At 46.4% G+C, this 144,179-nt stretch overlaps 3 protein-coding genes and 2 pseudogenes across 3 annotated transcripts; 1 reads left to right on the forward strand and 4 right to left on the reverse strand.

Annotated features, from left to right (window-relative positions):
• Positions 1-12,686: 12,686 nt before the first annotated feature.
• On the reverse strand, positions 12,687-16,536 carry LOC136481846 (disease resistance protein RGA5-like). Its single transcript, XM_066479124.1, has 2 exons — positions 15,710-16,536; positions 12,687-15,065 (listed from the first exon to the last, which is right to left on the reverse strand). The coding sequence occupies exons 1-2, from the start codon at positions 16,534-16,536 to the stop codon at positions 13,049-13,051; spliced, it is 2,844 nt and encodes a 947-aa protein (XP_066335221.1). The 3' UTR covers positions 12,687-13,048.
• A 35,438-nt stretch (positions 16,537-51,974) lies between these two features.
• LOC136479796 (disease resistance protein RGA5-like) lies at positions 51,975-53,939 on the reverse strand. The gene is made up of 3 exons (XM_066477543.1): positions 53,562-53,939; positions 53,124-53,449; positions 51,975-52,479 (listed from the first exon to the last, which is right to left on the reverse strand). Exons 1-3 carry the CDS (start codon positions 53,937-53,939, stop codon positions 51,975-51,977), a joined length of 1,209 nt encoding a protein of 402 aa, XP_066333640.1.
• Positions 53,940-78,884: 24,945 nt separating this feature from the next.
• On the reverse strand, positions 78,885-112,010 carry LOC136479797 (disease resistance protein Pik-2-like; annotated as a pseudogene).
• Positions 112,011-127,215: 15,205 nt separating this feature from the next.
• On the forward strand, positions 127,216-128,624 carry LOC136482509 (putative serpin-Z6C; annotated as a pseudogene).
• A 3,478-nt stretch (positions 128,625-132,102) lies between these two features.
• LOC136481848 (large ribosomal subunit protein eL20-like) lies at positions 132,103-134,370 on the reverse strand. The gene is made up of 4 exons (XM_066479127.1): positions 134,234-134,370; positions 133,997-134,112; positions 133,836-133,899; positions 132,103-132,655 (listed from the first exon to the last, which is right to left on the reverse strand). Exons 1-4 carry the CDS (start codon positions 134,246-134,248, stop codon positions 132,314-132,316), a joined length of 537 nt encoding a protein of 178 aa, XP_066335224.1. The 5' UTR covers positions 134,249-134,370; the 3' UTR covers positions 132,103-132,313.
• Between the last annotated feature and the right edge of the window lie 9,809 nt (positions 134,371-144,179).

A 144,179-nucleotide genomic window follows, 5' to 3' on the forward strand; every position in this document is an offset into this window, starting at 1 on the left:
CATCAGCCCTCCCAAACGGCTAGTTCTTCTCACCTCTCTATAAATAGAGGCATGGCTAGTTGTGGGAGAGATCTTGTGTCAGGACCGTGATGCCTAAGAGGGGGTGAATTAGGCAACTTAAAATCTATTTTCTAACTATGGCCTCTAGTTTCAACCATAGCAAAACCTTTGCAATAAAGTAAGCTATCTAAATATGCAACTTCGGTTTTTCTAGGTGTGTTGCTATCTCTACCATAAAAGAGTTATGCAACCTAGGTCCCAATCTTATCAACCAGCCTATCGGAAAGGTAAAGCACACAACCAAGTTACACAATGTAAATGCAGAAGCTTAAGTGAGGTAGAGATGCAAACTCCCATCGATGACTCCGGTATTTTTACCTAGGTATCGAAAAGTGTGGAAACTTTCCCTAGTCCTCGTTGGAGCCCCTTGCAAGGGCCAAGCTCCTGATCAGGTATCTCTGTGGATAGCCTCGAGCCTTCCCAACATGCAAGTGGGTATCCGGTGTGCCTTCCGGCAAGCCTCTCCCGAACCGCTCCCCGCCGTCTTCATTATCAAGCTTTTGGCCGAAACACCATGGGCCTTATTCCCTCCGGTACATGGTGGCGGCCACACCACAAATGGGGTTGGTGTGGTCTCGCAAGACTACAAGCCCCGCCGAGTACAACAATGGTGCGCGCAAGCACCGAGTGGCAAGAGGTGTGCAAACTTCACTAAACACTATGTCTAAACCTAGAGCAAGCGCATATGAGCGTGGTCTAGCTAACCTAAGCACATCACAAAGCACCTATGCTAATCACCAAGTGATCTATTAAGCCCTATGCATATGGAGAGCTCCAATGTGGTGTATGAATACCCTAGCACCTTCCTTCGGCTCTTCCACCCCTCAACAACTTTCTGCGTAGGCACCAGACATGTCTAGTGCGGCACACCAGACATGTCCGGTGCCCTTTCCAAAACTAATCAGTAGGCTTCTGATAGCCAACCGTTGGAGCACAGTGTACGACTGGTGTACTAGACCTGTCGGTGCCTGGTGTCCGGTGCGACACCGGTGATGATTGGTGCCCTATGGACTGCTCCAACCTGATTGCAACCTCTCTGGATGCCGTGTCCAGTGCACCATAACCGGTGCACACCGGTCACACTAGTGGCCTCTGGTTGCTAAAGCCCGCGCTGCACGCTCTCGGGATGCCCCGTCCGGTGCAACACTAGACATGTCCGGTGCTGCTGATGTAGCAGCCCGTTGCTCCATTCTTCACGTATCTTCATCTTCATTTGTTTGGGCTTCTTCCTTCTTGCATCTTGGATTCTTCTTTTCTCTTCTATGTTGTCAACACATCTTCTAAGGTTCCCTTTTCGATGTTGATCAAACTCTTCTCGCTCCAACTAAATCCAAGTCCACCATGCAACCTATTGGACTACAAAATAAGCACTTGCAAACATATTAGTCCAACTTGGTCATGTTGATCATCAAATACCAAAATCCAAACTAAATGGGCCAAGGGTCCATTTTCCTTACAATCTTCCCCTTTTTTGTGCTTGATGATAACACGACCAAAGCAAGCAAATAATAATGAATACTAAATGAAAAACCTATCTACTTGCTAGTATGCAATGCAAAGGCAAGTTTATATGAAGCCAAAAGATACCAAATGAAAGGAACTTTTACAACTTATCTTGCCCTTGCCAATGTCCCTTTGTGGTATTATGGACTTAATCCTCCCCCTAACTCTATAATCCACTTTCCTCCCTTTCTTGGACCATTCCCATTTAGGGTTCTCCCACTTTGATCTTCTCAACATCTCATAACCAAAACCACTTGTGGCTTGACACCAATTGAATGTTACCACTTGTATCTTGGTACCATTTGAAATCTTCCAAATTTTTTGAATTTGTGGATTTTAGTATTATTATGGGTTGGGCTTGCTTTTGGTCCTACAACTTCTCCCCCTCTGGAATCAAACATCGAAAAGGAAGACATTAGTAGCACAAGAGAGGGTCAAATTTTGTGATCCTTTATATATGGCATGGAATTGATCACAAAACTTGACTCTCGCATTATATAGACTAAACTCCCCCTAAGTGTATGCATACATATGGCGGATGGCAAAGTATGTGCATAACCAGCAAATTAATGCACAAGGGAGTTTAATCTATATAATGAATGGAGAAAGCATATAAAGATACCAAATTGAAAATCAACATAATGATATCGGTTTAGAAATACCACATGTAGAGATCCAATTGGATGGATACCAAATGAAGGCAATTGAAAGCATGATGATTATTTATGGGGCTCCATTTTCCTTGCAATGAGACTACTACACACAAGATAAACATGAAGAAGGTGTTAGTCTCAAAGCTTCCAACTTGTAGAGTAACCTCCCCCTAAAAGTGTGCATACAAGTTTGGAATACTTGTAGGAGACATGCACATTGACTTTTAAAGTTAAAATACCACTTTTGAAAGTTGACACCACTTGGGTGATATTTGGGGTTAGTTATCTACAATTTGGACTTTGACACATATAAAATCAACCAATTGAAAACAAGCTATGTGCCGTGCTGTAGGGTCGAGATGGCAGACTAGAGGGGGGATGAATAGTCCTTTCTAAAAACTAATTGCGCTGGCTAACCGAAACAAATGCGGAATTAAAACTATCGGTCTAGCCAAGACTACACCCCTCTATCTAAGTTCACAAACACCTTACAAAGATCCTAATTAAGCAACTAAGGTGCCAATATAGGTAGAGCTCACCTAAACAATTCTAGCTTACAAGGTCACACAAACCTATGCAACTAGTACTTCAAGCAAACTGGGGAGCTCCTACACAAACTACTGATGCAAAGCGCGCAAAGCCTAATCTCACTAGCAATGCTCAATAGCAAGGCTACACAAGACAAACTAGAGAGCTCAAATTACTTAGCTACACAAACTAAGCAATGTAACTTGGAAGGCTACACAAGCCAACTAGTTATGCAAGGGAGCTACAACTATGCTACACAAGCAAGCTAGCTACACAAGAGCAACTACACAAGAACAATATATGAATGAATAAATACAAGCTTGTGTATGGATATTACAAACCAATGGGAAGATGTAGACAAGTTGACATGATTGATTTTTTCCCCGAGGTTCGGTGGTTTGCCAACCACTTAATCCCCATTGAGACAAGCTCAAGGTTGCTGCCGGTCCTCTTGCTAGTGGTGACCTGCAAGTCACACTCTCCCACGTGGAGTGCTTACCACAAGCTCTTGCACTCGACCCGGCCGGACCACTTGACACTCTTGACGTCTCGCTCAACTAGAGTTGCTTTTCACGATCCCCGCGGGGCGAGCACAATACCCCTCACAAAGCTCTTCTCCGGAGCCACGCACAAGCTTCTTGCGTGCTTCGACAGAGATCACAGCCACCAAGCTGTCTATGAGGTGCCAACCTCCAAGAGTAACAAGCACCACTGGCTTGCAACTCGATCACCTAGTGCCAACACTTGCAATCTCTTAACGCAACGCACTACAATCACTCACTCGCAATCGGATCGCACTCTTGCAAGCACAAGTGAGTTAGAGGGCTCCCAAGCACACCTACACAAAGCCACAAAGGCCCAAGGGTGCTCAGTAGCTGGCCAAAGGCTCCTTTTTACCCCCCAAGGGATAAAAGAGTTGTTGCTTGGAAAACCAGCCATGAGGGCTCTGGACCGAGGATCCAGACTGGGGGTCCAGACCATCAACACTGGGTCCGGACCACCAGATCACGCCACGTGTCGCTAGCTGTTTGGAACTAGCCGTTGGAATGCAATGGCTATTTTGCACGCGCTTAGGCCTGCTCCGGACGCAGCATCCGGACTTGCACAGTGCTCGGTCCGGACCAATGACGACCAGGGTCCGGAGCTCTCCAAAGAGTTCCCGAGAGCACCAAAACGCTACGGACCAACATCCAAAGAGTTGCAGCCACATGTAGTGGCTGCAATGATTCACGAGCAGAAGGAAATACCGCCGCCCGCCATGCGTGGCCAGCGTGATTGGCCAACAGAGGTCACCGTGGACGAGCTCGACGGCATTCGCCACGCGATACACGGCTGCCTTTGGAAACGACAGCCTCCTCTGCTTCCTGGCCAGGCAGCTGTCACATAGCTCGCCTGTGTGCTCGATGTGGGGTAGCCCTTGGACCATCTTCTCCAGCCGACCGAGCGCGTCGAAGCTGAGATGTCCGAACCAGCCATGTCACAACCACGACCCCTTGGTGTGCCGCGTCGCTAGGCACATCGGCTGCTCCACCTTCAAATCGAGTAAGTACAATCGATTACAGGAGCATTTTACCTTGGCAAGAAGATGCCGCTCTCGATCGTGGATCTTCAAGATCCCGCTGTCGATCTGCACCTCACACCCGCGCTCGTGTAGCTATCCGATGCTGACGATGGTCGAGCGCAGCTGTGGGATGTAGTACACATCCGTTAGCGCGCGATGCTCGCCGTTCTAACATCGGAAGATGACGGTGCCATGGCCTCGAATCTCCATCTTCGAGCCATCGTTGAACCGCACCGATCCCGTCATGCCGCCGTCGAGCTCGGAGAAAGCTGCCTTGCAGCCTATCATATGGTTGTTGGCGCTAGAGTCCAGGTACCACCTCTGCTCCACCTCACTGCCCACTCGTCCGAGATGGACTTGGGCACATGGCTCATCGAGGTCGATGGCCTAAGATGCAGTCCCCTGCTCCACAACCACCACCACGTCTACTTTCTCCTCTGCCTCAATGTCGTGCAACGCACAGGACGTCACCATCAGGAGAGTTGGCTCGTCGTCGTCCACCTGACCCAGGTGAGCCTCAGTCTTCTTCTCCTTCTTTTGATTCGGGCACTCCTTGGCCTAGTAGCTAGTCTTCCCACCCTAGCGGCAAGTATCCCTACCCAGGGGCTTGTCATCCTTCTTCCTCTGCTGCAGGGCCTTGCCACGGCACTTGCCATCGCCGCCGTGACTGGAGGAGGCTTCCCTAGACCGCTTCTCCCGCATGCGAGTAGTCCACTCCTCCTTGGTCATCAGCAGCTTGCTGCCAACCGATGTTGCAGTCGTCCCTATGTAGTCATCCACCACCCGCAGACACCATGTTAGATCCTCAATTCTGAGGGTTGATAGGTTCGGTATCGTCTCAATGGAGAGAGCGATCTGGGTGTATTTGGGCGGTACGACGCGCAGGTACTTGGAGACTACCTCCTTATCATCGATGACGATGCCGTGCGCCGCCAGTTGGCTGATGAGGGACTACAACCGGAGGGCGAAGTCCTCCACCACCTCCCCGTCGTAGAACACCAGGTCGTCGTACTCCCATCGTAGTTGCTGCGCCTTCGCCTTCTTTGCACGGTCGAATCCGACCCACATGGCCTTGAGGGCATCCTAAGCTTCCTTGGTGGAGTCCTTCGACCCCAATAGCTCCCGGTACTCTAGAGGCATGGCGGCTAGGAATGCCTCCAGCGCCAAGCAGTCCTCCTCTTCATCCTCGGTGCCCTGGTCAACCGCCTTCTAGAGCCGTCGGGCTTTGAGCTTGACCTTCATGGTCACCGACCACTCACCACAGTTAGTGTGAGTGAGGACCGGCCAGTTGGCTTCGCCAACATCCTGCACGGCCCTCTAGATGGCAACCTGGTGATGCACCGGCGACCAAGACTGCCGTCGCCCTCCATCATCGAAGGCGAACAGCCACCTCAACTCTGATACCACTTGTTGGCCTAAGATCTCTTGCACGGGTGAGCAATCCACTCACCGACACTCTCGCACACTCACACTAGGCTAGAGGTTGAAGAGGGGGTGAGAACAGCACACACACCGAACAAGCACCAGCGTTGGCCAAAACCCTGCTCGGGTGTTGTGAACTGAACTTCTGATTTCTATTGCTATTGTAACACCTTTGGTGTTATGATCTTGCTTAGTACTTAGATTAAGGCCTAAAAGAAATTTACAAAACAAGTTTTCGGGTGTTAAAAATTTTAAAACTCACAAGAAAGGATAATTAAATTGTAGATCTCATTTCTATGAGAAGAAAAGCGAACGGGATATTGCAAGTTAGTTCAATTAATGTGTAAACATGCTTATGAAATTCTAATAAGAAAAATAGGATAAGTTGTTTTAGATGATCGACATGAAAAACAATTTCTGTAAATAAAAATGTGACATAGCTTATAATTAGAAAGTGCCATTTTTGAAGAATTTTAATGTGCAAAATACTTAAAATAGTGATTTAATATTTTGTTCCCACGAGTTAGTACGAAGTATGGACTAGGTCATGACATGTTGTCTAGTTGAAATTGACAAAGTTCCAACCTTTTAAAAATTCAATCAAAGGTGTTGATGATTGTTTAGTTCAAGCGGGACTCCCATCCTTTCTAAGTCTATAACGATAATCGACGATGCTATTTCGACATTTAAATTCCAACAAAAATGATTAAGCAATTTTTATATGTTGGAGCACTTTTGGTTGTCCCAAGGTGAGCATAGTGTAGGTTATAATCACGTTAGTTGTTGCAATACTCTTGCATAAATTGTTCGAACTTCGCTAAGAACGCACAGCGAATTACAATTTGGTGCGCGTTAACGAACCAGTGTTCAGCGCTCGCTCTCAGTCGCTCATCTCACCTACCTCGCCCCTATCCGATGCGCATGTTAATGAGGTGTGGACCGAGCCACTGCTGCCCTCACGCTCGCCCCCTCTGCGCTCTCTCCCGCGTGCTCTCCTTCCCTCTCCTTGCCTCTGCCGAGCCGAGAGCACACCATGGCCGCCGCGAGGAGCTCCTGCTGCTGCCGGCTCCAGCCATTTCCACCGCTCCTATCCACCTCGCGCCGAGCCGCCTGGCCGCCACCGCCCCGACCTGCGTCCTCCTCCTCGTTGGCTCACCACCGCAGAGCGCCATGGCCGCCGCCCCTGCGAGTGGCCAGGCCACGCCTAGCCAGGCCGCTATCCGCCCGCGCCTGCGGCCAAGACGGTCGCAGCTCCACGTCGCCTCCGTGCTGCTCGTCCGCTGCCGTCGTTGCGCCCCAGCCGGCCACCAGCGCTCGTGGCTGGACCACCTCGGGACACCTCCAGCGAGGCCGCAGCCACCTACCGGTGCGGTGTGACCTCCCGCCGGTTCCCCCATGTGTCCTCCGGCAGACCTTGCCGGGCCGCGCCACCGCCGCCTAGCAGTCGCCCCGCGTGCGTGCGTGGCCAGGGTGCCTCGGGCTGCCCCTGGCCATGCCGCCAACGCCCACGGGAGCGGTAGACACCCTCGTTGCCCTTGCGCACCACCTCTGCCGACCACCCACCGTGCCGAATCGGCCGCCGGTCGGTTCCCTTGCCCCTGCTCTGCTCATGAGGAGGAAGAAGAAGGACGAGGGTGAGAATAGAAACTTTTCCAGGGTTCCCAATACAAATCTGTGACTCATATGAATAGAGTCGAATAGTGTATGCTATACTACAGGTTGATTAGGTAGAAGTGCGGGGGCTTTTTTGCAAAATGCGCGCCCCGCGGTGTCGCGCCCCCTTCTAGGCTCTGGCCGCGTGGGCCACAGCCGGTTGCGGGCCGCAACCGCGCGTGCTCAGTGGGCCACGGGCCTCAGCTGGGCCGCATGCGCGCGTTTCGTGCTGGGCCGAGGCCGAGCCTAGTGCGGCCCTTTTTCCTTTTTCTTATTTGCAGAAACTTCATAAATTCACCTAAAAGTGTAGAAAAATCATAAAAATGCCAAACCACTTTTGTTAAGTTTCTAAAATCACGATCTATCTGATACTGTATTTTGTTCGCATAGGTTTTGTATGTTTTTAGGGTTGCTCTAATTATTTTAACATGCTTAATATTGTTAAGACATAAACTTGTAGGAATTTCCATGCTAAATCGGTGATAGTGTTAGCTCTAAAAATTTTACAGTAGGTTAGAAGTGTTATCAGATGTTCTCTATAATTTTTTGTAGATGCAGAGTAATTAAATTGCTAAGATAGCAAATGAGCCCTAGTTTGAATATATAGTAAATCAAATAAATGAAATAAAGAAACACCTTGGAATTGTATAACTAAAACACTTGTTGGGAAATGACACCTTTCTCGACCATGTTGATACGTAGATTAGTACGTTAGTTATTAGAGCTAGCTTGTTTTAGTACGTTAGTCATTAGTAAGACTCATAGTATGTACTCGTTTTAAGAGTTGTTGTCTTGTTAATTAACTGTTGTATCATCTCTGCATGGCATTGCATACCATAATAGGGACATCGATGGATCGCAGAGTCATCAGAAGTTGCTGGTGAGATAGTACTTTTGGAGATCGTGTCGCCAAGATGGAATACTAACTTTTGGTTATATGTTACCCAGGCAAGCCCCGGTGCATAACCCCTATTATTCTGCACTTTAATTTATGCTTGTGCTTTAAGTTTTAAGGAGTTGAATGAAACCTACTTGCATATATATCTTTATCCTATGAGTCTTACTAATAAGACAAGATCGTGTAGATTGCTATGCTACAGGACTCTGGTAGAAGTCGAGTGATTGCCTGTCACTCGCGTGAGATTGGAAAGATATTATTATTGCTATTATATTATTATCATCTGGAAAATATATATGAATGATAATTGGAGACCGGATGGAATGGTGCTTTGGATCTAGACTTGGTTTGGCATTCGAGCCAGGCTCGAGATGCACATGTTCCACCTGTGTCGGTTAAGGACCGGCCGTTGTAATGGATGGTAGTCAGGTCACAGACTTATTATCCTGAACACATACTTGTGTATGGGCGCGGGAAGGCTCATTGCTCTCTTGTCATGAGTTTCGGCTCTTTTCGGACCGACTGATTGGAGGCGAGGATGGTGGAGGTCTAAGCACCGCACTGAGTCCGAGACTCAGGAGCGGGGGCTTGAATTCTAAGTGTAGACGGGGACCGGGACCTTGTGACAGGAGGGTAGTGGGCTGGTCTTGCTTGTGCCTGGGGTATAAGCGGGGTGTGTGTTTCAGGGTACCCAGCTGTGATACATTGGTTCGCGAATCGCAGGGTGATCTGGTACGACTTGTCTACAGTCTAGCATCATAGTAAGAACTGAAATATGAAATATGATAAAATGGTTCTGATTGCTTACCATCTACTTGAAGGTTGCATACGTGCTTACCTAGAATGGATAGTTAATGAACTAATGATGGCTGCTAATAAAATTAAATATAAGGATGCACGCTTAGTAATGACTCCTGCAGATGCAATAAATCCACAAGCCAGATAGTCTTGCATATTTCTTAGAGTCTTTTCTTTTCTCCTGATGGGTAAGTCTTGCGGAGTACAATTAAGTACTCAGGGTTTCATTTCCCCATGTTGTACGTGACAGACGGATGCTAGAGTTGACTCTTATGTGTGGATTCCTCCTGGTGGCTCAAAGGAAATTCCTTTACGCTGCGATCCTAGTTTTTATTTATAACTCTCACCAAATATTTTTATAAATAGAAATTTTATAATCTGTTGGCATAGCTTATATATCAATGCTTCATCATGCCATGAATAGATATTTATTTTCGCTGTAACTCTAATCACATGTTTATATTCCGCTGTTAAATCAAATTGTCCATAACTCTGATGTTGTATTAAAATTGATGTAAGAAATGGCTTAAGAATGTTGTAAGCTTTATTCTCTCATTTGTGATCCTAATAGAAAAATATGGATTTTTGGGTTCTCCCTCGGGTGTGCTCGACGGAACTGCGTAATTTAGTGTCCTCCCTTGAGTACTTAGTGCCTAAAAGGCATTAGATTAGACGATTCTGCCACAGCTATGCATGAGTATATGTACAACTCTAGTTGTACCTTGCCAGCTATGATGCGCGGATACTTCTAGAGGGAAGCGTATCACGTATCCAATACGTGTCGGATACGTCTTGGATACGTATCCCAGGCGTGTCTCAAAAATCAGATACGTATTGGCTCAGATACCTGTATCGGATACGGTTGGGCGGCATGGAATACGGCCCAATACGTCAAACAGACCTTCCCTCGCCGCAATCGGCAGTCACAGGCGCGCTGCCATGAGCTTGTACATCGGGACATCCCTCTCTCACGCGCCTATCTGGATGACTGGATCCAACGGCCGGTGGCCGGCGAGCTCCATCTCTGGCAGAATTCGACCGGCATGAAGCCTTGAATCTTCTGCTCCATTCTAATACTCTGATTTGGCTCCTTGATTTTCTCTGTATCATCCATCCCATCGCCGCCACGGGAGGTCGCCTGGTGCAGCATCAACAACGCCACCACTAGCGTTGGAAGAATCGCGCACTTCAGATGCAAATACTGTGTGGTCATCCTCGTATCCTACTGTACAATTAAATCAACATTTGCTTCCTATTCATAACGTGGAATCAATGTGTGCCCCAATGTGACAGAAGCAGTTCTTCAACAACTTCAAAACAAAATTGCAGAGGCTGGAGAATAAAATTGAGTAATAATTGAATTTTCTGGTAAGGTCTCTATGCTCCTTATTTCACCTTTTTAAATTAAATCGCTGCATTAGTTTGTTCTGTAATTTAAGTTGAACCCTAGATATCTATTTGTTGAACTCATGAAACTTACAATCGGTTTGTTATTTAGTTACTAAATATATTATTAAAGTATACTAGCCATATCCTGTGTCATCGCTTTTTCAAAAATGGTGTATCCGCGTATCCGATACGTATCGTATCCGATACTTGTATCCGTATCTGAGCTGCATAGCTTGCCAGGTATAAGGGTGGTTGGCAAGTACTCCAACCCCCAACTACTCCTATCTACTCCTAGTACGCAGACATATCCTATTGCCATGTCGCTATAGTGACTAGATGTGACAGCAGGGCTGACTTTAGTGCCATCCCCTACTACGCGGGTACAAAGGGAGCAGCATATTATTTCTAACAATCTGGACTAGATATCTTTAAGGCCCACATATCAAGGTCAAAGCCATTGTTTGCAAGTTTTTCTATATATATTAAGAGACCATATACAAGGCGGGACAAATTGAGGGTCACTGATGCATTTTGCTTTACTAGTTTAAAGCAACTAGTGAGCTACCATGAGAAAGAAATGCAATAATGACCCATGCGAAGAATAATCTCAACACATAAAAGAAAAAACAGACTTTTCTAAAACGAAACCAAGTAAAAACAAGATAAATCCTTGCAAACGTCTAAGCATTATTAGAACTAAAAGACACAGTACCCCTGACGAACTGAGATAAGTACAATCAGAGGTGCCGTGCAGATAACAACTGGAAATAGCATTCACTATGGGATGGGATGGTCAGATGGACGCCTGCTGCACCCCTGAGCCATGGAACTAAGGGCGCGTTTAGATCAATTTTTTTTTGGGTTTTGGCTACTGTAGCACTTTTGTTTGTATTTGGCAATTAGTGTCTAATTATGGACTAATTAGGTTCGAAAGTTTCGTCTCGCGATTTTTCACCCAACTGTGCAATTAGTTTTTTTTTCGTCTACATCTAGTACTCCATGCATGTGCCACAAGATTTGATGTGACGAGTACTGCGTAAAATTTTTTGGAATCTAAACAGGCTCTAAATATGTCTTGATCAAGTCTTCTTACCTGGAGCATGGGACTATTGGGATGGACGCCTGCTGCGTCCCTGATGTCATTCTCCAAAGCCTCCACCTCATCAGCAACAGCAGCAGAGCAATTAACATCGACGTCGACATGTTTGAGGCCTGCCAAATTCTGCAGACCAAGGACCAGGCCACCTTCCCACTTGAACTAGCACCGTGCCATCAGTTCCAGCTTGAGCCTTTGGAGCTTTGGCATGGCTCCTGGCTCACACCAATAACAGCGGAAATGAAACTTGAGCAAACGCGGAAATCCTTATGGGTTGATTGCGTTCCTCGGGGAGACGATGCCTGAATCTCCATCTTTGTCATTGCATAAGCCAACAGTAAGAGAGAGCAGCGTGGGTAAACTTGCTAGAATATTTATTCCTTCCTTGCCTGCTTCACCACGGACAAAAATGCGGAGGCGGGTCAGGTTGACTAGTGAGCTGATTTGAGGGCCCACCCTATTTAAGTTATGTGTATCAAGAAGAAGCATTTGAAGCGGTGGTGTAGGGACACACGAAGCTATGAATGAACCATCAGGATCACTCTGCCACACACGTAGTTCTCGCAGGTGCCTGAACAGCCTGGAGAGCGTTGACAAACATGCTTCCTTGTGATCCTTCATATCACGTACTTTAGTAGAGTACGGCCATTTAATTTGAAGTACCCTCAGATTGATCAGATCATCGAGTCCTTGGATAAACTTTATAGATTGAATACCCAAATCGATCATTGATAGCTCTTCCAACGCCTGCAGACTTTTGATTACATCAGGTTGTTGCAATAAATGAACACAAAGCTCTATAGCTGTACTAGGAAGTCTCAAACCTTTTTTTTGTCTTCCCATTGGCTGTCTGCAGCGGGCCGGGGTAACTAGCAGCAGTGGTCGGCGGCTCTAGGAGACACGGATAAGTAATAGCAGTTCCAAGTGCACAAGACCCTTCTTAACATTAAAGCACTTCTAGTTAGTCTCAACGGTTCATTAATGATCAAAGGGGGAGGAACCACAGTTTGCCCTCAAGCACCGTAACACATGTCACGAATAATTAACAGAAGAGTCACTGATGTATTTTACTCAAGCTTAAAATAACGTTCCACATGACACAAAAAATTTGGGGGTTACGTTACAAATACTGATCGATCTTAATTTGGAAACAAATACAATAATGAACCATGTGACGGATGAACTCAATGCATAAAAAAGAAGACTAGAATTTCTAAAATAAAGTGAAGTGTCGTACCTGTCAAAACTACGCAAGCAAACCTATCTAGGCATTGTCAGAACTAAAAGCCACATAGCAATTGGAACCACAAGTTGAAGCTCCCTGAAAGACTGAGATAGCTATCAACCAGCGGTGCCGCCTGCCATCCGAGAGGTCGAATTTGCCCGGTTCAATTCCTACATACTCCGGACGTACCTAAAAACGGAAAAACATATGATAATTGGTGGTCATACTTATTCTCCACATCATGTACTCACAATGGTCTTCATTAGGCTTCTACTATGGCATGGTCGGATGGACGCCTGCTGCACCCCTGAGCCATCCGAAGAAATCTTTGGATCTGGAGTATTGGACGGTTGGGATGGACGGCTGCTGCGCCCCTGATGTCATCCTCCAAAGCCTCCACCTCATCTGCAACAGCAGCGCTGCAGTTAATATCTATAGCCAGATGTTTGAGCCCTGCCAGGTTCTGCAGCCCAAGGACGAGGCCACCTTCCCCAAACTTGAACTGGCACCGTGCCATCAGTTCCAGCTTGAGCCTTTGGAGCTTTGGCATGGCTCCTGGCTCAAACTCCAATGCCACGTCACGCAAACAACAGCGGAAATGAAACTTGACCAAACGTTGGAATCCTTGTCTGCTGATTGCATGCCTTGCGTAGACGATGCAATTTAAGTCATTGAATAAGCCAACAGTAAGAGAGAGCAGCATGGGTAAACTTGCTAGGATATTTATTCCTTCCTTGCCTGCTTCACCACGGACAAAAATGCAGAGGCGGGTCAGGTTGACTAGTGAGCTAATTTGAGGGCCCACCCTATTTAAGTTATGTGTATCAAGAAGAAGCATTTGAAGCGGTGTTGGAGTAGGGACACACGAAGCCATGAATGAACATGTGGCATCAGGTTCACTCCCCCACACGCGCAGTTCTCGCAGGTGCCCGAACAGCCTGGAGAGCGTAGAGATACATGCTTCCTTGAGATCAATTTCAAGTATTCTCAGATTGGTCAGATCACTGAGTCCTTGGATAAACTTTACAGATTGAATACCCAAATCAATCCATGTTAGCTCTTCCAATGCCTGCAGACTTCCGATTCCATCGGGTAGGCGCACCGACCGATCGACATGAAGACGCACTAGCTTCTGCAACTGGATAATACTTGCTGGTAGCTTTTCAAGACATTGCCATCTCACATCTAGTGTCTCCAGATGTTGCAGCTTTTCTATATCTTGTGGAAGCTTGCCGACCGAAGCATGACCGTGTATCCTCAAGTACTTCAACTGACCTAAACTTTTGACATTTCCAAGAGAGCATTCACCAACCTCACAATATTCAACTTCAATATTCAACACTCGCAAGACTTGTCTGTTTAAGAACTCTGTGGCATGCTTAGTAACCAGAACTGAATTTGAGCCAAAGATATTGATGGATCGGATCTGAGCTCCATTTTTTATTGTCTTGGCAATCTCTTCCGCCCGGGAAGAAATGTCTTTTTGGATGGATAGACGGCGAATCTTGTTCAAAGAATAATTTTTAGAAAAACCATTACCATTCCATATAGTAACAAAGTTGTCCTCCACGGCCTTTGATACAATGAACTCAAGTATGACATCATGAACTCTGCACTGTTTCACTGTTGCGCCGTGTCCCCCAACCTTGGTTGGCTGCACCAAACTTCTATTGATGAGCTCATTCAAGTAACTTCTCCCTAGCTGCTCCATACTTTCCCTGTCCTGTCCAGGAATTAGTCCTTCGGCTACCCATAGCAATATCAACTGTCGGCAATCAATGGGATAATCCTCTGGAAACACACTCAGATATAGCAAACAGCTCTTTAGATGGTGAGGAAGGTCAACGTAACTCAGCAGCAGAATTCTTTTCATCTTATCAATGGGAGAATCTTTGTCAACTACAACAGCAATAGACCTCAATACATTGACCCAGACTTCCACTGCTTTGCTTCTGTTTGCTAATAAACCAGCTATACTGATTATGGCTAGTGGTAAGCCGCAACATTTCTTTAAAATATCATCGGATACTTTCCTCAAATCTGGGTGGCAATCATCACCGGACAAAAATAGCCTCTTAAAGAATAATCTTTGGGAGTCCTCATGACTAAGGGGCTTTGCTTGATACATTTGTGCAGCAATACCAGTACAACAAGATTTGGCTACTGCTTCAATGCGTGTTGTAGTAATAATTATGCTTCCATTGTCATTGACAGGTAAGGCAGACCGTACAAGCTCCCATGCTGATACACTCCAGATATCATCAATCAAGATGAAGTACCTGCATACGTTGGTTGTGGAATCACGTTATTAATTATGTAAGGCAAACCATGAATTGAAGCGTATTCCAGTGAAGTTAAAGATGTCGGAGAAATGTAAGATGGATCGTAGTGGCACACTTTTTTATCAGTAATTATTACACATGAGAAATGCAGTCTGTAAACTACCATTATTTAAAAAATATGTTACAACCTCCAAAATGGTAAGTGCCGCATTAGAACACCTAGAGACCCACTCAAAAGACATGATGCATTCAGTTCAAAAACTGAGTTCCAAAATGAGATTTTTATGGATATTTAGAATTCTGGTCATATTTTCCAAGAAGTAATTTTATTGAATATGGATTAGATGGTGTAAAGTAATTTTTTTACCAAAATGATGCACAGTTGACTTGAGTTTGTTCATTGTTGCAACATCTTTAATGATGACATTTGATAGATATGCTGAGCCATTGAAGTATCTGAGGTAATTTTATGCTGTCAAGTTCATTAGGCCAGGAAAAAATGAATCATTTTTTAAAATTCCCAGAAAATTTCATAAATGGCCTAATAATTAGGTGAGCTCATGTGATGAACAAATATTGCACGACATTATTCTAGCTAGATGAACTGGTTAACTATTAGAAAAAGAAATAATATTGATTACCTCTTGTCCTTTAAGCATTCTTTCACTGTGCGGATGAGCTGCTCAACTGTCTCTAACATCTGTGACTGGTCAAAATGGCTCTTGCTTATTTGAGACAACATATCTCTAAGAAGTTTCTTCATATCTGGAGTTTGTGATACAGACACAAAAGCCCGGCTATCAAAAGCAGCTTCAGTGATTTTGTGGTACACCTCCATGGCGAGAGTGGTCTTCCCCTGTCCACCTATCCCATAGATGGACACCACCTTGTGCTCCTTGTCTTCACATCTCAATAAGCTGATGATCTCCTCACGAGGAGCATCGATTCCAACAAGATCCCTGGCCTCCTGAAAGAGTGCAGGTGCTCGAGGATCCAACGGCACTGGCTGAGATGAGGAGGCGAGGAGACACTGATTGATGTCGTAGTAGCATTTCCCCCGCTCGCTCTGCTCGCTCACGAGCCTCTTGAGTCGTCGGATCTCCTCTGCTATTCCTCTGTCCTTGAACAACGTTTTCACCATTTGAATGGCCTTGTGCACGAAGTTGGCCGTGGAACCTCCATCTCCATGGCTGTGATTGAGCACAAAACGGTCGATGCAATCCTCAATTTCGTAGGACAGCTCACGCACCTTGCTCCTCCAGTCTTTGGCGAGTGGATCGATCTGGTCGTCGTCCTTGTCTTCGAGCATCAGCAGCATGGCTTCCATGGTGCGCAGCTCGTCTTGCAGGGACTCGATCCCTTGCTTGACGTCTCTGGCGAGGTTGTACTTGTCGGTGAGCATGGCGGCCAGCTTGTCGATGACAGAGCCCAACACACCCGTGGCGGCGCTCGAGATCATTTCAGCCATCTTGACTCGCGACTACTGGCTGAGTGAAATGCTAGCTAGCTTGTGCGGTGGTATGAGAGAGGATAGGTGATTCAGTTCTCAGGTTAAAGTGGGGCAAACAACAACGCATCTCATTTCTACGGCTGAGCACTGGGAACGACACGAAGTTTCCTTCCACTTTCCTCCGTAACCACTTTCTTCCACCAACTCTCTCTCTCTCTCAGTTTTTCTATTTCGGCCAGGCCATCTCAATCCGCAAGCCATGTGACGATAAGTGCTGCTGTGCTGGCCGACGTGCAACTTGCGATGTCACGCCAGGAAGTAAAAACAATATTCAACTGGTTGAAGACCAAGCAAACCCCGATATCGTAGGATAGCTCACGATATCCGAGGTGCTCAGCTCGTGTCGCAGGAAGCAGATCCCGCTCTCGACTTTTTTGGCGAGCTGGTATTCTCGGTGAGCATGGCGGCCAGCTTGGCGATGACGGAGCCGAACACGCTCGTGGCGGCGTTCGCCATCACTTCGGCCATCTGGACTCGCAGAGGCAGAGCACTCGCTCTCAGTGAAATGCTAGCTACCTTGTGTGGGGTGATGTGGTGGTGAAATGCAAGCAACGCGGGTTGGCCGTGCCTCACTCTCAAGTCAAGTCAAGGTGTCCCCGCGTTGTCGTCCACCGAGATCCAGCAGCAGGGAGCACAGCTGGGCAACGGCGCAAGAGATCAGTGCTTGCCCGTGGGACACTATCATCTGTGGAGGCGGGGAGAGCCGGAGAGGGATCAAAGATGTGGACCCACATGCCCTGCGCCAGGAGACTCTTTGCCACGTCATCCGTCAGTGTCCCCGGTCTTTGCCACGTTATTCTTCTACCGTGTCACCATGCATGGTGCAGCATAGGCTTTCGTCGCGCCATGGCAATAGGCGCGGCCAAAAGTGTTAGTTTTGAAAATAAAAAAACAAATAGTGTTAGATTTAAAATTAGTTTACAAAAGTGTTAAAAAAAAAAATCACAGTGGCCGGCGCGCAACTTGTGATGTCATGCGAGGAAGTAAAAACAATATTCAATTGGTTGAAGACCAAGCAAACCCCGATATCGTAGGATAGCTCACGCACCTTGTTCCTCCGGTCTTTGGTGAGTGGATCGATCTGGCCGTCGTCCTTGTCTGCGAGCCTTTGCAGCACGGCGTCCATGGCGCTCAGCCCGTCTTTCAGGAAGCAGATCCCGCGCTCCACGTCTCTGGTGAGCTGGTACTTCTCGCCGAGCAAGGCGGCCAGCTTGCCGATGATGGAGCCCATCACGCCCGTCAATGCACCAGAAAGCAACAAAGGAGCCGCGTCAATCAGAGATGGTAAGTCAGCCACCGTCGCTAAAGTAGTACTGACGGGTGACATAAAGAATCATCTCTGAAATATTAGTCTACAGCCGCACAACCAATATAATCTCTGATGACATAATATCCGAGATGCGTCTTACTATAAGCCGTCTCTAATATATCAAAGACACGCGTCCTTCAGGCCCGTTTGTTCTATAAAATATATCAGAGACGGTTTATTATTCAGAGATGCAGATCTTTTGTTACTAGTCTGCTCTAAAATACATATTAGAGACGGCTAGAAATTCAGAGACGGTTTTAATTGTAGCCCGTCTATTTTCAATAAAATATCAGTGTCGTAAGGAATATCCCCGTCTGTGTGCTACTGTAGCAGTGACGCGCGCATATTACACCCCATCAGTGTCGAATCAAAGATGGCTTTCTCCTTGCTAGATATCGATCTAAAGCTATAGCACGGCCGGCCGGCTTATTGTGTCCTCTCTCGCGAGCACTATTACTCTGACCTATTGCCGCTCGGGTATGTCCGTCCAATTAGTCGACGCTCTAGCTATTAGATCGATCCCCTATCGACCTAGCTAGCCTCTGGATATGTGCAGTGTGCCATGGTTTTGGTGCGTGGGGTGCCGGCGGAACCGCGCGGATTTAGCTAGCTAGCTTGCTAGGTCTCCCGCCGGCAGTCGGCTATGGGTCGCCCGCACCGGCCGTCGATCGATCGAGCTTATAGGTATACCCCTACTCAATCTCTGCTAGCTGCGCATGCTTCGGCTCTCTTGCAAATCGATATTATATTGTTCCCCTTCTTTAGTAGGTCTAATATCCTAATTAAGATTTTGCTGCTATATATATGTATATATATATATGTATATATATGTATATATATATATATGTATATATATGTATATATATGTATATATATATATATATATATAGAGAGAGAGAGAGAGAGACCTGATCTCTCTCGGTCGACGCTCTTCAACGTGCTTATTCAGGTTTCTAGCAATAATTAACTACTTGTATAGTTAATAATATAATCAAATGATTGATTAATTGTGAGATGCACATAGATATATATGTATGCATACTGACACAGGTTTGTATATATATTGAACATTTAATTTTGTTGTAGATGGATGACCGTACGTGGATGTATCTGAAGAACCGTACCTGTGATCAGTATTTGCAGGGTCTCAAGTCATTCATTACAACAGCAGAGGTGGATATGTCGACTCACTGCAACTACTGCTATGTGGTGTCCATGCAAACATTGTAGGAATAACAAGAAATACTCCAGCTCATGTACGGTCCATGCACACCTGATCATTCGTGGTTTCATGGATGACTATCGTTGTTGGAACAAGCATGGCGAGGGAGGCGTTAACGATCGAGACGTGCAGGACAGCCATATGGACGACATGAATGAGAAGGGGAAACTATTGGGAATCCGAGAAACTATTGCCTCATTCCTGATGTCGCGACTCTGAAGGCATGAATGAGAAGGGAAATTTACTTTGGACTTATGCGGGTTTGTAAACATTGATCTTGTGAGACATGTGTTGCAGTTGGTTACTTAATTAGCCAGTATGTTTATTTATCTGTGCACAATTATAACTACTTTACTGATGAGAAATTCATGACCATCCTGTGATGAGTATATAAAGAGACATGGATTTGCATTCTAACACGTCTGTGATAAGCATCGTCAGAGACACGTTCTACAAGAAACCTGTCTCTAATGCAAGCATATTACAGCCGCGCCTGAACGTACTATATCAAAACTGAGACGGGCTCCATTAACGTTAATGTTTCTGTTTCAGAGACGGTGCCTGAGGCCTTGTTTAGTTGGGCGAAATTTGGGAATTTGGCTACTGTAGCACTTTCGTTTTTATTTGGCAATTAGTATTCAATCATGGACTAATTAGGCTCAAAACGTTCGTCTCGCGATTTCCAACAAAACTGTGCAATTAATTTTTTTCGTCTACATTTAATGCTCCATGCACATATCGCAAGATTCGATGTGATGGATACTGTAGCACTTTTTGGGAAAACTTTTTGGAACTAAACAAGGCCTGAGCAATATCTGTCAGTAGACTAAGCAGGCCAGAGACATTTGTGTTCGGTACCGTCACTAATTGTGAAAAATCAGAGACGGTTTCTTTTAGGCAACCGTCTGTATTATTCTTATGACAGACGGTAGTGCCTAGGAGCCTTTGCTATCTTTTACATATCACAGACTGTTTGTGGTTATTAACCGTCACTCTTATGTACTTATCAGAGACAGGTAATGCCTTAGGAGTCGTCTCTGTTTGTTACATATCAGAGACGGTTTCTGGTTTTCAACCGTCTCTTTTATGTACTTATCTGAGATGGTTGTGCACCCGTCACTAGTACTGTCCACAGCACAGCTTTGTTTCCGGTCACTAAGTGACATCTATGTGGGTTGCTAGCTAACTAGCATGCGCAGTGGTGTGGAGATGCCACCGAGGATATATGGTGGCACAAATCTTTGGGATTCTATTTCTGCGCGTGAGCACCGGGAACGACACGAAGTTTCCTACGAAGTTTCCTTCCACTTTCCTCCGTAACCACTTTCCTTTCACCAACTCTCCCTCCGTTTTTCTATTTCGGCTGGGCCACCTTTGTCCGTGTGACGAGTGGTGGTGGCCAGCGGGCAACTTGGCCATGCGATGCCACGCCAGGAAGTTAAAACAATTTCAACTGGTTGAAGACTAATAATAAGTAAAGCACGAACCGAGCTCTCGAGTCCTGAGTCATGACCATGCCCCGTCGTCGTCTAGTTCTAGTAGTAATTAACTATTTGGTCCCTTCATTCTCACTAACGCGCAAACCAAAGTTGTGCTTGTCTGCGTATGGGAGAAGACACACAACACTACAACAGAGATGAGCCATAACCGGCCAATCTGGGAAGGATGGCCTGTGCGAACGACTTCTTAATAGAATTTGAGCATAACATACGGCATGATTGATTATATTTGGATAATTATAACTCAGATTATAAACAGGACTATTATAATCTATTTATGGGTTATTATAATCTAGGTCGTTTAGATTTAATTCAGATTATAAAAGTAGATGGAGAAATCAATAGATTTAAGCAAAAAATGGGTCGATGATCGCTATAGAGAGTTTCTGCAGATAGATGCACTGAAAGCGCATGGACATAGAACAAGTATAATCCAATAAATCAACAATACTACTTGTGAAATTGTTTTCAAATAGAAAACACCAAATGTTATAGTGAGAAACTAGCTACTTGTGCAGGGTTAGCAACTCCAAAAGAGTCTTTATTATATCATTTCCAATTTATAGAAATAGAGATTTTAGTGGAAAAAATACCCTCTAACAGTCTCTTTAATTGAACATGCAAATATAGAAATCCACTATTCTGGATTTCTCGCTAGCCAAAGATCGGGAGCATGGGTGGCTCTCTAGAGTGCACACAAGATATAGAAAAGGTATTAGAGGGTACAAAGATATAGAAAGCGATTTTATTCAAATGACGAGTTAGAGAGTAAATTTTAGAAACTCTTGGAGATGCTCTAAGGGTGAAAATCGGATGGTTATTTCCTGATATCCATGTCTTTGAAGGGTTTAGATACTAAATGGATAAGTCATATATCTAATATTCATGCCATATTTGAATCTAAATACTCAGAGTTAGATATTTGATACACATGTAGGGTGAAAATCAATATTCGATACATTTGACACTATCCTTATCATTTTGAATTTAATATAAAAAAATAAATACAAGTACTCATAGCGATATCATATCCACTTGTATTCTATCAGTTTTCATCTTACCTTTATACTTTACTTTGATCTTCTTGTTTTATAAATGTACATGTGAGCGACAGTCTAATTTTCAACCTGGACTATGAAACCGAATAAATCCGGTCATCTGACCGGTTTCAAAGATGGTTTTCTATTTTTTAAAAATAAAAATATAGTTTAATCTCAAAAAACAATTTATTTAAATCAGAAAAATATGAAACTAGTACCGGTTTTCCTGTAAAATGGTTATCTATCTGTTGGTGGTCTATGTGGTGATATTTGAATGTTATTTGTTTTAAATAAGTAATGAGCACGACCACAAGCAATAAAGGAATAGAAAAAGAAATAATTCTTCAAATAAATCTGAATGGATCACAAACATATATAAAGTATTTTTTTAAAAATGCTGCTACTTCCACATTTGTTTGAATTAAAAGAAATTAGTTACGAATTTTTAGGTATTAAACTAGTTATTATTATTATTATTATTATTATTATTATTATTATTATTATTATTATTATTATTATTATTATTATTATTATTGTCGACACAGAATTTTCGTCTCCGTGCCGAGGACATACGCAGCAAGCCGGAAGAGTCCGCTCGATGGAGCAGATCCGCCTAGCTTTAGCACAAGGGTGGTCGATCCTATGCAATCCTCCCGAGACGTGCCAGTCAATTTGACCATGCAATTGACAAGGAGAGAAGTCATCAGTAATTAAAGGCAGAACGTGCCGGTGTTGCCAGACAGTCCCGAATGTGCGGCTCTGAGAGCCAATATGAGGGGAGATCGACTAAATAGTCGATTTCAGCATATTCATAAGAGTAAATCGATTAAAGCTCATGGGGTTGTATAAGAAGAATCGGTTATCATTCATGATAAATATTATTTAAGCAAATATTAATCAATGGCAATAAGATATCAATGATGATCGGTTTATACTGAGCCAATGATTATAAGTACCCGAACTCCTTTTGTATAAAGAAACAATTCAACATCACTTGACCATTTAATAAAGATAAATCTAATAAACATGTTAGATCTCATCTATCGCCATGACCAGTAGGGCATGAGGCAGAATCATGCAGGCCATAGAAACAACAATAGACTCGACGACCCTAACTCATTACTGATATCAGTGGGGCATGAGGCAGAATCATACAGGCCATAATACAATAACAAGATCATGGGGCTAACATATCTTTCAACTTATCTCTACTTCAATGATCTCGTAATGTGAACTGTTCGTGAAAGCATTCGATATCGGCTAAACAGCCGATTCAGGCATAGCGCATAGTTAAGGTCATGCCTTCTCAGGAACGGGTTTACCAACTAACGATCCCCACTCCACGGTACCAATAGTGGGGTGAGAGGTAGAACCCCACAGGCCGTGATGATGGACCATGGAATGGTTTTCATTAACTAATAGATCTGCTCAAGATCGGACATGCCTTAACCACACGCTATGCACGATTAAGATTGACGTAAAACAGCCGATAAAAACATAACTCATCGCTTAAGATGTAGATTAGATCAATTTTAGATTAGCAAACAATGAGTTAAACAAGATATAAGGCCGATCTAGATCAATCTCAATCGGGCAGAGTGATATTGCTGTAATTGGATAAACAATGAAAGCAATAAGCAATATCGGTAACTTAATGAATCTACCAAAGACTGCCATACCAAGGTAGAGCAGATAACTTGACCTTGATCTAATTCAAGCAGTGGGGTATGAGGCAGAATCACACATGCCATACTTGAATTAGACAAGAGTCGATAACTAGCCTATACCAGAGTTGCAGTGGGGGTCGACCGGATCGATGCAGCCATACGAACAGAGGTATAAACCATGATGGTACTTACAGACAAGCAGTGGAGGTCGACCGGATCGATGCAACCGTACCTGCTAAAGAACTCGTCGAGATCTACTCTACTCCTACTCCTAAGGGGTGGCCGGAGACAAAAAAAGTAATTGACTTGTATTTGATTAATTGTTGTCTTTTACAATAGCCAGGGTTTGGTATTTATACCCGGAGCCTAAAAATGAACCTTACTCGAGTACGACTCAATACAATCTTTGGCATAATGAAAACATTCCTAATTTAAGATAACTTAGACTCTAATCTTTCCCTTTTTGTAGAGTCCAGCATGTCTCATCCCAGCGCCGATCATAGCCTCTGTCGTTATCTGCTGGCGCTATCTGAAGAAAGTCGATTCTAGTGTTGCATCTGAATCAGCTGGTTTCGATCTGCACGCAATTGATCCCTTGCTGACATGATTTTGGGAGCGCTCGAGCTTCTGAGATCCTTCTTCCAAATTCTGGTGTAAACACATACCCCCCAATTTTGGGATAAAAGTAATTTTATTCCAAAATTATCATGTCTGCATCCCTGATTGGTCCACAGTCACGGGTAGAGAACCTTGATCTGGGCGCACTGTTTGTCGCCGCTTGCATCCATTTGCGAGCCTATGCCTCAAAACTTCTTACAAGAACATCACTGTTTCACGGGCATTTGGATCCATCTTCCCGGGCCGGCTATAAAACACTTATCTGACCCTGGCGAGAGCAACTCACCACTTCAGCCATGTTTCTCTTCCATCCGTCTTTTCGAGTGCTCCCAACTCCGCTGGACCCTCCATGGCCTATCTCTTTGCGATAAAGATCTTGAGCGGTTAGAAGAATTCTTGTGCGTAGGGTGATTGTGTCGCTCATTCTAGCACCTTGTCGAGCAAGAGAATCAGCTGCTGCGGCTAGAAGAAGTCTTGTGATATCGCCTGCGTCTTCTCACCAGGCTCACAGAGCTGTTCTAATGTTTGTAAGGGCTAGAATGTGTGGACACTTTTTCCTTGTTTGTTCCATCAAATGCCTATCGGGAAAACCACAAGCTTCTTTCCAGCGGTTTCCCAATCACAGAGAAATCAGCTGGGTATCTGCTAGTCAAGCGGCTTTTCCCTTTCTTTGGCATAATCTTATTAATGGGCCGATGTAACTTGGTTTATGATGATCCTCAGCCTTGTGGGGATCCAGACTCCCTTCAATCCAAAAGAAGCCTTGGTGGGTTGATCTCTGATCCATGCAAATTCTTTGTATCCGTCCCACGATGCTTCATAACTTAGGGAAGCGATAAGTTCGAATATGTTACCTCTCCGTTATCCGTCCCCTGAATTCCTGGAGTGTCGATCCGTTTCCGTCTCTAATTTTAGTTCCATACCTCTGGCGAAACCGATTTTGCCTCCCCAGGCTATATATACGGGCTACGGCTGAGGGTCGAGCAACAACCCGCTTCGTCTCAATCCCTCGGCATCCTCAGTATAGTCCCTGTTTTTTCCATAAGCTTGAGATCATGGAGAACAGCAAAAGGTCTGCTGAGGGGGCTCTCGACGGATCTGCATCATAGCGCTAGCGCCTTCATCGTCAAGAGGGTGCAGCCCGTGATGTGCCCACTGCTTCAGGTTATAGGGCTGACTCCGTTCAGCCTCTGGGGTCTTCCTTGTCGACAGCTTATCGCCAGCTTCCTTGCTACCCAAGGCGGCAGATTGGCAATGATGACTTGCTCGCCACCATCGACAATCACGGCCAGGGTCTTGCCGAATGTCTCTCTCTCGCAGAATCAACCCTGGCCATGGTTCGATGTCGATCGCCTCCCGTGGCTGATTCAGTGGATGACAAATTGGCCAAAGCCAAGGCCAGAATCATGGGTGAGATATCATAACCTTCGTTTCCTTTCAATTTCACCTTTAGGATTCTGATCATCTCTCTTTTGAACCTTTTAGATTTGTCCGTCTAACCGAAGAGTCTTCAACTAGCTACGGAGTACGCGGTAGGATTTGTCAACGCTAGAGGTGCCATCCCAATAGTTTGCCTGTATGACATCCCAAATCATGTCAGGGAGGTCGCTCTTCATGGCGTCCGTCATGGTGCTGCCACAGCGTTGGCTGCCGCACAGGCTCTTTCTGGCCACAATCTTCGGCTTCTTCCTCATGGTTTCCTGGATGCGGTGCACCCTAGGGATCATGAGCGTCTGACTGAAGATTTCCTTAGCGCCGCCGACTCTGTGGCCTTCAACACCCTGGCCGATGACATAGTAGGCAAAGTGTTTTCCGACCCATAACTTGTAATAGGCGGTATTTAGCAAACAAGGGCTTTGGCCTCAAACGCATCTCTATTTGCAACTGTTCCTTCGCTCTCTTCCGCCTGCCAAAACCCTACAGCGGTTTTCTTCCTTTTTTCGTAGATCCAATCATTTGTCATGGCCGACGAATATAACCAAGGTAAACGCGCTACAGAGGAGATCCTGGCAGAAAATTTGTCGAGGAACTAGCATCTCCGATGCATGAGGTGAGATTGGCAATCCCAGTTCACGATGATGACCCATTCTGATTTGCCTATATGTTCACTGTGAATGACAGTTTTCATCCTTTTTCTCCAGGACTGGCAAACCTACTGATGTTGCGTCTTCTAGGCCGGCCTCATCATCAGGTTCTTCCAACTCATATGACGGCGATGATGTCCGGAGCTTCTTTCGAGAATGGAGAGCGGCCGAGGACCGCTATTCTGAAGCGATTCGGAATAATGGCCAGCTTGAGATCCGTCTAGGGGTCTTCCAAGCGGCCCTTAATGCAGCTAAAGAGGAGGCCAGCGCCGTTCGGGCGCGACTAGCTGAGTCTGACGCCGTGGTAGCAGGTAAGATGAGGTCCATGAATGTTCTATTCTGGTTTACATTGCCTTTGTCTTGATATTCTTCTACAATCGCCAGCCCAAACGGTGCAATTGGAGTATCTTCAATTGGTGGCGAATGTGGCCGTGGACGCCATCAACGCCAGGGGTTCCCTCATTGATGCTCGTCTCCAAGACATCCCGGTCCGTGTCTAGGAGATTGCCCTTCACGACATTCGTCGTGACGCGTCGGTGGCGCTAACTGTAGCGCAGGTCCAAACCGGGTATGATCTCCACACCATGGAGGCTGGCTTCCTGACTGACGATGGCCCTGAGGGACATGAAGATCTAATAGAAGATTTTACCGTGGTGGCAGAGGCCATCGTGGACATTACACCCGCTCAAGATGTGGTGAACAAGGTCTTCAATTAGTTTGTATTTAGGATGAACCGATGAATGAAGACTCCTGTTCTCTTATGATTATGTTTCAATGCAATGCCTTCGCGCATGACTGTGAATGTTTCTTGCTCTTTTTGTTTTTTGCTCTATAGGTGATACATACCGTATTGGCTTTTACTATCTTTGAAGATTTTTACCTTTTTTGAACTAGAGGCGATACCCTCCTGGTACCGACTATTGGAGCCGAGAACGAATCGGCTATCAAATTCAGATGTTAGGATAACATTTCTTCAAGCATTTTCATTCCAAGGATCAAACGATCGATCAATCCAAGTCAAGCATCCTATTAAGCGAAATAGAACTTCTCTTAAGAAATCCATTAATTCTGAATCGCACTTCAACTCAGCATTCACATACGTCGGACTGAACCCATTTCCAAGACTCAATGCCTATTTTTCCTTAACTCAATGGCCGATGTGACGCCATGATCATTGATCAAAACAAACTTTCAGAGCCGATTGCTTGAACCAGCTGTTGGCCTTCATTATTAATCCTGATGAAGCCTCCTTCCCAAGTTTTGCCAGAAAGGCACTCAAAATCTCCTAGCTCCCAAAACACTGGATCGGCTGTTGCAATGCTCACGGACTCATCAGCGCGAACCAGTTTGACATCATCTCCATACCATTGAATCAAACACTAATGCATGGTCGATGGTACGAAGCAGTTTGCATGAATCCAATCACGACCGAGGAGTAAACTATATGATCCTTTTCCAATGATGACAAAGAATGTGGTGAGCAGAGTCTTACTCCCGATTGTTAGTTCGACGTTTATTGCCCCCCGGGTCTTGGATGTATTTCCTCCAAAGTCTCTAAGCATCATGTCGGTTTCAAGCAAATGTCCTGGTCCTTTGCCAAGCTTATGGAAAGTGGTGTAAGGCATAAGATTGATAGAAGCACCTTCGTCCACCAACATCTTGTTCATCGGCTTCCCATCAACAAAACTTTTCATACATAAAGCCTTTAAGTGCCGATGCTTGACTGGCTTATCAAATATTGCTTGCTGCACAACTATTAACTTGGCAACCATCTCTTCATACTCTGATTCATCGAAGTTTGAATAAACTTCCTGATCTGCCGGAGCTCTGAATTCTGATGGTAACAGAAAAGCCATTTGGATATTAGCTGATGGTCGCTTCTTATTAGCTATTTGCTTGGTACGCCACACTTGAGTTTTACCAGATGGCTAAGCCTGTTCCATCTCTTTATTGCTTAGGCGCTGCACCCTTCTTTTCTGGCTTCTTGTCAATCCTTCAGGGCACCATTGGCCTTCCTGCCAGATATGTTCCCTCTGGCTGCTTCCTTCTTCATGATCAGCCCAATCTTGGTCAACAACTCTTTTTCCCAGCCGATCATGAATACTTTTATTTTTTAAGCGCCGATCCATGTTATTATGATGATATGTATCCTAGGCATGGATAGACCGGTGGTTCGTTTGAGATTGCCTAAACTCCCAATATTGATTGCTGCATTCTGGACAGTTATGTCTGGTAGGCAATTTTAAACCTTCATTCCAGCAGTATCTGAAGAAAGGACAATTCCAGTGCGATTTGGCTTGCTTCCTTTCATACCTTTCTTCTTCCAGTTGATGCTGGTATTTTTTATCCTCTAACCATTGCTGATAATCTTTTTCCTTCTGTCGCTGCCACTTATTCAATAGGATCCGAGATGTGACTCACGGCTTTGTCGCTCCATCCTTTGACGTTTCCCCCTACTCATATCGGCTCCTCTGCTGATCACGACGTTCTCTAATCTCTCTATATTCATTAGCCGATATTTGCATCTTGGGATCGACTGTTTCATCTTTTCTTGATTTGGCTGATGTTAGGACCTTAGTTTTTCCTTTGAATAACCCAACATCAACCATATTTTAATCTCCTAGGAAAGGATTATCATCCACCTTCATCTTCTGAGGTGTATCAAACTTGAGCCTCCCTTGCTGAATAGCCCTCTGTATATGCTGTCGGAAAATTCTGCACTCATTAGTGGAATGAGAAGTAGCATTATGGAACTTGCAGAACTTCTTATTTTTCAACTATTCAAGGGGCAACATAACATGATTGTCCGGCAATTTGATCTGGCCCTTCTCAAGTAAGAAGTCAAAGAGCTTGTCCGATTTTGTGACATCAAAGTCATAGCTCTCCTCGACTCCTCTTCCCCAAGGATTTGGCACCATTACTGTCTTCTTGCCCCAATTCCATTCAGCTACAGCAACCTCCTTTTCTTCATCTTCATAGTCATCATCTGCTGAGTATGGATCGTAAGCTTCGGCTACGGTGGTACTCTTCTGGAATTGGGTATCTCTGCGCATACTCTGGAATTAGCTATTGAGCGCTGCTACTCATTGAGCCAATTGATCCAAGTTGTTAAATTCTTGTCCTAGCAGCTTTTCTTTCCACATTGGCAACATTCCTTGGACAGCTAAAGTAGCTAGCTGATCATCGGCCAAGTTCAATGAGAAGCACAAGTTCCTAGTCTCTCGGAATCTTTAAAGAAACTCAATGCTCGATTCATTAGTCCTCTCTCTCATGGTTGTCAAATCAGTTATCTTCTTTTCTCTAGTCCTAGTGTAAAAATATGTATGAAACTTCTTTTCTAGGTCAGCCCAATTGGCAATGGAGTTGACTGGTAGTGATGAAAACCAAGTAAAGGCTGGCCCTGATAGGGATAAGGAGAAGAAATGAACTCGATGGGCATCCTCAACTGATGCTTCGCCCAATTGTGTAAGATACCGACTGACATGTTCTATCGTGCTTGTACTGTCTTGACCAGTGAACTTGGCAAACTCTGGGAGCCTGTAATTTGTAGGAAGAGCGACCAAATCATACCATTCTGGATATGGGTGTTTATATAAAAAAGTCATTCCTTTTGGCTTCAGAGCGAACTGATTCTTCATCATCTCAGTCACCTTGAGCAGCAATTCGTCAACTTGCAGATTTGGATTTCTCGGTACTTGCTAACCCATCTGTGGATTGAAATCCCACGTGCCTTGATACCCTGGATTTGGCATCATGTGGAGGGTGTTATAATCCGTGGCATAGTGATAGCCTTGTGGAATCTCAATCTGTTGGGTCCTTTGCTGGCTTGCTGCTTGAGGTCTCTGATTATAGACGTAAGGATCTATATCTCTACGGATCCTTTGAATTGATGGTGCTATTTTTTGAGACGATGATGGTATGTGGCCTGATGTGCCAAAATTGATCACCTAATTCTGACCTTGCCCCGCCGGCTGTTGCACATGCTGTATTGACGGTCTAGGATTGTACTATATCTGATTCGTAGTAGTACCTGGAGTTTGTTCAGATAAACCTTGAAGTGTCTGGACGTCACCATTACCAGCTGGTGCTACTTCTTGATGGCTGGTACCGACTTGATTAGTCCCTTGAGTCGACGGATCTAGAATGTTGTAACAAGTCGATCCAACCTGACAAACTGGAATTCCATGAATCGCCTCTTTCATGGCGTTGTGAAATGCATTAACAAAAGTTTCATTGCGGCTTGATATGGCATCATGAACAGATTTGTCTATGGCTTCCGTAAAGAAATGCCTGTCTTCATCTTCGACTGTGTCTGTCTATCCGTGTAGTAGAACTCTTGGTAGTGGAAATTTCTGAATAATTGTGCCGTCACGTGTTTTGGTGTAGGAAAACAAACACTTCTTCTGAAATTCTTTTGTAGCTTTGTTGATGGTATCCTTATCTTCATCAGGTAGGTCTTCATAATGTATCATAAGGATGTTGTCATTGTTGTGAGCCGCCATGACAATTGTGGTGTCCCACCGGGCGTGCCAGAAACGTGTGTCGACACAGAATTTTCGTCTCTATGCTGAGGACACACGCAGCAAGCCGGAAGGGTCCACTCGATGGAGTAGATCTACCTAGCTTCAGCACAAGGGTGGTCGATCTAGCGCAATCCTCCCCAGACGTGGCAGTCAATTTGACCCTGCAATTGACAAGGAGAGAAAACTCATCAATAATTAAGGGTGGAACGTGTCGGTGTTGCCAGACAGTCCCGAATGTGCGGCTCTGGGAGCAAATATGTGAGGAGATCGACTAAATAGTCGATTCCAGCATATTCATAAGAGTAAATCGATTAAAGCTCATGGGGTTGTATAAGAAGAATTGGTTATCATTCAGGATAAATATTATTTAAGCAAATATTAATCAATGGCAATAAGATATCAATGATGATCAGTTTATACTGAGCCAATGATTATAAGTAACCGAACTCCTTTTGTACAAAGAAACAATTCAACATCACTTGACCATTTAATAAAGATAAATCTAATGAACATGTTAGATCTCATCTATCACCATGACCAATGGGGCATGAGGCAGAATCTTGTAGGCCGTAGAAACAACAATAGACTCAACGACCCTAACTCATTACTGATATCAGTGGGGCATGAGGTAGAATCATGCAGGCCGTAATATAATAACAAGATCATGGGGCTAACATATCTTTCAACTTATCTCTACTTCAATGATCTCGTAATGTGAACTATTCGTGAAAGCATACGATATCGGCTAAACAGCCGATTCAGGCATAGTGCACAGTTAAGGTCATACCTTCTCAGGAACGGGTCTACCAACTAACAATCCCCACTCCACGGTGCCAACAGTGGGGTGAGAGGTAGAATCCCACAGGCCGTGATGACGGGCCATGGAACGGTTTTCATTAACTAATAGATCTGCTCAAGATCGGACATGCCTTAAACGCACGCTATGCACAATTAAGATTGATGCAAAACAACCGATAAAAATATAACTCATCGCTTAAGATGTAGATTAGATCAATTTTAGATTAGCAAACGATGAGTTAAACAAGATATAAGGCTGATCTAGATCAATCTCAATCGGGCAGAGTGATATTGCTGTAATTAGATAAACAATGAAAGCAATAAGCAATATCGGTAACTTAATGAATCTACCAAAGACTGCCATACCAAGGTAGAGCCGATAACTTGACCTTGATCTAATTCAAGCAGTGGGGTGTAAGGCAGAATCACATAGGACATACTTGAATTAGACAAGAGTCGATAACTAGCCTATACCAGAGTCGCAGTGGGGGTCGACCAGATCGATGCAGCCATATGAACAGAGGTATAAACCATGACGGTACTTACAGACAAGCAGTGGAGGTTGACTAGATCGATGCAGCCGTACTTGCTGAAGAACTCATCGAGATCTACTCTACTCCTACTCCTAAGGGGTGGCCGGAGCCGAAAAAAGTAATTGACTTGTATTTGATTGATTGTTGTCTTTTACAATAGCCGGAGTTTGATATTTATACCCGGAGCCTAAAAACGAACCTTACTCGAGTATGACTCAATACAATCTTTGGCATAATGAAAACATTCCTAATTTAAGATAACTTGGACTCTAATCTTTCCCTTTTTGTAGAGTCCAGCATGTCTCGTCCTAGCGCCGATCATGGCCTCTGTCGTTATCTGCTGACGCTATCTGAAGAAAGCCGATTCTAGTGCTACATCCGAATCAGCTGGTTTTGATCTGCACGCAATTGATCCCTTGATGACATGATTTTGGGAGCGCTCGAGCTTCTGAGATCCTTCTTCCAAATTCTGGTGTAAACAATTATTATTATTATTATTTATTATTATTATTACATAATAGAAAACCACATTTGAAGCTAGCAAGAGTGCTAAAACCATGCGCCTCTGTCCCTTTTGTGATTTGTTCCACCTCAATCGTGAATGATTCCTTCTATCTACCCTCGACCCCGAACCCATCCCTATGGTGGCAGCCCATGTGACCACAAGGAAGCAGAGAAACTTGGCTACTACAAAAGGAATTTTCAGATGATGTATTTTATTTATTTATAGAGGCTTGCGGCCAACTGTCTTTGTCAAATGATATCTTTAAATTTAGAGAAACAACTTCATGGAGAATTGAGACATGTTCTTGCTTTGGCTTTTGTATGTCATGCATCAAATGAGGCCATTTATGTTTAGAAAGGTAGTGTCATGACATGTTTTTGTTGGTTTATACAACAATTACCAAATGTATTTCAGTGTACTGCATTATGCACCTTTTCTCACTTTCATAACTCTTCCACTTTTGATATGTTTGATACATCATAAATTGATGTTTTACTGTGGGTATTGAGCCGACAAATCCACTTAAGGTATTAACATGGTCTAACAGAATAGGAATTGAATAGTTTCCATCTTAGTGTCTGTCATGTTTGATAAGAGCTTGTCTCTAATGCCCTTTCTGTTTACAAGGCAGTCAAAGATATCTAATCAACAAAGATGAAGGTCACATTGTTTTTCCTCTACCATTTGCAGCCAGTTGTTTATGTGTATATGTAATATATTGGTGTGACCAATGGCTTTAGTGTATTCAATGGTTTGTTTAAACAGAAGCATAAGGCTATAGTGGCCATCCAAACCATGCTATCAGTAATATTAGGACATTGATGATATGTGGTTGTCTCATAATTTGTAATATGTATTTGTTGGTCTGATATGCCAATGTTAGATGCTTGCACCATGGTGATGCTGGCAGTGACTGCATATTTATAAATGTCTATGCTTAGGTCTTAGCGTTACTATCCAATTATAAAGCCATGTCGAGTTGTAAAGCAAATGTTTGCTGAGTAAATGGTTGTTTAAGTTATGTAATGAAGAAGGCATGTGTCAGGATTTGATAAAAAACAAATACATGAAAAATAAAATGTTAAGCCAAGTTGAAAAGAAAGCAGGGGATTGCCATTTTTGGGTAGGCCTTATGAGTGTCAAAGATCAGTTCATAAACCTGGGTTGGTTTAGATTAAATAACGAAACTCAAATCATATTTTGGAAAAGACAAATGGATGGGGCATCAGGCTTTTAAAACCTGTTATCCAAACCTATACAATATGGTGCGCAAAATGCAGGCAATGGTAGCTGAGGTTCTGCAATGTGGTCCTCTAAATGTGTCTTTCAGAAGGGCTTTGGTGGGGATAAAATTAATAGAATGGCATAGCCTAGTTGCTAATATAATGCATGTCACGTTGAACAATTTGCTGGATAAGTTTGTTTGGGGTTTACATAAAAATGGGTCCTTTTCTATGAATTCTATATATAAGTTCCTTGTCAGCAATGGTATCAAAGTCACGCAGGAGATATGGCAAATGAAAATACCCCTAAAAACAAAATCTTCATGTGGTTCCTGAAAAAAGGGGTTATTTTAACAAAAGATAATCTAACACGAAGGAATTTTAATGGTAGTAAAGTGTCACGGTCCCAAGTAGGGCCCCCCTCAGCGGGCTTAGCAGGCCGACCGGAGCCCAAGACCCGGCGAAAACCTAGGCCGGGGGTGCCCCACGCACACGAGAGGAGGGTGCGGCAACCAGGGGGGTGCCCCTCCGCCTCCACGTTATCCCAAGGTTTAGGTGAATTAGGAAATTTAGGAGATTTATGGGAAAAATAGGAATATTAAGTAGAGATTTGTTTAGGAAAAGGAATTGTGATTTTTTAGGAAAGAAGGAAGTTTTGCTTTAAGAAAAAGGTGTCCAAATGTATAAGGACTCCTTCGTAGCTTTCTTGGTGTGCAAGTCCAATCGGGACTATAAATATAGGGGCATTATAACTATTTCAAGTCAAGAAGGAAATAGAGCATTGCTCTTTAAACAAATCTCTCTCTCTCTCTCTCTGCCTCCTTCATGGAGAATTCATCACAGCTAGCTGGCATGATGAGGCAATTACCATTCCAAGTCGACACCACACTCCCCACCCTCAAGGAGGAAGGCTCTACTGAAATTCTTTCAAGGGCCTTGACTGCTGAATCTGGCACCAATAGCACCATCTGCTATATCCATAGTCGAGAAGTCTTTACGCTCCCGCAACCTCCACAACATCTAGATGTTAACTCAGACGATGAGCCACTGGAGGACATCTCCGATGATATTCCTGCCCTAGATGCAAAATCAGAGACAGACAAAATTGTGCAACTCAAGAAGAATAGGCATAGGCAAGCCCGACGTAATCGTGCCACCCATCGCAAGGAGGTCCTCGAGCGTTACGAGGCTGACCGCTAGCGCTAGGAAGAAGAAATTCGTCGCAAGTGCCTTGAAGACAAAGCCAAATAGGAACATATCCTCTGGAAGCAAGATAGAGATGCGGAGCGCAGGAATCGTGAAGGAAGACTTGGTCTTGTTCCCTCCGGTACATGGTGGCAGCCACACCACAAATGGGGTTGGTGTGGTCTCGCAAGATTACAAGCCATGCCGAGTACAACAATGGTGCGCACAAGCACCGAGTGGCAAGAGGTGTGCAAACCTCACTAAACACTAGGTCTAAACCTAGAGCAAGCGCATATGAGCATGGTCTAGCTAACATAAGCACATCACAAAGCACCTATGCTAATCACCAAGTGATCTATTAAGCCCTATGCATATGGAGAGCTCCAATGTGGTGTATGAATACCCTAGCACCTTCCCTCGGTTCTTCCACCCCTCAACAACTTTCTGCGCAGGCACCAGACATGTCCAGTGCGGCACACCAGACATGTCCGGTGCCCTTTCCAAAACTAGTCATTAGGGTTCTGACAGTCGACTGTTGGAGCACAGTGTACGACTGGTGTACCAGACCTATCGGTGTCTGGTGTCTGGTGCGACACCGGTGATGACTGGTGCCCTATGGACTGCTCCAACCTGATTGCAACCTCTCTGGATGCCGTGTCCAGTGCACCAGAATGGGTGCACATCTGTCACGCTAGTGGCGTCTGGTTGCTAAAGCCCGCGCTGCATGCTCTCGGGATGCCCCGTCCAGTGGGGTGTCCGGTGCAACACCAGACATGTCCAGTGCTGCTGATGCAGCAGCCCATTGCTCCATTCTTCATGTATCTTCATCTTCATTTGTTTGGGCTTCTTCCTTCTTGCATCTTGGATTCTTCTTTTCTCTTCTAAGTTGTCAACACATCTTCTAAGGTTCTCTTTTCGATGTTGATCAAACTCTTCTCGCTCCAAATAAATCCAAGTCCTCCATGCAACCTATTGGACTACAAAATAAACACTTGCAAACATATTAGTCCAACTTGGTCATGTTGATCATCAAACACCAAAATCCAAACTAAATGGGCCAAGGGTCCATTTTCCTTACAATCTTCCCCTTTTTTATGCTTGATGACAACACGACTAAAGCAAGCAAATAATAATGAATACTAAATGAAAAACCTATCTACTTGCTAGGATGCAATGCAAAGGCAAGTTTATATGATGCCAAAAGATACCAAATGAAAGGAACTTTTACAACTTATCTTGCCCTTGCCAATGTCCCCTTGTGGTATTATGGACTTAAGCCTCCCCCTAACTCCATAATCACTTTCCTCCCTTTCTCGGATCATTCCCATTTAGGGTTCTCCCCCTTTAATCTGCTCAACATCTCATAACCAAAACCACTTGTGGCTTGACACCAATTGAATATTACCACTTGTATCTTGGTACCATTTGAAATCTTCCAAAATTTTTGAATTTGTGGATTTTGGTATTATTATGGGTTGGGCTTGCTTTTGGTCCTACAACTTCTCCCCCTTTGGAATCAAACATCGAAAAGGAAGACATTAGTAGCACAAGGGAGGGTCAAATTTTGTGATCCTTTATATATGGCATGGAATTGATCACAAAACTTGACTCTCACATTATATAGACTAAACTCCCCCTAAGTGTATGCATACATATGGTGGATGGCAAAGTATGTGCATAACCGGCAAATTAATGCACAAGGGAGTTTAATCTATATAATGCATGGAGAAAGCATATAAAGATACCAAATTGAAAATCAACATAATGATATCGGTTTAGAAATACCACATGTAGAGATCCAATTGGATGGATACCAAATGAAGGCAATTGAAAGCATGATGATTATCTACGGGGACTCCATTTTTCTTGTAATGAGACTACTACACACAAGATAAACTTGAAGAAGGTGTTAGTCTCAAAGCTTCCAACTTGTAGAGTAACCTCCCCCTAAAAGTGTGCATACAAGTTTGGAATACTGGTAGGAGACATGCACATTGACTTTTAAGGTTAAAATACCTCTTTTGAAAGTTGACACCACTTGGGTGATATTTGGGGTTAGTTATCTACAATTTGGACTTTGGCACATATAAAATCAACCAATTGAAAACGAGCTATGTGCCACGCTGTAGGGTCGAGATCACGGACTAGAGGGGGGATGAATAGTCCTTTCTAAAAACTAATCGTGCCGGCTAACCAAAACAAATATGGAATTAAAACTATCGGTCTAGCCAAGACTACACCCCTCTATCTAAGTTCACAAACACCTTACAAATATCCTAATTAAGCAACTAAGGTGCTAGGCTACGTAGAGATCACCTAAACAATTCTAGCTTGCAAGGTCACACAAACCTATGCGTGGTGTCCGACCAGTTTTAGTGAAGATTGCTCCGAAGCTCAATAGTCTGCATGAAGCTAAAGATCCCGTGCAAAACTGTACCATTTTACAATAATTCGTGGTGCATAGCATACATGGTTGGAAAGATGATGAAGTTAGCTTTCCAACGCATCCAACGGTTCGTCATTTGGACTTCCCAGGAAGGAGTTATGACCAAAATATTAAAGACTGCACAGAAGCCCAGAAGACGCGTGGAAACTGAAGACCACCTCGTGAATGCTCTAGGCCGTTGACCTTCCACCTCCCAACCTAGCTTCTTCAGTTCACATCTATCTTATAGACTTCTCATAGTATAAATATTCCCTCTAGGCTACTAGAAAAGTACTTTTGATGATTTGATAATTCAAGTGATATTGCAGCCGAGCTGCCGAGTGCTTACTCAAACCCTTGTTCTTCCTTGTTCTTCCTGGACTTGTGAAGAGATTCCTCTGGGATCCACTAGTTCGTGCTTTGCGGGTTCCAATACGGCTGCCTCGCCTTGTGTGGATTAGCTCCGATTGTGGTTCTGCGGTCGTTCGGAGATCGAGTCGAAGTCTTCGTAGTTTCGGTGTTTCTCTCCCCGTCGCTTGGTCGCCTCCAACCTTGGCCAGGTATAAAGCTAGTTATTCCGCTGTTCTTCAGCAAGTTACGCTTTATCCTCGCTGCCTTGTTGCAAGTTATCTTGATCGGGACCTACTGTCGTGAAGATCGGGCCAATTTTCGTACTGAAATAGTTCAGTACCTATCATCTGGTATCAGAGCTTCAGATTGACACAGTAGGTCTTGCTGTCATCCACATCGTTATCCTTGATTAATCTACTTCATATATTTGTGTTTATTCATATCCTATAGTCCAAAGCCACACAAAAAAATACCTATAACCATTTCGCGGTACTGTTACGTTGTGTATTGTGTTCATCGAGTTGCTAGTCACCACCGTTTATATATAAATTGAGTTGTTTTGTTCGTTACCGCTGTCAGTGTTATTAAAAAAAATATAGATAAAAAAAGGAAAGATTAGTTTAAAAAAAAGAGAAGTGAAAAGAAGTTGAAGGATCTGTGTTGCGATGTACTGCTGAAAATTTCAGTTTACATATTTTGAGTTGGTGGTAATCTTGTTAGCAGTAACGTCGTATCTTTGAGCACATCAAACCACTCGGTTGGCAGTACCGTAGCCCTCCTTGTTAGCCACCTATAGCTCCACCAAAAACCTGAACCGGGACGTTCGATTCGTAATCCTTATGACCTCTCTACCACCTACGTTGAAGCTGCCACACCAGCACCGTCACGGTCTTTGAGATCAGGAAAGAACTTGGGTAAGTAAGAGGTGAGATTGTGTGTTTCCACAAATTTACCTATTCCACTTTTTTCTTGCAACTGGTCTAACATGGTAGGATCCAATTCGAGTGTTCATGGTGGGAACCACGGAGATGAAGAACCCCCTGTTGCACGGGCGGAGCTATGCCAAATGGCCAACTCGCTCTTGGAAGCGATGGAGAGGATGTTCAATGAACGTCTCCCTACAGCGGGTGGTCGAGGTCCACAACATCAACATGAAGACAATCACCGTGAAGAATTTGGTGATGAAAATTCTGGTTTGGGTGCTGTATTTCATGGCCGTGATGACAATGGTCAAGGTGGTCAGGGTGGAAGGCGTCGTGCTGATTTTGATCAGCGTGGTGGTGGACGGCGTGCTGAATTTGATCATCAGCGTGGAGGAGGATGTGGACGTGATCGTTGTGTACATTTTGATGATGAAGATGAGGTTCATGATGAGTATGAGGAGGGATTTGATGATAATGAAAATCCTTTTGGTTACCATGGGCATTTTGGACAGCCACATGAACATCGTCGTGGTGCTGGTCATGATGGGGAAAATTATCATGGTCGTCGCAATAGAGATGATCCGGATAGCATTGCTCGTGTAAAGTTAAGTGTCCCAAAATTTCCAGGGAAAGAAAATGCTGATGCTTATCTTGAATGGGAGGAGCAATGTGATCAGATTTTTAGAGTGCATAATCTTTCTGATCAGAGGCATGTCAACCTTGCTTCTGTTGAGTTTTCGGGTTACGCTCTCACATGGTGGAACCAAGTTCAAGAAAATCAACGTGTGTTGGGACGTGATCATATCAACACATGGGCTGAGATGAAGAGAGTGATGAGAAGATGCTTTGTGCCATCAAGCTATCAGCGTGACCTCCGCAATAGGTTACAAACATTGAGACAAGGATCAAAATCTGTTGATGGCTACTTCAAGGAGATGGAGTTACTCTTGGTGAGATCTGGAATTAGAGAAGATGAAGAGTAAAAAATGGCAAGATTTTTGAATGGCCTCAATGAAGAAATTTCAGGTTTTGTTGAGATGTTTCCATATCATAATTTGCAAGACCTTGTTGATCAATCTATGCGCACCGAGAGGAAAATTCAACAAGAGGGACGAAGAAGGTCTTATGGGAGCCAATCAATTTCAGCTCCATGGCGTCGGCAGCAGCCCGGTACCTCTGTTGGTGGGGGAAGATCACAAGGAGTTGCTACTAGGCCTTCTCCATCCATTGGTGCTACAAAGACAACGGTTTCTACTGCTTCTTCACCTGCAATTCAGCAAGAACAGCGACGTCCTGCTGCAAGCACAGCAACCCCTTCTGTTGCATCAGCTGCTGCTTCTTCTTCCCATACCCAAGGCATTGTTTGTCATAAGTGCCAAGGTCAAGGACATATTGCTGCTCAATGTCTTAGTCGAAGGACCATGATTATAAATGAGCAAGGTGAATGGGAATCTAAAAGCAAACCTGAGAAAGAAGCTCCAATATATGATGAAGAAATTATGCAAGATGAAGGTGATGAAATTCAACCTGATGATGGAGACAATAATTGCTTTCTTTTCTCGCCAAGTGGTTAATGTTACTGCTGTCCAAGAAGAGAATAACCAGTGGCACAATCTTTTTCACACCTGGGGCATGATCAAGGACAAGTTGTGCCGAATCATTGTTGACAATGGCAGCTGCAATAATATTGCAAGTCGAGAATTAGTTGAAAGATTGGGACTGAAACAGCGGCGCCACCCTTCTCCATACAAGATGCAATGGTTAAATGATTGTGGTGCGCTGCGTGTAACAAACATTGTGACCGTTCCCTTCACCATTGGGCGGTACAATGATCATGTGGAATGTGATGTGGTGCCTATGCAAGCATGCCAGCTGCTGCTAGGGAGGCCATGGTTATTTGATCATGATGTTCAGATCTTTGGAAGAACCAATAAGTTGTCTTTCATGTACAAAGGAGAGCGAATTTCTTTGCTTCCTTTAACACCGGAGGAAATTTTTAACGATGATCTTAAGAAGAAACCGCGAGAGAGCGAGAACCACCTACGAGTGACCCACAAAAATAGTGAGGGAGAGATTCCAAAGCCAAATAAAACCCCACAGCCTCAAAGAACCAAGACACCGGGAAAAGAGGGTTTAGTTATGATGGCTAGGAAAGGGGATTTAAAAGAATTGAGTGAACCCAATGCTGTGTTCTATGTACTCTTGTACAAGGACAATTTTCTTGTCACTAACGACTTACCCTCTACTTTGCCTAGTGTTGTTTTTAATGTGTTACAGGAATATGAGGATGTCTTTCCGGATGAAGTGCCACCAGGACTACCACCTAAGAGAGGAATCGAACATCAAATTGATCTTGTGACTGGTGCTTCACTCCCAAACTGTGCTGCCTACCGCACCAACCCGAAAGAAACCAAGGAGATTCAGCGACAAGTGGAAGAATTGATGAGAAAAGGGTACGTACAAGAAAGTCTATCACCTTGTGCTGTTCCTGTCCTTTTAGTTCCTAAGAAAGATGGGTCTTGGCGGATGTGTGTGGATTGCCGAGCAATAAATAACATTACCATAAGGTATAGACACCCCATCCCTCGGCTGGATGATATGCTTGATGAACTTAGTGGTGCTATCATATTCACTAAAATTGATTTAAGAAGTGGATACCACCAGATTCGTATGAAAGAAGGAGATGAATGGAAAACAACTTTTTAAAAAAAATTTGGGTTGTATGAATGGTTGGTAATGCCTTTCGGGTTAACCAATGCACCAAGTACATTTATGAGATTGATGAATCATGTGCTTAGAGCTTTCATTGGCAAGTTTGTTGTCGTTTACTTTGATGACTTTATAATTTATAGCAAGTCTCTTGATGAACATGTTGAACATATCCAATGTGTGCTTGTTGTCCTACGTGAACAGAAATTATATGCTAACCTTGAGAAGTGCACCTTTTGCACCGACAAGGTAGTCTTTCTTGGATTTGTTGTTACAGGACAAGGAGTGGAGGTAGATGAAGAAAAGATCAAGGTTGTACGGGACTGGGCGCCTCCATAGAACGTGAGCCAAGTAAGAAGCTTCCTTGGACTTGTTGGTTTCTATCGGCGGTTCGTGAAGGATTTTAGCACTATTGCTGCACCAATCAATGAGCTGACAAAGAAAGAAGTGCTTTTCAAGTGGGGAGAAGCACAACAGAAGGCATTTGAAGAATTGAAGATGAAGTTAACAACAGCCCCAGTCCTTGCACTCCCAGATTTTGGTAAGTCATTTGAAATAGAATGTGATGCAAGTGGAGTTGGGATTGGAGGTGTGCTCATGCAAGGACGAAGGCCAATTGCATACTTTAGTGAAAAGCTAAGTGGTCCAACTCTAAATTATTCAGTTTATGATAAAGAATTATATGCTCTTGTTTGGAGTTTGGAAACTTGGCAACATTACCTTTTTCCTAAAGAATTTGTGATACATTCAGATCATGAATCATTGAAACACCTTAAAGGACAACTAAAACTGAATAGAAGGCATGCAAAATGGTGTGAATTCATTGAATCATTTCCCTATATTGTCAAGTACAAGAAAGGAAAAGAGAATGTTGTAGCAGATGCTTTGTCTCGACGTCACACTTTGCTAACCCAACTTGACGCTAAAATTCTTGGATTAGAAAGCATAAAAGATTTATATACAACTGATTCATATTTTGCTGAACCATATTCCAAGTGCCGAGATGGCAAAGGATGGAAAAAATTTCATGTGCATAATGGGTTTTTGTTTCGAGCTAACAAACTTTGTATTCCAGATTGCTCTGTTCGAATTTTACTTGTGTAGGAAGCCCACGTAGGAGGACTCATGGGCCATTTCGGCGCCAAGAAGATAGAACAAGTCCTTACCGACCACTTCTTTTGGCCAAAGATGAGAAGAGATGTGGAGAGACATGTTCTTCGCTGCGAATCATGCCACAAAGCTAAGTCTCGTGTGAACCCTCATGGATTATACACTCATCTGCCTATCCCTACTGTGCCTTGGGAAGATATCTCCATGGATTTTGTTCTTGGTTTACCTCGAACCAAGCGGGGAAGGGATTCCATCTTTGTTGTGGTTGATCGTTTTAGCAAAATGGCACATTTTATCCCATGCCACAAGAGCGATGATGCTTCACATATCGCTGAATTGTTTTTCAAAGAAATTGTGCGACTACATGGAGTGCCACGAACCATTGTTTCTGATCGTGACACCAAATTTTTAAGTTACTTTTGGAAAACTTTGTGGGGAAAACTTGGAACACGGTTGTTGTTCTCTACGACGTGTCATCCACAAACAGATGGACAAACTGAAGTTGTGAACCGTACTCTATCAATGCTACTACGAGCTATCCTCAAGAAGAACTTGAAACTTTGGGAAGAAAGTTTGCCACATGTTAAGTTTGCATACAATAGGGCAGTACACTCGACCACTAAAATTTGTCCATTTGAAATTGTATATGGGTTTAAACCCGCTGCTCCCATAGATCTTTTGCCTTTACCTATGCAGGAACGTGTAAACTTCGATGCAAGCAACCGAGCCGAGTTTGTCAAGAACCTTCATGATAGAGCTCGGACAAACATTGAAAAGATGACAAAGATGTATGAGAAGCACGACAATAAAGGTCGAAGGAAGGTGTTATTTGAACCAGGAGACTTGGTTCGGGTGCATCTACGCAAGGACAGATTTCCTGAACAACGCAAAAGCAAGTTGCAAGCCTGAGCTGATGGTCCATTCAAAGTGCTACGCAAGATCAACGACAACGCTTACGAAATTGATCTGCCTAGTACTTATGGTGTGAGTACCAGTTTTAATGTGGCCGACCTATCTCCATTCTTTGGATTGGAAGAGTCGAGGACGACTCTTTTTCAAGGGGGGGAGGATGATGTGACCACGCCAGCGTCGGGGACCTCTCCGACCACCTCGACGATCTCTCCAACCACCTCGGCGACCTCTCCGACCACCTCGGCGACCTCTCTGACCACCTCGGCGACCTCTCCGACCACTTCACTGACCTCGGCGACCTCTCCGACCACCTCACCAACTGATACACCACTCCAAGCCCTACTGGACCAATCACCTGTAGCCGCGCCCAAAAGATACAGCAAGAGGTGCATGCGCTACTTTGTGAATTTGAATTAAACATTGATGGTAATTTCGAGCTACCTAAGTCGTGCATGTTGTTATTACTCAGGGTCTCTGAGAAGGAAGACAAGGATACATCAATGATGGATCAGAGAGAAGAGCTATGTTCGAGTCAACCTAGCATGATAGAACCATCCAGAAGAAACAGTCATATCTTTTGTCTCCCAAAGGCTATGAAGGTGAATGAGTACTTGTTGGAGAGATCTTGAAGCCTACTTTCCAATGCTGTCATGCCGACCAGTTTGGAGTGTCCAGTGTGGTGTCCGACCAGTTTTAGTGAAGACTGCTCCGAAGCTCAATAGTCTGCATGAAGCTAAAGATCCCATGCAAAACTGTACCATTTTACAATAATTCGTGGTGCATAGCATACATGGTTGGAAAGATGATGAAGTTAGTTTTCCAACGCATCCAACGGTTCGTCATTTGGACTTCCCAGGAAGGAGTTATGACCAAAACATTAAAGACTGCACAAAAGCCCAGAAGATGCGCAGAAACTAAAGACCACCTTGTGAATGCTCTAGGCCGTTGACCTTCCACCTCCCAACCTAGCTTCTTCAGTTCACATCTATCTTAGAGACTTCTCATAGTATAAATATTACCTCTAGGCTACTAGAAAAATACTTTTGATGATTTGATAATTCAAGTGATATTGCAGCCGAGCTGCCGAGTGCTTACTTAAACCCTTGTTCTTCCTTGTTCTTCCTAGACTTGTGAAGAGATTCCTCTGGGATCCACTAGTTCGTGCTTTGCGGGTTCCAGTACGGCTGCCCTGCCTTGTGTGGATTAGCTCCGGTTGTGGTTTTGCGGTCGTTCGGAGATCGAGTCGAAGTCTTCGTGGTTTCGGTGTTTCTCTCCCCGTCGCTTGGTCGCCTCCAACCTTGGCCAGGTATAAAGCTAGTTATTCCGCTGTTCTTCAGCAAGTTACCCTTTATCCTCGCTGCCTTGTTGCAAGTTATCTTGATCGGGACCTACTGTCGTGAAGATCGGGCCAATTTCCGTACTGAAATAGTTCAGTACCTATCATCCTCCGTCGTCGCCGGCCACCCACCGTGACGAATCAGCCGCCGGCCGGTTCCCCTACCCCTACTCTGCTCGTGAGGAGAAAGAAGAAGGACAAGGGTGAGAATAGAAACTTTTCTAGGGTTCCAATGCAAATCTATGACTCATATGAATAGTGTCGAATAGTGTATGTTGTACTGCGGGTTGATTAGGTAGAAGTGCAGGGGCTTTTGTGCAAAATGCGGGCCCCGCCTGGGCCTGGTGTCGCGCCACCTTCTGGGGCCCTGGCCGCGTGGGCCCAACCGACTGTGGGCCGCCGGCCTCCGCTGTGCCGCGTGCGCGCGTTTCGTGCTGGGCCGAGGTCGAGCCCAGTGCGGCCCCTTTTCCTTTTTCTTATTTGCAGAAACTTCATAAATCCGCCAAAAAGTGTAGAAAAATCACAAAAATACCAAACCAATTTTGGTAAGTTTTTTAAATCGTGATCTATCTGATAGTGTATTTCGTTCGCATAGGTTCTGTATGTTTTTAGGGTTGCTCTAATTATTTGAACATGCTTAATATTGTTAAGACATAAACTTGTAGGAAATTCCATCAGGCAAGCCTCGGTGCATAACCCATATTATTCTGCACTTTAATTTATGCTTGTGCATTAAGTTTTAAGGAGTTGAATGAAACCAACTTGCATATATATATCCTATGAGTCTTACTAGTATGACAGGATCGTGTAGATTGTTATGCTACATGACTCCAGTAGAAGTCGAGTGATTGCCTATCACTCACGAGAGATAGTAAATATGTTATTATTGCTATTATATTATTATCATCTAGAAAATATATATGAATGATAGTTGAAGACCAGGCGGAATGGTGCTTTGGATCTAGACTTGGTTTGGCATTCGAGCAAGGCTCGGGATGCACTTGTTCTGCCTGTGTCGGTTAAGGACCGACCGTTGCAATGGATGGTAGTCAGGTCACAGACTTATTATCCTGAACACATACTTGTGTATGGGCGCGGAAAGGCTCATTGCTCTCTTGTCATGGGTTTTAGCTCTTTTCGAACAGACTGATTGGAGGCGGGGATGGTGGAGGTCTAAGCACCACACTGAGTCCGGGACTCAAGAGCGGGGGCTTGAAGTCCAAGTTTGGACGGGGACCTAGACCCCGTGACAGGAGGGTAGTGGGTTGGTCTTGCTTGTACCTAGGGTACAAGCGGGGCGTGTATTTCAGGGTACTTAGCTGAGATACATTTGTTCGCGAATCGTCGGGTGATCCGGTACGACTTGTCTACAGTCTAGCATCGTAGTAAGAACTGTAATATAAAATATGGTAAAATGATTCTGATTGCTTACCATCTGCTTGAAGGTAGCTCAGGTGCTTACCTAGAATGGATAGTTAATGAACTAATGATGACTACTAATAAAATTGAATATAATGATGCACACTTAGTAATGACTCCTGCAGATGCAATAAATCCACAAACCGGATAGCCTTGCATATTCCTTAGAGTCTTTTCTTTCCTCCTGACCGGTAAATCTTGCGGAGTACAATTGAGTACTCAGGGTTTTTTTTGCCCCTGTTGCAGGTGACAGGCGGATGCTAGAGCTGACTCTTGTGTGTGGATTCTTCCTGGTGGCTCAGAGGGGATTCCTTTACGCTGCGATCCTAGTTTTTATTTATAACTCTCACCAAAGATTTTTATAAATAGAAATTTTATAATTTGTTGTCATAATTTATATATCAATGCTTTATCATGCCATGAATAGATATTTATTTCCGCTGTAACTCTGATCACATATTTATATTCCGCTGTTAAATCCAATTTGTTCATAACTCTGACGTTGTATTAAAAGTGATGTAAGAAATGGCTTAAAAATGTTGTAAGCTCCATTCTCTCATTTGTGATCCTGATGGAAAAATATGGATTTTGGGGTTATCTCTTGGGGTGTGCTCGACGGAACTACGTAATTTAGTGTCCTCCCTTGAGTACTTAATGTTTAATAGAAGACAAGTACTTCTGAGAGGCATTAGATTAGGCGGTTCTGCCACAGCTATGCATGAGTATATGTACAACTCTAGCTGTACCTTGTCAGCTATGATGCGCGGATACTTCTAGAGGGTAGCGTATCGCGTATCCGATATGTATTGGATATGGATACGCCTCGGATACGTATCCGAGGCGTGTCTCAAAAATCAGATACGTATTGGCTCGGATACTTGTATCGGATATGGTTGGGCGGCATGGGATATGGCTAGGGATGAAAACAGTACGGATATTTTCCGACCGTATTCGAAACCGAATCCGTTTAGAGGGGTTGAGATCTGTCCGTATCCGAGTCCGGATATCCAACATCTGATACCGTATCCGTATCCAAATACTCAAATCGCATATTTATGATGTCGATATCCAATTGTATCTTATCCGACATAGTTGACACTATCCGTATTCGAATCTGAATCCGGACAGATATATAAAAACAAATGTAATATCGGTGATATCCGTCCGTATCCTATCCGTTTTCATCCCTGGATATGGCCCAATACGTCAAACAGACCTCCAGCCCGATCGTTCCGTGTGACCTTCGATCCCCTCGCCGCAATCGGCAGTCACAGGCGCGCTGCCATGAGCTAGTACATCGGGACATCCCTCTCTCATGCGCCTATCTGGATGACTGGATCCAGCGGCCGGTGGCCGGCGAGCTCCATCTCTGGCAGAATTCGACCGGCATGAAGCCTTGAATCTTCTGCTCCATTCTAATACTCTGATTTGGCTCCTTGATTTTCTCTGTATCATCCATCCCATCGCCGTCACAGGAGGTCGCCTTGTGCAGCATCAACAACGCTACCACTAGCGTTGGAAGAATCGCGCACTTCAGATGCAAATACTGTGTGGTCATCCTCGTATCCTACTGTACAATTAAATCAACATTTGCTTCCTATTCATAACGTGGAATCAATGTGTGCCCCAATGTGACATAAGCCGTTCTTCAACAACTTCAAAACAAAATTGCAGAGGCTGGAGAAGAAAATTGAGTAAGGTCTCTCTCCTTATTTCACCTTTTTAAATTAAATCGCTGCATTAGTTTGTTCTGTAATTTAAGTTGAACCCTAGATATCTATTTGTTCAACTCATGAAACTTACAATTGGTTTGTTATTTAGTTACTAAATATATTATTAAAGTATACCAGCCGTATCCCCGTGTCATTGCTTTTTCAAAAATGGTGTATCTGCGTATCCGATACGTATCGTATCCGATACTCGTATCCGTATCTGAGCTGCATAGCTTGTCAGGTACAAGGGTGGTAGGCAAGTACTCCAACCCCCAACTACTCATATATAATCCTAGTACACAGACATGTCCTATTGACATGCTGCTACAGTGACTAGATGTGACAGCAGACCTGACTTTTGTGCCATCCCCTACTGCGCGGGTACAAAGGGAGCAGCAGGTTATTTCTAACAATCTGGAGTAGATATCTTTAAGGCCCACATATCAAGGTCAAAGCCATTGTTTGCAAGTTTTTCTATATATATTAAGATATACAAGGCGGGACAAATTGAGGGTCACTGATGCATTTTGCTTTACTAGTTTAAAGCAACTAGTGAGCAACCATGAGAAAGAAATGCAATAATGACCCATGCGAAGAATAATCTCAACACATAAAAGAAACAAACAGACTTTTCTAAAACGAAACCAAGTAAACACAAGATAAGGGCCTGTTTAGTTCCCAAAATTTTTTGCGCAGTACCTATCACATCGAATCTTGCGGCACATGCATGGAGTACTAAATGTAGACGAAAAAAAATTAATTGCATAGTTGGGTAAGAAATCACGAGACGAAACTTTCAAACCTAATTAGTCCATAATTAGACACTAATTGCCAAATACAAACGAAAGTGCTACAGTAGCCAAAACCCAAAAAAATTGCATCTAAACGCGCCCTAAATCCTTGCAAACGTCTAAGCATTATTAGAACTAAAGACACAGTACCCCTGACGAACTGAGATAAGTAGGTGCCGTGCAGTGCATGAGGATAAGTGGATAACAACTCGAAATAGCATTCACTTGGTCATCTGGCTTCTAGTATGGGATGGGATGGTTAGATGGACGCCTGCTGCACCCCTGAGCCATGGAACTAAAGCCCTCTTTAGCACGGCTCATCCAAAACAGCTTCACCGGTGAAGCCAAAGCCGGTGAAACAGAAAAACTGGTTTTTTCTGGCTTCTAGTTCATTTTAATCCTGGCTTATAAAACGGCTTCACGCTATAGTACATCGATTTACGCAAAATAGATGAAGCCGAAGCCGGCATAAGCCGTGCCAAAGAGGCCATAAATATGTCTTGATCAAGTCTTCTTACCTGGAGCATGGGACTATTGGGATGGACGCCTGCTGCGTCCCTGATGTCATTCTCCAAAGCCTCCACCTCATCAGCAACAGCAGCAGAGCAGTCAACATCGACGTCGACATGTTTGAGGCCTGCCAAATTCTGCAGACCAAGGACCAGGCCACCTTCCCACTTGAACTGGCACCGTGCAGTCAGGTGCAGTTTGAGCCTTTCGAGCTTTGGCATGGCTCCCGGCTCAAACTCCAATGCCGCGTCACACCAATAACAGCGGAAATGAAACTTGAGCAAACGCTGAAATCCTCATGGGTTGATTGCGTTCCTTGGGTAGACGATGCCTGAATCTCCATTTTTGTCATTGAATAGTATGGGTAAACTTGCTAGAATATTTATTCCTTCCTTGCCTGCTTCACCATGGATAAAAATGCGGAGGCGGGTCAGGTTGACTAGTGAGCTGATTTGAGGGCCCATGCAATTTAAGTCACGTGTATTAAGAATAAGCTTTCGAAGTGGTGGTAAAGTAGGGACACACGAAGACATGAATGGACGTGTGGCATCAGCATCACTCCCCCACACGTGCAGTTCTCGCAGGCTCGTGAACAGCTTGGAGAGCAATGAGATGCATGCTTTCTTGTGGCCCTCCATATCATGAAATTCAGTTCAGTACGGCCAATCAATTTTAAGTAATTTCAGATTAATGAGATCACTGAGTCCTTGGATAAACTTTACAAATTGAATACCCAAATTGATCCTTGATAGCTCTTCCAACGCCTGCAGACTTCCGATTACATCAGGTTGTTGCAATAAATGAACACAAAGCTCTATAGCTGTACTACGAAGTCTCAAACCTTTTTTGTCTTCCCATTGGCTGTCTGCAGCGGGCCGGGGTAAGCAGCAGCAGTGGTCGGCGGCTCTAGGAGACACGGATAAGTAATAGCAGTTCCAAGTGCACAAGACCCTTCTTAACATTAAAGCACTTCTAGTTAGTCTCAACGGTTCATTAATGATCAAAGGGGAGGAACCACAGTTTGCCCTCAAGCACCGTAACACATGTCACTAATAATTAACAGAAGAGTCACTGATGTATTCTACTCAAGCTTAAAATAACGTTCCACATGACACAAAAAATTTGGGAGTTACGTTACAAATACTGATCGATCTTAATTTGGAAACAAATACAATAATGAACCATGTGACGGATGAACTCAATGCATAAAAAAGAAGACTAGAATTTCTAAAATAAAATGAAGTGTCGTACCAGACAAAACTACGCAAACAAACCTATCTAGGCATTGTCAGAACTAAAAGCCACATAGCAATTGGAACCACCAGTTTAAGCTCCCTGAAAGACTGAGATAGCTATCAACCAGCGGTGCCGCCTGCCATCCGAGAGGTCGAATTTGCCTTGTTCAATTCCTACATACTCCGTACGTACCTAAAAATGGAAAAACAAATATGATAATTGGTGGTCATACTTATTCTCCACATCATGTATGGCATGGTCGGATGGACGCCTGCCTGCTGCACCCCTGAGCCATGCAATCTTGATGAATTCTTTGGATCTGGAGTATGGGACGGTTAGGATGGACTGCTGCTGCGCCCCTGATGTCATCCTCCAAAGCCTCCACCTCGTCAGCAACAGCAGCGCCGCAGGCAACCTCGACAGCCACATGTTTGAGGCCTAGTCCCAGATTCTGCAGCCCAAGGACGAGGCCACCTTCCCCAAACTTGAACTGGCACCGTGCCTGCAGTTCCAGCTTGAGCCTTTGGAGCTTTGGCATGGCTCCTGGCTCAAACTCCAATGCCGCGTCACGCAAACAACAGCGGAAATGAAACTTGACCAAACGTTGGAATCCTTGTCTGCTGATTGCATGCCTTGCGTAGACGATGCAATTTAAGTCATTGAATAAGCCAACAGTAAGAGAGAGCAGCATGGGTAAACTTGCTAGGATATTTATTCCTTCCTTGCCTGCTTCACCACGGACAAAAATGCAGAGGCGGGTCAGGTTGACTAGTGAGCTAATTTGAGGGCCCACCCTATTTAAGTTATGTGTATCAAGAAGAAGCATTTGAAGCGGTGGTGGAGTAGGGACACACGAAGCCATGAATGAACATGTGGCATCAGGTTCACTCTCCCCACACGCGCAGTTCTCGCAGGTGCCCGAACAGCCTGGAGAGCGTAGAGATACATGCTTCCTTGTAGATCAATTTCAAGTATTCTCAGATTGGTCAGATCACTGAGTCCTTGGATAAACTTTACAGATTGAATACCCAAATCAATCCATGATTAGCTCTTCCAACGCCTGCAGACTTCCGATTCCATCGGGTAGGCGCACCGACCGATCGACATGAAGACGCACTAGCTTCTGCAATGGATAATACTTGCTGGTAGCTTTTCAAGACATTGCCATCTCACATCTAGTGTCTCCAGATGTTGCAGCTTTTCTATATCTTCTGGAAGCTTGATGACCGAATATTTGGTGAGTAACCTCAAGTACTTCAACTGACCTAAACTTTTGACATGTCCAAGAGGGCATTCACAATATTGAACTTCAATATTCAGCACTCGCAAGACTTGGCTGTTTAAGAACTCTGTGGCATGCTTATTAAGCAGAACTGAATTTGAGCCAAAGATATTGATGGATCGGATCTGAGCTCCATTTTTTATTGTCTTGGCAATCTCTTCCGCCCGGGAAGAAATGTCTTTTTGGATGGATAGACGGCGAATCTTGTTCGAAGAATAATTTTTAGAAAAACCATTACCATTCCATATAGTAACAAAGTTGTCCTCCACGGCCTTTGATACAATAAACTCAAGTATGACATCATGAACTCTGCACTGTTTCACTGTTGCGCCGTGTCCCCCAACCTTGGTTGGCTGCACCAAACTTCTATTGATGAGCTCATTCAAGTAACTTCTCCCTAGCTGCTCCATACTTTCCCTGTCCTGTCCAGGAATCAGTCCTTCGGCTACCCATAGCAATATCAACTGTCGGCAATCAATGGGCATAATCCTCTGGAAACACACTCAGATATAACAAACAGCTCTTTAGATGGTGAGGAAGGTCAACATAACTCAGCAGCAGAATTCTTTTCATCTTATCAATGGGAGAATCTTTGTCAACTGCAGCAGCAATAGACCTCAATACATTGACCCAGACTTCCACTGCTTTGCTTCTATTTGCTAATAAACCAGCTATACTGATTATGGCTAGTGGTAAGCCGCAACATTTCTTTAAAATATCATCGGATACTTTCCTCAAATCTGGGTGGCAATCATCACTGGACAAAAATAGCCTCTTAAAGAATAATCTTTGGGAGTCCTCATGACTAAGGGGCTTTGCTTGATACATTTGTGCAGCAATACCAGTACAACAAGATTTGGCTACTGCTTCAATGCGTGTTGTAGTAATAATTCTGCTTCCATTGTCATTGCGAGGTAAGGCAGATCGTACAAGCTCCCATGCCCATACATTCCAGATATCATCAATCAAGATGAAGTACCTGCATACATTGGTTGTGGAATCATGTTATTAATTATGTAAGGCAACCATGAATTGAAGCGTATTCCAGTGAAGTTAAAGATGTCGGAGAAATGTAAGATGGATCGTAGTGGCACACTTTTTTATCAGTAATTATTACACATGAGAAATACAGTCTGTAAACTACCATTATTTAAAAAATATGTTACAACCTCCAAAATGGTAAGTTCCGCATTAGAACACCTAGAGACCCACTCAAAAGACATGACGCATTCAGTTCAAAAACTGAGTTCCAAAATGAGATTTTTATGGATATTTAGAATTCTGGTCATATTTTTCAAGAAGTAATTTTACTGAATATGGATTAGATGGTGTAAAGTAAAATTTTACCAAAATGATGCACAGTTGACTTGAGTTTGTTCATTGTTGCAACATCTTTAATGATAACATTTGATAGATATGCTGAGCCATTGAAGTATCTGAGGTAATTTTATGCTGTCAAGTTCATTAGGCCAGGAAAAAAATGAATCATTTTTTAAAATTCCCAGAAAATTTCATAAATGGCCTAATAATTAGGTGAGCTCATGTGATGAACAAATATTGCACGACATTATTCTAGCTAGATGAACTGGTTAACTATTAGAAATAAGAAATAATATTGATTACCTCTTGTCCTTTAAGCATTCTTTCACTGTGCGGATGAGCTGCTCAACTGTCTCTAACATCTGTGACTGGTCAAAATGGCTCTTGCTTATTTGAGACAATATATCTCTAAGAAGTTTCTTCATATCTGGAGTTTGTGATACAGACACAAAAGCCCGGCTATCAAAAGCAGCTTCAGTGATTTTGTTGTACACCTCCATGGCGAGAGTGGTCTTCCCCTGTCCACCTATCCCATAGATGGACACCACCTTGTGCTCCTTGTCTTCACATCTCAATAAGCTGATGATCTCCTCACGAGGAGCATCGATTCCAACAAGATCCCTGGCCTCCTGAAAGAGTGCAGGTGCTCGAAGATCCAATGGCACTGGCTGAGTTGGGGAGGACAAGGAGACACTGATTGATGTCGTAGTAGCGTTTCCCCCGCTCGCTCTGCTCGCTCACGAGCCTCTTGAGTCGTCGGATCTCCTCTGCTATTCCTCTGTCCTTGAACAACGTTTTCACCATTTGAATGGCCTTGTGCACAAAGTTGGCCGTGGAACCTCCATCTCCATGGCTGTGATTGAGCACAAAACGGTCGATGCAATCCTCAATATCGTATGACAGCTCACGCACCTTGCTCCTCCAGTCTTTGGCGAGTGGATCGATCTGGTCGTCGTCCTTGTCTTCGAGCCTCAGCAGCATGGCTTCCATGGTGCGCAGCTCGTCTTGGAGGGACCGGATCCCTTGCTTGACGTCTCTGGCGAGGTTGTACTTGTCGGTGAGCATGTCGGCCAGCTTGCCGATGACGGAGCCCATCACGCTCGTGGCGGCGTTCGCCATCACTTCGGCCATCTGGACTCGCAGAGGCAGAGCACTCGCTCTCAGTGAAATGCTAGCTAGCTACCTTGTGTGGGGTGGTGTGGTGGTGAAATGCAAGCAACACGGGTTGGCCGTGCCTCACACTCAGACAGATGAGGTAGTCAAGTCAAGTCAAGTCAAGGTGTCCCCGTGTTGTCGTCCAAATAATTGTCGACCGCCGAGTTCCACCAGCAGGGAGCACAGCTGGGCAACGGCGCAAGAGATCAGTGCTTGCCCGTGGGACACTTTCAAAGGTGTGGACCACATGCCCTGCGCCAGGAGAGACTGAGACAGAACGGAGAATGTGGACGCACATGATAGCCTCTGCCAGACCGCCCAGGCGCAAGTTACTGTACGTACACTACACCTGTCCTGTAAATTCGACTGCCGTTTTTGAACAGTGATTTCCGCTACCGCTGCTTCGGGCTCTCACAAAATCTCTGTGCCAACAGCCAGCAGCAGCCGTGAGGGAGGAATGCCGCATCAATTCGTAGCTCATGGTGGCGCAAATAGTGGGATTCCTTTTCCACGAAGTCTCCTACACTTTATTTTATCTTTATTTATTCCTAAAGACACGATGTCCACTTTCCCTGTCCCATTCTCGTCTTTCTGCGATAGACCAATTTTTCTTTGTCGGCCATCTCGACTTGCAAGCAAAATTCTAGTTGCACTACAAACACACGCGTGGAGCCCTTGTCCGAGGTTACCAGCCTTCGCGATTGTTTTTATTTTTACTGGCCCAGAGCGTGAATGAAGATAAACACCGTATATGAATTCAAAGTATACAGAGTTACAGACCGGTCTCAATTGTGCTACGGCTTTTGTCAAAACAATCACTACCGCATAAAAATTTTGCGAGACAGTGCCCAAGAATTAACGGAGATGGACACACTAGAGTGTCAGCCTCCGTTAGTGCTTGCCCACCCAGGGATAAGCAACCTGCCTCTGATAATGTTTAACAGAGACGGATGACTTAAGCAGGACCGCCTCAGTTAAGGTCTATGAACGGATGCGAGTGGTGCATCCGGAGGAGCATCATCATCAGAGCATGCATACCATGGAGGAGGAGGGAGGTACGGCGTTGTTGGCAAGGATGATTTTATCATGGTGGATAATTTTGTCCAAGACATGGTCAACGACTGGGGTGATGATGATGATGATGAGGATAATGGTGAGGCGGTTTTGGAGGACCCCAAGGATGCGAAGTTCTTTGAGGATTTCATTAACCACCTCGACGGTGATGACCTGCTGTATGAGAACCCCTAGGTGGCCAGACAATTTCAAAGAGATGAAGAAGGCGGCAAATGTTCCGATCTATAAGGATTGTCCGAAGGAATGGACAGTGCTACGTTTCAATCTGTAGATGCTGATGTTGAAGGCTTATTTCGGATGGTGTGACGCTAGCTTCAACGAGTTGTTACGTCTCCTTGGTTCCCTGCTTCCAAAGGATAACAAAGTGCTAATACGTATCGGGCACGGGGTTGCAGGGCGCTAGGCCCAAGCGGGCTCGGCCTAGGCCAACCTAGTCGGAAAATGGAGGAGCAAGAAAGCTGGTCATGGTGGAAGCTCACCTGGAGAAGAAGAAAGGACAGGGACGTGATGAAACTGGTGATAGATTTGCAAAAACAAGTATACCACGGCATAGAGAACGATAAGATCTACCTCATGGTGGTGGTGGTTGACGCCGAAACGCGAGGGTTTAGCTGGAAAAGCTCGCTAGAGAGTTCACCGAAAACCTAGCTTTTCGGAACATCGGCTTTAGATCAGGGACGATAGGAGTGATAGCTGGAGAAAAGGATTGTACTTCTAGGAAAACTCAGCGTCGAGGAGAACACCAGGCATATATATGTCTTCGGTTTAGAAAAGTTTCAGCATTTCTTAATTTCAAGATTTATTTCCTGTTTTAATATAATTCTAGGAAATATCTGAAATCGTATTTAAGCCACGAAAAATGACCGAAACTAGAGAAAATTCTGAGAAAATTCCCAAGAAAAAACTGCTGAAAGCCTTTTAAATCTTAGAAATTCTAGAAAAACTATAAAATCATTATTTATTTAGTTTAACCTATTCACAACCTAAAATAGAAATTTTGGTGTGTGACACTGGCTCGCTCGTGCCTGCGCGCTGCCAGGTGGCCGGGTGTCTACTGATGGCGACCGGCTTGCACGCCTGCACGTCCGGCGCGGCGGCGGCACTCGTGGTGGCTTGGGGGTGACAGGATCCGTGCCCCAAGGCACGACAACGGCTTGGGGTGGCCGGGCCCGAGCCGTGCGACGGTGGCCGAGTGCTCGCTCCCGAGCGCCGGCGGGGCCTAGCAACGGTTGTGGTGTCTAGGCCAACGCTAGCCCCTCCCTACTGGTTGCTGCGGGTGGCGCGCTCGCCTATGGCAGTGGCGGCCGGCAGGCCCTGGCTTGGAGTGGGCCCAGATATGCACAGTCCGCAGGTGTTGCCCTTGTGTTCATGGCTGCACAACACTTTAGGGCTGGCGAGGTGGTTCGGTTCATCTCCGACACTTGGACGGAACCTGCGTCAGAGGCGTCTTCGTGTTGTCAGGCATTGTCGAAACATCGGCGAACTAGTTATTCGGCGCTTTAGGGCCAATGTTTGGTTGCTGAAAGGATCAAGATGCCCAAGAGGGGGTTGAATTGGGCTTTTCTAAAAATTCTTACAATAATTAAGTCCTATACTTAGCTCACTTCACCCCTAGTGCCTAATTGTGTATCCTATTGTTCTATCGTACAAAGAGTTTAGCAACCTAGGTTCCAATCCTACTCTAGCATGACAATTCTAGGAATGTAAAGACAAGAATTGAATTGCTCAAAGTAAAGAGAGGGAAGGAACACGGCGTCGTTTTGCCAAGGTAACGGAGAGTCAGCACTCTCCACTAGACCTCGTTGGAGCACCCGCGCAAGGGTATCGCCCCCCCCCCCCTTGATCCGTGCAAGGATCAAGTGCTCTCTATGGGCTGGTTCTTCGCCACTCCGGCATGGTGAATCGCCCACAACCACTCACAAGATGAGTTGGGTCATCTACAAGCTCCGCCGAATGATCACCAAGCTCCCAATCACCACCAAGCCATCTAGGTGATGCCGATCACCAAGAGTAACAAGCACAAACTCTCACTTGACCCAAATAAGGCTAATGAGGAAGGTGGATGCACACTTGCTACTCCCTAGACACTAATGAGGTCCTTAATCTTGGATTATCAAATCTCAATCACCTCACTAGACACTTGCTCTCACTTGAATTCCAAATGGTTCGCTCAACTGAACAAATGAGCAAGAGAGGTCTGTTGGATGAGTAGGAGATGTATATATAGCCCCCACTTTCAAACATACTCGTTGAGGTCCAACTCAGCATTTTCAGTGGTGACCGGACGCGCCTGTCGAGGTGACTGGACGCGTCCGGTCAGTAGCCAATGGCTACGTGATGCATCCGGTCAAGAATTTCCCTCTCTGGAACCCCTCTGTCTTTGATCGGACGCGCTAGCCTCCAGCGTTCGGTCCGACGGGCACAGCGTCTGGTCCTCTCAGAGGACCAAACCCTAGGCACAGTCGCGTCCGGTGCATACACTGTGTCAGAGTCCAATCTACTGCAGGGCTTCCTCTACGCTGTCTTACACTGACCGAATACGTCGGTCCCACGGGGACCAGTGTCCGGTCCCTCTATCACACCTCCAAACACTCCAAATTCAAGGCACTTTGTGAATGGGGTTGACTTCAAATGATCTTTGGGCTAACTCTGAGCTACCTAGTGCTAAGTTTGACAAGTGTGCACCACACCTAACACATTAGACTCATTTAGGTCAAGCTACTAGTTCATACCCCCTTAATAGTATGGCCAAAGGAAAAACAAAACCCTAAACTAATCTGAGTGTCTCTCCAACTCCAAACGACACTTAGAACTAGCCGTCCTTAGCCTTGTTGTCCATCCTTTGAAAACCAAAACGATTTCCATCAACAGGGGTGTGAATACCATTGATTGCACAAACAATCACTATTATCGTGACCTAACTCAAATTGTTTTTGCAAAACACACGTTAGTCATAATAATCTTACGTTGTCATTAATCATCGAAACCCACTAGGGGCCTAGATGCTTTCAGTTGCTTCATGGCAACCTGTGAGCTATGGCTTCAGGCCATGCTTCAACTACCATGGTGCTTACATGCACATACATAGGTGATGAGCTTGTGATGTGTTTGTTCATCGCATTTGTGTGTAGGAGTACTAATTTCTCACCTTCTTACCCTTGAAGTGAGAGCTATTTCTATATTGTTTTCTTTTTTGTGATTACACAGTATAACTCAGACACTCACAATGCACTGCACACTCACCCCTATGAACGCATGCACACAAACCCTACCCCTATGAGCATCTTCGAAGACTGGGCCTACAAATCCTCAAGATTGACGAAGCCTACCACATGCACCTTGCTGTCGATAGGAAACGTCGCCTACCACTGAAAGCACAATGCCATTAAATCCTAAAATATTCGCTCCCACGGGGAGTCAAACCTAGAACCTGAGGTGCTACTAAGACTCTTGTAACCACTAGGCTAGAGACCCTTTCGCTTGCTAGTTACAAAGGTCAAAGTGACCTCCTATTTGTAGGAAAAGGATGTTGTATGAACTCAGGTTTTATAGTGTGAACTCTTAGACTTTTCTTCTCTTCCTCATTAATTTGACTACTCTCAAAGTCTCCTTTTTGATACATGTATTTTGACTTCGATTTCATAACACATGGCACTCTTTCTATCAAAACACACATGGATCCTTCCATGGGTAAGATCATAGCACGAACGTTATAGCTCCTCGGGAGAGGCCTCATGATCTGGCGGCCAATCTTGGTTCACCACATGGCCGATGGTGTGGTGCATCTGCGCATGTTGGCGGTGGGCATTGTGGGCCTCCATGTGTCGAATTCTTTAATGAGTCTCGAGCTTTGTTTGTTTGAGCCGTAGTTTTAGGCTTTTGATTCAAAATTGACTTTCCAAATTTTTGGTTCTCTAGCGTGCTTTTTAGCTTTTAGTTTATTTTTTTATAAGCAGCTTCTTAAAAACCAACTCAACAACTGGACTATTTGTTTTAGCTTCAAACATCTGACTGGCAGTGCCTCAGTGTGAGCTGTTTCTTCGCCTCCTACTACAAAAAAGACATGTAGTGTCTGTTCAATACTAGATACTTTGCACTATTTGTTGTATGATTTTTTTGTAGGAGGATTATTCATGAACTGATAAGGTTTAAAGACGACTTTCACATGTCTCTTTTATATTTTTCCCATATATTCAACTGTGAAGAATGGATAATCAAATGAAATTACGTTTGTGATAGCTGCATAGAATGGATTCACTGTTTATAGGTTGTTATATTCAAGGGACCTTAATAATAAAGTGGAACAAACTTGTTAACGTCAGAAGGTGATCCGGATCACACACCAACAAGGGTTAGCACACCCGCGGGCGACAAATGACCTTGAACGCAGCAAGAACGCAGTGAATGGACGAAACCGATCTTGAAACTGGCGGGTTAAGCCGATGTTGAGCCCGTTCTTCGCTTGATAGACTCCCGAACTTCTCCCGGGAAGACCCATCAGGGAGGAGCACGTGGAGAGTGTCCTACGACTAGCAAGGCCGCCTAGAATGTTGCCGAATCTCGTCGAGAGACGCGATGAACAATGGGATAGAGAGGAAAAGGGGTAAAAGGGGTGTAGTAGATTGATTTTGACGATTGGAAATTGGGATTCTCAATCAGGCCGTAATCCTCTCATATATATAGAAGGGGTGGTCTTATCCCAGTAGGAAACAAGTCCAAAATGCGTTCTCCAAGTTTTCCACGTCTAAAATAGGTCCAAAACTGATTTGGAAACCAAACCGACTTGGAACAACAGAGGCGGGAGTCGGCTTAGCCGACTTGGGAGTCAACTAAGCCAATTTCCATGGGCCTGAACACTGCAGCTCGGTTGGCACAGGGGAGCCACCTCTAGCAGTCGGCTAAGCCAACTGCTAGAGTCGGCTAAGCCGACTTAGTCTGGGCTCACGCGGCTCGCCTTCTTCTTCACGTGTTTCTCTCACCTTCTTCTTCACGTGTTTCTCTCGTTATTTGATGCGCCAATTAACTTTCAACACGTCCAGGATGCATGTTAGGAACTTGCTGAAGTTGCCCTATATTCTATGTCGGGACACTATCGGTGCGGGACCCACGGGATACCCTCGCAAGGAAGGGAGAAGATCTAGTCTAACTAGGATTCTTCCCCTGTAATCTTAGTAGCAGTATTATTCTGTAATCCTACTAGGAACTCTCATTGTAAACCGACTAGGACTCTGGCCTCCTGACTATATAAAGGAGGGCAGGGCTCCTTGGATCGGGAGTTCAGATAAAGATTGTACGACATAACACTTTACGATCAATCCAACGCAAAGGCTAATGCCGACTGGACTGTAGGGCTATTACTCGATCAAAGATCGAGGGTCCGAACCAGGATAAATCGACTGTCTCTTGCGTTTACTGTTGAGTTCTACATACGCTGAAGCCCGAACATACTGCCCTAGGGACCCCCATTGTAGGCTATCGGTGGTCAAACATCGACAGCTGGCGCGCCAGGTAAGGGCTTTCGGCGAATTTGCATCCGAGAGCTCGACGGACCTCGACAACATGATCTTCCCGACGGGATCAACCTTCATATTCGGTTCGTGGATCTGCGAGGTGGGCGACGATGGCAAGCTCCAAGGCCTTCTCCTCGAAGATTCTGATCATCATCAAGACCTTTCCATTTCGGCGACAACGACAGAACAACTTGCTGGAAGATTCGCGTAGATCGCGATGTCCGATCCGACTCAGATTTCACGGTTTCACGTATTCGATTCAAACTCAAGTTCTGCTTCCGAGACGGAGTCTTATCCGAGTTCTTTCGGAAAATTGAGTTCTTTTCCGACAAGGCTCCGAGGCATGATGTCAACCTATCAAGGATACAACTCGGAGTACACTCAGAGCACTTTAAAAAAGTCGTGTCCTCTTCCATTCAGACTCCACAACATGGCAACATCTTATCAGACATGGCCCGAAGGATCCACCAATCCCGTGCTTAGAATGCCACTGAAAGGAGCCCAGGAAGGTCTCGTCTTAACTATAACATCTCAAGACTGCAGTACAGAAACCAATGCTAATGATAGAGCAACTCACGCCCGAGAAGTGTTCATGATTCGCCATCCTCAATCACCATTGGTCCCCCAGAAGCACCCGATGTCAGGTCTTTAGATGAATCTGAGTCCAACATATCACCATTTACCCAGGGGCACGATGGTGAGACCGAGAGTCAGAGGCAAGCCAGAGAAAGAAAGAACAAATTGAAACAAGGGCGTCAATGCCGTGCTAAGCAGCGCAACGAAGCTTGGATCAAATATGAGTCAGACCTAGCCGAGTACAATAGAAGAAAATCAGAGCGAGAGGTCGAAGAAGGACAAGCAGTGAATACACCCTACGATAAGATCCGAGAAGCACTAGAAGAACTCAAGGCGACTTCATATCCCAATGAAAAACAAGAACAGCTCCGGGACTTCCTCCGTTCAACAGTCCTTAGGACGCACGATGGAAGGGCAACATCTCATGAGCAGGAAGATCAAAATCAAAGGAAGTCCGCCTTCGAGAGACTTGGACCAAGCGGAAGTCAAAACAGAGAAAGTAAAAGAAACCATAGTCAAAACGACCGAGTCGAACAACCAAGAAAGGCCAGAAGCAAAGCACCTACTCGGACAACCATGCAAAACTACTCTCACCAAGACAACAGCTGGCAAGAAGGGGACGCTAAATCAGAATACACAGAAGCTAGAACGCACGATAGATTCCCCTATTTTGCAAACAGACTTGCTTCAATATGACTGCCTCACAAGTTCAAGCCGTCCAACCATTCCAAGTATGATGGCAAGACCGAACCAAAGCAATGGCTCAGGATTTACTCGCAATCGATTGAATTGGCTGGAGGAGACGATGACATCAAGACCTTGTTCTTTCCCATGGCCCTAGAAACCATGTCACTTCAATGGTTTGACAAATTGAATCTTAGGATCAATTAGAAATTGGGAGGACTTGCAAAGAGCTTTCTGTGAAAATTTCATGGGTATCATTACACACCCAATCACCCACACAGAGCTAAAAGGACTCAAGCAGAAAGGAGGTGAAAGTCTCAGAAATTACTATCGACGATTTGGCAAACTATGAGCTCAAGTACACGACATCACCCAACGAGAAGTAGTCGAGGCTTTCTCTCACAGAATCATGGCTAGGTGGACAATTTCAAGATTTCTGCAAAGAAAACCCAAGAAACAATGAAGAATTCAGACGAAATAGTGGAAAAGATGATTACCGCAGAGGAAAAGACACGAGAAAGATTCCCGGATAGAAACAACAGAGACAACCCGGACAGGCAAAATCCTCGAAACAACATATATCAGGAAAGAAAACGTGGACTAGACAACACCGTAGCAGTGACTGACAAATCAAGGAAGTTTTCAAAGCCCAGAAGGTATGACGACATTGAAAACATGCGTTGCCCCTTGCACCCCAAAGGAAATCACACCATCGAAGATTGCTACACCTTCAGAGATCGATACATAAGAAAGGATAGTAAGGAAAATACCAAAGAAGGCAATCAAAAAAAGAAGAAGACAACCACGAAGACAAGGGATTCCAAAAATCCAGGGGGACAGTAGCAGTAATCTTTGCTGGGGTCTCAGCTTCCAGAAGCAAACATCAAGAAAAGCTAGCGCTGCGAACCATCATGGCAGCAGAACCGGCTACCCCAAGATATCTCAACTGGTCATAGTATCCAATCCAATTCTCAAGAGAAGACCAATGGACTAGCGTAGGAAACGCAGGCCATTACCCACTGGTTCTAGATCCAACTATTGCCGGTATGACTATCACAAAAGTACTAATCGATGGGGGAGCCGGACTCAACATCATTTTCTCAAAAACTCTAAGGAAGATGGGACTACAACTCACCGAGATGATTACACCAGCAAGCACACCTTTTTATGACATAGTACCCGGCAAGGCAGCAATGCCACTTGGACAAATCACTCTACCAGTTACTTTTGGGACTCCCTCGAACTACCGTACATAGTTCATCAAGTTCGAAGGTGCGCACTTTGATTCATCATATCACGCAATCCTCGGGTGCCCAGCACTAGCAAAATTCATGGCAATACTGCATTATCCGTACCTGTTGCTTAAGATGCCAGGGCCTAACGGTGTCCTCTCTCTTCGGAGTGATTTGAAGCGCGCTTTTGACTGCGATGTTTAGGCAATTCAATTTGCAGCAAAAGCACAGGCCAACGATGGAAGAAAAGAAATAGCCACTGTTGCAGCATAAATGAGCCCAGAAGAGCTAGAGATATCGGCTAAAAAACCAGCATCCTAGCACCACCAAAAGAAGCCGACGTCAAGCAAATCGACCTGGGCACCGGTGATCCCTCAAAAACGGCAACCATCAGCGCCCACCTATCGACAAAATAAGAACTCGCGCTCACCAACTTTCTTCGGGACAACAAAAATATCTTCGCTTGGAAGCCGGCTGACATGCCAGGGGTCCCAAGGGAGTTGGCTGAGCACAGAATTGATATCAATGAAGGCTCCAAGCCTGTGAAGCAACGACTACGACGATTCTCACCCGACAAGAAGGCAGCAATTAAAAGAGAAATCACAAAACTAATGGCAGCCGGATTCATCAGAGAAATCCTCCATCCAGATTGGCTAGCAAACCTAGTTCTAGTACAGAAAAAGAATAAGGACGAGTGGCGCATGTGTGTCGACTACACAGATCTCAACAAACACTGCCCAAAAGATCCGTTTGGGCTACCACGCATTTATCAAATAGTTGATTCAACAGCAGGATCTGCCCTATTATCCTTCCTTGATTGCTATTCAGGATATCACCAGATCGCTTTAAAGGAACAAGTCCAGAGCAAGACATATTTCATCACTCCATTCGGTGCCTACTGCTACAAAACCATGTCATTTGGACTCAAGAATGCTGGTGCCACTTACCAAAGAGCTATCCAAACATGCCTCGGTGATCAGATCGGCAAAAACGTAGAAGCATATGTGGATGACGTAGTAGTAAAAACAAAGAACACGGATACACTCATTGAAGACTTAAAGCAAACCTTCGAAAACCTGAAAAGATGGAGGTGGAAATTGAATCCAAACAAGTGCATATTCGGAGTTCCTTCAGGACAACTACTCGGGTTCTTGGTCAGTTATCGCAGAATCGAAGCAAGCGCCAAGCAGATTTGAGCCATAATAGAGATGGGCCCTCCTCGAAGTGTCAAAGATGTGCAGAAACTAACAGGCTACATGGCGGCCCTCAATCGTTTCATATCAAGACTGGACGAAAAGGGTTACCTTTCTTTAAATTGCTAAAGAAGACAGACAAGTTCGAGTGGACAGAAGAAGCCAACGAAGCTTTCAAGAAGCTCAAGGCATACCTCACCTCCTCACCCGTTCTCACACCTACGAAGAAATACGAAGACATGATGTTGTACATTGCGGCAACTTCTACTGTGATCAGCACTGCGATTGTCATAGAAAGAGAAGAAGAAGGACGTGTATATAAAGTACAACGCCCCATATACTACATCAGCGAAGTACTGTCGGAATCAAAAATCCGATACCCGCATGTGCAAAAACTACTCTACGCCCTCATGATCACTTCACACAAGCTTCGCCACTATTTTGAAAGCCACAAGATTACCGTGGTGATAGATTTCCCACTCGGAGACATCCTACGCAACAGGGCGCATATCTAAGTGGGCAGTTGAACTTGGTGCTCTCAGTATCGATTTCAACCCACGGAAGGCAATTAAATCTCAAGCCCTAGCTGATTTTGTTGCTGAGTGGACAGAAATTCAACAACCTATGTCAAATACCATCCTTGATCACTGGAAGATGTACTTTGATGGATCACTCAAGCTAAGCGGAGCCGGTGCAGGCGTTCTCCTCATTTCTCCAAATGGAAAACAACTCAAGTATGTCCTTCAGATACTATGGCAAGCTACAAACAATGAAGCAGAATACGAAGCCCTCATCCACGGGCTACGAGTGGCAATTACCCTCGGAATCAAGTGTTTACTCGTATACGACGATTCAGCAGTTGTCATCAATCAAGTCAACAAAGATTGGGATTGCACCAAAGAAAACATGGGCGCTTACTGTGTAGAAATACGAAAGCTCAAAAAACATTTTCAAGGACTAGAAATTCTACACGTCCTGCGCGATTCTAATATTGCGGCAGACGTCCTCGCCAAGCTTGGGTCAGACAGGGCGAAGGTCCCACCCGGTGTATTCATAGAGGAGTTATCAGCTCCCTCTATCAAACAACCCGGTGAGATAACCCCTGAAATCTCAGCTAAAGGCGCCCAGATTTTGGTAATCACCACTTCATGGACCCAGGTTTTTATTGATTACATCAAGGAGAATAAGTTGCCAGCAGAAAAAGAAGAAGCTACCCGAGTTGTTCGCAGAAGCAAGAATTACGTCCTAGTAGGGGACAAGCTCTACAGAAGAGCCGCATCATCAGGAGTACTCCTAAAATGCGTCTCATTTGAAGAGGGCAAAGAGATCCTAGACGAAATACACTCAGGTTGCTGTGGAAATCATGCCGCTTCAAGAACACTAGTCGGCAAAGCATTCCGCACGGGTTTCTACTGGCCAACTGCTTTGAAAGACGCAGAAGAACTCATCAGAAGATGCAAAGGTTGTCAAATGTTCACAAGACAAGCTCATGTGCCAGCTCACAACCTCATCTGCATCCCACCTGCTTGGCCTTTCTCCTGCTGGGGGCTAGATCAAGTAGGACCTCTCAAGAAAGCAAAAGGCGGCTTCGAGTACATCTTCATAGCAATTGACAAGTTCACCAAGTGGATTGAATTCAAACCACTCGCAAAATACAGTGCAGCCAAAGCAGTCGAGTTCATCCAAGACATTATGCACCGCTTCGGCATGCCCAATCGAATCATCACGGATTTGGGTTCTCCCTTCACAGCCACAGAATTCCAAAGTTGGGCATAGGACTGTGGCTTTAGAATAGATTACGCATCAGTCGCACATCTAGAGGCCAACGGACAGGTCGAAAGGGCAAACTGACTCATACTAGCTGGATTAAAACCAAGATTGTATGAAGAACTAGTAGACTATGGATCAAAATGGATTGAAGAATTACCCAAGGTCGTATGGGGGCTATGGACTCAAATAAGCAGAGCCACCGGATACTCACCCTTCTTCCTGGTTTACGGATCAGAAGCCGTACTACCTGCCAACTTGATCTGGTGGTCACCAAGGATAGAACAATATGACGAAGGAGAAGCAGAACAAACCCGAAGATTAGAGCTCGATAGTACAGAAGAAGTCAGAGTAAACGCTACCCTTCAATCAGCAAGATACCTCCAAGGATTAAGATGCCACTACAACAAGAATACCCAGTCTTGATCATTACAAGTCGGAGACCTAGTACTAAGAAGAATACAAAAAACCGACGGACGCCATAAACTACTCAGTCCATGGGAAGGTCCTTTTATCGTCACAAAAGTCACCGGACCGGGCACATACAAGTTGATAACTAAAGACAGAAAAGAAGTCAACAATACATGGCACATCAGCCAGCTACGAAGATTCTATGCATGAAAACAACTCAAGGGAAAATATATATACAAGACACAAGAGATCAATGTTCATGATCAATAAAGATAGCGCTCATCAACAACATATGTACTATTATGACCTATCAATATTCATGATCAATAAAGATGGTTCTTTCTCAACAAACATATGTCTTATTATGGCTTTCCCCGAGTTGTTTCCAATCCGAACCAAAAAGCAAAATGGCTGAAAAGATGCCTGAGCATACCGGCCGAGAGCAAAAGAGCTGAAAACATGCTTGAGCCCGCCGATGAGGGTAGCTAATAAGCTAACACCCGAACCAAAAAGCAAAATGGCTGAAAAGACGCCTGAGCATACCGGCTGAGAGCAAAAGAGCTAAAAACATGCTTGAGCCCGCCGATGAGGGTAGCTAATAAGCTAACACCCGAACCAAAAAGCAAAATGGCTAAAAAGACGCCTGAGCATACCGGCCGAGAGCAAAAGAGCTAAAAACATGCTTGAGCCCGCCGATGAGGGTAGCTAATAAGCTAACACCCGAACCAAAAAGCAAAATGGCTGAAAAGACGTATGAGCATACCGGCCGAGAGCAAAAGAGCTAAAAACATGCTTGAGCCCGCCGATGAGGGTAGCTAATAAGCTAACACCCGAACCAAAAAGTAAAATGGCTAAAAAGACGCCTGAGCATACCGGCCGAGAGCAAAAGAGCTGAAAACATGCTTGAGCCCGCTGATGAGGGTAGCTAATAAGCTAACACCCGAACCAAAAAGCAAAACAACTAAAACTAAGCCTGAACATAAATCAGAGCAACTTCAAGACAAGACCCTCCAGCTCCTTGTTCCAAATAGCAAGAGGCTCGGGGGCTACACTTAGAAGATCCCAAGAAGCGCTACACGGTTTCGCTCAAGAAAGCACTCGTACAACGCTTGTTCCTACTCAACAAGACTTGAAGAAAACAAGACGAGGCTTCTAGAGCTCTACCATGAAGTGCTTAGGGGGCTTGCCGGCCCTAGGATATTTTTGCAACCAGAGATAGGACCAGATGCTGACCACACTCCAAGCTAAGCCGAGAAGAAGAAGCTGGAGATATCCTAAGTCTTTTTAGTACTAACAAGAACACAAAGTTTGTCAAGACAACGGTCTATACCGAGTTGTTTACAAGTCACAGATGAAAGCCAGAAAAGCACTCGACAGATCAAGAAAGTTTGTCAAGACAATGATTTACCTAAGCCGAGTTGTTTACGAGACAAAGAAATACAGACAAAGAAGACATCAACAAAAAATAAAGATTCTCCATTCAGTTTTCAAGTATATTGTTTTGTTACAGAAGCTAGAATACAAAGGTCGATTACATCAGGCATTATCATCAGGAAAAGAAACATCAATATTAAGATTATCTACAATCTTCCTGGCTAAGTCATCGACCTCAGGCTCCAACCTCTCAACAGCATCCAGATACTCTTGGCTCTCAGATTCATCGGCAACCTTAGACAAAGGAAAGTCCAGAGAAAGAACCCGAACCTGGGCAAGAACCTTCCTGGTGCAAAGATGAGCACACCTCTTCACGAACTCCTGGAAACGGGTCGGCACTTGGGGAATGAACTGGGCCCAAGAATGACCGTTGTCTGCTGGAGTCCGGAGAAGGTCGGCTACTGACCGAAAAGACTTCCACAAAGCTTTCCACTTCTCAGTAGCCATTGCCAACTTGCCAGTCAAGTCCTCAACGGTCTTTTGGGCCTGCACAAGATCTCTGTCAGCTCCACGCCTAATCAACTTAGCAAGCGCGAGTTCTTCTTCAGCTTGAGTAATTACCTCCTCAGCCTTATTGTGTCTAGTACGAGCGAGTGTCTTCATCTCCTCGATACCCTCCGAGAGCTTCTGCTTTTCAACTCAGAGAGCTAGACCAAGCAACAAAAGACAAGTCAACAGAAAGGCAAATTTGAATACAAAGGAAAGCGAAAAAGAACTCACGATACCATGGCACTCTTTCTTCATGGCCTCCATGTTTTTTAAGGCCTCCTAGGCAGCTGCACCCCTCTGCTTTTCCACCTCAACTACCCAGGCACGGAGAGCCTTCTCCTCATTCTGATGCGTCTAGCGCTCAGTCTCCAACTCGGTCTGACAGAGGTCAAGCTCTGCCTTCAGGGTACTCACCTTAGAAGACAACATTTTCTTGTTTTCAGATGAGAAAAAGAAGCCGGTATGATCATGAGAAAAAGACTGAGCAAAAAGAAAGAGAGAAAAACAAGAAATAAGGACAAGAGAAAAACGAACATCCAAAGAAAGAACTGTAGAAAACTTACCTAGAGCCTTTCCCCAAAAGAAGTCGCAAGGGTCGACAAGCTTCCCCAGGTGGCGGTTAGCTCCGACAATCGATGAGTGGCATCAAACTGCTGCACCACGTCATCAGCCAAAGGCGGACCACCGGAGGCAAGAAGAGGAGAAGGAGAAGTCAGCCGAGGCGAAGAAGGCATGACCAGGGCAATCTCCTAGGAAGCCATGGCCAATCCCTCAGATGAACCTACCGCAATGGCCACGGTCACCTTGGGAGCCGGCAAATTAGCAGCTACGGACTTCGTCCCCCTCACAGCCACCTCGGCGACCGTGCATTTCGAGTCCTGAGACTCAGTACACAAGGGCGCACCAGAGGTTTGACAAGAAGTCAACTGGAGGCTCAGGGAAGACGAAGACCTGAAAGTTGACAAGGAAACTCGCCAAAAAGAATAAGAAAAAAGAGGAACAGAAGCAAAGAAATAAAACTAGAATGCACTCACTCAGCTATCTTCTTCTTCATGAAACCAAAAGAAGACCTCGCAGGGGGAACCACAGCGGCAAAAACATCACCGCCACCCTGTGACAAGAGCGATGCAGCCAGTACTGGAGCCCCAGAAGAACTCGAATCCGATGACCGCTTACTACAAGAGAACAAGACCAAAGTCAGAACAAAAAGAAGGGTTCAACAACAGGGAAACAAGAAAAGAACTCACCGACGAGTAACGAGGGCAGCATCATCATCCTCTTCCTCCTCACTCTTGACCAAGGCCACCATGGCTCCAGCTAAAAAAGGACAAAAGTACTCGGTCAAAGATAAAAACAAACAGCAAAAGGACAGAGCGTATTAATATGCTCACCTAAGAGCATGCTAGCTACAACTAGAGTACCTGGATGAGTACTCGACTGGTGAGACTTCTTGGCAGCAGATGAAGCAGAAGAAGAACTATCCGCTCGCCCCCTCTTTCCAAAAGTACGAGGAGCTCGAGGAACTAGACGAGGAACATACTCTTCATATACGTCAGAAAATGTGGAAGAAACACCAGGAAGCATCATGGTAGTTTGAAACTTACTGGTCAAGGACGCCCCATCAAGACTACCCCCAGCCTCCACATTTGCAGGGAGATCATCAAGGGTAATTGGATCAGCGAAATTACGCCCCAATTCCTATAAAAGAGTAAAACAACAAGACAAGGAAGATTAAGCAAAAGTAGATACAACGAAAGAGAATCAAAAGTACCCATATAAAGAAAAGAACAACTCACAGCAGGGGGCGGGTTCTTTGCGCTGTACTCAAGGACAGCAAGCGGAACAACGCTTACTCCTTTCAGCATCTTCTAGAGACGCTCGAGCACCTCCTCATCGGTCAACTCAAGGGCAGGACCATATGAGAAGGGTCCTCCGCCCTAGAGTACTCGAAACCGTAATGTTCGCGCTCCTTCAAAGGTTGAACTCGGCGACGAAGAAAACTTGAAATAACCCCGAAGCCGGTCAAGCCTTGCTATTTCAGAGTGCAAATCCTATCGAGAAAAAGCTTGATCGTCTGGAGTTCAACAGTCGTCACAGGGTTCTTTTCTCATCGGTCATTAACCAAGGGACCAGAGCCGAAGTGAACGGAAAGAGGAGGAATCAAGTTGGCAGCATAAAACCAGTTAGCACACCAATCCCTTATAGAATCAACCAGGTCATAGTCAAAGAACTTGCTCTTAAGACCCTAGCGAAACTGAATTCCGCAGCCACCAAGAACATTGGTGTCATCACGGTGGGGTTGGGGCTTCAGGCGGAAAAAGTAACGAAAGAGGGAAAGAGAAGGAGGAATTCCAAGGAAGGTTTCACAAAGATGAACGAAAACAGAAAGATGAAGGACAACATTGGGGGCAAGGTGATTCAGGCTAATCCCAAAATAGCCGAGAAACCAATGAAGAAAAGCAGAAGTCAAGAGGAAAAGTCCAGCACGGATAAAGGAAACGAAGAGAATAATCTCACCAGGACCTAGAGCAGGGACCCGATGCTCGCCCGGAGCCCTCCATTCAGCAATGTCCTTGCTCTGGATCAGACCATCGCCAACAAGCTCATGAAGCTGGTCTTCAGTCGTTGTTGGAGCCGGCCAAACCTTCTGGGCAGCCCTCATGGCCATGAACTCTTGGTTCTCGATCACGGAAAGTGATGATTCCTCGTCCACAAAGTCTACCTAGGACTTGCTCGCGGCTTTCTTCCTACCCATGTACTAGCGGAAGCAAAAAGGCACTAGGGAAAGAGAAGGCTCGGACGGCAGTGCTCAGAAGACGACGGCAATGGCGACAGCAGAGTTGCGAAGGCTAGGGTTTGAAGGAAAATTGAGGGTACCAAAGAAAACGTGGCCCACCAGGCCTGTTTTACCATGGCATGAGGATGCAACGGTCCATTTACCGACGCAGCTAAAATGATGGACGACTCAAATCCACACAACGGTACAGTTCAATAGGCAGATTTCAGACTTATCCATCCAGCACCACGGCGGAGTTATCATATTACCACAAAAAGAACTCATCAACAATAAAGCAAAGAAGGGTTATCTCACAAGGAGCGCAACAACCCGGTCCTTACAGAAAGAACTCGGAAATCTCATCAACAACCGGGACATCAGGAAAATAAAGAATTACAACTCAAAAGACAAGATTCTTTCCATTATAACTGGTTTCAAAAAATAGAAGATTACACATCTTACAAGACCCAACGAACTCGGTACCACGAAAAGCAAAGTAGCAAAGAGGAACCCGGACACGGCTAGGCTCTAGAACGACTACGTGTTCCAAATTGCTACTCAGAAGGACAAACCGCCCTTGGCTACACTGTTTTCTTCAAAGGACGGACGCAGTGCATCCAAGGCAGAAATCAGCAGCACGGTGGGACAACATGGAGCAGAGAAGGCCGGTAGGCATCTGTCTACCCAAGTCTGATGTGATGCTGGATATGATGCTGATCTGCACCGGATAGTCTCAGGGCAGGCGACGAGGATCAACCTAGAACTGTCAGATGAAGGATCTCATCCCACATCACAAGACTCCCTCCAACTACCGCCACGTACTTCCAAGTACAATGCTACTGCAGGATTAGCCTACCTCTAATCCCTATCACAAGACTCCCTTCAGCTACGGCAAGATACACAAGAACTACAAAATTCGCCCGGGGGCTGCTCTACTTCACAAACCAACATATTCATGACTATGGAGATTTTAGACCACACAACAAAGTACTCGATGAATCAAGATAGCACAACAGAAGGGTATTTATAGACCAAAGAAGCGGTGCACATAGACCGGCGGCACCAACAGAACAAGCCTAACAAAGGACAGAGTGAAAAGACAGAATTCAATGAAGGAGGACTCATGCATGAAGGAATAGTACTCAAGGACAAGCATATTCGAAAGGATATACCAACACTGTATAACTCGTGAACAAACAGCATTTACACTCAACCACCACCATACAACTACATCTGACAACAGCAGACTACCATAGAATATGCCAAGACCCTGCATCCGAGTTCTTTCTGAACATATGAACCCGAATATATGCTCGAGGGCTGCAACAGCAGAGATTTTTAGTTCTTTTGAACAACTCAGATTCAAGACCATCCAACTTTTTGTTCCAAATAGCAAGAGGCTTGGGGGCTACACTCAGTGAGTGCACTTTTTTCTTCAAAAAAGCGCACGTCACCAAGAGGACTACTTCAAGACAATAGTTTTTCAAACGACATAAAGATTCAAGACCCTCCAACTTTTTGTTTCAAATAGCAAGAGGCTCGGGGGCTACACTCAGTGAGTGCACTTTTTCCTTTAAAAAGCGCACATCACTCAGAAGACTTCTTCAAGACAGACGACTTCAAGGCCACATGACAAAAAGAACCCGGGTATATGCTCGGGAGCCCTTCGACAAAGAATAAGGACGATTTCAAGAATAGATCCTCAAGCTCCTTGTGCTAAACAGCAAGAGGCTCGGGGGCTACATCCAAATGGGAGTACTTTTTTCTTCAAAAAGATACACACCATGCGAAGATCTCACGAAGCGCTACACGATTTCGCTCAAGAAAGCACTCGGACGACGCTTGTTCCTGCTCGACAAGACTTGAAGGAACAAGACGAGGCTTCCAGAACTCAACCATGAAGTGCTTGGGGACTTGTCGGTGCGGGACCCATGGGATACCCCGCAAGGAAGGGAGAAGATCTAGTCTAACTAGGATTCTTCCCCTATAATCTTTGTAGCAGTATTATTCTGTAATCCTACTAGGAACTCTCATTGTAAACCGACTAGGACTCTGGCCTTCTGACTATATAAAGGAGGGCAGGGCTCCTTGGATCGGGAGTTTAGATAAAGATTGTATGACATAACACTTTATGATCAATCCAACGCAAAGGCTAATGCCGACTGGACGTAGGGCTATTACTCGATCAAAGATCGAGGGTCCGAACCAGGATAAATCGACTGTCTCTTGCATTTACCGTCGAGTTCTGCATACGCTGAAGCCCAAACATACTGCCCCGGGGACCCCCGTGGCAGGCTATCGGTGGTCAAACATCGACAGACACTTTTGAGTGTCGACAAAACTAAGAGAACTTTTACTATGCACGGAAATAATATGGTCATTCGTTTGTCAAAATCTAATGGCTAAAAACTGAGACGTACCTATTACAACGAACCTAGGTTGTGTGGCCAGTAGTTAAATTTTGTGGGACAAAAATAATTTAGAAATTAAGCGAAAGGGTATATTAGTATTTCCATGCGCGGGTGGTTTGGGAGTTGGGACTTCGGGTCGACCAATTTGTCCATCGAACCGATCCGCAGGAGCAAAATATTGTTCTTCATGTTCTCTTAATTAACAAGTTAACATGCGGAGGCTTGATTCGACCCGACACTCGCAGCACCGCCCCAATCTGGTCATCTCACCAAGGTGGCACTGACGATTTTTTTTTTAATTTCAACCCTTTTTTGAATATAATTTTAAATCTAACACTGTTAGTTTTTTTTAAACTAACACTTTTGGTCGCGCCTATTACCCTGGCGCGGCCAAATGCCTATGCCGCGCCATGCATGGGCGCCGCACAGGGCTGACGTGGCGTGGGCCGGCCTGGGGGGCGATGACGTGGCTGGTCCTGCCGCGCCACCGACCTTGGCGCGGCAGTGCCGCGCCCTGATCCATGGCGTGGCTGGACCAGATATACCGCGTGCGAGCCCGCCCGCCCGCACGCACCCCTGGCCTGCCCGCCCGCCCGAACGCCGCCGCCGCCACCGCCAGCCGAACGCGCCCTGCCGCCAGCGCCCTGCCTGCGCTCGCACGGCCCGGCCTTGGCCGCTCGCCCACACCGCGCCCGGCCACTCCCGCCGCACAGCGCCCTAGCCAGCCGCGCCACGAACGCCGACGCGTCAAGGCCGCCCGCTCCTAAGGTACCTCCCTCTCGATTTCATATTTTTTTATTATTATCTAGTATAGTTAGTATTTTTTTGTATCCCTACGGTTCCCCCACGTGCCCTCGCAATCCTCGAGCGGCCGGCGCAGAAGCAAAAGAGTTGATGATGGTCTGCTAGTGCTAGCATTTCTAGGAGCATGTAGGGGCATCGAGGTTATTTTCATTGAGTATTAGTGTCTTTGCGATATCTTAGAACGACTATTGTTATGTGACGGAGGAAGTACCTCTTCCCTCCTAAATAAATGCACATCTCGCTTCTGAAGTTAATTTTTTTAAAAAATTGATCAAATTTATATAATAGCGTACTAATATTTATGATACATAATAGGTACTATTACATTAAGCATGGAGTATACTTTCAGTAATAAGCTTATTAGGAGATACAAATATTGATACCGTTTTTTTAGTTTTGATCAAACTTAAACATATTTGACTACTCGAGAAGCAAGATGTGTATTTATTTTGAGACGGAGAGATTACTTGTAATTTTAGAACCAAAGTTTTATATGGATTGATTATGTATTTATTATCTAGTATAGTTAGGATTTTGGGTTTAGGGATTTAGGCTAGTTAGGTTAGTGAATTTGTTTGTGATTTGTTTGTGAACTTACTAATGTTAACTTGAATTTTGTTAATTTGAATACTCTAACGCTTTGTTTATCAATTTATAACAGGATGGCCCCTCCCACGCAGCACCCGTTATACCCCATTCTTGAGGTGGAGTACGACGACCAGCACCGAGCACACATCTTGAGTGACAACGACGCAGAGGTGTCCTTGCCTCCTTTGAGGCCCCGCACTCACACCAGGGCGCATCAGTGGGACGAGCGTTATACGCCGTACATACGGCGTGCCGGCTTCCTCGAAGCTTATCCGTGTTGTCAACCACGGTCTTCCGCCCCTTGACCCAGCACTACTTACTGCAGCTATAGACAGGTGCGAGTGCATTCTTTGTACGTAAACTTTCTTGTAACAAATTGGAGGCAACTAACAGTCGTTCTATTCTTATAACAGGTGGAGGCCTGAGACCCACACGTTCCACCTACCTTGTGGCGAGATGACCTTGACGTTGCAGGACGTGAAGGCTATTTTAGGCCTTCGGTTGGAGGGACTTCCAGTGACAGGGATAGTTGACAACGATCACTGGAGGGAGCTGGTGGCTCAGTTTACTGGTTTTCTTCCACCGGACGACGATGCTTCCAAGAAAAATAAGTGAGTAATTCAAGCCTATTTAATACTTGCATTGCTTTACAGCTGGCATCGGGTCTTATTTTCTTTGATCAATTACAGGAAAAGTTTTGGTGTTTCGTCGTCCTGGATCACAGAGCGCTTTGAGTACTTGGACCCACAAGCTGAGGAGGCACAGATCGACAGGTTCGCTCGAGTGTGGCTCTGGCACTTTCTTGGTGCTTTCCTCTTCCTAGACGCCTCGGGCAACACCATCAGCTGGATCTTCCTTGACATACTTCGCTAGCCGTGGGAGAACATAGCGGGGTACAGCTGGGGTAGCGCAGTCCTGGCATGGACGTATCGATAGCTATGCGTTGCCTGCCGTCGCACCTCAGGACATGCGAACCTTGGGGGTTGCTCCTACCTACTCCAGGTTTGGTGTTGGGAACGATTGCCCGTTGGGAGGCCCCTTAATAATGGTTTACCGGTAAGTACTTCGGTTCATTATATTCTTCCAAGTAGTTAGATATGATGAGATTATTTGTTGCTAATTCATTATCATGTTCAATGTAGCGATGGAACGGGCATGATACACTCCCTACAGCTTTGTATAGTCTGGACGGAAGCACAGTTAGTTAGAGGGAATGCGTGGCGCAAGTACATGGAGTATACAGACGGTCTCGACGTCCTGACACAGCACCAGGTTACGCTCTCTATACTATCGTAGTAGTGTCTTCTTCGATGTACACTATATCACAACCTAACACAATTACGAAATTTCAGGTGTTTTGGTGTCCTTGGGATTCTCCGGAGCTCCAGGGCTATCTGAGTCCTGTCACTAGGGACGAGTCACACGAGTATCGCTGCGACGTCCCTCTTATTTTCTTCCATGTGGTCGAGATTCACTTGCTCGTCCGGGTCTACAGACAGTTTGGAAGAATGACAGGCTGCCCACCACCGCTTTACTCCACCAATCAAGCATTGCACGGGTGCGTTATCGATTAATAACAATGCTACAATTTAGAGGTGTGTTTGGTACAACTAACATCGTTTTGTTGCAGGTTTGACCGCAGAAAGAGGTACAAGACCAAGGATTGGCGCGTGACACACAGCTCGTACATCCATTTGTGACAGACCAGGGTACCACTTGCGGTCCTTGTGGGTCCTCCACACGACCAGCACACCTTCGATGAGTACCTGCGGTGGCTTCACGGGTCTACGAGGACACATATCAAGCCCCCGTACATTGACGTGGCGATTGACGAGGACTCAGAGAAAGATGTCATCGAAGATGTGTACGATGTTACCACTAGGGAGGACACACAGCTACAGAGAGCCCCGCTTCAAAGATATGTGGTAAGATACTTGAATGGTACAATTTGTTATCCTTTTGGTATTAAGTATGTGTATTAAAACTATCCAACCGCGTTTCTATACCCAGGCGACACAATTGTCAAGGCTGTCCAACGAAGCAGCGTTCCGGCTTCACGAGTCTAGAGGGCAGGGGCCAGGCGTTCTCGCGGCTTTTGTGGAGGTAAACATAAACTTGTCTGTTTCGAAAATATTTCTTTAGTGTATATGCGTTTGGGTAATGAACTAACTTTAACGTCTATTTATGCCGAAGGTGAAGAAGAGGTGCAGGAAGCTAGCTCAGAAGTTGAGCTACATGGACACTCCTTATGAGGCACCGCCACTCCCCACGCGGTCGGGTGGCACGTCTTCAGCCTCTTTGAGGACACCAGCCGGCTCTTCTCAGTCGATGACGCAGGGCGCCACTACCACGGTGCGTACACCACCACATCATAGCGCTGGGAAGGACCCTGCAACCGAGGACGAGGTGGAGGACGACGACGACGACGACGAAACCACGGGCTTCCGCAGACAGCACAGCCAGTGGGACGAATGGTCGCAGCACGAGATCGGCATGTCTCAGCTAGGTGGTGCCCCGCTTGATACCCAAGGAGCCTCACAGGTACTATCAAAGATAGTTTATTTAAATACGTAGGCTACATGAACTAACGATCATAAAGAATTACAAGTAATCGTGCGTATCATATACCTGCAGGGTACGAGCTGTATGCACCGTCGATGCGACCATACCGACGTTGGCTACACTCCCAATGTGTTGCCAACAAATCTGAAGAGACAGAGGCGTCCGAGGGATCCTTACACTCCTGGGTCTTAGTTTGTTAGGTCAAACGAATATTGGCATCCGAAACTTGCAGGGTTATTTGGTTATGTTATCTCAAACTTATGTCAAAACAATGAATTTGTTATGTGGCAGCTTGTCAACTTGCTTCTTATTCGTTTCTTTGAGTCGCGGCAGCACTGCTGGCGAGATTAAGTACCCTGCGTTCGGGAACCGACAGTCCGGCGTATCTGGACGCCGGTGGCAATTTTTTGTAATTGATTAGTTAAAATGGTGCATAACCGTATTATGAAAGACGAAAAATTAATCATTGGCTTATCAAATTCTCTATTCGGCCGTGAAAAAAAACTCAACAAAATACAGGCGCGACGCGTTTCGATTCTACCATCCAGGTAGCCCGGGCCGGCGGCAGGCGCAGCGGCTAGGTGGTTTGGCTGCTCGTGAGGTATATTTGGTCCAGCCGCGCCATGTAACAGGGCGCGGCACTGCCGCGCCAGGGTCGGTGGCGCGGCAGGACCTGCCACGTCATCGGTCCCCCAAGCCGGCCCACGCCACGCCAGCCCTCTCCCACGCCACCATGCATGACGCGGCACATACATTTGGCCATGCCAAGGCAATAGGCGCGGCCAAAAGTGTTAGTTTTAAAAAAAAACCGACAGTGTTAAATTTAAAATTATATTAAAAAAAGGTTAAAATAAAAAAAAAATTGCGCTGGCAACCCCCCCCCCCCCCCCCCGCCGCATACCCCTTGATGCTGATAACACGTACCCTCTTGATGCAGACAATGTCCCGTTCTTCTGTTGCTTGCACAAATCGAATTGCTTATCCAATAAAAAAAATATGGGATTTGCTATATTTTAGATGCCTGAAATATAGACTTTTTTCAGGCGACGGCTACAGGCCACTAGATCTCTATCTAAAACTCAGGATCTGTCCCAGTTGTTTTTTACGCTTGCATCCTAAAATACCCGATAAAAACTGCTATCCCTTAACGGGCCCACCAAAAATAAACCCGTTAACCATGGGGCTCTGTTCTCAAACTCGTTTGGGTTTTGCACACTGAGCCCAAAACACAGATAAAGCAATTTGGCCCATTATAAGAGAACAACATCTATAGCTTTGTGCGTTAAATTAACGAATCTGCCACTGCACCCTGCTCCAAGAAAGAAATAGATCCTGATGAACTTGAGATCCAGAGAAGCACGTAACAACAGAAAGCGACGAACAAAAAGTAAAAGAAGATCAAGAAAATGGAAGAATTAGATGATCCGTCCAAGAAAAATTTGAAGTTCGTGCTCTTGTGGGGCCTTCAGCTCCTTGCTTGTCATCTTCTGTAGCCTTGTTCCTGTAATTATGCAAAGGAATTTGTTATGTATTTCTATATTCCTGTTCTTAAAAAATTACAAAACACAAATATGAAAATTGCACATTTGAAATAGTGCAACTAGTACTTGCTATTAATGAAATTATACTGTATATGTATATAATTAAAAATTCCGGGTCATGCAACTGAAGAAGCCTGCTGAGAATAAAGTTAACTAGTGCTAATGAACAAACAAAGACAACAGTTTAAGGATTGCTAACAGTGGCACTATCACTTCAACCAGCAGTTTTGGCGACATTTCACAAAGACAACCAGGATTCACAATCTGGGACACAACCAGACCTATTTGAACAGCAATACATTGAAGTATAGCACTGAATTTGAGCAGCAATACATATATAACCATTCTGAATTTGATGCACCCTGCAACTCAGCCTACATTTAACTAGACAAATTTCAGCAGCAGACCTATTTAGTACTTATTAGCAATTTGAAGAACCATAGAAGTATATCACAGAAATCCTAGTCAAGAGTCGAGTAAGAACAAAATACCTTTGGTGGAACCATTGATAGTCTTCAGGCAAGAATAACTTGAGCTTGAAAACTCCCCCTGCAAGTAGTCCAATCAAAGTTATTAGAGACCATATTAGAAAGCACAAAAATGACAAAAACCAGTGCTTTGTTTTGCATTCTTTAAACAGGACAGAGAGGATGCATTAGTGGCAGCAAAAAGTCATATGAGACACAAAAACATACCAGAAGTCTTTTGATGAAAATTTACTATGGAAAAAACACGAAATATCCTGGGAAATGAAGCAGACATGCAAGGAAGACTTGTTTATTAGCATTAACAAAGATAGAATGACAAACTGCGACAAGCACATCCTGCTATTAGAGATCAGATTGACACACAACACTTCGTGCACACAAAAACTAGGGCCTACAATCAGTTGAGACACCAGATATGTGTGTGCAACTGAGACTGAATTTCCTTCCACCAGTTGCCCATCATAGACAAAAAAAACAAAAAACGAAAGCATTGAGGCTATATCAATGCAAGCTACATACATGATCATCCTCCATAGATCATGTAGCGAAATTGCAAAAAGGATAAAACACACAAATCAAACCAGGACAAAGGAACCATGATTTAGAATGGGACACAAACACACAAGCATTACACATAAATGGAGTTATTCATCATGGGATGCAGTTGTTTTATACCTTGCTCTTCACAATCCTATAAAGTTGAATCACATCTCCAAAACTAAGACAGCTAGCCATATCTGAAGCTCATTTAAATTTCAATTAGCTATGCCAATGGCAATGCCTTGGTTTCTTGAGGCCATAGGTACCACACGCCATCTTCATACTTCAAGTTAACTAGAAGTGCAAGGCAAATTTACTACTTATAATCATCTTAGGTGCATCTTAATGCAGTTTGTGTAGCTCTGAACATTACAAACCTGAAATATGGTGGGTGTGGTTAAACTGAACACCTGCATAAAGTGGGTTTCTGGACAAAATCCAGTCCAATAGTTCAGCACCCTCACATAATCTGCAAAAATAGAAGGTAAGACTTAAGAGTTGGTTCTGTGTATAGGAACCTCTATTTAAAATCACATGAACATTTATGCCATTCTTAGCTACATTTTGGAAAAAGGAAGGTTCTAGGTCCTGACTAATGGTGACTGTGGAAGATGATGTTATATTATATAAGAACAGCATCAAGTTGACAAACATACAAGAAGGTCCTAGACACAAATGAACAATAAATGTGGTGTGTGCTGGCACAAATCACAAAAAACAGACAACTTTTTTTCTATACAAACACAAAGACAAATATATTGAAAGGATCAAGATGCCCAAGAGGGGGGTGAATTGGGCTAATTCTAAAATTCTTTGCAATAATTAAACCATACACTTAGCCCACTTCATCCCTTGTGCCTAGAATGTGATTCTAATGATCTACCGCACAAAAGTTTAGCACCCTAAGTTCCAATCCTACTCTAGCATGACAATTCTAAGAATGTAAAGACAAGAATTGAATTGCTCAAATGTAAATGCTCAAAGTAAAGAGAGAAGGAACGCGGCGATGTTTTGCCGAGGTATCGGAGAGTCGCCACTCTCCACTAGTCCTCGTTGGAGCACCCACGCAAGGGTGTAGCTCCCCCTTGATCCGCGCAAGGATCAAGTGCTCTCTACGGGTTGATTCTTCGACACTCCGTCATGGTGAATCACCCACAACCGCTCACAACTTGAGTTGGGTCATCCACAAGCTCCGTCGGATGATCACCAAACTCCCGATCACCACCAAGTCGTCTAGGTGATGGCGATCACCAAGAGTAACAAGCACAAACTCTCACTTGACCACAACAAGCCTAATGAGAAGGGTGGATGCACACTTGCTACTCTCCTTGCACTAATGAGGCCTTAATCTTGGATTCTCAAATCTCAATCACCTTACTAGGATCTTGCTCTCCAAAGCACTCTCAAGGGTGTTTCTCAGCTGATCAAATGGGCAAGAGACCTCCCTTGGATGAATAGACGAAGTATTTATACCCCCTCATTCAAAACGAACCATTAGGAGGTTGCGTCAGCATTCTGTGGGGTGATCGGACGCTCCGGTCAAGGTGACTGGACACTCCGGTCAGATATCCCCGCCATAGAGCCGTTAAGTTGTGACCAGACTCTGACCTGCGTCCGATCAGCTCTGACCGGACGCGTCCAGTCACGAAAACTGCTCTCTAAACCCTTACTGATGTTGATCGGATGCTGGAGCCCAGAGTCCAATCGCTTTGCTGTTCAGCGTCTGGTCAGTAACTGGAACCTGACCAGCGTCCGGTCAGCACTGCCCGGACATGTCTGATCAGGATTCTCCCTCTCTGGAACCTTACTGGAGTTGAGCGGACTCTGGCACCCAGCGTCCGGTCACATTTCTATCAGCATTCGATCGCAACCAGATGACTTCTCCTTGATCAAATGAACTGACCGAACTCTACTGCCAGTGTTCGGTCACAACCGAATCAGCGTCCGGTCAACATTTGATCCTCCATTCACTTCTAACTCTAAATCATATGTGAATAAAGTTCGCTCTAATTGATCTTTGGGCTACTCCTGAGCTACCTAGTGCTAGATTTGACAAGTGTGCACCACCCCTAACCCACTAGACTCACATAGGTCAAGCTACTAGTCCATACCCCCCTTAATAGTATGGCCAAAGGAAAAACAAAGTCCTAAACTACTCTAAGTGTCTCTCCAACACCAAACGACACTTAGAACTAGTCCATCCTTAAGCTTGCCGTCCATCATTGAAAACCGAAACGATTTCCATCGTAGGGGCATGACCACCATGATTGCCCAATCAATTGCCATTACCATGACCTAACTTAATTGCCTCTGTAAAACACATGTTAGTCATAGTAATCTCGTATTGTCATTAATCACTGAACCCCAACTAGGGGCCTAGATGCTTTCAATCTCCCCCTTTTTGGTGATTGATGACAATACAACCTCGAGTATGTAAAAGAGATAAGGTTTTCAACATGCTTGGTTCATATAAGCTTTTAACAATGAGAACAAAAAGAGTTAGGCAAGCTTATATGACCCAAGCCAACATGATGTACTCAATAGATATGAAATAAGCATGAGTACAAGAAATAAAGCTCATTTGAATCGAAGTAAAATGCGGAAGCAAACCAAATGAGCATAATGAAGTGACATGACATATATAAAGATCAAAGTAGAGAGCACACATGTCACATATCACATAAATATCACTTAAATATCACAATCACACTTATGTAGTTCAATGCATGAAAGTAAACATGAATGCATAGTAATGTATCACACATAAAAACCAAACGTAATAAATAAGCAAGCTCCCCCTAGATATATCGCTCCCCCTAGATCTAACATTCTCGATCCCTCTCCCCTTTTGGCGTCAAGCACCAAAACTAAGGGTCGGTCGGCGGGGCTGGAGCAGACGAGTCGGGCGCTGAGGTGCGGTGAGCGATCTGAAACTGGGTAGCATCATCCTCTGATCCAGAGCTCTGAGTTGTTTGACCCTCTGTCACTGGAACTGAAGCTGAAGCGGTCTGGGTTGGATCTGGGACTGGTGCGGCCTGTGACTCTGCAGGTATCACTGTAGCAGCTGGCTCTGATGATGCAACAGATGAAGGGAGCGTCTCTATAGTCCCAGTAACTAGAGCGACTGTGGAAGGTTCATGGACGCGTAGCTCTGGCGGTGTAGGCTGCCCTATCAACTCACTGAATGTAGCACCAAGGCTCCTGGAAACTGGGGTGTCAGTCACAAGCACTGAGGAGCTCTGAGCCGGTGTGAAGCCCGTGATAATAGGTGTGAAGGAAGGACCCTGGGCTGTCACTAGAGAAGGAAACCACTGAGACACCTGCTCTGTCGGTGAAGCAAACTGTGTCGCTGGCTGTCCCTGACTCTGAAGCCCACTATGCTGTAAAGTTGGAGTCACTATAGTGGTGACAGGTTGGCTGAGCTGAGGTGTAAGCTGTGGCGGTGCAGACCCGATAGTAGTAACGACATGTTGCATGAATCCAAGTAACTGCTGCTGGATTAGGAGCTGCTGCTGCTGCTGTATAGCCTGCTGCTGTCGCTGGAACTCATCCTATCTGGCCTGAACCTGTGTTAGGGCTGCTGCAGTCTCCTAGGCCTTACGTGCCTGATCCTGCCTCATCCACTCAAGTATAGAAAACAGAGCGGGATCTGTCTGTGGTGGCTGTGGTGGAGCTGAGCTAGAGCCACCGGCCTCACTGTCATGTCGTCGAGGAGGCATCTAAGGGATAGCCTGGTAGTCATCATCTGAACTGTCACTAGGGTCGCTCTCGACCATACCCTCCTGCTGAGCATCTAGCTGCTCCTCCTCTATCGCTGCAACGCCCCTGATGATCTCATCCTACTGGGCTGCAGTCTCTAGCACCTCTGGACGACGGCGCGGTGGGCTAGGTGTCCTCGCTACACTGTGGTAGAGCATCTGAGTCATGTTATATGGTGGAAACTCTAGTAGCTCCTATGTACTCAGCCATAGTCTCTAGAGACTTTACTGTAACTGCCTTGCGAATCAAGAATGTAATCCAGTACCAGTATATGATTGTTTACTTGAAAGATACAATCATGCTATCTGACAATAGAAATTCACAGGTAAACTGAAATTATGAACTCAAAGGGAACGAACGAACTGAACTTAGTGGTAAGCAACACACAAATTGCAGCTTAGAGCCGGACCAAAACATATGTGTCAAAGGGATCAGGAAGGCTGAACCTACTGGGAAGAAAGCACACAAACCAGAGCAACACCTAAACATTTAATAACTTATATTGTATAGCTGATCATAGCCTCATAGGCTAGAAATCAGCAAGGCTGGCAACGTACCCAGTAGCCTATCCACGCAACAGCCACAAGGCTGATAAGTAGCAAACAACACCGCATCATATGAGCTGAAACAAGTCAGCAACCCATAGGCAGTGCTAGGCTAACAAATACAATATTACTACAGGCCTAAGCTATGGGCACCAAATAGGAACACGTTGCGTATATCAGGAAAGAAAGCACAAGATCTCAAACAATGACAGGTAAATAGCGTAGCAAAACTAAACATGTCCATTTGATTTTGACTACCACTAAACGATTTTACCTTACATCCCATGAAATTGTGCATTCCCCAAGAATTTGATGTAAGCCCCCACCAGGATATGCAAACGCACCATTTTGTATGAGTGTAAGTAGTAGTACATGATTGTTTACTTGAAAGATACAATCACTATCAAGTTGTCCCTCCCCGTTACTACATCTTGTTGTCTCCTCCCCTATGACCTTTCGTTTTTCGACAAATCCCCACTACCTGTCCTCAATCAACCACAAATACCCCATCAAATACTAGAACAATCCATCAAACCAAACCCTAATTAACAAGGACTAACAGAACATCACCCCATTTGCAAAAAAAAGTTCACCAAAAATTGCTCATCAGTAAAATACAGCACAAACCCTAGAAGCATTCGAACCTCACCCACACAAATATCCATCCATGTGCCCTCACCATATGGATCCATGAAATCTACGCCGCATTAAGAAATCGGATCGAGTACACACATGAGCAAAAGAGTAGCAAACATGAAGGAGATGTGGCGGGCACATACAAGACCTTCAACAGCGCACCACGACGGAAATGCGGGATGACCGCCAGGGTGCACTGCTCCACCGCCGCTGCCCCTCGCACGCTGCTCCACTGCTGCTGCAGCGCGTGCGCCGCTCCTCCACTAGGGGTCCACTGTGGTGCTGAAGGGAAGGAGAAGGGGATGCGCCAGCGCCACTGCCGCCGGTTCTCCACGTGTGGTGGGAGGTAGAGGAGCGGCAGATCTGGGACTGGGTCACTGGGAGAGTGGGAGAGCAGCAGGTGGTCGAGCACTCGAGTAGGGCGGCGGCCATGCTAGAGTGCAGTGTTAGCAGGTGCGGTCTCCAGTGTCCGAACCCAATAAGAAACATCGGACCCAATATGAAACAAACCAGGCGCAGGAATCTTCGAGACCATCCAACGGACAGAGCGTCGCCTGAAACAAGCTCAGATTTCAGGCGACTGCACAAAAGGAAAAGTGAAAAAATATCTAATTACTTACCAAATTTCAGTCAGCATGTCACATAATAAATGAACACAAAGCTCTATAACTGTACTACGAAGTCTCAAACCTTTTTTTGTCTTCCCATTCGATGTCTGCAGCAGCAGTGGTCGGTGGCTCTAGGAGACACGGATAAGTAATAGCAGTTCCAAGTGCGCAAGAGACGGGAGATCATCGGTCGCCCTCTGCACGCCAGATCAAAGACGTTACGTGAATGAACTAATGAAGCACCAGCACAATTACTAAGCTACCCTTCTTAACATTAAAGCACTTCTAGTTAGTCTCAATGGTTCATTAATGATCAAAGGGGAGGAACCACAGTTTGCCCTCAAGCACCGTAACACATGTCACTAATAATTAACAGAACAGTCACTGAAGTATTCTACTCAAGCTTAAAATAACGTTCCACATGACACAAAAAAAATTGGGAGTTATGTTACAAATACTGATCGATCTTAATTTGGAAACAAATACAATAATGAACCATGTGACGGATGAACACAATGCATAAAAAAGAAGACTAGAATTTCTAAAATAAAATGAAGTATCGTACCAGACAAAACTACGCAAGCAAACCTATCTAGGCATTGTCAGAACTAAAAGCCACATAGCAATTGGAACAACCAATTTAAGCTCCCTGAAAGACTGAGCATGGTCGGATGGACGCCTGCTGCACCCCTGAGCCATCCAATCTTGACGAATTCTTTGGATTTGGAGTATGGGACGGTTGGGATGGACGGCTGCTGTGCTCCTGATGTCATCCTCCAAAGCCTCCACCTCGTCTGCAACAGCAGCGTCGCAGTCAACCTCGACAGCCACATGTTTGAGGCCTAGTCCCAAATTCTGCAGACCAAGGACGAGGCCACCTTCCCCAAACTTGAACTGGCACCGTGCCATCAGGTGCAGTTTGAGCCTTTGGAGTTTTGGCATGGCTCTTGGCTCAAACTCCAATGCCACCTCGGGCCAAAAGCGCAAATTAAACTTGACCAAACGCTGGAATCCTTGTCTGCTGATTGTGTAGCGGATGCCTGAATCTCCATCTTTGTCATTGGATAAGCTAACAGTAAGAGAGAGCAGCATGGGTAAGCTTGCTAGGATATTTATTCCTTCGTTGCCTGCTTCACCACGGACCAGAATGCGGAGGCGGGTCAGGCTGACTAGTGAGCTAATTTGAGGGCCCACCCTATTTAAGTTATGTGTATCAAGAAGAAGCATTTGAAGCGGTGGTGGAGTAGGTACACACGAAGCCATGAATGAACATGTGGCATCAAGATCACTCTGCCACACACATAGTTCTCGCAGGCACATGAACAGCTTGGAGAGCAATGAGATACATGCTTTCTTGTGGCCCTCCATATCATGAAATTCAGTAAAGTACGGCCAATCAATTTCAAGTATTCTCAGATTGGTCATATCACTGAGTCTTGGATAAACTTTACAGATTGAATACCCAAATCGATCCTTGATAGCTCTTCCAACGTCTCAAGACTTCCGATTCCATCGGGTAGGCACACCCACCGATTGACATGAAGACGCACTAGTTTCTGCAACTGGATAATACTTGCTGGTAGCTTTCCAAAGCATTGCCATCTCAAATCTAGTGTCTCCAGATGTTGCAGCTTTTCTATATCTTGTGGAAGCTTGCTGGCCGAATATTTGCTGTCTATCCTCAAGAACTTCAACTGACCTAAACTTTTGGCATGTCCAAGAGGGCATTCACGAAACACACATTTTATATTCAGCACCCGCAAGACTTGGCTGTTTAAGAACTCTGTGGCATGCTTATTAACCAGAACTGAATTTGAGCCAAAGATATTGATGGATCGGATCTGAGCTCCATTTTTTATTGTCTTGGCAATCTCTTCCGCCTGGGAAGAAATGTCTTTTTGGATGGATAGACGGCGAATCTTGTTCGAAGAATAATTTTTAGAAAAACCATTACCATTCCATATAGTAACAAAGTTGTCCTCCACGGCCTTTGATACAATACGAACTCAAGTATGACATCATGAACTTTGCACTGTTTCACTGTTGCGCCGTGTCCCCCAACCTTGGTTGGCTGCACCAAACTTCTATTGATGAGCTCATTCAAGTAACTTCTCCCTAGCTGCTCCATACTTTCCCTGTCCTGTCCAGGAATCAGTCCTTCGGCTACCCATATCAATATTAACTGTTGGCAATCAATCAAAGAATCCTCTGGAAACACACTCAGATATAGCAAACAACTCTTTAAATGGTGAGGAAGGTCAACGTAACTAAGCAACAAAATTCTTTTCATCTTATCAATGGGAGAATCTTTGTCAACTACAGCAGCAATAGACCTCAATACATTGACCCAGACTTCCACCGTTTTCCTTCTGTTTGCTAATAAACTAGCTATACTGATTATGGCCAATGGTAAGCCGCAACATTTCTTTAAAATATCATCGGATACTTTCCTCAAATCTGGGTGGCAATCATCACTCGAGAAAAATAGCCTCTTAAAGAATAATCTTTCGGAGTCCTCGTCACTTGGGGGCTTTGCTTGATACATTTGTGCAGCAATACCAGTACAACAAGATTTGGCTACTGCTTCAATGCGTGTTGTAGTAATAATAATTCTGCTTCCATTGTCATTGCGAGGTAAGGCAGATCGTACAAGCTCCCATGCTGACACATTCCAGATATCATCAATCAAGATGAAGTACCTGCATACATTGGTTGTGGAATCACGTTATTATTATTATGTAAGGCAACCATGAATTGAAATGTAAGATGGATCGTAGTGGCACACTTTCTTATCAGTAATTATTACACATGAGAAATACAGGCTGTAAACTACCATTATTTAAAAAGTGTATTACAACCTCCAAAATGGTAATTGCCGCATTAGAGCACACCAGGACACCCACTGAAAAGAAATGAAGCATTGAGATCAAAAAATGAATTCTTTATGCCTTGTGCTACGGTACAGATCTCAAACAAGTCCTAGTCCTCGATTTTTAAAATATATATAACAAGTAAATAATTAATAAATAATGAAAGTATTTATTAAAAAAAAGGCAGGAAACCTCGGTCCTCAAATATGACTAATACTCCCTCCATTCCAAATTATAAGTCATTTTAATTTTTTTGTAGACTCAAAGTAGCTCAAGTTTGACCAATATTATAGAAAGAATTACAAAGATTTATGACATCAAATATGCACACTATGAAAACATAATTAATGAACAATCTAACACTTATTTCGTAACATAAATGTTACTATTTTATTATATAAATTTGGTCAAACTTAAGATGTTTGGACACTTCAAGATAGTTGGAATGACTTATAGTTTGGGATGGAGGGGATACATCATAGCTACACAACGATGTACGACGTGACCATCTGGGATGCAAATTGAAGGCCTTGGAGCTTCTACTAGCCGGTTCTTTCAGAATATGAGATGCTCACTTCGTGTTTCAGATTGCATAGCATCTTTGTACTGTTGGAACTGTACCGTGCAGTTACATTATTTTGGGTTGGGGTGTACAAAGATAATTTTACCCCAACCCCAACAGCATATGCCAAGATGCATGAGCCAGCCGTTGTCAACATACCCAAGGACAGTTGATTTTAGTTTGTTCATCGTTGTAAAATGTTTAGTGGTAACATTTGGTAGATATGTTGATGAGCAGTTGATGTATCTGAGGTAGTTTTATGCTGCCCACTTCATTGGGCGACGGAAAAAATGTATCATTTTTTTTAAAAAAATTCCCAGAAAAAATCATAACGGGCCCAATAATTAGGTGAGCTTAAGTGAGTAACAAAGTGTCGGGTTCATAAACCCGGGGTCCCTCGAGGACTGTCTTCCACGCCCGGGCTCGGCCCAGGAAAACAACATATGTTTTATGGGCCGGCCCAAAAAACTAAAACACAGCGGGCCGGAAGGAAAGTCCGATCGTCGACCGGGAGGTCTACCCTTAAGAACAGGCGCCCGCTCATCAACTTCTTCGGCCCACCTCTCCGACCGGAGCACTCGCTTCAGGCACCAGCCGTCTCCAAGCAGTCTCTCCAATCGGAAGGCTTAGCCCAAAACGCTGCTTCCTACTCCGACCCCGCGACTCCGACCCTACGACCGGGGCTCGTAGGAAGCCTGCTCACCGCTCTTCTCCGACCGACGCGCCGAGAGCCGACTAGAGTCATCCGACCGGGGGCTCCCCGTTCGGAGAGAACCAGAAGACGTGCTAAGAAAGGCAAGGTATGGCTAACAAGTCAAAACCACTGTACCAGGGACCATACCCTGCACAAAACAGTGCTCTGCAGCCACCCTGACACAAAGTATTGTAGGGGCCGCTAGAACCTCCCATATGGTAAGCCATCCGCGTGTCTCTAGACATCGATCGCAGTATGGGCTCCAGGATTTGCCATACTAGGTGAACATTGCGCGGCTCCTCACATGCGACAAAGGCATCCAGAAGTATTTGCAGGTACCGGCGTCCATCCTTCCTGAAGAAGATAGCTCAACCCCCCGTGCACATCTGACATCCTACAGCGACATCGACAGTATTGGGGGGCTTCAACCATTATCCAGTTTTCATCACCGTAGGCAGCAAGGCTTAGAAATATATGTACTCTCTCCCTCTCACCTGTAAAAGCCACCCCTTCATCTATAAAAGGGGATGCGCTCCCTCCAACCAAAAGAGATCGACTTCTTCAAGCTCAGACTCACTAGATCGACATCAACACTCCCAACCGCAGGACCACCCAGTTCCGACCGCGACCCTTCCGGTCGGAGCCAACCGAACCTCTTGTATCCTCCCTTCTTCCTCCTTCTCGTTTGTACCCCCACTACAGACTTCGAGCACCTGGGCTCAGGAATAAAATCACCGACCGACCCCGACTGGACGTAGGGCACGTTGCCTGAACCAGTATAAATCCTGTGTCATTGAGTGCTAGGCCACCACCGATCACAACGTACAGCAAAACTACAAATATTTACTAGTTGGTCACTTTCTGCACCGACAGTTGGCGCCGTCCGTGGGGAGGACGCTGTACGTTCAACACTTTTTTGGTAATCGGATGGCCCATTTTTCTGCCACCCCCGCCATGGCGGGCTCGGGCGATACGATTCGCTTCGGCTCGCTCGAGTTCCCCGCACTCTCGCCCGCCAGGATGCGGGTTCCACCTGTCTTTGAGCCATCCCAGGCCTTCCGCTTCGGGAGCCTAGACTTCATCGCCGACCGGCTCGGCGTACTCCACCTCCGCGAGGAAGCTCACGACCCGGCACCCATCGGAGGGACGTCCTCCATCGACTCCAGGACGTGCGACTTCGACAGCGTGGCATCTGCGCTTCATTCCGAGCAAACTCTCTGCTCAAACCCTGTTGTAAGTAATATGCGTACTACTCGCTCTTTATTTACTATCTCTCACCAGTCACCCAGAGGAAATGTACCGCCCACGCCACAAGCGCCATACGATCGGTTCCCCTACGGCCTTGCGTCCTCCGTGGACGCCTATGCTCGGGGGCTCCGAAGGATGCTGGTACCATCCCCCCTCACGTCCGAGTTCATGGGAATGGCGGGCTTCGTTCCTGCCATTTCCCACAAACTCCCGGATGGTGATGGCGAGAGCGACGGTTCAAGCATCGGTGACGTGGCACCCCACCACTGTCTGTCCCGGGAGTGCGCTATGGTGGACGCTCTACGACAACCACCGGTGGTTGCGGAGTCTATGCAAACTCACACCCCTCTGGACCTACGTGCGGGAGCCGTCCCATCTGTGCAAGCACACGCTGAGGAATTACGACAACGACGGCAGAGTCAGCCGCCGCCTGCACCGGTGCTGTCGGTACAGCACGTTGCGCCCCACGCGCCTGGCCTAGCGGGTGGCGCCTGGGGTCGTGCTCATCAGGTTCAGCATGACATCGTGAGTGAGGGGAACGATGTCCCACAATTTGCCCGGGCTGGCCAGAATATCGCTGTTGCAGCAATGCTTCTCCGCGGTGTTCCCGAGCCCATCGACCCTCAGGAGCGGGAAGTCTACTGGAACCTCTGGGTTCTAGTAGAGGCCGCCGCTGTCCAACAGGCGGAAAGCTCTGCACCACGACTCCGACCCACGCCCTCTCTCCCCACCGGGGGGATGGGGACGCACCAGCCGGATCAATCCGTTCGCTCACCGCAGTAGCCGGCAGGCTCGGCTCGGGGAGCGGCAGCCGCGCCACGGTCCAACCAGGCGCCTGCTCCACACCAAACGCACCAAGACGCTCATAGCGTCGCTAGCAATCGTCGTTGGGCCCGACACGGCAACGACGTCCGCCATACGGCAGCAGGCGACACGGACCTTGGCCGAACCATCGAGGGAAGCGGTGAAACGCGCCCCAGGCGTGATCACCGGCCGGATAACCAGAGCCCCAGCCCTGAGGGCCCGGGGCCACGGGCCTTTAGCCGGCGCATCCGAAGAGCACCGTTTCCACAACGTTTTTGGCCTCCCACCAACATCACCAAATACACCAGGGAGACGAACCCAGGCATCTGGCTCGAAGCCTTCCGGCTCGCCTGTCGAGCCAGAGGGGTGGATGATGACTTTTTCATCATCCAATATCCTCCCATTTGCGTGGGGGAACATGTTCGGGCATGGCTCGAATTCCTTCCACACGACAGCATCCGCGACTGGGCAGACCTCAAGAGGGTCTTCGTCGGGAATTTCCAGGGGACGTACGTCCGCTCAGGAAACTCCTAGGACCTCAAGAGCAGCCAGCAGGAGCCTAGTGAATCCTTGCGAGATTACATCCGCAGGTTTTCCCAACATTGTAACTCCCTCCCTGATGTCGTTGATGCAGACGTCATCAGTGCTTTCCTCTCCGGGACAAACTGTAAGTCCCTGATCCACAAGCTTGGCTGCCTAAAACCCTGCACCACCCGCGATCTGCTCGACGTCACCACCAACCATGCCTCTGGCGAGGAGGCGGTCAGAGCGGTCTTCAGCGAAGGCCGGGACAAAGGCAAGCCCAAGCGCACGGATCTAGATGAAGGCCCCTCCACTCAGAGGGGCAAGAAGAACAGGAACGATCGGCGCCGATCGGATGACACTGCGTTGATCGTCGTAGCTGAACACGCATCTTCGACCGACTCAACAAACACGCCGGGCGGTGGGTTGCAGAGGTCTCAGTAATCCTCTAGAGCCTAAGAACGACCCCAAACCGATCCACGGGATTCACACCTTTCTTCCTGGCCTACGGAGTAGAAGTTGTGTTGCCCTCTGACCTCGACCACGGCGCACCGAGAGTAAAAGCTTTCGATCGCGACCAAGCCACGGTGGCTCAACAAGACGCAGTCGACCTGCTCGAAGAGGCCTGTGAGACAACCATCATCCGCTTCGCCTGCTACCAACAAACCCTCCGCAAGTACCACGAAAGGAAGATCAGAGGAAGGATTCTCGAAGTCGGTGATCTCGTGCTATGAAGGACCCAATCGATGAAGGAAAAACACAAGCTCTCTCCACCCTGGGAAGGACCCTATATGGTAACCGAGGTAATCCGACCGGGCACCTACTGACTGGAGGACAACAACAGCAATGTTCTCAACAACACTTGGAACATTGAACAGCTACGTCGTTTTTTCCCTTAGAACCGGTCTAAACACCTTCGGTTAAAGCACATGCTCCTGAAAGAGCGCCCCTGCCCGAACACTTTCAACCCGGGTCGCTCGGGGGCTCCATAAATATACAAATATTGAGTACTACCTCTCTGTTTTGTTTACTGTTGTATGGAGAAATTTCTTCCTACCTGAACAAAAGGGTAGTTCGTTCCTTTGTTTTACCTTACGTAACTTTGCTTTAGAACATTCCGACTGATCGCACCTCGCCTTTTCCTACGGTTATAGAAACATCCTCAATTTTCCTTGAAGGGAAAATCCACAGAATGAATTTTTTTAATATGATAAAACCAAGAACTGATTCCATCATATTATCATATTTCAGTCGATGTCACAGTCATATATCGTAAGATTACAAGAATACAAGATGTTACATCACTGGGGAACACACCTATTACAGAGTTAATCTAGCGGAAGACTATTGAGTGAAGGCTCCTCCTTCATGGGCATCATCAGAGTTGGCATAGCGCAGCGTAGATTCCATCTCCGAACCAAACTTGAGCGTAGGCACGAGACCTCCTAATCCTTCTAAAGTTAGCATCTCTGAGAAGCAGGAAATCTGCACACCGCCAGATGTGTACAGGCCATGGTCAGCACCGATGAGCTTTAGTGGAAAAGATAAACAAGGGATCTGGCGTTCCTAATATGTGGCTGTGGTTTGCATTCTTAGCGCATGAGAAGTAAATAACTTTAGTAATATAAAAATAACATCCAATTTTTAACACATTCACCACCACACCATCCATATCCATCCACCAACCATCCATCCAAAACCATCCATCCAAAACCATCCATCCCAAACCATCTCAACAACACCACACCATATCTCATCTCGCACACTCAGGTCGACAGGCCAACTCCCTCTCGGCCTTGTCTCAACGGCCCGTAGCCCCCAAGGCTCACGACCAGAAAATACCCCCAACCCTGGAGGGAGGAAAGATGGACTCATCTCCTATCTAGTTTAAGCGAAACCCAGGGAAGGTCCATAGCCAACAAGTCGGCATATGTATCGATCGATCAACCAAACACTCTGTAGTGGTTTCACATACCCACAAGATAGCCATCCTCGACGGTGCCCTGTCTAGGCAGATTCTGGCTGCTTGCTAGCCTAGAACAATGCCACCCTACCTCTCAGCCCTAGAACATCCCAAGTCTAGTCTGGGATGGCTGATACTGTGAGTCGTAGACAGCGCCAGGGCCCTCCGGATGTCAAGAGCCGGGTCCACAAGGCCTCCTGAAGTCTCGGAAGGGTGTGGGGGAAACCGCGCGCCCCGTACCTCCTTGCACACATTCGCCTAGCAGTAGTGGCATTGTTCTACCAAGTAGTCCGACCGTCTCGCACCATATAGGGCGAGTGGGATGTAAAGGATTCCCGGTGAGTCTGAGTACTAGTAAGTCCTTAGGGATTGACCAAGCCAGAATATCTTCATCAGGGTTTCCATTTTATGTGCCACCATAGCACATCTACCCCAGGCTCCACCTCTCCGAGGTTCACACCCAAGGACACCTCCAATTACCATTTACCCGCCATAGGTATTCCATATCCAAGTGCCCAGGTAGCACCACATGGCAAGACTCGCCCCAGGCTCGTCGTTATTCCAGCTCGGTCGACACAACCCTCACTCTCCATGCACCCAAGACACATGCAGCACGCTCACACACCACCAAGTCCGGCACCCATAGCCAAACCATTCCCTAGGGGTTCACCACCAGCATCACATCCCCGATATAATGCGAAGTGGAGTTAACAGTAAGTATAGTGGTGTATTATGCAAGCAAGCAGGCAAGTACGCATATATAAGTGAGCGAATGCGCAAAGTAGGGTGACATGGTAGAGTGGGTTGCATTAGGGTAATAATGGCTCAGGTAGTAGCATGCATCAAAGTACTAGCAAAGGAATAATTATAAAGCGCTAGCAGTTCTAGATATTATGTAATGTCTAATGGGATTCTCTAAAAGAGGGTGCTGCCATGACACCTGTGATGTAGAGGTAGTAGTGGTACAATTCTCCATTTGTTGGTGTTCCATTAGCGGGGTCACCTCCTCCTACGTCGACTCCATTCCGCGGTCCTTGTCGTCGTCCTCGTTCTCTAGGTCCGATCGTTAGCTACTCCGCAAAGCGACACGCAAGGCAAGAGAGCACTCAACACTTGAAAAGACGACGAGACGTAGGAAAATCCAATAACACCAACGAGACAATAAAAGATACACGGCTTGGCCCTCTCGGCGGTTGTCCGATTCCCTCTGGCCAAAGAAACACGAGTGGTGGTATGCTGAGCACAAGCTTAAGTCATGGCCAAGCCAGTATGGCTTTACGATAAACTGTTTAAGCCAGAGCTTATCCAGAGCAAACACCACGGCTCATGATCTTTCGATCTGGTGTCATTGAATTGATGGGGATTGGAAGTCGGGCCCCAAGAAAGAAGAACGACGGGGTTTGGCTCTTATAGCCTTATCCCGTAAGTCACAATTGGACACGAGCAGCAAACAAGAACGATTAACACTATTGTGACTTGGCTCCAACGTACTTCGGCTCGCCCGCTATGGTAGAAAGCGGTAGTGCAAAGAGATTGGACATCAACGTTTCTCTCGATCCACTCGGCATAATAACGTCGGGAGCCGAGAGGAGAGTTGCTCAGCAAAGCAAAAGAAGCGGGGGGTAGCTAGGCACATCCATGTCATGTTCTCAGAAACATCTTCGGGAAAGATGGTTTTTAGATGGTCGATCGGGTCGACATGCACGGGTCTGAGGTACGACATAAACCATTGCTTTGCTAACCCAAAGGGGATAGTTCGGTCTTTAATCCAATCGTCATGGGCAAGACGAAATCGAACAGAGTGGGCTAACGGTGCAACAAGAGCAAGAACAACAAGAGACAAGGTCTACTTCTTCCAACACTCGCACCACGACGAAAGACAGGGCATTGGAAGGAAGCGACAAACATCAAGTGCGCAAACCACTCGTAGGGTACCCGACTTAGGTGCACTGGCACTAAGACATCTCTCTAATTCATAGCGGTGCGGTTGTCACTGCGGGAATCAAAGAAATGCGATGGTCATACAAGGTACAAGCATACGGAGGTTTGAGCACGAAGAGGCAAGTAAAAGCAAAAGAGTGGCGTAGCTCCATGGTCATGGTGAGGCGAACTCGTGGCCACAAGCTACACCAACAAGTTGGCATCCATCATTCCATGATTGTTATCTCCCAGGTCATCTCTCATAGGCTAGGTCGTGAAAGGCTCGATATGAGCGGGTGATATCCGCATCGATATCGATATCGATATCGAATCCATTGCGACCATGTCCTAGGGCTGAAGGTAGGAGTTAACACCCGTAGTTTTATGAAGTCAACTAAAGAGCTAGGGGTCGAGTTACACTCGGCATCACGGTCATGGCGAGACGGATCCCGCGTTCGTAACGTCCAAACGAGGTACGATCCCTCAGCCAGCTCGAAGGCTCGGCACATAGGTAACAACACAGCGATAAGAACCAAACACGACCGAAAGACACAACAACTCGACACGACTGCAGAGTAGCACATTCCATAGCGAGGGGGATGGGTAGACCTGCACAAGGGCATGGTGCAGACAGATATAGATAGATCAAGATCTCGTATTGTAAGTGTACGAACGAGTATAAGAATGAGCAGGAAGGGGCATTCGTCGGTGACGGGAATGGCATTCGACTAGGATTCGACTTTGCGACAAAGATGTGGAGGCCCAAGGGTTGTTGTAACTTGTCCCAGGGTTATGGCTTCTTCTGGCTAGCTGAGGCCAGCTACAGCCTACTGTGGCTAGTTGTGGCTTGCTGTAGCTGGCTGCGGCTGGCTACAAGTGGCTATGGTTGGCCAAAGACTGGCTATGGCTGGCCGGGCATGGCAACGACTGGCTAAGATGTGCCTACTGCTGTCAAACACAGCTAGGATTGGCGACGAAGGTGTTTTGCAAGACGGTAGGGCCAAACCGTGTCCATCATGTAGAGCTTGATTTTAGAAAAATGTGAGAACTGGTTTCACATTTTTCTGAGGTCGTATGAATTAGTTATGAATTTCCAAAGTTAAATCATCTCTGAAAATGGGAAAAAGGCTGGTTAATTCAGGGCTGACACGTGTCACACAGTGATTGGTCCACATGGTATGCTGATGTCATCGCGACGTCAGCATGATGTCATCATATCGATTGTGGTACTGACAGGTGGGGTCCCGCTGACATCATCATGTCGCCAGCATGACGTCATCTACGTCATCAGCTACTGACAGGTGGGACCAGGGGCTCTTGGATCACTGACATGTGGCCTCGGTCAACGATCAACGTTGACCGGTCAATGGTCAATACAGGCCGGGCCTCGACTGGGCTGGTTGGGCCTGGATTTGGGCCAGGCTTGGCCTGCCATGTGGCGCGCGCTGGTGCGGCCACATCGTCTTACTGGGCCACTAACGGGTCGTGGTCCACGGGCGTAGGCGAGGCGTGGCTCATGGTGAACCCGCCTACGTTGGTCCATAGACCACAGAGCCAGTCCATGAAGGACTTGGTCCACTTACTCCTTCCCAGGGTTTGGTTCACGTGCACGACGTGGTTGTGGTCAGACCTGCTCGGGACATGGTCGGCGTGGTCGTGGTCGGAGCTCGGCGGAGCTGTAGTCGACGTGGTCGGCGTGGTCGTGGTCCGTGCTTGGCAGAGCTGCTCGGGACGTGGTCGACGTGGTCATGGTCGGTGCTCGGCGGAGCTGCTCGGGACGTGGTCGACATGGCCATGGTCGGTGCTTGGCGGAGCTGCTCAGAATGTGGTCGACGTGGTCGACGAGGGGAAAATCCCCTACTCTTCCCTGATGGGGCTCCCATCGGCAGCGAGGTCACTGGCGAGCCTTACCCGCGGTGCTGGTGTTCAATTAAGGTAGGCAAAAAGCATCGCCAAGCCTTGGCAAGTGCAGTGGTGGGGTCAAGGTGGTGGCTAGGGCTTCCTAGGGTCCCGGCCATGGTGAACGGCGGCGTGGGTTCGTCGGCGTGCATGGACAGGGCTGTAGTGGTAGCGAGAGTCCAGTTAGAGGAGCATGTGAGCTCCACGGTGCTTCTACGGCCAAGGTGGGTGTGTTGAAGGAGCTCCTGGTGCTCCCAGTGGCTCTAGCCATGGTGGTGGGGGCAAAACAGAGGCGGTGGCGCTCCGATGAGGTGCGGTGTGGCAACGTAGGGCTCTGGTGGGCTTCTTCCTTGGCTAAGATGAGCACAGTGCTTCTCTTCGTCATGGTGGAGCCAGTCGGGGTGTCAATGTTGCCTTTACCGCGATGTAGAATACGCGGTGGTCTCGCCATGGTTGTGGTCTCGGCCATGGTGAGCGTGCTCGTGCATGTGCGCTCTTATTTCGATGTATAGCGTCATGGCTGGGTTCCTCCTTTTGGTTGATGGCAGCGCACACAGCATGTCCTAGGTCTCAGCAAGCGTGGCCATGGTGGTCTCCCTAGCTACCAGTTGGGCTAGGCCAGAGCTCGAAGCTTCAGCAAGGTTTCGATCATGGCGGTGCACGTTCCATTTGGCTAGAGAGGTGGTCTCAGCAAGATGGCGCACCATAGGGTTCGTGGCGGTAGAATGGCGGTGCGGTGGCGAGGCGAGGCCGTGATGAGGTGATGCAGTGCCGTGCCAAGCAGCTACGTCGCTGTAGCCGATCGGGACAGCGCTCCTGGCTCCAGCGAGGTCCTCCCTAAAGTGGCTTCCTTCTCCACCTTGCCTCTCCCTCCTCCCTCTCTCTCGGCTTGACGCTGTGCGGTGCTGTGCCACCAGCGGCGGTGGCGAACGGGCTGAGGGTCAGGGCTCACGGACGTTGGCTTTTATAGCCAAGCTCCAAGGGCTCCAATGGCGGACGGCGATCGGGCGGTGGTGATGCGTGCAGCGCATCCGACGGTTCACGTGCGGTAGCGTAGGCGCGGCACAAGGGGAAACAGGGTCATGCGATGTGCGTGACTCCGGGCCCACGCCTGCTCCACGGTCGGCTCCCGGTCGCGCGAGGAAAATGCGTGAGCGAGGGGAAGAAGACGCTACTGTGCTGACAAGCGAGGTCGGGTCGTCAGGCGCTTGGTGCGATGTGGCTGCGTGCGGCGCGTGATGGCTGACGAGCGGGGTCGGGTCGTCAGTGGCTGTGCGCGTGCGGGTGGCGGTGCTAGGCCGGCTGAGCTGCTGGGCCGGTCGAGGCAGGCTGGGCTGAGCCGACTCTGTTGCTTGGGCTGGTTGGTCATGTGCTTGGGCCAAATTGGCTTTCCTATTTTCTAAATAAACCAAGGCTCCTATATTGTATACATGTGTCGCCAACTTGTACACCTCCTAGCGGGGTCCGCTAGAGGTCAACTAGGGGTAGTGGGGTCCATGTCAAGGGTTGGTAATCCACGGGCATTGAGTTGATAAAGATAGTTGGTTGATTATAGAATTTAGGTCAAGGGTTCATGAGAGATTCCAGAAGGAGTCAAAAGGATTCGCTACGGACTTGTGCTCTCCAACACAAAAACCCTAAACCAAATAAGGAACTCCGGCAAGCTCCAACAAGCAACACTATATGTATGCAACAATTTATTTATAAATTGTTCTTTGTTTGACCTAGCATCTACATGCTTCACATATTGTAGGAAAAAAATTTAAAAAGTTCATATTTTTGGCTTCTCCAAAAACCCGGGTTGTTACAGTCCACCCTCCTTACAGGAATCTCGTCCTCGAGATTTAGGGGTTAGTGTCACTAGAGAAGAGGGGTCCTCGTTGTCAAGTCATATGCACCAATGCATTTGTTTCGCAGTTGGAGTTTTGAATAGGAGCTTTTGGAAAGAGTTGTTTGCATATGGCTTTTTAAATGGAGAAACTTCATTTTATAAATGAGGAAGAGATCCTTTTGAAGGATTGAATCGGGGTTTGTCACAATTTTAATTTTTGCAAAGAGCCCTTTATGAAAATTTTAGAAAGGCTCTTTTTAAGTGGGTTTTAAATTGGTGGTGAAAATTTTTGATACATTGTTCCAAATCATTTGTTTTATAGATTTCGTAAGCAAGAAGGATACAACCCTAACGATTTTGAAATTATAAAAGTGCTTTAAAATAGGTTGTACTCCACTTTTTTTTCTCAAAGGTTTCGAGGACAGTTTGAAATTGTTTTCTCCTTTTTTCTCAAAGGTTTCGAGGACAGTTTGAAATTGTTTTCTCCTTTTGAAAAGTAATGCTTTTATAAATGTTTTATTTAGTAATTCATCTGTAGTTTGATTTAATGGTAGGGTTTATTTGTACGAACTTCTCAAATTAAGAATAGAGTCAAGATCTTTGTTTTGAAATCAAATAAATACAAGCTTTTTAAAGGTATGGTGTAAAACAAAACTTTTGTCTTTCGAAAATGAGTTCTCCACACCTTTTGAAACACGGTTGGTTCTCAATCTGCTTTCCGTAAAGCTTTTGAAATTTAAGGTAGGTTTGGAAAAGAATCGAAATCACTTTCTTTTGGTAGCTTTAGAGGGTTTTAAAATAGTTTTTCATTTATGATGGTGTTGCTTTTGCAAACGGGAGAAGTTTTCAACAAATGAGAGAGAGCATTTTGAACATGCCTAGTTGAAAATTAAAGTTGATTTTGAAATAGATGAGTAAAGATATGACGTTCCGGCTTAATATGTCCAACCGGTGGTCAAAATCACTTGTCTAGTCATATTACGGCCTTGATTTTTGCCTGGAGTCACACGTAGATAAAATACTTTTACATTCTTCACTCAAGCAATATAAACACAAGAAGCATAAGAGGCAAAAAGATCCAAGCACTCAAGCAGCATTACAACTCCTATATGCATAGTGTTGACTTAAGGCGACTCCTAAGCCTTTGTGTCTCACACATCTATCGATCTTGCGTGGACGACATAGGGAATCATTTCCTAGTGGTCAACTTTTCAGATCGGGGATAGTCGGTTAGTAGTAGAACTCAAGGTAGAGACGGGGAATCAAGTGTTAGTAGCTATGACTCCACTACAGATAGAATGTTTGGCTTCTAAACTAGTGTTTGGTACTAAAGGTCTTGTCCTAAGGTCAAGTATGGCTCTGATACCAACTGAAACATCCTCAATTTTCCTTGAAGGGAAAATCCACAGAATGATTTTTTTTAATATGATAAAACCAAGAACTGATTCCATCATATTATCATATTTCAGTCGATGTCACAGTCATATATCGTAAGATTACAAGAATACAAGATGTTACATCACTGGGGAACACACCTATTACAGAGTTAATCTAGCGGAAGACTATCAAGTGAAGGCTCCTCCTTCACGGGCATCATCAGAGTTGGCATAGTGCAGCATAGATTCCATCTCCGAACCAAACTTGAGCGTAGGCACGAGACCTCCTAATCCTTCTAAAGTCAGCATCTCTAAGAAGCAGGAAATCTGCACATCGCCAGATGTGTGCAGGCCATGGTCAGCACCGATGAGCTTTAGTGGAAAAGATAAACAAGGGATCTGGCGATCCTAATATTTGGCTGTGGTTTGCATTCTTAGCGCATGAGAAGTAAATAACTTTAGTAATATAGTAATAACATCCAATTTTTAACACATTCACCACCACACCATCCATATCCATCCACCAACCATCCATCCAAAACCATCCATCCCAAACCATCTCCACACCACCACACCATATCTCATCTCGCACACTCAGGTCAACAGGCCAACTCCCTCTCGGCCTTGTCTCAACGGCCCATAGCCCCCAAGGCTCATGACCAGAAAATACCCCCAACCCTGGAGGGAGGAAAGAAGGACTCATCTCCTATCTAGTTTAAGCAAAACCCAGGGAAGGTCCATAGCCGACAAGTCGGCATATATATCGATCGATCAACCAAACACTCTGTAGAGGTTTTACATACCCACAAGATAGCCATCCTCGATGGTGCCCCGTCTAGGCAGATTCCGGCCGCTTGCTAGCCTAGAACGATGACACCCTACCTCTCAGCCCTAGAACATCCCAAGTCTAGTCTGGGATGGCTGATACTGTGAGTCGTAGACAGAGCCGGGGCCCTCCGGATGTCAAGAGCCGAGTCCACAAGGCCTCCTAAAGTCTCAGAAGGGTGTGGGGGAAACCGCGCGCCCCGTACCTCCTTGCACACGTTCACCTAGCAGTAGTGGCATTGTTCTACCAAGTAGTCCGACCGTCCCGCACCATATAGGGCGAGTGGGATGTAAAGGATTCCCGGTGAGTCTGAGTACTAGTAAGTCCTTAGGGATTGACCAAGCCAGAATATCTTCATTAGGGTTTCCATTTTACATGCCACCACAGCACCTCTACCCCGGGCTCCACCTCTTCGAGGTTCACACCCAAGGACACCTCCAATTACCATTTACCCACCACAGGTATTCCATATCTAAGTGCCCAGGTAGCACCACATGGCAAGACTCGCCCTAGGCTCATCGTTATTCCAGCTCGGTCGACACAACCCTCACTCTCCATGCACCCAAGACACACGCAGCACGCTCACACACCACCAAGTCCGGCACCCATAGCCAAACCATTCCCTGGGGGTTCACCACCAGCATCACATCCCCGATATAATGCGAAGTGGAGTTAACAATAAGTATAGTGGTGTATTATGGAAGCAAGCAAGCAAGTACGCATATATAAGCGAGCGAATGCGCAAAGCAGGGTGATGTGGTAGAGTGGGTTGCATCAGGGTAATAATGGCTCAGGTAGTAGCATGCATCAAAGTACTAGCAAAGGAATAATTATAAAGCGCTAGCAGTTCTAGATATTATGTAATGTCTAATGGGATTCTCTAAAAGAGGGTGCTGCCATGACACCTACGATGTAGAGGTAGTAGTGGTACAATTCTCCATTTGTTGGTGTTCCATTAGAGGGGTCACCTCCTCCTGCGTCGACTCCATTCCGCAGTCCTTGTCGTCGTCCACGTTCTCTTGGTCTGATCGTTAGCTACTCCGTGAAGCGACACGCAAGGCAAGAGAGCACTCAACACTCGAAAAGACGACAAGACGCAGGAAAATCCAATAACACCAACGAGACAATAAAAGATACACGGCTTGGCCCTCTCGGCGGTTGTCCGATTCCCTCGGGCCAAAGAAACACGAGTGGTGGTATGCTGAGCACAAGCTTAAGTCATGGCCAAGCCAGTATGGCTTTACGATAAACTGTTTAAGCTAGAGCTTATCCAGAGCAAACACCACGGCTCATGATCTTTCGATCCGGTGTCATTGAATTGATGGGGATTGGAAGTCGGGCCCCAAGAAAGAAGAACGACGGGGTTTGGCTCTTATAGCCTTATCCCGCAAGTCACAATTGGACACGAGTAGCAAACAAGAACGATGAACACTATTGTGACTTGGCTCCAACGTACTTCGGCTCGCCCGCTATGCTAGAAAGCGGTAGCGCAAAGAGATTGGACATCAATGTTTCTCTCAATCCACTCGGCATAATAACATCGGGAGCCGAGAGGAGAGTTGCTTAGCAAAGCAAAAGAAGCGGGGGTTAGCTAGGCACATCCATGTCATGTTCTCAGACACATCTTTGGGAAAGATGGTTTTTAGATGGTCGATCGGGTCGACACGCACGGGTCCGAGGTACGACATAAACCATTGCTTTGCTAACCCAAAGGGGATAGTTCGGTCTTTAATCCAATCATCATGGGCAAGTCGAAATCGAACAGAGCGGGCTAACGGTGCAACAAGAGCAAGAACAACAAGGGACAAGGTCTACTTCTTCCAACACTCACACCACGACGAAAGACGGGGCATTGGAAGGAAGCGACAAACATCAGGTGCGCAAACCACTCGTAGGGTACCCGACTTAGGTGCACTGGCATTAAGACATCTCTCTAATTCATAGCGGTGCGGTTGTCACTGCAGGAATCAAAGAAATGCGATGGTCATACAAGGTACAAGCATACGGGGGTTTGAGCACGAAGAGGCAAGTAAAAGCAAAAGAGTGGTGTAGCTCCATGGTCAAGGCGAGGCGAACTCGTGGCCACAAGCTACACCAACGAGTTGGCATCCATCGTTCCATGATTGTTATCTCCCAGGTCATCTCTCATAGGCTAGGTCACGAAAGGCTCGATATGAGCAGGTGATATCCGCATCGATATCGATATCGATATCGAATCCATTGCGACCATGTCCTAGGGCCGAAGTAGGAGTTAACACTCGTAGTTTTATGAAGTCAACTAAAGAGCTAGGGGTCGAGTTACACTCGGCATCATGGTCATGGCGAGACGGATCCTGCGTTCGTAATGTCCGAACGAGGTACGATCCCTCAGCCGGCTCAAAGGCTCGGCACACAGGCAACAACACAGCGATAAGAACCAAACACGACCGAAATACGCAACAACTCGACACGACTGCGGAGTAACACATTCCATAGCGAAGGGGGATGGGTAGACCTGCACAAGGGCATGGTGCAGACAGATATAGATAGATCAAGATCTCGTATTGTAAGTGTACGAACGAGTATAAGAATGAGCAGGAAGGGGTTTCGTCGGTGACGGGAATGGCGTTCGACTAGGATTCGACTTCGCGACAAAGATGTGGAGGCCCAAGGGTTGTTTTAACTTGTCCTAGGGTTGTGGCTTCTTCTGGCCAGCAGAGGCCAGCTACGGCCTGCTGTGGCTAGCTGTGGCTGGCTGCGGCTGGCTACAAGTGGCTATTGTTGGCCAAAGACTGGCTATGGCTGGCTGGGCACGGCAGCGACTGGCTAAGATGTGCCTACTGCTGTCAAACACAGCTAGGATTGGCGACGAAGGCGTTTTGCAAGATGGTAGAGCCTAGGTCTAAAAGAGAGGCAGGTCTCGGTCTCGATTGTGCGGTGTAAAATGGGCAGGCAAGAACATGTCCATCGCGTAGAGCTTGATTTTAGAAAAATGTGAGAACTGGTTTCACATTTTTCTGAGGTCGTATGAATTAGTTATGAATTTCCGAAGTTAAATCATCTCTGAAAATGGGAAAAAGGCTGGTTAATTCAGGCTGACACATGTCACACTGTGATTGGTCCACGTGGTATGCTGACGTCATCGCGATGTCAGCATGACGTCATCATATCGATTGTGGTACTGACAGGTGGGGTCCCGCTGGCATCATCATGTCGCCAGCATGACGTCATCTACGTCATCAGCTACTGACAGGTGGGACCAGGGGCTCTTGGATCACTGACATGTGGGCCCCCGGTCAACGATCAACGTTGACCGGTCAATGGTCAATACAGGACGGGCCTCGACTGGGCTGGTTGGGCCTGGATTTGGGCCAGGCTTGGCCCGCCACGTGGCGCGTGCTGGTTCGGCCACATTGTCTTACTGGGCCACTAACAGGCTGTGGTCCACGGGCGCAGGCGAGGTGTGGCTCATGGTGAACCCGCCTACGTTGGTCCATAGACCGCAGAGCCGGTCCATGAAGGACTTGGTCCACTTACTCCTTCCCAGGGTTTGGTTCACGTGCACGACGTGGTCGTGGTCAGAGCTGCTCGGGACGTGGTCGTGGTCGGAGCTCGGTGGAGCTGTGGTCGACGTGGTCGTGGTCGGTGCTCGGCGGAGCTGCTCGGGACGTGGTCGACATGGCCGTGGTCTGTGCTCGGTGGAGCTGCTCGGAACGTGGTTGACGAGGGGAAAATCCCCTACTCTTCCCCGACGGGGCTCCCGTCGGCGGTGAGGTCGCTGGCGAGCCTTACCCGCGGTGCTGGTGTTCAATTAAGGTAGGAAAAAATGTCGCCAAGCCTTGGCGAGTGCAGTGGTGGGGTCAAGGTGGCGGCTGGGGCTTCCTAGGGTCCCGGCCATGGTGAACGGCGGCGTGGGTTCGTCGGCGTGCATGGACAGGGCTACAGTGGTAGCGAGAGTCCAGTTAGAGGAGCATGTGAGCTCCACGGTGCTTCTACGGCCAAGGTGGGTGTGTTGAAGGAGCTCCTGGTGCTCCTAGTGGCTCCAGCCACGGTGGTGGGGGCAAAACAGAGGCGGTGGCGCTCCGACAAGGTGCGGTGTGGCAACGCTGGGCTCCGGTGGGCTTCTTCCTCGGCTAAGATGAGCGCGGTGCTTCTCTTCGTCATGGCGGAGCCAGTCGGGGTGTCAACGTCGCCTTTACCGTGATGTAGAAGACGTGGTGGTCTCGCCATGGTTGTGGTCTCGGCCATGGTGAGCGTGCTCGTGCATGTGCGCTCTTATTCCGATGTACAGCGTCATGGCTGGGGTCCTCCTTTTGGCTGATGGCAGCGCGCATGGCGCGTCCTGGGTCTCGGCAAGCGTGGCCATGGTGGACTCCCTAGCTACCAGTTGGGCTAGGCTGGAGCTTGAAGCTTCAGCAAGTTTTCGATCATGGCTGTGCACGTTCCATTTGGCTAGAGAGGTGGTCTCAGCAAGATGGCTCACCGTAGGGTTCGTGGCGGTAGGATGGCGGTGCGGTGGCAAGGCGAGGCCATGATGAGGTGATGCAGTGCCGTGCCGAGCAGCTACGTCGCTGTAGCTGATCGGGGCGGCGCTCCTGGCTTTGGCGAGGTCCTCCTCGCAGCGGCTTCCTTCTCCACCTTGCTTCTCCCTCCTCCCTCTCTCTTGGCTTGACGTTGTGTGGTGCTGTGCCACCAGCGGCGGCGGCGAACGGGCTGAGGGTCAGGGCTCATGGACGTTGGCTTTTATAGCCGAGCTCCAAGGGCTCCAATGGCGGATGGCGATCAGGCGGTGGTGATGCGTGCGGCGCATCCGACGATTCGCGTGCGGTAGCATAGGCGCGGCGCAAGGGGAAACAGGGTCATGCAATGTGCGTGACTCCGGGCCCGCGCCTGCTCCGCGGTCGGCTCCCGGTCGCGCGAGGAAAATGTGTGGGCGAGGGGAAGAAGACGCTACTGTGCTGATGGGTCGGGTCATCAGGCGCTTGGCGCGATGTGGCTGCGTGCGGTGCGTGATGGCTGACGAGCGGGGTCGGGTCGTCAGCGGCTGTGCGCGTGCGGGCAGTGGTGCTAGGCCGGCTGAGCTGCTGGGCCGGTCAAGGCAGGCTGGGCTGAGCCGACTCTGTTGCTTGGGCTGGTTGGTCATGTGCTTGAGCCAAATTGGCTTTCCTATTTTCTAAATAAACCAAGGATCCTATATTGTATACATGTGTCGCCAACTTGTACACCTCCTAGCGGGGTCCGCTAGAGGTCAACTAGGGGTAGTGGGGTCCATGTCAAGGGTTGGCAATCCATGGGCATTGAGTTGATAAAGATAGTTGGTTGATTATAGAATTTAGGTCAAGGGTTCATGAGAGATTCCAGAAGGAGTCAAAAGGATTCGCTACGGACTTGTGCTCTCCAACACAAAAACCCTAAACCAAATAAGGAACTCCGGCAAGCTCCTACAAGCAACACTATATGTATGCAATAATTTATTTATAAATTGTTCTTTGTTTGACCTAGCATCTACATGCTTCACATATTGTAGGAATTTTTTTTAAAAAGTTTGTATTTTTGGCTTCTCCAAAAACCCGGGTTGTTACAGTTACAACCGGCCGAGCCTCGCGGGCCACACCCCGGGCTCGCAAAGTTGCGACCTACGGAACAAATGGGCAGGTACGAGATAGAAAGAAATTTAAAACAAAATTATGCTAAGGAGAAACTAAGGAACGGAAGGGAACAAGCTTCCCCGAACGGAATAACTCCATCACAGAAAACAAAATACCATTATAGCTGTTAAGTACACAAACGTTTTATACGGGGGCTTCCCCCACAAATTTAAAACTACTACTGCCACTCGACAACTTCACTTGAACACCAGAAGAGACAACTAGACCTCCCTGAGTCGATCAAATCACCCAGGATAGATCAACCGGCCTCCCGAGTCGATCGATTCACTCTGGATAAGCACCTGAGATACAGGTAGGAAGCGAAGGGGCGCCCCATGCGGGCCATGCCGACTCCGTCTCGAATGACGAGCACGGGTCCTGGTCGGACATTTCCAACTGAAGCTCTCTGAACCCCGTCTCTCAGGTCATCAAGGTAAGCATATGTTCATTAAATACAAAACTGTTCACACGAGGGCTAACCCACGATTAACGAGTGCAGGTCCCCGACGGACGTTCCCGACTGGAGCCCGACGAACCCTGTCTCTCTAGTCTTCAAGGTAAAACACTATCAAAGTCCTTCTATTTCAATTTAAAACATTCATACATCCATACGCGCATTTCATTCCATACGCCTAAATCCCTCGGATGGTTAGGGCATGAACCGCCCGGGGGCTCGGGAACTAAGCATCGCACGTGCAGCGAAATGCACCAGAACGCTCCGTGTTGCGCCATGAAGCGGTGGCTTGCCTCATTCGACATGAGCAACCAAACAGAGCCAGGGGAGAAAACCGTAGATGAGCACCGTGCGGCCTTCGCCCGGTCTGGCAAACCGGGTCATCTCAACCTTCTCGTTTGATCCTGAACCTCTTGCCAGACCCATAGAATCCCCATCGAGAGGAGGCCGTTAGGCCACCCGGGTCGCTCTGTGGAACGACCTAGGCATCTGTCGGGTTGCAGGTAAAGGAGTAGTGGAATGCCACAAGAGGGCTATGCCAACCCCATCATGAACAACGGACCCGGATTCCACTCGATCACATCCGTTAGCAAGCTCACCGAGCTAGTCTTCGAGCCCAAGCGATCGGGACAGGCGATGAAACTCAGCCCCTCCGGTTGTGAGGAACCGGATGGGGAAGCGCAAAAACAACTCACAGCCCCCACGATGGGACCGTGACTCTGAACTCACATCGACAGGATCGGCGACATCCGGCTACGGCTCCTGGGACCGCGACTCCTAAACTCGCGTAACGGCTTCAGACGGCTTCACTAACTAAAACTAACTCTCTCGATCCACGGCGAGCACTGACGCCTGGGTCTACTCGCGACTCCACCTTACCCGATCCCACAGCGCGCACCGACGCCAAAGATCGAACTCTGTTACATCCAAAACTAAACTTCCTCGACCGATCCCCGGCGCGCACCAACGCCGGGATCAATAAGTTATGTCTCAATCCAATCCCCGCGCTTAAAAACACCTCGGCTGCACAACGACACCGTGGTTAAACAAAATCACGTCTTGAAACTCAAAAAACACACGCACCCACAGACACAACACAAAGAACCCCCCAGCCGGTTCCGCCCGAACCACCCGGGGGCTCGGGGGCTACACCCGCGGGTGCGCTCGCGCGCACCCGCCAACAAGATAGACAATCCCCCAAACAATTCGACTCGAATCGCCCAGGGGCTCGAGGGCTCCCGTCGGGTTCATAAACCCAGGGTCCCTCGAGAACCGTCTTCCACGCCCGGGCTCGGCCTAGGAAAACAACATATGTTTCATGGGCCGGCCCAAAAAACTAAAACACAGCGGGCCAGAAGGGAAGTTCGGTCGTCGACCGGGAGGTCTACCCTTAAGAACAGGCGCCCGCTCGTCAACTTCTTCAGACCACCTCTCCGACCAGAGCACTCGCTTCAGGCACCAGCCGTCTCCAAATAGTCTCTCCAATCGGAAGGCTTGGCCCAAAACGCTGCTTCCTACTCTGACCCCATGACTCCGACCCCGCGACCGGGGCTTGTAGGAAGCCTGCTCATCGCTCTTCTCCGACCGACGCGCCGAGAGCCGACTGGAGTCATCCGACCGGGGGCTCCCTGTGCGGAGGGAACCAGAAGACGTGCGGAGAAAGGCAAGGTATGGCTAACAAGTCAAAACCACTGTACCAGGGACCATACCCTACACAAAATAGTGCTCTGCAGCCACCCTGACACAAAGTATTGTAGGGGCCGCTAGAACCTCCCATATGGTAAGCCCTCCGCGTGTCTCTGGACATCGATCGCGGTATGGGCTCCAGGATTTGCCATACCGGGTGAACATAGCGCGGCTCATCACATGCCACAAAGGCATCCAGAAGTATTTGCAGGTACCGGCGTCCATCCTTCCTGAAGAAGATAGCTCAACCCCCCGTGCATATCTGACATCCTACAGCGACATCGACAGTATTGGGGGGCTTCAACCATTATCCAGTTTTCATCACCGTAGGCAGCAAGGCTTAGAAATATCTGTACTCTCTCCCTCTCACCTGTAAAAGCCATCCCCTTCATCTATAAAAGGGGATGCGCTCCCTCCAACCAAAAGAGATCGACTTCTTCAAGCTCAGACTCACTAGATCGATATCAACACTCCCAACCGCAGGACCACCCAGTTCCGACCGCGACCCTTCCGGTTGGAGCCAACCGAACCTCTTGTATCCTCCCTTCTTCCTCCTTCTCGTTTGTACCCCCACTACAGACTTCGAGTGCCTGGGCTCAGGAATAAAGTCACCGACCGACCCTGACTGGACGTAGGGCACGTTGCCTGAACCAGTATAAATCATGTGTCATTGAGTGCTAGGCCACCTCCGATCACAACGTATAGCAAAACTACAAATATTTACTAGTTGGTCACTTTCTGCACCGACATAAAGATTCGACGACATTATTACCGCAGTCAGATGAACAGGTTAATTATTTGGTAAAGAAATAATCTTGGTTACCTTTTGCCCTTTAAGCATTCCCTCAGTGTGCGTATCAGCTGCTGATGTGTCTCCAACCTGTCTGACCGGTTAAAATCACTTACTTATTTGAGATAATATATCTCTCAGAAGCTTCTTCATGTCTGGAGTTTGTGATACCAAGGTTTTAAATCTCTGGCTAAAGGTATTTAGCGGATGACCTCTAAAATAGCTTGATCAGCTTCAAACAGCTATAGCCGGCTATAGCGACAACTATAGCTGGAGATTTAAAACCATATGTGATACAGACACGAAAGCCCGGCAATCATATCCCGGCTAAGCACTTCCTGATGATGATACTACTGTGTTGCTGGCAGATTTGGAACCATCGCCACGACGTCGTCTTTCGCCATCAGCAACCCTGTCTGAGCCGCCTCCTGTACAGCTGCAGGGAAACATGTCGCCTATGGAGCAGCCGCCTTCGTTCCCAAGACCGTTCCATTGCTGATCACTGGTGTAATTTATTTGTCATGAATTAATGCCCTGTACGATTAAGACCATGTAAACTCTAGGTGCCTGGCACCCTCCATTTACCGGCTTGTCGGAATCTATGGAAAATCATTCAGGTGGGGCTCTCCCCCCTCTGGTGAAGTCTTCAAAAAAAAAAAAAAAAGCCCGGCAATCAAATGCTTCACTAATTTTGTGGTACACGTCCATGGCGAGGGTGGTCTTCCCCTGTCCACCGATCCCATAGATGGACACCACCTTGTGCTGCATGCTTCTCTTCACATTTCAATAACCGGATGATCTCCTCACGAGGAGCATCAATTCCCACAAGTCGCTGGCCTCCTGAAAGAGTGCAGGTGCTTGAGGATCCAAGAGCACCGGTTGTGCTGAGGCGGCGAGACACTGATTGATGTCATAGTAGCGTTTCCCCCGCTCGCTCTGCTCGCTGACGAGGCTCTTGAGTTCCTGAACCTCCTCTGCTATTCCTCCGTCCTTGAACAGCGTCTTCACCTTTCGCATGGCCTTGCGCACAAAGTTGGCCTTGGAAACTCCCTGGCTGTGGTTGAGCATAAAACGGTCGATGCAATCCTCAATGTCGTAGGACAGCTCACGTACCTTGCTCCTTCAGTCCTTGGCGCGTGGATCGATCTGGTTTTCATCCTTGTCCGCGAGCATCTGTAGAACGGCATCCATGGTGCTCCGCTCCTCGTGTAGGAAGCAGATCCCACGCTCGACGTCTTTGGCGAGCTTGTACTTGGCGGTGAGCATGGCGGCCAGCTTGCCGATGACGGAGCCCATCACACTAGTGGCAGCGGCGGTCGCCATCATTTCCGCCATCTTGACTCGCGACTATGGCTGAGCAAAATGCTGAGCTAGCTTGTGCGGTGGTGTGAGAGGATAGGTGATTCCCAGGGTTAAAGTGTTGGAAGTGGGGCACCACTCCCAGGCACGTTGTCGCTGACAGCCCTCACGACGGCTTCAGTTCTCGAGAAGATTAATTTAAGAATGCTTTTTGCATTTGTGAAAGGGAGCCCGTGCCCGTTGTTTGGCCGATCTCACAGATATGCATATCGTTTGGCTGATAAGTCATGACTGAAAGTATTATTGGCTGATTTATTGTGAGCGAAAAATATTATTCGTTAGCTGAAAAAGTACGGCTTATAAGCTAAGTGAACAAGGCGATGTTTTGTTACACTGTTTATAAAAAGGGAAATTTTGATGTAGGACACCGACAGAATGCATAATATACTGATGGATACCGTACTGAGTGGAATTTGCCTAGTACTATTATAAAATCATATATATTTGTCGTAAAACACCGTGTCTATTATTTTATTTATTTCTCGTATTCACGGAGAGAGAAGACGGAAGAAATGACTTTGTTGCCCTTGTTTTCGACCTCCGGCCGTACACCAATTTTTGGCGTAACACACCGTCGGCGCTTTGTCTTCTCTGGCGACGTCTTCCACGGCTGACGTTTCCGTTCTTCTTTTTCTAGCCCTTGTCTCGTGCAACCGCGCTGTTTCCGCAACTTGAGAAGAGCAGCCACACCACCTCTGCCCCGAACGCACGACGGCGGCGACCAGCTGCCAGGGACGGACCCACAGGGTATGCAGGGTGGGCCACCGCATACCCTGGGGTCCGTCAGTCATAGAGATAGGTAGGAATTTTCAATGTAAAAAAAAATAAAAAAGGAAATTTTCACCGAATTACATAAGAAATTTTTTTGCTGCGCATACCCAGAGGTGAAAACCTAGGTCCGTCACTGCCAGCTGCTGCTGACACCATGGGAGGGAGGGCGCTCCTCTAGAGCTGCACGAGCAGGGGCCGTACGAGGAGCTGGTGGCCCCGAGGCTGGAGGGGCACGCGGACGTGGCGCAGGTGGCGCTCTGCTGCCTCCACGAGGACGCGGTGCTGCAGCCCAGCATGCCAGTGGTGGACCTGCGGGCGTCGAGCATGGCAGCTGGTCGTGCATGCGGATGCGGGGCTGGGCAGGGAGGTGCGGGGAGGATGCACCGCAGCCGCAGGAGACCAGGGAGGCCATGCCGCCGCCACCGCAGGAGGCCGGGAGGCCATGCCGCCGCTACGTGGGGAGGCCGCGCCGCCGCCGCATGAGGCCGGGGAGCTCGCGCTGCTGCCCTACGAGGCCGGGAGGCCGCGCCACAGCACGAGGCCGGGGGAGCTCGCGCCACCGCACGCACAAGGCTAGAGAGGACCGCACCACCGCTCGTGCAAGGCTAGAGAGGGTTAAGCCGCCGCCGACGTTGTTGGTGGAAGAAGGACTAAGGATGAAAACGGTCGAACTCGGTCGAAAAACTCCTCAACCGTTTTCTACTTTTACATTTGAAATACGAAAGCGAAAGCGAAAGCGGACAAGCCGGACACGAAAACGAACACGAACTTACGGAATATCTAGAATTTCGAAAACGAACCAATTCGAGCGGAATTATGTCGAACACGGTCGGTATGCGAAAATTCAATACGAAATACCGATCCACAGTGCATAGCATTAAACAAGTGCACGACCAAATACATAACAAGTTCACAACTAACAAGTGCATGATCTAGTTCAAGTGCATAGCATTAAACAAATGCACAACCAAATACATAATAAGAGAGATGAGGCTGGGTGCCGTCTATAAGAGAGGGTAGCTAGCCACCGGTAGAAAGAACATAGCTGCGTGGTGAGCAGCCTGTAATTGGGCTGTATGACCTGTGCAGTTGGCCAAATTCGGTTTAAACCGAATTTTGAATTCGGAATATTTCAAATTAAAAGTAGAAAAGTAGAAAACGGTCGAAAAATGTGTAAACCGTTTTCTACTTTTACATTCGAAATACGAAACATCTCAAATGCGAAAGCGAAAACGGTAAAGTCGGACAAGAAAATGCGGATTCGATCGGATTAAATATAGAAAACGATGCGGTTCGGTTCGGGATATTTCCGTTCCGTTTTCATCCTTAAGAAGGACAATGAGATGAATCGACACAGTGTGTGACGGTAAATATTAGTGAAGGACCAGAGGTCGAAGACGGGGTAGTTTGGACATTTCCCTCACCCTCTCTCTCCATGAATCTAATAAATGAATAAAATATTGGCTGCGGTATATTACAGCAAAGAACATCAAATTGCTCGTTGCGGTGTTCATCAGTATATTACAAATTTTAACGGTGTGCTGTAGCAAAATTTCCCTTCCAAAAATGTTACATCCCTTAGCTTTATATGCAGTCCACTCTTGCTTTCCTAGTGCTACATACTCATATTGTTAGGCAGCAACCTATATTTGCCAAAAAGTAGTGAAAATGTTTAGTGTAACATGCCTAATAATTGCTCTTGAACTTTGAAACTTGTGAATTTTAAACATCGAGAAGACCACATAGTGGAAAATATATTAATATCATAAGATGTACCAGACTCAGATGTAGTACTAGACAGGGGCGGATTTGGGCCTGGGGCTGCTAGGGCCACGGCCCTAGGCGTGGCCCAAATTTTCCCTTTATAGTATAGGTATGTTTTCAGCTTGGCCCTAGTCGTTGGGCCGAATCCTTCACAACTCTAGCCCAGGAAAATCATTCGAGCGCCTTCTCCCCTTGAACCCTACGACTCCGACTCAGCGACTTGCTCAGTCCGCCCGCTGCCCCACTCCCGCCTCGACGCCTCGCTGCCTCCCCTCGACCTCGACTCACTCGTCTCGGTCTCGCCGACGCCCGTCGCGGCGAGGCCCCACTGCCCCAGTCGGCCAACCCCCAGCGGCAGTCCCCAACTCCCCATCCCCACTCGGCCACTCCCTAGGCAGCTAGGCTGGGCGCCGCTGTTCTTGCTCTGCTCTCGCTGTTCCCAGTCCCCAGCGGCAGTTCCCATCAGTCCATCACCACGGCCACTGGGCTGGGCGGCTAGGTGCCGCCGTCCTCCCCTGCTCTCGCTGCCAGTCGCGCAGGGGCGGGAGTGCAAGACTAGCGGCCGCCCGCCGCTGCCTGCCAGCCAGCCTGGGCCTGGCGCGGTGGCGCACTGGCCGTGGTCATCCGCCTGTCCCGGAGTGGAGGCTAGGCCCTATGCGGTTGTGCTGCAGCGCCATCCATCAGGAAGCAGCGGTAATATCCAAATCCCAATCCCAATTCTCAAATCAATCGTTCTGATCTAGAAATTCCATGAATGATACTGTAATTGATTTTGATTATGTCAATTTTTGTAGTCTGTAGAGTACTAGAGTTGCACAATGAAGAGGAGAAGGACATTAAAATGTTTTTTTTCTCCTGCTCCTACACCAATTATACAACCAGTGTCACAAATCCAACCTTGTGCAGAAGTACAGTCAGAAGTAGTAGAAGGAACACAGATTTTCGAAGAACCAGTAGGAGTAGAAGAACCACCTACAGCAGCAGTAGAAGATCCACCTAGACCTAGCAATGCAAATGGTTTGCAAAATAATCCCCAACCCCAAGTTACTCCTAATGGCGATGATATTGTTGCTGATCCTGGGCTTCGGATACCGATTGAGCAAATGGACCCAAACATAAGGGATGCAGTTAGAAGAGCTTATATTTCAAATGGTCCGTGCCAACCAAAAGGTCATGCTTATCCAAAAAGAAAGATAGGCAATCGTAATAGATCATTTCAAGATGCATGGTTCAATCATGCATGGTTAGAGTATAGTTTTGTCAAAGACACCGCATTTTGTTTGTATTGTTATCTCTTTAAACAACCTAGAGCTGAAAATTATGGTGTTAATGCTTTCACGGTTAATGGATTTTGTGGATGGAAGGATGGGCGTGATTTGATTGATGCCCATTCTAATGGTATAGATCACAATAAGTCTAGAAGGGCTTATCAAGACTTTAAAAATCAAAGGCAAAGTGTGGCACATGTGATGAACCGTGGTGGTAAGAAGTCGGAGGAGGAATATAAAGGGCGGATGCTCATTATATTAGGAGTGATAAGGTTCCTTTTAATTGCAAGCACATGCTTTTCGTGGACATGATGAATCCTCTAGCTCAGGCAATAAGGGGAGCTTCTTAGAGATCACAATTTGTGCTTGTTTTGCATCTCATGATCCGCTTGTTGGGAAAAACTAATGATTTGTCTCTATGCTTGCAAAAGAAAGATCAGAACATTGTTCTTGCTGTAGGATTGATTGGGACAACATTGGAACAAGTTAGTGAGGTACGAGAGCATGGTTGGGAAGAACTATTTGAGTAGGTAAAGGCCTTTTGTCTCTTACATAATATCATTGTACCAAATATGGAGGACACATTAACTGTTAGGGGTCGCGCAAGGGGACGAGGAGGGCAATTAGTGACTCACTATCACCATTTCAAGTATGAAATATTTAATGTGGTGCATGAACAGATTATTGTGGAAATGAATAATCGCTTTGCTGAAAGGTCTACTCAACTATTGAGATGCATTACTTGTCTAGATCCAAGGAATTCTTTTACCAACTATGACAGATCCAAAATACTAGAGCTGGCTCAGATTTATAAAGATGACTTCTCCTCATATGACCTTTTATGCCTTAGAGAACAAATTGACATATTCATTGGTGAAGTGAGAAATGATTCTAATTTTGCTAATTGTCACAACCTTGGAGATCTTGCTATTAAGATGGTTCAATCTGAAAGACACATAGTTTTTCAATTGGTTTATCGTCTCGTTGTCTTAGCCTTGACTTTGCCAGTTGCGACCGCCACGGTTGAGAGAGCCTTTTCAGCTATGAAATTTGTCAAGAATGAGTTGAGGAGTAAGATGGGGGTGAATGGTTGAATCAAAGGATGATTTGTTATATTGAGCGAGATGTCTTTGCAAAGATCAAAGATGAAGATATTTTATATCACTTTAAAGAACTGAAGACTCGGATGAAAAAGTTACATCCATTACCTCAAACTAGAGCAAGTGGTACGTTGCATACTTGCATTGATATTTTTCTACCTTCCTTGTCATTGTCGAATGATCAATTGTATTTTATGGATTACATTACTAATTTGTATGTATGTTCAGGTTCATATGATGCTCTTGATGAATATATGATAGACCAGACCGATCCAAACCATCATTAGTTAGGTAATTCTGTAACCACTTTCATGTTTCTATCAATTATGTTATGGATTTTAGTATGGAATTAAGATATAATCTAAACTTATTACTTATGTATTTATAAGCTAGTTTTGTTATCTATCGGTATTAGACCCAGGGCGGGCGGTATTTTTACCCGATGCGAGCGCCGAGCGCTATATACGCTTTGATAGCGGCCTTAGGCGTCAAAATTGAAAAGCTCCGCCACTGGTACTAGACTGAGATGAACCAGAAGATACACTACTGGAAACTCAAATTGTTCTGTGGGTGATAAATTTTTCTGTGCGTTTGTTTCGGTACGCATGGGTTTTAAAATATCCCCACAGAAAAATACGAAAACCCACAGAATAATTGTATGATTTTTCTGTGCGTGACAATACACACACGGAAAAAATCAGCACTCACAGAAAATGAAACTTATTATGTCGGTTCTTTAAAAACGCACAGAAAAAAAGATATACACGCACAGAAAAAATGTTATTATTCTGTCGGTATTTTAAAACACACAGAAAAAACGTACGCACGCACAGAAAAAACCAAGATTTCCTAACCCTAACCCGCCGCGGACTCCCTCGGCTCCTCACGCACGCACGCTCCCCTCCCTCCCCTTCTTCTTCCCTACCGCACCCTCCCCTCCCCTCCCCAGCCCCCCACACTCCCCTCCGCTCCTCCCGAACCCGCACCCGCCCATCCTCCGCCCCCTCCCTCTCCCCCCTCCCCTCCCTCCCCTTCTTCCTCGGCGCGGCCGGTGCCGCCCCCTCCCTCTCCCCCTCCCCTACCTTCTTCCTGAGATCCGGCGCGGCCGACGTTCCCCGGCGCGGCCCCCTCCCCTCCCGCTCCCCACCGGCGAGATCCGGTGGCCGGTGCCGCCCCCTCCCTCTCCCCCCCTCCCCTACCTTCTTCCCCGGCGCGGCCCCTCCCCTCCCGCTCCCCACCGGCGAGATCCGGCGCGGCCGGTGCCGCCCCCTCCCTCTCCCCCCTCCCCTACCTTCTTCCCCGACGCGGCCCCTCCCCTCCCGCTCCCCACCGGCGAGATCTGGCGCGGCCGATGCCGCCCCCTACCTCTCCCCCCCCTCCCCTACCTTCTTCCCTGACGCGGCCCCTCCCCTCCCGCTCCCCACCGGCCAGATCCGGCAGCCGGTGCCGCCCCCTCCCTCCCTCCCTCCCCCAACGGCGAGATCCAGGGAGGGGGCCCGGCGGTGGCGCACCCCAGGCGGCGGTGGGGATGGCTGCGCGGGCCAGGGGCGAGCTGCAACCCCCTAGCCGAGAGCGGCGGCGGTGCTGGTGGTGCGGTCGTGGTGTCGGCGTGCCTTTTTTTTATTTTTTTATTAGAGCTTCTGTTAGCTGTATAATTAGCGAGTAATTTAATTCGTGCTTTGCTGCTTTGCTTCCGTGCTGCTTGAGAATTTCCTAATTGTTCCTAGTGTTTTAGTAGTATGATATCTGGTTGTTTTTGTTCAATCAAGTTGAGAAAAAAAACATGTTCAAATTGTTATCCGGTACTTGGACTTTCAGTATAACATATCCTTGATGGTAAATTAACTGAACAAAATTTGCAAATGTTTGCTCACTACAAGTTAATCTGTCGTCATCTGTGTGGATTGATATGCTTTGCTCTTTTTATAGACAAAATCAAACTTCATCTACAGTGGTTGGGGTTCACAGTTTGTGGATGCATATGTAGCATGTCTTTCTTTTTCCAATTATTGCTTTGCCTATCAGAACTATTATGTCAGCATATGCCTCTATGGTAATGCTTGCCTTACTCCATTGCGTTAGTAGTAGTTGTCCTATAGATGTAGCTGCAGGATCTTGTTATTCTTATGATAAAAAAATCTAGCACCTTTGGATTGTCAGATTGGTGACGCCCATGGAAGTTACTAGTATATATCAACCTGATCAATCATTTTGATATGTGATATTTGCGGAGCTGAGATGATATGAAACCCCAGTCTCATGCCGCGCCGCTCTCCCCTTCCCTAACTATGCCTTGTGACTTTTTTTGTTTTGTACTACTCTTGAGTGGTTGTGATGAATCAAGTTTCCATTAGAGAACTTCTGCACTTTAGCACCTTATGAGCTAGTACTTGGGATATTTTTTCTGTTTGCTGCTTAACTAGGATGGCTTGTACCAGTACAAGCAACCAGTTCTGTGGCCAGTTCAATTCCCATTAGAGAGAGAATTAAATTAAGTTCCAGGTGCTTTTGATATACTGCTCTCTAATGGGTAAATCTGAGCCATTTCTCGAGTTCTTTTGCTCTTGTTATTTTGCTCCAGGTGAAATATATGTAGTTCTTGTGCTTTTGACATACTGCTCTCTAATGGTCTGGTAAGTCAAATTGATCATAACAATTGCTGGGCTCGTTAGGTACTTGGTTTAATGCGGGTGTATCTTTCTGCCAAAGTTATTACAGTTTATGTCTACTTGGTTGAAATTCAATTACATCTTACTTGGTTGACGACATTAATGCACTTAATCACAAGGCACTTTACTTACTTGGAAATTTCTTGTCAGGATCTAGAAATAGATGGTGATGTGGAGTTTCTTATTTTGGCTAGTGATGGACTCTGGGATGTGGTGCCAAATGAGGTTAGTATGCCATATACCAAATTTGGTACACGTATCTGCGTTATTTCTTTTAAGTAATATCCCTGTTATGCTTTTCATATGGATGCAGAAATGAATGGGGTTTTTGGAGCCTTGCTTTGCTGGGTGAGCTTGGATTTCTGATGCTTTTTGCGGAGGTGAGTGATATGTGAAGGGTGTCAGTAGGTCCTGTGTATAATTATCAAAATTTAATTCAATTACATTTATGATTTCAACTCCTTGATTCCCATATTATGATCTTAAAGAACAGTTCATAAAAAATGTGCCCATGAAAGTGCTTTATCTTAGTTATGCTAATATGCTAGACAGTTTTAAGTTGAAGATCAAGTCAATAATAGTTTGACCACCATTTCATATTCTTTCTTCCATATATACAAGATTTTACTATTTTGTGGGATCATGTTATATGTGACATGATCAGTTTCATGGCAGCTTACATCTTCTTTAGCGGAAAATATACCAATAAACCATTGCATCGCTTTGCTACTTAGTAGACTACATATTGTGTTCCTTTTAGAGACCAACTGGTAAATAAATATTTTCACTATATATGTTGTGTGTGGACAGGGGATTAATTTTAGTTCTATCTTCATGCATTTGTTGGGTGGGTCATGACTTGTTCGTGTCTTATGTGTTCCCCATGGGCAGCATTTTCTTTTGGAATTGATAGATCCATAGCCTTTTGCATACTCTGCTCATGGAGCATGAGTCCTTTTCTGAATGACGATCTCTAGCTCTCTTTGCTAATTGGTCTTTTCTATATGTAGTAATTGGCTAATTGCCTATATAATTTTCTCATGACATTGTTGATCAACTGAAGATGGTGGTTTTCAGGTTTGGTCATGTCTATCACAACCTTCAAAATCGGCTAACTAAAACATTGATCCATGCATTTCTTGATCCTGCCAAATCACTGACACAACATTACGGTGCTGTTCAAGGGATATCTGCATTGGGGCCGGCACGGTAGATCCCATTTGAAACTCATTTTTTTATTAGTTATGCACTGGCTGATTGTTTTTTCTGCTTACCAGATTAGACTTCTTCTTTTGCCCAACCTTGTGACATATATGCAACTTTTGGAGCCGGAACTGCAGCTTGAGAAGCAGAAAAATGAGATGAAAAGGAAGGAAGCTTGGCGTGTTTATGGTGCCTTGCTGGTCAGTTTAGAGTCCTCAGTTAATATAATGTTTACTGTATTTTGGTTCAGCAACTAATACCAAGCTAAGTTTCTTATCAGTGGAATGCATTTTTAGTGTGCTGTAGGCAAATGCTTGTATGATCGGTTGAAATTATTTCCTGGTTTGCTTTCTCCATCGAAGCGACCTCTTTTACGGAGCAACAAAAGGGTCTTAATCAACAACCCAAGTAAGTGTTGAATATAAGCACACTACGCTACTCTTGGTTTACTTAGTCCTTTTAAGTTTATCTTAAGTTGTATTATAATTCTTGTGATTAGCTATGATGATAGTTAACTTCTTTCTTTAAATTATGCTTGCATTTTGTTATTTTTGTTGTTGTCCTGTGCATACCATATTTGACTTGTGTTTGTTCTTATGAATTGGCACTCCTATTATGTTTTAGGGGCTTGGTATGCTCTAATTTGTTAAATAGATTGTAACTTTTCTTCTTGTAAATGATTTATTATCACATAAGAAAGTAAAAAAGTGTTTGTAATGTCTTATGCCCATTCAAAGGAAAATCAGTCTCTGTGTATAATTTTTTCTTGGTTGTCTTCAAAATTCTTTGATCTCACTTTGCACTTGCTATTTTTTCCATTGACCGGTACTGTCCATTGTGTACTGCCTACTATCCGCTTGTGTAGCTACAATCGATCATATCTAATTTGCTTTTATATGGATCAGGGATGGGGCTGTTGCATTAGTTTTGGTGAGTGGGCAGAAGGCTCAAGAGCTTGGCCTGCAAGTCCTTGCAAGGATCAGAGGATATGCAGATGCAGCTCAAGTAAGCTACAGTGACGGGCAATGCAGAGCTCCGGTGGCCTTCTCCTGTCCCCGAGGTCAGGCTTAGGTTCAGGCAGGCGGAGGCAGCCTGTCGTCGTCTATTTTTGACATAAGTGTTGACTCCATTCATGATGAACTATTGATTTGTGTATTATTTGAATGAAACCTTGTTGGTCATGCACAGAAAGTACTGTATGGAAAATATATATTTCAATATGCTGTTGCTACTGATTTAAAATAATTTTTTTTGTGTGTTCAACTCTTTTTTTCTGTGAGGCTGGCTACATAGAAAATTTTTTTTAATCTGGGCGAAATGAATTTTTCTGAGTTCACCTAGACCGACAGAAAAAAAACATGTTTTTCTGTGCGTTTATGCATTTATTTCTGTGTGGATTAACACATAGAAAAATTAGTTTTAATCTGGGCGAACATAATTTTTCTGTGCGTGTGAGACCCACAGAAAAATTGTTTCTGACGATGAACCCACAGAAAAATTTGATTTTTCTATCATTATATTTCTGTGGGTATTTTTCTGAGGGTACACCGTCAGAAAAATATTTTTCTGACGGTATTCGTATTTTTCTGTGTGTTTTCGCACTCACAGAAAAAAAGCGAGATTCCAGTAGTGATAGGACTCGGTTAGTGCACTCGTTCAGGACCGAGCAGCCCCAGCTCGGTGAGCTTGGCGTAGCAGTCCTCCACCGCGTCCCTGGATGGATCAATTTGGTGGAAGTTTTATTTTAGGGGTTTTTCTTATTGAGGCCATTACAATTCCCTGAGTTTTGATAAACATCATTTCAATTCGCCTATTCGGTAATTTCTTTTCTCTCTAATCCATGCTATTTTTCTACACTTGTCGCTTATACGGGCCCACTGTTATGCATACATGAATGCATATGGACATCAAGTCCCCGCCGCCTCCATTAGACCAAGCCCGCCCGCGGCCGCTTCGCCTCGCGTGCGCAGGCTGCCGTGGCCGCATGCGACCGCCCCAGCGCAGCACACTGGTGTTGGCCAAAGGTGCCGCTCTACGGCACTGAGAAGGGGCCCAGGTGCGTGAACCACCATGATGCACCACCTGCGTCGTGCTCCTCCTGCCTCGCCGCCGTCTCCACGTACCGCACGGAGTAGTGCACCACAACGTCAGCTCCGAAGCGGAACGAGCAGAGGTAACCGTGGCTGTCGAGCGAGTGCACAGTAAACCCATGGTTGTCGGCGAACATCTCGGGACCGGCAAAGTAGTAGGTGCTCGCTAGGAAGTCCGGCGGGATCATGCCCTCCGTGACACAGGGCGTGACGGGGTCGGGGGACTCGGCGCGCTGCGATCGGAATAGGAGGTTGTAGTCCCTGAATGCCGCGGATGGTGAGTCCGGCGCTGTCACCGTGACACCCGGGTTGCTGGTGACTGTGGCGGTCGCCGCCCGGACGACGACGTTGCGCCTGTGGCCGTGAGAGCAGGGGCGGGGCAGCGGGGCGCGGTGGCGACGGTGGTGGTACATGGCCTCGCCGTGATCGCGCGCAGGCCACCGCTACACCTCTGGCCCCCACGGGCAGGCGCCAGCACGGGAGAGGTGTGCGTCCTGGGCTCCTGGCAGCCCTGCTGTTCGCGTGTGCTGTTCTTCTTCTCGCCCGCCGACGCCCGTGGAGTGTGCCGCGCACGACTTCTGACTGCAGGACGTGTGCGCCGCCACGTGCGTGGCCAGTGCTAGGTGGTGGAGGCTGCGTCCATGGCGGATCCACGCCATCACGCTGGGCAACCCCACGGCGGCTACCATTAGCACGGCGAGATCCACATCCTCAATGGCATGACTCTCGCGCGCCACGGCGTAGTAGTGCGCAACGTCGAACACGGCGAAGGGCGCCGCGTCCTTGGCCATAGTAGCTGGAGCAACACCGAGAGTGGAGGTACACGGTGAGGCGAAGCAGAAGTCTGAGTCATGGCGATGCGAGCGCGGCGAGGCGAGGCGCCCCCAGGCGGGCTCAATCTGACGGAGGAGGCGAGGACTTACATCCGTATGCGTTCTTATACGCTTACATGTCTGACAGTGGGTCCTCGTACGTGGCAGGTGTAGAAAATGGCATGGATTGTAATGGTGTTTTTTCAAACTCGGAGAATTATAATGGTCTCGAAAAAAAACTTTCTTTTAGAAATCCTGATGCACAAACAAACAAACGGTACTCCAATTTCAGTGTGCAAATTTTGCATCTCGGGTTCTCGACTGACCTGAATCCGGCATCTCGAGTGCGCCGGCTGCCGCGCATAGCCCGCGGATAGGGGTGCTTCAGACCCTCGGCTGCCCATGCCCTGACCTTGTCCTCGTCCGGCAACGCAAAGAACGCAGCCGACAACTCGAGCGCGCGCACCATGAGGTGGGCTGACACGTTGTGTTTGACGACGCAGAAGAAGCCGTGCGCACGGCGTGGCGCAGCAGACGCCACCTACGTCCAGACGCTGGCCAGCAGCGCCGCGGTAAGGAACAGAGAGGCGCGGTCGGCCGGAATCGGCTGGCATCGAGGACAGCCACTGCCGATGCTCCGCTCATGCAAAACCCTAGAGCTAGTGCGCGGCGGCGCGACATCCATTTTCGCGAGCGGCTGTGGATCTAATCACGATTCACGTATGAGGAAAAGAAAGAAGAAAAACAAAGTGGTACCTTCCATGACCAGTGGCAAGTGGGTAAGTTCTTTGAAGAAGCTCACCTCCACGGCCGGTGAAAAAGCAGGGAGAGCTGCTGTGAGTTTTGTACTAGAGGAAAAGTTGCTTTTATCTTAAAGCAGCTTTGGAAAACTACTCCTTAGGTTAACTTTTGGCTTTTGAAACAAAAGTAGGTTCCAAAAGCGAGGCCATAATCATGTAACAGATTTTGGCTATTCTTTCCCAAGCTATGATACTAATAACCAAGTGGCTGTACTATCTCAGTCCACATTGTTCAGAGTAGCAGTGGGTCGGCTGACGATGTCGATGTCGATGTCGTCGTATGCTGCAAGAGCAGAAGTCTGTGCTTGTGTTGCACTTGCAGTAGTCTCCACATACAAGTCCTCAAAGTTGAGATCGTCGATGCAGGCTCCACGAGTGGCAATGCCGCTTCTGCAAGGCCAATGCTGGTATTGACATCGAGGCCCAGTATCAAACATGTGGTGGGCAACTCGATGTTGGTAATGCCAGGGACAACTTCAGTGTTTGCCACAGATGCAACAACAAGGTTGGTTTCACATACGTGCCCCACGGCGATAGTGAGAGACAATTCGTAGTGTGACAGCAGCTCATGGCTCAGGTGGCCCCTAGCATCCCCTAATCTGTAGGTAGAGTTCTTGGCTAAATTTGGACTGAATAGGTAATGTGAGCACTCCTTTTCCTCCCTCTGTCCTATGACATTGTGCTGCAGTTTGTGCTGGTGCTAATAGAAACCGAAATTTTTGCGTCTTTAGGTTACTGCAGTTGAGGCAGCTGGAGTGGCGGTGCGATGGGCATCTCGGCGAAGTGGCTCAGGTCATTAGTTGGGTTGAGGAAGGTGGAGCAGCAGCAGCGGCATCGTAAGGAGGATGCAGATGTTGGAGTTGGACCTGGACGAATGGTACGCGCAGGTTTTCTTCCAATCATTATGAAGTTCTTGCATATCTTGTTCTTAAATTCGTAGTTGGTGCATTCATTTTGCTTATTCTGGATCATCATTGATTGGTGACCAACAAAAGAATATCGGCCGTAATTAGCCCACCATACATTTTGGAAGAATATCGTATATAAAGAGGTTCTAACTCTATAAAAGAAGTAATGTATCACACGTCGATACATATTTTTTAGATATCAAATGGTAATTTAACTTTAAAAATTAACAAACAACTTATATGCAGGATACTTCTAACTACAACTTCAGCTGCAAGAAGTTAGACTCCGCATCTTAGACTAGAAAATCTTCTGGATCATCATTGATTGGTGATTAACTGCACCTTGGTATTCATGCAAAGCACGTTCTCTTAGTCGAACTATTGAGAGATTAGATTCTTAATTGTGAATAGATTCTAAACATGCATTATAAAACACAAACTTGTTATGATTATCTTTCCGTAGCACTTGATTTCTAAAGAAGTGCAAGTTATCTTTCGCGTATCGTAGGCATGAAGTGATGCGACAATTGAAGTTGAAGTTTTAGTTTTGCATTCAAATTTAGAGTTATATTTTAACTATCTATCTTTCGTGAAGACTTATATAATATTGATTGAAACATTATGATTGTGGTGTCTATTTTAGATAACAGTATAACACACACTCATACATATGTTATCGTGGTATTACATGTTCCCGTTGCAACGTACGGGCATTTACCTAGTATTATATAAAGCATGTTTTCTCACAATATCAAGAACCATAGACAGGCATTGATGCTAAAATATTAAATGCTGAATCTAAACCTTACCGATATCTTCTTGACTTGGTGTAAAAATCATCATTCTTCGGGCATTCTTTGAAATAAAATCATCATTCTTTGGGTATTCTTTATAATCATCCTATTTTCTAATTCTAGAGGACATGAGATAAAAATAGAGTACCTTGTTCGCGAATAAAAACCCAACAAAACAAATCAAAAAGACAAAAACATATGACGGATGTTACTAATTAGCTAAAAAAGTAAAGGGCATGTACCTGGGATCAGGGATCACCGAGTTGTTGCTCCTGTGGCCTGCGAGAAGAACAGGCAGCGGCAGCGTCAGTTTGGCTTCCAGGCTTTGACTCCTACACTCCCGGTCAAAACGCGACTCATAAACTCACGTAAAGCTACCAGGCCGCAGGCTGCAGCAGGAAAAAACAAAACCAAAAGGCCCATACAGCCATACCAACCTCTTGAAGGCCAGTCTGAGGGGGTCCTAAAATTTTGGGGCCTAGTGCTGTCGCCCCACTTGCACTGGGCCAAATACGGGCCTGAGGACCGGTTAGCGGCCCTGCAGTCCTCAAATCCACCTGCGAACATTTTGTCAAACACCTTGTAGTCAATACACATGCAACAATTCAGCCTCAAATCAAACCCACTACTATTCTGCGTTTCCAACTCCATGACCATACCAAAGGCCCCAAGGAATCGTCTGTCACTCTGATACCAGTTATAGTGACACAACATCACAACTCCATTACAAGCACACGAATTCTGATGATAATATAATCTGATACAACTGAGATGGAATGGAATTCGAGAAGGAAAGCAAAGAAAAGGGCTTGAGCATAGGAGAGAAAGGAAGCGCTGATCCCGAGCATACACCTGAGTTTTATGGTATTATTAATCGCGGATATTGGAATTGTATGAGAACTAGACAAAAGTTGCATATCTTGATCCCGAGCTCCGACTGCGACTCGATCCTGACATACAAAAAAAAAGAACATCGCCGATCAAGTATTCATCAACTTAGCCATGACGCGAAAGCGACGGAGATCAGGAAAGACCGCGCGCAGGTCCAACGCCGCCAGCCTAACGGCGCTCGCGCTCTGCTTCACCAGGCAACTGCAACTACAAGCGCCGCCCGCCGCCGTCGTCGCGGGGGAGCCGGCGGGCGGCCCTAGCACCGCCGCTGCCAACCTCGTCTTCTCGCCGGTGGTGACGCGCTCGGCGGAGACTCCGGCGACGACCTCGCTGCGTTTGCCCGCCGCGCCGCGGAGCGCGCACTCGCGGACCGGTAGGGCGGTGGGCCGGCCGTCGCGTTCGCGTGCGGCGCGTGGCTCGACGCCGGGTGGGCGCTCCTGCCGGCCTTCCGCGACGCCGCTGCCGCGTCCTACAACGCCGAGGCGCGCGCCGTCGACTTCAGTAACAAGGTGAGATCTTCTACTAGTGTAACGTGTATATCATCCCAATTCCTTTCGGTTCTTGTACATTATTATTAATTAATGGATGGAGCTGAAACAAAATTTAATTTTTCTCTCTTTCGTGAAGCCGGAGAAGGCGGTTGGCGAGATCAACGGCTGTTTGGCGGCGGCGACCAACAATCGCATCGACTCGATCCTTGATCCAAGCTCAGTGGACACACTCACAATCCTCGTGCTCTGCAGCGCCATCTACTTCAAGGGCAGATGGGAGGCGCCGTTCGCCAAGGCGCACACGGTGGTGGACAAGTTCCACCAATCCACCGCCTCGACGACAGCACCGCCGACGTGCCCTTCATGTGCTCGGTGCGGAGCCAGTTCATCGCCGTCCGCAGCAGGTACAAGGTGCTCAAGCTCCCATACAGATCGCCGGCACAGGCACCGGCGCCAGCACCACGACGTAAGGGGTCAACAACATCAGAGAGCAAGCCCGGCCCCGGCGACGGCGATGACGACCCCGCCCCGAAAGACTCCATGTGCATCTTCCTGCCGGACGAGCACGACGGGCTCCCAGGTCTTGTCGAGAAGATCGCCTCCGGCCCCGGGTTCTGGCACTACCGCCTGCCGACCTTGCAGGTCTCCGTCGGGGCCTTCCGGCTGCCGAGGTCCAAGCTGTCCGTCTCCAGCAGCGTGAGGCAGGTCCTGAGAGACGGCATGGGGATCGAGTCCGTTTTCGTTGCTGGTGAAGCTGACCTGGCCGACATGGCGGCCAAGCGCGACGAGGACGACGCCGCTGTACGTTGCGGACGTCTGCCATAAGGCGGTGCTGGAGGTGAACGAGGGAAGCACCGTTGCCAATGGTGCCACCGCCAGCTATATGCTCTGTGGGGCAAGTGCGGTGATGGATCAGCCGCTGAAGTGGATTTCGTTGCTGACCACCCGTTTGTGTTCTTTGTGATCGAGGAGGTGTCTCGTGCTATCGTCTTTGTTGGCCGCGTCCTCGACCCTTCAATTTCAGGGTGATGGTCGTCTGGAAGTAGGGTTCTGATACTTCATATTAAGTGCACTAATATATGTGGGCTGTCAGTAGGGTTCGAGTTGCCTCCGTATAAGTCAGAATTTCTTCCTGACATGCCTCCATCTCAAAATATCTGTCGTTGTCATTTCCCGAAAAACAACTTTGACAAAATATATATTAAAAAATATAATGTTTATGGTACATAATTGGTATCATTAGAAAGATTTTTGAATATAATTTTTTAATAAATTTATTTAGAGATACAAATGTTGCACGTATTTTCTACGAATCGAGTCAAACTTGTGGCACGAAAAACAAAAGCGGCAAATAATTTAGGACAAAGGAAGTATAGTGACATGAAACGATCGAGCAGATAACAATATATACTCCCTCTGTTCTTAAAAAAATGAATTCCTAGCAACTTTAGACAGATTAGTAACGAAGATAAAAGATGATACTGTCCCTCATTGAACTGCTGAACCTTAATAGCTCTCTAGTTACCGAGAAGCCTAATTAAGTAGTGTCATTTGAACCGAGAAGCCTAATTAAGTAGTGTCATTTGAAATATCCAATAACAGCGCAGGAGAGGTGTTAAATGCAACCCAAACGACGAGAGAGATTAATGTGGATCCATGAACCATTCAGCTCTAGAAATCAATTCTTTTAGAGACAATTTTTTTTAGCTAGAAATTGATTTTTTCAAGGACAGAGAGCGCATACACCTGCTAAAGTATCCAAGGTTTGTGGTTCTTCCGATCAAATTCATCTTCATCCTGGTGAGAGCTGTTGGATTCAGATCACGTTCCCCAAATTTTTTTAGTGTAATTTTCTTGTGTGTTATCGCTTCTGACAACATCGACAGGGGGGAATTTTGTTTCCTTTGCATTCTTGTTACTGAAACCTTGGTAAGCACTTGTTTGGACGTAAATTGGACAAAGGAACACCCAAACATCACGTAAACCAAGCCAAAGCCACACGATTTTTGACAAAACAAATTTTGATTGGGGATAAACTTAAGATCTGTTTGGGACATAATTTTGTAACATAGTAATCAGATATGTTGGATTCTAATATTCCAACCGATAGTGTTGTAATCTTATGATCTATCTCTAACCTACTAATTGGAGATTATAGGTTAATAGACAATAATCCAGTGCCCATAACAGAGATCGAAGTAATTAAGATTATAACAATCCAATTCATAATCTAGATTATAACAATCCAATTCATAATCTAGATTCATAATAATGCAAAATGTGGTCCAAACAACCCTATTCATAGTTTTATGCCTTTGGGTCACCCCTCATGGGTGTGCTCAAAATTTGAATAGTTCAAACATTGGCACTATTGGCCATGTTCGCTTTGCTGAAAAACCATGACTGAAAATACTATTCGCTGATTTATTGTGATAAAAAAACACTGTTTGTTCATTAAAATAATACGGCTCATAAAACACCTAACAAGACCAATTGTCACGAAGCAAGGAATCTGATCGTGCATTTTCCAACTTCAACCCTAATTTTTTGTTAACAAAATATATTATGTTTTATCTCCACAAGAAAAATATTCGTTAAAACAAAATATATTAAGTTGAGGTATTATTTTAAATATTTACTGTAAACAATGCAATGCTACAGTTTATTGTGATGCTGGGTTTGTCAACTACGGATTTTGTAATTAAAATTCTATAAAATCCCAATACTTTTGAGCATGAGCTAGTAGCACGCTTATGAGCTAGGGGGATGCTCGCAGGATATTTCCCTGGCTTGTTAGGCTCGCAAGCATGGACAATTACAGTGTCGTCTAACGATGGCCCACCTCATTTTCAAAAAAAAAAAAACGGACAAGCCCCCAAATTAACCGAGTCCACGAGCTAGCTAATTTGTCCTAGTGATGGGAGCAGATCTAACTGATTATCATCAGTCCATCAAATCAGATGGCAAACAATGCTGCACGTAACTGCAGTCGTGCAAATACATACAATTGAGAAACATCACATTGAGGATGCGGCCGAAAAACATTCGGCAGCTCTTTGAAACGTTTTGCATTTGAGCTGGAGCTTTACCGCTATACAAATCGTTCAGTCTCAAGAATACAGCCGAAAACAAATATATAACACTAAAATAATGCATACATATATATAATAACAAAAGTTTCAAATGGCTTCTGGAGACCACAAAATTCAGTTCCAACAATGATTATCACTTTTATCACATTTATTCTGATCAATTAAATCTAAATCCAGTGTAGCTTCTGGAGACCAAGAAATTCAAATCGAACAATTGTGATCACTTTTATCACATTTATTCCGAGCCATGCAATTTAAATCCAGTGTACCACAATCGGTAAACTATTGCCAATGACCAGGGAGGAAAAGCAACATTACAGAGAAAGAGGCAATATCGAGTTGATTATGATCTTATGAACTTTCAGGGAAAAGAACTTAAGCTAAGCACATGAAATAGTTGAATTAGTTGATGTTTGCCAGAATGCCTACAATAAAACCATGAGGGTGAATTGAGCACGGCAATCAAGCAACGGATGATATAGGCAACAGGGAAAAAAAGGAAACCAAAGTAAATACTGGTAACCTTGGCAAAGTTGCCTGAAAAAATTTACAATGGTAATCAGAAACCAAATTAGTATACATGATCAGAAGATCTAAATACTAACACACTTGGATTCAAAATATTGAACTAGTTGATGTTTGCCAGAATGCCTACAATAAAACCATGAAGGTGAATTGAGTGCGGCAATCAAGCAATGAATGATATAGGCAACAGGGAAAAAAAGGAAACCAAGGTAAATATTGGTAACCATGGCAAAGTTGCCCAAAAAAATTTACAATGGTAATCAGAAACCAAACTAGCATACGTGCTCAGAAGGGGTAAACATTAACACACCTGGATTCAAAATACAAGGCAAAATCTCAAAATAATGTCACTAATGGAAAAACAAATAGATTACACAATGTCACGCAAAAAGAACCTGATTATGCTGCGGAATGGAAGAATACATGAGAATTCATAGCACTGCAAGTTTCATACAACTTCACAAGTGAAATGTAATTTTACTAAACAATGTTCGCAAGGATGCACATCCATGAAACCAAATAAAATAGCTCATGGATTGGAAAGTTCAAACATCCAGTAGCAACAGTGATTTTGGCAACAGGGAAAAAAAGGAAACCAAATTTATAGTTGGTAACCTTGGCAAAGTTGCCCTCCGAAGTAATGAAAAGATTTTTTTTGAGAAAAACACAAGGCGTAACTTAAACACCAAACTAGCAAAATTTACTACTTTAAGAGCATTGCAAATATACTCAATTAAACAAGCAATCAGTAATATTAACAAATGACAAGGGGTACAGAGTAAAACAACTTTGACCAGATCATCTTGCAACTTTCTTGACAAAGGGAAGACTGCAGCCACAAAGCCATAAGCAAACAATAATTTAGGCATTTGAGTAAAGCTTAAAGCAGATGAGATCTGAACTAGCTATTATAATTTATAAGACAGCAGATAGTAAAGTACAGAAAGAAATGGGGATATTCATCAAGCTAATAAAGGCCACGGCATGGACCTAAAACTAGAATTTAGAAACAATAGGTTGCATGTAGATTCAATTAACCTGAACTAGCAACCCTCCAGACTGCTAGGCTCACAGATTTGGGATGGTGTCGGGTGAGTTGGATCACATGAACAGGTTGGGCCTTGAAGCCTTGAAGGTGGTCTTCAGCTTCCTGGTTGGAGGCCTGACTTTGCGGTAAACCAAAGGAAACTTAATCTTTGAATTGTGGAACTGCGTGGTGTTGTCCCTCTTGCAGAGCTTGAAGTCAACTGTTGCTGTCTTAATGATCTGGATGCAGGGTGACCTCACGCGGTGACGGGAAGCCATCTCATTGTACATCTGCTCCACGGCACCATTAAGGGTGGTATCACGGTACTCCTTGTACATGTTGTGGTACCCAGTCCTGCTCTGGTAACGCAGCCAGATGCCATAGTTCTTGATTGTGGTAGGGTTACGCTCAAAGATCTGTGAAAGATCAAGCAAGTTTTGAAGCAGACATGAAAAAGAAAAGAAACACTACACTTAAATTTGCAGACAACAAGTGCTTCAAGGGACAATGATGAACAGAAACAAATTTTCTACAGCCCTAGATAATACAATTTCCCCATTGGCTCTTGGAAGACAATTAACTCTACGATTGCAAACCCATTCTCATTAGTTCTGGTACAGCAACATCCACCTAGGCCTAGTCAAAATGCAACAAGCAAACCCACTCAGCAACTTACAAAATTGCAAAATAGATAAGCACCGGTCAACAGCCAAGTACTTGATCAGATTGTTATAATGCAAACTAACATATCTCATTACAAAGTCAGATCAACAGGGTTCGTACAAATAGCAAGTAAGGTGGGGCATAATATGATTGAACATGACTACTATGTGGTAAGTCTAACATTGGAAACTGACATAGCTCCAACAAGCTTTTGAAATGCATTAGCTAGTTGGAAGCTCTTCAAGACATAAAGCACTCTAATGCTGAAAATTGTAAACATGCATCACCCCGTTTGCATTTACTTGCTAATTTTGAATTTGACTAATCAACCTTCAACTAAAAATATTTTAAATAATATAAGTGTAGTATAAAAGGGGGGGTACTTTTTAGTTGTAATCAAAGGTACTTTGTTAAAATGTACATCAAGATATATTCGCTTATACACTGCTTGACAAGAAATACTCAGACAAAAGTTACAACTCAATGCAAATAGAGGCAGCAGACGAGTTCTTAAGAAATGGTCCTCCAGTAGATGTGCATCTAATGTACATTGTCAGACACTCAGAGTAGAATAGCACCACTCATTGCTGAAGTAATCAAAGAGCAAACCAAATCCCCACGATCCAACATTTGAACAAAACAGATGACAATGTTCATCACTACAATTTCAGAGTTCAACTGAAACAGGCCTGCCTATGCTACTCACTTCTCAATTTGGGCAGCATTAACCATTCATCTATTGCATTTAACCAATCAACAATGATGGAATGTAGTGACTAGTGGGGCAGGGCATCAACTTCACAATATAAATAAAATCAGCAAAAGCAACACACTAACAGAACCTACCGACCAAATGTTTGAAATACGAAACCCATGAACGCAAATTCATCAAATAGATCAGCATTAGCAGTAAGAGAACTGGTTGTATTGTACCTCGTTGATAGCGAGAACCTGACCGTTGCTCTTCTTAACCTTCTTGAGCTTCCTCAAAAAGTACCTACGCGCGCACAAGACCCAAGCCATTGTCACGAAACAGACACCAAAGCAACAAAATAAGCACGGTATCATCGTCAACTAGACTACAAGGCACTGACCAGAACTTGGATTTGGAGCGGACCTCGTTGGTAGCCCAGAGCTTCATGCGGTAGATCTTGGGGTGCTCATCAGCGGGGGTTGGCAGCGCGCGACCCACCACCTGGTACTGATGGAACTGCAGGGTCGAAGAAACAAATTACACAAAAGCGGCCCAGATCAGCAGCCGCGCCGGTAAGAGGAACAAAGCGGTGGATTGAGAGCAGGCGGAGAAGACGGCGCCGCCGAAAGAAGCTTACCCTGTGGGCGACCATTTTGGCGAGCTCCCCGCAGCTGGAGGCGGCGGAGAGGAGACCTATACCTAACCGGGTGTGATATGGCGGCTGACGAGGGAAGTGGTGGAGGCGGACTAGTTTTTATAGGTTGGGCGAGGAACCCTAATGGGCCGGGCCTGATACTATGGGCTTGATGAATTTGTTCAATGCAATGGAGTGTATTGGGCAGGCATCGTATTCTGGTTTCTCTCTGTAGCCATAGTCATGCGCAGGTAGATAGTGGTGGGATGGAGAAATTTTGGAATTTTTAGTAGTATGTGTGCCTCACTGAATGGACTTTTATGGTGCCCGACGAAAGGTCGTAAGCGCCGTCGACATCGCACCTGTGGTGTCAAATCACAAATGACCTGCGAAACGAGTCCATTTATTCAACGAGGCATGCAAAGTATTTTGTAATTTTAGAAAAAATACTATAATTTTGTGTAATACTTTAGTTTCAGAGTATCGTGAAGTGTTTGGGTGCAACAAATGTTATGGTTTTGAATACCATGGTATTGCTTCTTTTTGGAGTTTTAAAAACTCCACTCTAGACCTCTTTTTTCTAAACCATAGTTTTACATATCAATGGTTCTAAAACTACAGTTTGTCGATAACTATGGTTTTTTAATACTATAACATCTAAACAAGGTCTTAATTATTTGGTGTTAAATTCTGAAATTTCATGTTGGGATAAAGGGAAACAACAATGCATCAGTTAAAACATCTCCAACCACTTGAGAAAAGCGATCACATTTTTCACTAAAATGAGGGAGGGGGATTAGTAGTTTGTTTTCTCGAACAACGCTGGAGAAATGTGTGTTATTTCATTATAAGAAGAAAATGTATATACAGAGGGAGGGTATTAAACCCTCCCAGTACATGCAACCTCGACGAGAAATTAATAGTTGATTCTACTTGTTTGTAAATGTCATCGCCAGCAGCGGCTGATGATACGGTTGTTGGCACTAGCCAGACATAGTCTATTCTATCCATCTCTCGTGACCGTGACTCCAGTGTATGTGAGAAAAGCTTATGGCAATTAGAGGATATAAATCTAGAGAAGCTTATGGCAATTAGAGGATATAAATCTATCTGAAAAATCTATATGTGAGGAGGACTAGAACAATGGGGGCGATAGCCTAGGTTCGCCTCCGCTGCCTGTGCCGGTAATGTTAGGTAATGTATATGAATCCAAAATGTGGACATTTGTTATCCTAGTATTTAGCTAACAAAAGAAGACCCCACTTATAAGTGTCCGAGTCAGTGTTATAATGAATCAAAGAGATGAAAATTCAGTTCCCTCAAAAAAAAAGAGATGAAAATTCAGTAGTACGTGAGGTGGACGAGCACGAGCATGTTACTACTTACTCGACCCCACACGGGGACCATCTGTGCCTGCTCGGCGGCGCTCTAGTAGTTGCAGCACGCGACTGTGGTAGATGGGTCTCATTATAACATGTACAACATCCGATCTACTTTTTCAACATCTAGCAGAAATACTTGCAACATCCATCCGAAACAGCTGAAACACTTGGAACATATGTTTAAACCACTTGCAAAATACCAGAAAAAACTTGAAAACAAGTGTCGGGGTTATAACCCAGGGTATCTCAGGGCACCGATTAGTTAGCGGGCCACGTGGGCCGCAATACTCCAGCTAGCGGAGGCCCGAACGACCGAGGCCCAGCTGAGCCGAGCAAACCAGGCCGGACACTAAGGCCAGGATCGGCCACGACCTCTATCTCCTGCCTTAGTCGCACGGTGCTTGAAAAGCGCACGACCTCACCTCCGTCACGACGCCTGGAAGGGTCGGGGAGAGGTCGAGCCCTGCCAAGTACACCTATTCTGACAAGGGCGGGCATGCCTCACTGACCCCGCAAGGATTGAGGGGACAACAATCACCTATATCTAGTCAGATGCTAGCCCTGCGCCACGAAGATCAAAAAAGACAACACCGCCCTAGGGCGGTGACGACAGGCACGATAACCACTGGCCAGATACGGCCCGACAAGACGCATGTACGATCTCACTATGACAACCCGGGTTTTTGTGCAACAAAAAATACGAGCTTTTTAAAACTTTTCCTGCAATGTGTGAATCATGTAGTCGCTAGGTCAACCTTGAGTCAAACCAAGGAGAGATGGCTAATAAATTGGTGCACACATATAAATATGATTGTAGGAGAGTGCCCGTGTTCTTGAGTTGGTTTTGAGTTGAGCCTTGTTTGGAGTTTGGGGTGCACAAATCTGTAACGAAATTCCTTTCAATCCCTTCTTGAATTCCCCTCTGAATTCCCTTTCAAATTCTCTGAAACCTAATTCATATAAATGGAAAAGTTCCTTTCCCTTTTTTCCTCTCTAATCACCTTAGCGAAATGGGGAAAACCTCCTATCTTTTCCCTAGTAAGGATTGGAGGAAAATCCCTTCTCCTCCTCTCATTGAATGCCTTCTCAAATCTCCCCTTTGAAATCATCTCAATCTCTTTTGAATTTCATCGCAAATGCCCTTAAATCTTAAAGGAAAAATCCATTTTCCTTTCCTTCAATTCCGCCAACCTTTTCCCTTCCCCTCCTCTTGGCCCAGCTGCCGAGCAGCACCCCATGGCCCAACTGGTTTCCTCCCCCTCGCCTGGCCCAGCTAAAGCCACCGGCCCAGCTTGCCCCTCCCTCCACCTCGCCTGGCCCGCGCGGCCAGCAACACGCGGCCAGCCTAGCCAAGCCGCAACACCAGCACTTCACCGGCCTACTCGCGCACGTGGCCCGTGAGCCCACCAGCCCCCATAGGCCCGTTGACTGGCCCCCGTAGGCCCGGACGCTCGGCCTCCGTAGGCCCGTCAACCGCGGCCAAACCCTAGGTGCCCCGCGCCCACCCCTCAGGCGTCGTGCGCCCCTGCCTCCCGCGCGCCGCCGCTAGCCGTCCCATTCCGCACCCTAGGCGTCCGCCCTTCTCTGCTCGATGGCCACCATGTGCCCTTGAGTACGGACATCGAGGCCCACCGCCGTCCATCACCTCGAACCCTAGCGCTTGTGCCGCTATAAAAGCCACAGCAGCCACTCCTCTGCTCCATTCCTCACAGCTGCCGCCAGTCCCTTCTCCCCTACCTCGTAGCCACATCGAGCCCGTCGGAGCTCTGCTCGCCAAGCTCCGCTCACCGCTGCTGGCCACGGCAAGCAGCCGGCCACCGTGCCACCCAAGCCGTTGCTGCTCCCCTTCCTTCGAGCAGTGCCGCCCACCAAGCACACCATGACCTCACCACGACATGCCGGAGTCATAGCCGCGACAGTAGCCGAGCTCTACCCTCGGCCCGTTGGCCTCTACCGCTGACGAGCACCTCTGCCTTGTCGTTCTTGCTCGTAGCGCCGGACACCGTGCGCCGCTGGCCTTCTTCCTCGCCACACGAGCGTGCTAGAGTAGCCGCGACCACCGTCCCTGCTCCACCCTATGGATGCCGCTGCCTGGCCCTCCTCTACTCCACCTCATGGACTCGCTCGATGTCCCTGACCACCTCCACGTCCGTGCCACCACCACCTCCTCCTTCCACCTCACGACACCACCGTCTCCTCTGAACGGCAGCGCCACTACCAGCGCCCTCCCCACCTCGACCTCGATGACAACCACCTCTGCTTCACTGCATATGACAAGCAGTGCCACCACGAGCTCCTACTTCGCCTTGCCGAGCGCCTCCGGGTCTGCGAGCACCTCGCCAAGCCTGAGCCGCTACTTCCACGTTGCTGCTCGGAGCACCTCCAGCCCGAGCCGCTACTTCCACTGTCATGACGCCCCAGCGACCTCAGCCTACATCCGTGGCCTTCCTAGCCTCTACTTCATCGGCACCGAACAACACCGCCACCTCATCGATGAGCTTCTCTCCTGCTGCTGGTGAGCAACCAGCAGCCAAGCTCCTCGCTTTCTGCCTTCTCGTCGCATTCTCTCCTGAGCCCAGCCTTCGTGCCACCGTTCTCACCATCATAGGGAAGCTGCGACCTTGCTGCTCCATCGTTTGGAAGCTGGGCGACGACGCCTACCTCGTTGGCCTCCTTCCTCGTCGCCAAAGCTGCGTCCAGTAGCAGCAGCTAACTCCGGTCACCTGCAGCAAGCTGCAGCCACCCTCGGCCAGCCATAGCCAGCCATGGCCGGCCAACAGCGGGCTATAGCCCACTACAGCCAGCCAGCAGCAGGCCATAGTTGGTCGTAGCTTGCCTAGACACACCGCAGCAGAGCTCCGCCCTCTTCACCACCAAGGTCGAGCCTTTTGAAACCCCGTCGATGCCATCTTCAATGTCAACAAAACCCCTGCTTTTCATTTCATTGTATTCATGTCATCTATCCTTGTTCATATATACATCATCTATCTATATCTATGCCTGATGATCTATCTATGAATGCCTGTGCCATGCCTTTGTGCCGGTCTATCTCTTATGCTTTGGTGTCTACCCTCTTGTGCTATGGTTATGTGCTACTCCGGTCGTCTTTTATGTTGTTGGTTCGTTGTGTGATTGTGTTGATTGCCTATGGACCGAGCCTTCGAGCCGGTCAAGGGATTGTACCTCGTTCGAACATTTTGGTCATGGGATCATTCCACCATGGTCGTGATGCCGAGCGTAACTCGACCCCTCGCTTTTAGTTGACTTTGTAGTGCCATGATTGTTGGCCTCTCCTATGGCTCTAGGACATGGCCACCATCGGCTCGATATCAGTATGCTTCCTACCCGCACACGATGAGCCCATCATGACCTAGTCTATAGGAGATGGATTAGGGGACGACCGTCGTGGAACTTATGGAAGCCAACTCATGTGGGTAAAGCTCATGACTGCGAGTTGGCTTGCTATGATCATCAGGCTCTAGGCCTTTTGCTCTCTTGTTCTCTTTTGATCTCCCTTGCTCTTTTGTTCTTCCTAACCACCTCGTATGCTTGTACCACATTGACCATAGCATTCCTTCAGATCTAGCGGTGACAACCACATCGCTACGGACCTTAGGGATAGCCTTGTGCCGATTTAGTTGCACGGTCGTGGTGCCCTATGAGTGGGTTTGGATCATGGGACCATGTCTCCCTCCATCTAACCTTCGTTTGTTCCATGATGAGTTGGTCGAAAGAGTGTGGATTCCATTCTTCTCTCCTCTCTTGTTCTCAATCCTCGTCGATCTAGTAAGATGTGGATTGAGCCCTTCGCTTGTTTGGTGTTTATTGCTCTCTGGATTCCATTCCTTCGATTCCCGTTGTTGCTATGGCGAGTGGATCAAGGAAGCTAGATCCCGTGTTCCCCTCTTTTGGTTCTGTCGTGCCTAAGCCCTTGTATGTTTGTACCTATTTAGACCATAGCATTTCTTTGGTTCTTGCGGTGACAATCGCACCGCTAAGAACCTTAGGGATGTCCTAGTGCATTTAGTGCACCTAGGTTGTGGTACCCTACATGTAGTTTGGGCACTCATGTTCTCTTGTGTGTCGCTCCTTTTGATGCCCCGTCTCTGCCATGGCGTGTGGATTGGAAGAAGTAGACCACCTCCCTTCTCTTCTCTCCTCTGTTCCACCCTCTCTTGGTTCTCGTCAATTATAATGGCATACGGATCGAGAGAGAGATCGGGACTGCTTCCTTTCTCTTTAGCCCGCTCTATTCGATCCCATCTGTAACAATGATGATCGGATCAAAGACCAGGCTATCACTTCTAGTGGCGAGGTTAGTGTCTATGCCGTGTTCTCGGAACCATGCAAGTCAACCCGATCGACCATTAGAGTGTCATCTCTACCGAGGATGAGACATGGACGTGCCTAGCTGACTTTCTCCCTCGCCCCTTTTTAGCCCAAGGAAAATGGACTCACTTCGTGAGGGCTAGCCTTGTTTTTCCATGGTGTTTGCTTAAGTCAAGCTAAGGTCAAGGCCATTATACTTAAAGCTGTACAGGTTGACACGATCGGCCTGGGAAGTATTGGCTAGGCTATGACTTGAGCTTGTGCTAAGCAAACAACCACTTCTGCCTCTTTCTAGCCCAGGGATCGGACATCCTCCACGAGGGCTAAGTCCTTTTTCCTTCAGTGTCCATTTTGGTATTTCTCGATCTTTCCCATGCTTTGTTGCTTCTTTTTAGTAGTCTTTCTTGGTTAGTGGCTGATTGCTTCTTTGCTTTATTTGTCGTACGAGCGAGGTAGTTGCATTGGGGATGACATTGATCGACCTGGAATCCATTGGTGGGAGGAGACGTAGACAACAATAGGACCTTGAGGAGAACAACTATGAGTACACTGAGAATCTCAGAGTCGACCAATCAGTAGGTGCCACATCCCACCCAACCTCATAGAATCCTATTAGACATGCAATAATGTAATTGCTAGTGCTTTACTTTTATGCAATTGAACTATGATAGGTTGCATGGTAGAATTGCTTGAAATCCATTACCTTGATGCAACCTTTACCCCTACACACCTGCTGATAGGCTAGACACTCGCTTACTACTTACTACTTACTTCTACTATGCATTATATCTGTGATGTAATGCTGGTGGAGGATTGTTTGTGAGTGGCTAAGGCACATGGTGCCGCTAAAACTGGTGATAACTTGGGGAGATCTTGGCGTGTGTCTTGGGTGTGTGGTGAGGCTGAGTCGACCAGACATGATTCTATGACGAGTCTTGCTAGGGGGATGTGACCTGGGCATTCCCTTCGAGAGATACCTATGGCGGGTACATGTGTGAGGAGTATATTCCGAGGAGGCGACTCTTTGGGATGGAGGTGTCATTGAGGCATGGGGTGTTGGTTATCCCCTTTGAGAAGATGTCATGTCTGATCCCCCTAAGGACTGGTATGTTGAGAGAACCGGATCATAGGACCCTACGTACACACCACTCGCTCCTGAATGGGTGGGGGATGGTTATCCGACCAACTAGGATGGTGCCATTACTGCTAGGTTGGAAGTGGATAGTGTAGGGAGGTACGGGCGTATGGCCCACACCCTCCTAAGACAACATAGTGACCTCTAGGGGCCTGGTACTACGTCTCATAGTCTCAGCATGCCGGTGGACTCCGGGGTGGCCCAGGGCTGAGTGGTAGGGTGGCACCATAGCGGTTGGGAGGCAGTCGGTATCAGCCTAGGCGAGGCACCACCGATGATGGTGATCTTGTGGTTCCAGGTGTACACACTCTGTAGAGTTGATTGATCTATACATTTAGTTGAGTCCTCAGATATGGACATTCCTATGACCTACGCTTCCCTTGATTAGTGAGAGGAGTCCTTTCTTGTTCTTCCCCCTAGGTTTGGTGTTGGTTTTTGGCTTTGGCCGTTGAGGCAAGGCATGAGAGGGAGTCATCCTTGCCACTTAGAGAGTGAGAGTGTGGTGAGATGTGTGTGATGGGATGGGTGAACGTGTGTGGATGAGATGGGTTAAAACTTGATGAGCTATTATAAAATATTGATGAACTTGCATAGAAAAACTACAGCCATAAATAGGCCTTTTGCTCTACCCTTGCATTCCACTTACCACAAAGCAAACGCAAAGCATAGGGTGGGAGCCAGTGGCCAGTACATATCGTACTAAAAGATTTTTGGTAGGGTTTGGATGTAATCTATGACGACAGTGGAGATTAAGAGGATTAGATGGTCTCATTCCTATGCTCAAGTTTGGTTGAGGAGATGAAGTCTATGCCCGCTGATGCCCTACGCTTACTTTGATGATTGCTCGTGAAGGAGGAGCCTTCACCCACTGAGGCGCTACATCTACTCTGATATTGTTCTGTGTGCGTCTTCACTAATATACGTTGTACTTAGGTGTGTTACCAAGTGTCGTAATACCTTGTAAACTTGTAATTCTATGATGTATGAACTATTGTATCAACTGAATAACGATAATGTGACAGCTTGGTTTTTCTGGATTATCACATTATGATGTAATCTATGGATTTCCCTTCGAGGAAATCATGGATCGTTTCAGTTGGTATCAAAGCCATACTTGACCCTAGGATGAGACCCTTAGGACTAAACACTAGTTTAGAAGCCAATTAGCCTATTTTGTTGTAGAACTCTAGGTGCTAACACTTGTTTCCTTCCCTACCTTGAGTTCTAATACTAACTGACCTCCCCTGTTGTGGAAAGTTGACCTGTAGAAAACATTCACCATTACCACCCATGATAGTCCATAGATGTGTGAGACTTGAAGGCTTAGGAGTCACCTAAAGTCAACACTATGCATATAGGAGTTGTAATGTTGTCTGAATGCCTAGATCTTGTGATCTTGTGCATCTTGTGTTTCTGAATGCTTGAGTGTACGATAAAATCATCGCAGTGGCGCAAGAGGGAGACACCTCAATGCCAAGGGCGCGTGGGCGCGGGCACGCCATGTGTACGATCAAATCCAATAGGGCAGGAGGGAGACACCCATCTTCCCTTGAGCCAGCTAAAACATCGCAGCAGTCTCCATGATCATGCGAATGGCCCCTGAGCCCTCGACCGATGAAGGAAAGTGCATCCACCAGGAGCTGCGAGACCTGCTAGAAACTACAGCGGTGTAGCAGGCTCAAAGCTTCATGGAGAGGTGGCATCCCAAAGCCAGCTTCATACGCATCTCCTGGGCACATGGTTCCCCCAAGGGGCACCACATGCCAAGCATGCTCCGATTGTACGACGGTGGCATGATGCATAGACGGGAGCCCTCCCTAGCGGGCAACCGCCATGTCAGAAACCACAACGCTCATCTAGCTCAAGGCACTAGGCGCTAGGGGCCAGACTGGGTGGGCCAAGACCAATTACATGATGATGATAGTGACCTAGACAACCATGGCCAGCATCCTAGGGTTTGGGATGTACGACGCAGCCCAAGCCCGAATGCCTGTGGCCCGTAGGCATTCACAAAAAAGGATCCGGCAGACACCGTTTCTGGCATGCTTCCGCGTGCCATTGAACATCGTCATGTACTCTAGGACACCAACCCTACCGTGTGGTTGGAAGACTTCCGCCTCACCTATCGAGCAGGTGGGGCGGACGATGATCTCTTCATCATCCAATACTTGCCGCTTTACCTGGCAGAAAGCGCCCGAGTATGGCTCGAGCATCTCCCCGTAGACAGCATCCACTCATGGGGAGACCTCAAGCACATCTTAATAGGGAACTTTTAGGGCACCTATGTGCTCCCTAGAAATTCCTAGGATCTAAAAGCCTACAAGCAAAATGCGGGAGAAAGTCTACGTGAGTACATCCACTACTTCTCCAAGCAGTGCAATGAGCTCCCCAATATCATGGACGCGGACGTGATCGGAGCATTCATCTCTGGCATAAACCAATGAGGCACTCATCCATGAGCTCAAACGTTGCAAGCTGCGGACTACGAGGGAGTTGCTTGACCTTGCAACAAGCCATGCCTTCGGCGAGGAGGCCGTCCGCACAATATTCTGGAAGCACAAGGGTAAGGCTCAAGCTAAACCAACGGATGAGGCCAAGGACCGCAACCGATGAGTGAAGGACAAGAAGGACAGCTGGAGGCACCGCAATAGTGAGTTCATTGCGGCAGTCGACAGGGTCCACAAACAGAAGACTGGCAAGTTCAACCATGTTAGTTTCGATAAGATAATCAAGATGCCGTGCCGCAACCATGGCTATCCAGTCAAGCACACTCTCGAGGAGTGCGACCTCATCAAGCGCTACTTCAGCAGCAACTATAAGATGACCGGCACGGACGCGCCGTCTGAGCCCGCTGGCAATGAAGAGAAGGGGGATGCGTATCCTGACCAGAGAGGGTGCCTTATGATCTTTGGCGGACCGATAGCATACGAGTCCAAACGCTAGTAGAAGCTCATAGCTTGGGAGGTCAACATGACCGCCCTGGGTGAAGCTGTCTCGGCCTTCCTAAAATGATCGAAAGTCACGATCACTTTCGACAAAAAGGATCACCCCGACCACATTTCACAACTGTGATGCTTCCCCCTTGTCGCCAACCCAATCATTG

Source organism: Miscanthus floridulus, chromosome 9, assembly GCF_019320115.1.
Source record: "Miscanthus floridulus cultivar M001 chromosome 9, ASM1932011v1, whole genome shotgun sequence".
Classification (NCBI taxonomy): domain Eukaryota; kingdom Viridiplantae; phylum Streptophyta; class Magnoliopsida; order Poales; family Poaceae; genus Miscanthus; species Miscanthus floridulus.

Bases quoted from the DNA above. Each gene is read 5' to 3' on its own strand.
- LOC136481848 (XM_066479127.1), bottom strand. The intron at 133,900-133,996 runs GTCAGTGCCTTG...GTGCGCGCGTAG, and splicing joins CGCTCCAAATCCAAGTTCTG to GTACTTTTTGAGGAAGCTCA. The intron at 132,656-133,835 runs GTACAATACAAC...GATCTTTCACAG, and splicing joins AGGTTCTCGCTATCAACGAG to ATCTTTGAGCGTAACCCTAC.
- LOC136479796 (XM_066477543.1), bottom strand. From the start codon at position 53,939: ATGGCGAACGCCGCCACGAGCGTGATGGGCTCCGTCATCGGCAAGCTG. The intron at 53,450-53,561 runs GTGAGCGAGCAG...GCACTCTTTCAG, and splicing joins TCCGACGACTCAAGAGGCTC to GAGGCCAGGGATCTTGTTGG. The intron at 52,480-53,123 runs GTAATCAATATT...CAATGTATGCAG, and splicing joins GAATGCTTAAAGGACAAGAG to GTACTTCATCTTGATTGATG.
- LOC136481846 (XM_066479124.1), bottom strand. From the start codon at position 16,536: ATGGCTGAAATGATCTCGAGCGCCGCCACGGGTGTGTTGGGCTCTGTC. The intron at 15,066-15,709 runs GTAATCAATATT...CAACGTATGCAG, and splicing joins GAATGCTTAAAGGACAAGAG to GTACTTCATCTTGATTGATG.